This window comes from Salmo salar, chromosome 21, assembly GCF_965601325.2.
Source record: "Salmo salar chromosome 21, fSalSal1, whole genome shotgun sequence".
NCBI classification, from domain to species: Eukaryota; Metazoa; Chordata; class Actinopteri; order Salmoniformes; family Salmonidae; genus Salmo; species Salmo salar.
In genome coordinates this window covers 24458964-24603142 of record NC_138311.1, presented here as the reverse complement: position 1 = coordinate 24603142, position 144179 = coordinate 24458964, and the positions used below count along the sequence as shown (strand labels likewise).

General features: G+C 43.2%; 2 protein-coding genes across 3 annotated transcripts; one reads left to right on the top strand and one right to left on the bottom strand.

Moving 5' to 3' along the window:
• The first annotated feature begins 32561 nt into the window (after nt 1-32561).
• Nucleotides 32562-69021, top strand: LOC106581978 (parapinopsin). The gene is made up of 4 exons (XM_014164588.3): nt 32562-33611; nt 55129-55454; nt 57807-58040; nt 68573-69021. Exons 1-4 carry the CDS (start codon nt 33245-33247, stop codon nt 68789-68791), a joined length of 1146 nt encoding a protein of 381 aa, XP_014020063.3. The 5' UTR covers nt 32562-33244; the 3' UTR covers nt 68792-69021.
• LOC106581977 (beta-galactoside alpha-2,6-sialyltransferase 2) lies at nt 58235-124966 on the bottom strand. Of its 2 annotated transcripts, none has more exons than XM_014164587.3 (7): nt 124596-124966; nt 78152-78203; nt 76877-77998; nt 72580-72677; nt 71879-71980; nt 70474-70648; nt 58235-64632 (listed from the first exon to the last, which is right to left on the bottom strand). In XM_014164587.3, the coding sequence occupies exons 3-7, from the start codon at nt 77913-77915 to the stop codon at nt 64385-64387; spliced, it is 1662 nt and encodes a 553-aa protein (XP_014020062.1). In that variant the 5' UTR covers nt 77916-77998; nt 78152-78203; nt 124596-124966; the 3' UTR covers nt 58235-64384. The 2 variants fall into 2 exon arrangements, with proteins under 2 accessions (XP_014020062.1, XP_014020060.1); XM_014164585.3 differs by having other exon boundaries at nt 78147-78203; nt 124596-124965.
• Between the last annotated feature and the right edge of the window lie 19213 nt (nt 124967-144179).

Genomic DNA, 144179 nt, shown 5'->3' with positions numbered 1-144179 from the left:
ACAGTCATACTCTGGACCTAGTTTTGTCCCATGGAATAAATATTGTGGATCTTAATGTTTTTCCTCATAATCCTGGACTATCGGACCACCATTTTATTACGTTTGCAATCGCAACAAATAATCTGCCCAGACCCCAACCAAGGAGCATCAAAAGTTGTGCTATAAATTCTCAGACAACCCAAAGATTCCTTGATGCCTTTCCAGACTCCCTCTGCCTACCCAAGGACGTCAGAGGACAAAAATCAGTTAACCACCTAACTGGGGAACTCAATTTAACCTTGCGCAATACCCTAGATGCAGTTGCACCCCTAAAAACTAAAAACATTTGTCATAAGAAACTAGCTCCCTGGTATACAGAAAATACACGAGCTCTGAAGCAAGCTTCCAGAAAATTGGAACGGAAATGGCGCTACACCAAACTGGAAGTCTTCCGACTAGCTTGGAAAGACAGTACCGTGCAGTATCGAAGAGCCTTCACTGCTGCTCAATCATCCTATTTTTCCAACTTAATTGAGGAAAATAAAAACAATCCAAAATGTATTTTTGATACTGTCGCAAAGCTAACTAAAAAGCAGCATTCCCCAAGAGAGGATGGCTTTCACTTCAGCAGTAATAAATTCATGAACTTCTTTGAGGAAAAGATCATGATCATTAGAAACCAAATTACGGACTCCTCTTTAAATCTGTGTATTCCTCCAAAGCTCAGTTGTCCTGAGTCTGCACAACTCTGCCAGGACCTAGGATCAAGGGAGACACTCAAGCGTTTTAGTACTATATCTCTTGACACAATGATGAAAATAATCATGGCCTCTAAACCTTCAAGCTGCATACTGGACCCTATACCAACTAAACTACTGAAAGAGCTGCTTCCTGTGCTTGGCCCTCCTATGTTGAACATAATAAACGGCTCTCTATCCACCGGATGTGTACCAAACTCACTAAAAGTGGCAGTAATGAAGCCTCTCTTGAAAAAGCCAAACCTTGACCCAGAAAATATTAAAAAAAATATTGGCCTATATCGAATCTTCCATTGCTCTCAAATTTTTTCGAAAAAGCTGTTGTGCAGCAACTCACTGCCTTCCTGAAGACAAACAATGTATACGAAATACATCAGTCTGGTTTTAGACCCCATCATAGCACTGAGACTGCACTTGTGAAGGTGGTAAATGACCTTTTAATGGCGTCAGACCGAGGCTCTGCATCTGTCCTTGTGCTCCTAGACCTTAGTGCTGCTTTTGATACCATCGATCCCCACATTCTTTTGGAGAGATTGGAAACCCAAATTGGTCTACACGGACAAGTTCTGGCCTGGTTTAGATCTTATCTGTCGGAAATATATCAGTTTGTCTCTGTGAATGGTTTGTCTTCAGACAAATCAACTGTACATTTCGGTGTTCCTCAAGGTTCCGTTTTAGGACCACTATTGTTTTCACTATATAATTTACCTCTTGGGGATGTAATTCAAAAACATAATGTTAACTTTCACTGCTATGCGGATGACACACAGCTGTACATTTCAATGAAGCATGGTGAAGCCCCAAAATTGCCCTCGCTAGAAGCCTGTGTTTCAGACATAAGGAAGTGGATGGCTGCAAACGTTCTACTTTTAAACTCAGACAAAACAGAGATGCTTGTTCTAGGTCCCAAGAAACAACTGTTGAATCTGACAATTAATCTGGATGGTTGTACAGTCGTCTCAAATAAAACTGTGAAGGACCTCGGCGTTACTCTGGACCCTGATCTTTCTTTTGACTAACATATCAAGACTGTTTCAAGGACAGCTTTTTTACATCTACATAACATTGCAAATATCAGAAACTTTCTGTCCAAAAATGATGCAGAAAAATTAATCTGTGCTTTTGTTACTTCTAGGTTAGACTACTGCAATGCTCTACTTTCCGGCTACCTGGATAAAGCACTAAATAAACTTCAGTTAGTGCTAAATACGGCTGCTAGAATCTTGACTAGAACCAACATTTTTTATCATATTACTCAAGTGCTACCCTCCCTACACTGGCTTCCTGTTATGGCAAGGGCTAATTTCAAGGTTTTACTGCTAAACTACAAAGCATTACATGGGCTTGCTCCTACCTATCTTTCCGATTTGGTCCTGCCGTACATACCTACACGTACGCTACGGTCACAAGACGCAGGCCTCCTTACTGTCCCTAGAATTTCTAAGCAAACAGCTGGAGGCAGGGCTTTCTCCTATAGAGCTCCATTTTTATGGAATGGTCTGCCTACCCATGTCAGAGACACAGACTCGGTCTCAACCTTTAAGTCTTTACTGAAGACCCATCTCTTCAGTAGGTCATATGATTGAGTGTAGTCTGGCCCAGGAGTGTGAAGGTGAATGGAAAGGCTCTGGAGCAACGAACCGCCCTTGCTGTCTCTGCCTGGCCGGTTCCTCTCTCTCCACTGGGATTCTCTGCCTCTAACCCTGTTACAAGGGCTGAGTCACTGGCTTACTGGTGCTCTTCCATGCCGTCCTAGGAGGGTTGCGTCACTTGAGTGGGTTGAGTCACTGACGTAGTCTTCCTGTCTGTCAGCTGATGTAAGAAGGGCTAGATAGATCTATTTGATTTGATTTGAAGTGTCAGGTTTCACACCCCACATTTGCATAGGAAGTGACGTGTCGCATTATCTGGCCTATCTAGACAAATAATTGATTTGCGCTCCCTCAGATCGATGGAGCCCAGCCTGGGAGATGGCATATGAAAGGGGGCAGTCTAGTGATTTCAGCAATCATGGTCACATGTCGTTGTGATATTCTCAGCCCGAATAAACACTTTCTGTTTGTCATAGATGGACAAGATTAATATCAAAACTAATTTTACTTGTCAGATGCGCCGAATACAAGAGTAGACCTTACTGTGGAATGCTTACTTACAAGCCCTTAACCAACAATGCAGTTCAATAAATAGAGTTAAGAAAATATTTACTATCTGACAGTGAGTCAGCTTCATGCAATCTCTTAGATCAGAGTCCCTCCATTTTATTCCCTCCATTTGATGGGTTTCAAATTTTAATGTCACGTGCACAAGTACAGTGAAATGCCTTTCTTGAAAGCTCTAAACCCAACAATGCAGTAATCAATATCAATATTAGTACAAAAAATATCATATGGTAGAACAAAAAACGCATGAGAAATAAAAATAAAAATAAGAAGAACACTAGAAAGTAAAAAGCTACAGTATGTACAGGGTCAGTTCCAATACCATATTTACAATGTGCAGGGATACTGGAGTGATAGAGTTAAATATGTATAGAGATAGTGTAAAAATAACACAAGAGTCAACTCAGTCTGTGTAGCCATTTTGTTAGCTATTTAGCAGCCTTATGGCTTGGGGATAGAAACTGTTCAGGAGCTTGTTGGTGTCAGACTTGATGCACCGGTACCGTTGCCGTGCGGAAGCAGAGAGTGGTCTATGGGTGGCTGGAGTCTTTAACGATTTTCCGGGCCTTCCTTTCACACCTCCTGATATAAAGGTCATGGATGGCAGGGTGCTCACCTGGTTCTCCTTCTGGGACAGGTGTTCCAGGGGTGGTCCGACTCCCCACAGTAGGAGCAGAGACCCTGTTGACAGCAGCGTTGACATTCCTCGGAGGGAAGGTGCTTCGTGCCCACCTCCATGGGCTCAGTCACACTGGAGGTTCCTGGGAGAGACCCGAACCACCGGGATGGGCGACGACAGGCATCCAGGCAGATGGCCATGGCGATGAGCTGGTCCAGCGTGAGGTCCTCATCGTGATAGGTCAGCTATGTCTGGATGTCCGCCTGTAGCCCGCTGTGGAAAACTGTCAACAGGGCCTAGTCGTTCCAGCCAGTGGACGCAGCCACCGTCCGGAAATCCAGAGCGTCCTCAGACGCTGTCCTGGACCCCTGGCATAGACGGAGGAGACGCTCACCTCCCTCTCGGCCCTCTGTAGGTTGATTGAAAACGGCACAGAAGAGTTGGGTGAAGCGCTCATAGGACTGCACTTCTGGACCGTTCCTCTCCAGATGGCATGCGCCCACTCCAGAGCCCGACCTGTCAACACCAAGGTCACCTTGTCAGGAGAAACCCCCTACAGTGACCTGGGGTGCCGTCAAACCGCTCCGGGGGAGGCAGGTGGACATTGCTGATCGGACCGGGTGATGTAGATGAAAACAATAAACACTACCCAACAAGCCGTGAAGCTAAAGGCTATGTGCCATAAACAAAGTAAACTTCCCACAACACAAGGAGGGAAAAGGGCTACCTAAGTATGGTTCCCAATCAGAGACAACGATAGACAGCTATCCCTGATTGAGAACCATACCCGGCCAAAACATAGAAAATAAAGAACACAGAAAAAGGAACATAGAATTCCCACCCTAGTCACACCCTGGCCTACCCAAAATAGAGAATAAAAAACCTCTCTATGGCCAGGGCATGACAGTACCGCTCAGGAAGGAGACGCGTTCTGTCTCCTAGAGATGAACGTACTTTGGTGTGAAAAGTGCAAATCAATCCCAGAACAACAGCAAAGGACCTTGTGAAGATGCTGGAGGAAACAAATATAGAAGTATGAATGTCCACAGTAAAACGAGTCCTATATCGTCATAACCTGAAAGGACACTCAGCAAGGAAGAAGCCACTGCTCCAAAACCGCCATAAAAAAGCCAGACTACGGTTTGTAACTGCACATGGGGACAAAGATCGTACTTTTTGGAGAAATGTCCTCTGGTCTGATGAAACAAAAATAGAACCGTTTGGCCATAATGATCATCGTTATGTTTGGAAGAAAAAGGGGGAGGCTTGCAAGCCAAAGAACACCATCCCAACCGTGAAGCGTGGGGGTGGCAACATCATGTTGTGGGGGTGCTTTGCTGCAGGAGGGACTGGTGCACTTCACAAAATAGATGGCATCATGAGGGAGGAAACTTATGTGGATATATTGAAGCAACATCTCAAGACATCAGTCAGGAAGTTAAAGCTTGGTCGCAAATGGGTCTTCCAAATGGACAATGACCCCAAGCATACTTCCAAAGTTGTGGCAAAATGGCTTAAGGACAACAAAGTCAAGGTATTGGAGTGGCCATCACAAAGCCTTGATCTCAATCCTATAGAAAATGTGTGGGCAGAACTGAAAAAGCGTGTGCAAGCAAGGAGGCCTACACACCTGACTCAGTTACACCAGCTCTGTCAGGAAGAATGGGCCAAAATTCACCCAACTTATTGTGGGAAGCTAAGTTAAACAATTAAAGGCAATGCTACTAAATACTAATTGAGTATATGTAAACACATTCCCAGTGGGTCAGAAGTTTACACACACTCTATTAGTATTTGGTAGCATTGCCTTTAAATTGTTTAACTTGGGTCAAACTTTTCGGGTAGCCTTCCACAAGCTTCTCACAATAAGTTGGGTGAATTTTGGCCCATTCCTCCTGACAGAGCTGGTGTAACTATGTAAACTTCTGACCCACTGGGAATGTGATGAAAGAAATAAAAGCTGAAATAAATCATTCTCTCTACTATTATTCTTACATTTCACATTCTTAAAATAAAGTGGTGATCCTAACTGACCTAAGACAGGGAATTTTTACTTAACTGTCAGGAATTGTGAAAAACGGAGTTTAAATGGATTTGGCTAAGGTTCATGTAAACTTCCGACTTCAACTGTATTCAGTGATAGAGTGGGGATTGGAATCAGGTGTGTAGAATGATGACGAGACAAGTCTGGGGTTGATGAGTGGAGGGTGTTTACAGGCAGCAGGTTAGGCAGCAGCTAGAAGGCCGGCGACGCCAAACATCTGAGCTGGACAGGTGGGGGAGCCAAAGCGAAGGTTGGTGTGACATGGGTTGATAGGCCCCTGTCCAGAAAAAGGGGGTTGTGCTGATGTCTATGTCGCTCAGAGGAGGCTTGGCAGGAGGCTTCAGTTTTATGAAATGGGGCCTAATTTGTAGTCACTAAATATGACCATATTTATTTCACAGTTATATGAAAGGTGAAATCTTATAATAAGTCAATTATAATTTCATTGTTAGCATATTTAGTATATTTGTTAATAATTTCAGTCATTTCAAGCCCTGTTCCCCCACTTTTGTTGAATATAAAGAAAAAAATATTTCCATATTTTCATAATACTTCAAAAGTGAGTACACCTCAGCAATGTCTTACTTTTTTTTACCAGAAAGGTGAGTTCCAGTGTCACAGTTGTCGTAAGGAGGAGCGGACCAAAGTGCAGCGTCTGTGTCGTTCCACATTTTATTTACACTGTGAAACTATGCAATACATAAATAAACTGAATGACAAAAACAACAAACCGTGACACAGAGGTGAAACATACACTGACTCAAAGATAATCTCCCACAAACCCAGGTGGAAAAAAACCCAATTAGAGACAACGAGGACCAGCTGCCTCTAATTGGAGATCACCCCAAACAAAGCCCAACATAGACATACAAAACTAGAACAACCCAACATAGAAATACAAAACTAGAACATAACATAGAAAAACTAAACTAGAAAACCCCCCTGTCACGCCCTGACCTACTCTACCATAGAACATAACAGTTTACTATGGTCAGGACGTGACATCCAGAGCTTTCTAGAATTATGCAGCATTACTAGTTATTGTTCATGGTTATCGCCTGAAAAATAATTACTTTTGAGTATGTCTGTTAAGTGGAAATCTACAATTTGCCATAAGGTTCAATCCACCCAATCAAAAGATCAGAGAATGAGTCTAGCACTGAAAGTTTGTGAATGCAGCGAGCTAGTTTATCCTACTCAAACACCCGGCTCAAACAAAGAAGGATGCTATGTTAGCTAGCTGGCTATGTCTATCCAACACTGGAAGTCTTCCAAGTAAAGGCAAGCTTTTGGTTGTATTCATTTATTGCCAAGGGGCCTGCCGGTGTAACTGCTAAACTGCTTGCTGACTGTACAATGTACTGCATGATTGTAGCGGGTTTACAAACACGTTAGTTCTAGTAGCTATGTTGACTATGACGTTAGCTAATATGGTGACAACGATGTAGGCTGTGTGTAGTGGTTAGTGGTTATGATATGAAGGTTTGGCATGGAAAGGTTTTTTCGCCTGTTCACAGACAGCTGATTTGTTTTGCACTGAAGTCCTCAAGCAAAGGGAAAAGGTGAGAGGAGGAGTGTAGATGCAAGAAGGAATTATGAGATCATGCAGTTTGTATGTGTCTGCTATGAAAGTGAACTGTGTTTGCGTGTGCACCTAATAGAAATAAGGCAATGCTCATAAAAAATAATCGTCCTCCCTCATCTGAAATGGCACCGACCGCCACTAGTTGGTTTTGTGAGCATCATGCTAGTCTCCTCTCCCTCGGTAGTCTGACTCAGTAGTTGATGGCTGGTTCAGTAGTCGTTGGCTAGCACAGTAGTTGATAGCTGGCTGCTGGGCTCTCCCTCACTCCAAGCCGGGCCTGCCTGTTGTAGCATCAATAGCCTGTCGCAGCTGCGTCAGTCTAAAGCTGCGTCAGTCTAGTCTAAAGCAGGCCAGTTTTATTGCTTCTTTAATCAGCATAACAGTTTTCAGCTGTGCTAACATCATTGCAAAAGGGTTTTCTAATGATCAATTAGCTTTTTAAAATTATAAACTTGGATTAGCTAACACAACGTGCCATTGGAATACAGGAGTGATGGTTGCTGATAATGGGCCTCTGTACGCCTATGTAGATATTCCATTAAAAATCTGCCATTTCCAGCTAGAATAGTCATTTACAACATTAACAATGTCGACACTGTATTTCTGATCAATTTGATGTTATTTTAATGGACAAAAATGTTTGCTTTTCTTTCAAAAACAAGGACATTTCTAAGTGACCCCAAACTTTTGAACGGTAGTGTATGTCTTTACATCAGCTGTTGAATGGACAGTACATACCCCATTCATGACCCATCTCCAGCATTTATTGTAGGACATTGATTCTGCTCTTTCCTTATTTTGATTGAAGGCTTCTGAATACTAGTGAGTAAGGACTCTGTGTGCGCACATACTATTCTTCGAGACCCACACCCATTCAGACCAAGGTCTCTTTTGCATGGGAGCCCTGCATATCAACAATTACACAATCAGCAGCATACTGTAGGAGCACAGGAAATATACCCCCCAAAAAATACAACATGCAAAACACAATCATGAAAAACAATCACATTCCTCAGTAAAGAAGTCCTCAACCAACAATATGAATTGCCCAAAGGGCACTATTGCATCTGTAGGGTCCAAAGGCCACCTGTTCCTACTTACAACAACTGCCAAATGTGCAGTGGAAGGGAAAATAATGTAGGGCTTTGAAAACAGCTTGATGATGAGAACAATACTGCAGCTCAGAAAGCAGACGTACAGTACCATCACCAAAAATATGAAATAAGCACCTAGTCTATCACACAGAAACACAAACAAACAGATACACACACCCATACACATTATCACACAACACACATCATGTCTTTACATCAGCTGTTCATTTGGACAGTACATGACCCATCACCAGCATTCATCCCAGGACATTGATTTTGCTCTTCTCCTATTTTCAGTGAAGACTTTGTGCCCCCTGCACACCCACACTTACGTGCGTGCACATACTTAGAGACACACACACCGGCATCCACACACCGTTTCACCCCTACACTTCAGTACAGTATTTGATTAGGATCTGGGGAGTGCATAACAACACCCATTGTATGTGTCTCGCACTCTCTCCTAACCCTTGATGTACGGAATTCATTTACACAGTATTTTGGGACATTTTCCTCACACTCAATGGAATGACACAAGGTGAAAACAGAAAAGAGCTCTCAACACTCTTCAGCCACACGTGTTAGGTTCTGTAGTCTTCTACTGGGGATAGGTCATAAATAGACCTTCAGGGTCCAAGGACAATAAACATTCATGCTGTGCACACACTCACACACACCTCTGCATTGTGGGAACATAATTGTAGCAGCATGTTATAATGATTGGATAGGGCTATTATCACAAACTTCTCAAAAAGCACTCGGGCTGTGATAATTTTTCTTGCACATCTATATGGAACGTTTGATGGGCTGTCTTCAGCATCACACAATGTTGTGAAATGTTCAAATAAAAGTATACAATTAGCAGCTCTATTCATGCCATTTCTATCTGCATTGGTTGCATCCTCCTCAACACAACCAAGGATAAAACAAAAATAGCTGCAAGTTGAAATTACTGTATGTGTGTGTGTGTGTGTGTGTGTGTGTGTGTGTGTGTGTGTGTGTGTGTGTGTGTGTGTGTGTGTGTGTGTGTGTGTGTGTGTGTGTGTGTGTGTGTGTGTGTGTGTGTGTGTGTGTGTGTGTTTAACTACAAGAAAACAAACTAAAATTTGACCAACTGGGGATATTTTGTTAGTCCCCACGAGGTCAAATGCTATTTCTAGGGGATTTATGGTTAAGGTTAGAATTAGTGTTTTAGGTTTAGAATTACGTTAATGGTTAGGCTTAGGAGCTAGGTTTAGGGTTAAGGTTAGGTTTAGGGTTAAGGTTAGGGTTAGGGTTAAGGTTAAGGTAAGAGTAAGAATACGGGTTAGGGTTAGGCTTAGGGTTAGGGAAAATAATATTTTGAATGGGGCTGAATTGTGTGTCCCCACAAGGTTAGCTGTTCAAGACTATGGGTGTGCGCATGCGTGTTTGTTTATGTGAATTTGTGAGCGCAAGAAGGATAGAGAGAGTAATCTGTGCTTTTGTGTGTGTTTATGTAAGCGTCACCTGTTCCACCACCGGTGTTGATGAATTTGTATGCATGGTCAGGCCAGCAGACTTCTGACAGCAAAGCAATCAGCAGAGATAATCACTGTGAACAACTGAATGTCAAAGCCTGTATCCCAATCTCACAGAGCAGGTATAGGAAGGGTACTGAGGGAGACCGAGAGGGAAACAGGAGTGTTTGTCCTCCCTGCCCTGGCCTGAGGACAGAGATGTGGAGCCACAGACAGTTTTGAAATGACTTGGAAATGAAACAGGAAATAGCTCCCTGATCTGCCCACTCATCATTTCCACCTGCCAGACCTCCCTTCAGGTCACTCCGAAGCATGACAGCACAATTGCCTGTGGAAGCCATCTCTGTGATGAAACACACTCTCAACTCAGACACTAAACTCCCCAATCACTCTGTTTCCACTTCAACAAACTCTCCTCGAGCTAGGATTAGGGCTGTGACGGTCATGAAGTTTTGTCAGCCGGTTATTATCATGCAAAATTCTGCAGGCCTCACTGTAATTGACCGTTCATTAACATAAACACGTTTAGCATTTCCAGGCCTCCACGCATACAAGACGCATTCAAGCCCTAGGAACATCTACATTTAAAACAGTGAATATACACCATCACAACATATTCATAATTCATTTTAGTCTAAATAAACATCAAAATATTAAGAAAATGTATTTCAGAAGACAAGAATACGGTGAGGGAAAAAAGTATTTGATCCCCTGCTGATTTTGTACATTTGCCCACTGACAAAGAAATGATCAGTCTATAATTTTAATGGTAGGTTTATTTGAACAGTGAGAGACAGAATAACACCAAAAAAATCCAGAAAAACACATGTCAAAATTGTTATAAATTGATTTGCATTTTAATGAGGGAAATAAGTATTTGACCCCTCTGCAAAACATGACTTAGTACTTGGTGGCAAAACCCTTCTTGACAATCACAGAGGTCAGACGTTTCTTGTAGTTGGCCACCAGGTTTGCACACATCTCTTGAGGGATTTATCCCACTCCTCTTTGCAGATCTTCTCCAAGTCATTAAGGTTTCGAGGCTGACTTTTGGCAACTCGAACCTTCAGCTCCCTCCACAGATTTTCTATGGGATTAAGGTCTGGAGACTGGCTAGGCCACTCCAGGACCTTAATGTGCTTCTTTCTTTAGCCACTCCTTTGTTGCCTTGGCTGTGTGTTTTTGGGTCATTGTCATGCTGGAATTCCCATCCACAACCCATTTTCAATGCCCTGGCTGAGGGACGGAGGTTCTCACCCAAGTTTTGACAGTACATGGCCCCGTCCATCGTCCCTTTGATGCGGTGAAGTTGTCCTGTCACCTTAGCAGAAAAACACCCCCAAAGCATAATATTTCCACCTCCATGTTTGACGGTGGGGATAATGTTCTTGGGGTCATAGGCAGCATTCCTCCTTCTCCAAACACGGCGAGTTGAGTTGATGCCAAAGAGCTCCATTTTGGTCTCATATGACCACAACACTTTCACCCAGTTGTCCTCTGAATCATTCAGATGTTCATTGGCAAACTTCAGACGGGCATGTATATGTGCTTTCTTGAGCAGGGGGACCTTGCGGGCGCTGCAGGATTTCAGTCCTTCACGGCGTAGTGTGTTACCAATTGTTTTCTTGGTGACTATGGTCCCAGCTGCCTTGAGATCAATGACAAGGTCCTCCCGTGTAGTTCTGGGCTGATTCCTCACCGTTCTCATGATCATTGCAACTCCACGAGGTGAGATCTTGCATGGAGCCCCAGGCCGAGGGAGATTGACAGTTCTTTTGTGTTTCTTCCATTTGCGAATAATCGCACCAACTGTTGTCACCTTCTCACCAAGCTGCTTGGCGATGGTCTTGTAGCCCATTCCAGCCTTGTGTAGGTCTACAATCTTGTCCCTGACATCCTTGGAGAGCTCTTTGGTCTTGGCCATGGTGGAGAGTTTGGAATCTGATTGATTGATTGCTTCTGTGGACAGGTGTCTTTTATACAGGTAACAAACTGAGATTAGGAGCACTCCCTTTAAGAGTGTGCTCCTAATCTCAGCTCGTTACCTGTATAAAAGACACCTGGGAGCCAGAAATCTTTCTGATTGAGAGGGGGTCAAATACTTATTTCCCTCATTAAAATGCAAATCAATTTATAACATTTTTGACATGCGTTTTTCTGGATTTTTGTTGTTGTTATTCTGTCTCTCACTGTTCAAATAAATCTACCATTAAGATTATAGACTGATAATTTCTTTGTCAGTGGGCAAACGTACAAAATCAACAGGGGATCAAATACTTTTTTCCCTCACTGCATGAGTATGTTATCTGGCTATGCTCCATGCCATAGGCTGTAGGCTTGTACATTTAGCAGACAAAATATGCTTAAAAGTCCCGTGCCATTATTTATAGTAAGAAGAATATAATTGAACAACTTGAATAAAATAGAAAGGATATTTATCCCATTCTAGAGCAAGAGTGTGCATATAAGTGGCTATGTTGACAGTAAAAGTGATCATTTGAAATGGGTCCTGTATGCTAGATTTAGAGTTATTTGGCAACTTTAGTTGTGAATGATACAACCCTTAGAATGCCTTAGAAAACAAAAGACATATGGGCTGCATGCTGCGACTATATGCTATTGATGATTTGAGAAAGTGCTGTTCTTTCATGAAGTGATCATATTTTCACCCATCAAACTATTCTCAATGTATTCTTGTCTTTACAAATATGTACAAATAGTTTCGATTTAGAATAGCCCATTATCAAACGAGCAGGAACAAGGGCAATGTCACGTCCTGACCAGTAAAGGTGTCTTTTGTCATTGTAGTGTGGTCAGGGCGTGTCAGGGGGTGTTTGTTTTGTGTGTTTTAGGGTTTTTGGTCTAGGGGATGTTGGTTCTAGTTTTCATTTTCTATGTTTCGTTTTCCAGGTTTGGCCGAGTGTGGTTTCCAATCAGAGGCAGGTGTCTTTCGTTGTCTCTGATTGGAAGCCATACTTAGGCAGCCTGTTTTCCTTTGGGTTTTGTGGGTGGTTGTTTTTCGTTTTGTGTAAGTACCAGACGGAACTGTCGGTTGTTGGTTTTGTTATTTTTTGCAAAAGTGTTATCTCATTAAAATTAAAAGAAGATGAGGACTATACCCGCTCCGCCTTGGTCTGTCCTTTACGACGTTCCTGACAGGCAAGACAAAAAAAGACACGTCTTCCATATACACTGGAATAGGGAGGCCACATTCCCACTGGTACGTTATTTCGCTGCATGACGTGATATTTCGCACAAACTCTGTATGCCATGGGCTCTCCAACCCTGTTCTTGCAGCTACCCAGTGCTTAATTTGGGAAACCAGGTGAAATCTGTTTGGGAACAGTGACATGATAGTAACATGTTTTCACAACAAAACATGTTTAATTAAACGGTTGACAGCCCGTCTCTCTGCGTATGCATAAGCTCTAATATAAATATGGTTGTTTTGAATTAATCATCACCTTAGAAAGCTCTGTCCATTTCGTTGTTTGGCTTTGAAACAACATCCACAACAACCATGTTTGCCACTCAGTTTCAACCTGTTGTTGAACTTCTTTCTTTAAATTGATCAATCACAGTGAGGTGATTTTTGTTGTTGTTGTGTATTTTACCCCCCTTTTTCTCCCCAATTTCGTGATATCTAATTGCGATCCAATTACAATCTTGTCTCATTGCTGCAACTCCCCAACGGGCTCAGGAGAGGTGAAGGTCGAGTCATGCGTCCTACGAAACATGACCCGCCAAACCCCACTTCTTAACACCCGCCCGCTTAACCCGGAAGCCAGCTGCACCAATGTGTCAGAGGAAACACCGTTCAACTGATGATTGAGGTCAGCCTGCAGGCGCCCGGCACGCCACAAGGAGCCGCTAGAGCGTGATGGGCCAAGTAAAGCCCCCCCGGCCAAACCCTCCCATAACCCGAATGACGCTGGGCCAAATGTGCGCCACCCTATGGGACTCCCGGTCACAGTTGGTTGTGACACAGCCTGGGATTGAACCCGGGTCTGTAGTGACGTCACAAGCACTGCGATGCAGTGCCTTAGACCGCTGCGGCTCTCTGGAGGCCCTAGCTAGGATCTGTGATGACTTCATCATCTTGCAACCACAGACGAGAATCTAACAGGATGATATGGGGTGAAAGTGTAGTTATGTATGGGGAGTGTCATTTGATGATAGAAGTGAGATCCTGTAGTTGACCTGTTTCACAATTGGGGTGACCCGCTCTTCAAAAAGGCTCTTTAGATTGGCTGAGTGGACTGGTTTTGATGGTGATTGGAGTCATGATATAAATTAAGGACTTGGGGCAGAATCTGACAGAGGAAAAACAGGACTCCTATATTTACCTTCATCACGCAGCCCAGCCTCAAGCACAGTCCGTTAGGTTAAAGACGTTTGTCATTAAAGGGTTATGTCTGCATCACCACACCCATCTCAACACAGAGTACCACAATAGATCACAGGACAGAAGTGAACTAAATGTCAGACTAAGGGAGGGGGGAAAGCATACATACACACACTCCAAAGTACTTTTCTGTACATCCAAAGACGAGGACGTTTGAAGGAAAGAATAACACAACAGTCTCTCCATCGCTCTCCCCTGCTGGGATGTCTTTCTAGGGTGATACCATTAGCGCTGGAGGGAGGGGTCATTAATCATATTGGTTAATTCTGTAATGGCCTATCTGTCGGTTGGTGCGTTTGGTAATGAACCAGGTAATAGCTGCTAATGGCGGAAGAACAGCAAAATGAAAAGATTGCACTGCAGTGGAAAGCGGGCATTTTACGGGCTTCCTACCAATTCTGTTACTTTGTGTTTTGTTAAGCTGATCTTTACTATTTTTGTTCATGATGTCTCTTCCATAATTTCCTATGACCGAAAACAGTTTCTGAACATCAGTTCTGATGAAACTACGTTGGCGTGCAAATAAACCGCACCTACCCTCCATTATTTTGGTGAATGTACAGTCACTGGACAACAAACTGAACAAGCTTCGTTCGTGACTGTACTATCAACGGGACCTGAAGAACTGTAATATCCTATGTTTTCTCAGAGTCGTGGCTGGACAAGGATATGGATAACAAACATCTTGCTGGTTTTTCTACACATCGTCAAGACTGTATGGCAGCGTTGGGTAAGGTTGGGGGGAGGGGTGTGTCTCTTTGTTAACAACATTTTTATCAGCATGTCACCTGTGCAAGCAGAGGAGACAAAACTCTAGACCACCTTTAATCCACACACAGAAACGCATACAAAGTTCTTCCCCGCCCTCCATTTGGCAAATATGACCATAACTCTACCCTGATTCGTGCTTATAAAAAAAACTCACACAGGACGTACCAGTGACGCACTCAATACGGAAATGGTCTGATGAAGCGGATGCTAAGCTACAGGACTGTTTCGCTAGCACAGACTGGAATATGTTCTGCATCGACGACGTCATCCCCACAGTGACCCTACGTACATATCCCAACCAGAAGCCTTGTATTACAAGCAACATTGAGCTAAAGACTAGAGCTGCCGCTTTGAAGGAGCAAGGCATTAACTTGTTATGGATAGGAGGCAGTATTTTCACGGCCGGATAAAAAACATACCCGATTTAATCTGGTTATTACTCCTGCCCAGAAACTAGAATATGCATATAATTATTAGCTTTGGATAGAAAACACTCCAAAGTTTCTAAAACTGTTTGAATGGTGTCTGTGAGTATAACAGAACTCAAATGGCAGGCCAAAACCTGAGATTCTGTACAGGAAGTACCCTGTCTGACCATTTCTTGGCCTTCTTTGCCATCTCTATCCAAAACAAAGGATCTCTGCTGTAACGTGACATTTTCTAATGCTCCCATAGGCTCTCAGAAGGCGCCAGAACGTTGAATGATGACTCTCCAGTCTCTGGCTGAAAAACAGTAGCGCATTTGGTAAGTGGTCGATCTGAGAACAATGAGACGGGGGTGCGCGTGCACGAGACGACTCCATGTTTACATGTTCAGTCTTTGAACATAAAACAACGACTCCCAGTCGGAATATTATCGCTTTTTTACCAGAAAAATCGCATAAAAATTTATTTTAAACAGCGTTTGACATGCTTCGAAGTACGGGAATGGAATATTTGGAAATGTTTTGTCACGATACGCGCCGGGCGCGTCACCCTTCGTTACCCTTCGGATAGTGTCTTGAACGCACAACAAAACGCCGCTATTTGGATATAACTATGGATTATTTGGAACCAAAACAACATTGGGTGATGAAGTAGAAGTCCTGGGAGTGCATTCTGACGAAGAACAGCAAAGGTAATCCAATTTTTCTTATAGTAAATCTGAGTTTGGTGAGTGCCAAACTTGGTGGGTGTCAAAATAGCTAGCCATGATGGCCGGGCTATCTACTCAGAATATTGCAAAATGTGCTTTCACCGAAAAGCTATTTTAAAATCGGACATAGCGATTGCATAAAGGAGTTCGGTATCTATAATTCTTAAAATAATTGTTATGTTTTTTGTGAACGTTTATCGTGAGTAATTTAGTAAATTCACCGGAAGTGTTCGGTGGGAATGCTAGTTCTGAACGTCACATGCTAATGTAAAAGGCTGGTTTTTTATATAAATATGAACTTGATTGAACAAAACATGCATGTATTGTATAACATAATGTCCTAGGAGTGTCATCTGATGAAGATCATCAAAGGTTAGTGCTGCATTTAGCTGTGGTTTTGTTTTTTGTGACATTATATGCTAGCTTGAAAAATGGGTGTCTGATTATTTCTGGCTGGGTACTCTCCTGACATAATCTAATGTTTTGCTTTCGTTGTAAAGCCTTTTTGAAATCGGACAGTGTGGTTAGATAAAGGAGAGTCTTGTCTTTAAAATGGTGTAAAATAGTCATATGTTTGAAAAATTGAAGTTTTCGGATTTTCGAGGAGTTTGTATTTCGCGCCACGCCCATCATTGGATATTGGAGCAGGTGTTCCGCTAGCGGAACGTCTAGATGTAAGAGTTAATCTGGATGTTTATAAGAAATCCCACTACGACCTCCAGCGAGCCATCAAACATGCAAAGCGTAAATACAGGATTAAGATCAAACCCTACTACGCCAGCTCGGATTCACGGATTACAAAGGGAAACATAGCTGCGAGCTGCCGAGTGGCGCAAGCCTACCAGACAAGCTTTGGAGCAAGCAACACTGAACCATGCATGAGAGTACCAGCTGTTCCGGACGACTGTGTGATCTCGCTCTCCTTAGCCAATGTGAACAAGTCTTTAAACAGGTTAACATTCACAAGACAGCAGGGCCAGACAGATTACCAGAATGCATTCTCAGAGCATGCGCAGACCAGCAGGCAAGTGTGTTCACTTACATTTTCAACCTCTCCCTTACCCAGTCTGTAATACCTACATGTTTCAAGCAGACCACCATAGTCCCTGTGCCTAAGAATGCCAATGTAACCTGTCTAAAGGACTATCACACCATACCACTCACATCTGTAGTCATGAAATGCATTGAAAGGCTGGTTATGGCTCATATCAACACCATCATCCCAGACACCCTGGGCACACTCTAGTTTGCATATCGTTCAAGCTCTTCGGTCCGCATCACTAAGGAACTATCATGGTCCACACACACCAACACAGTCGTGAAGAAGGCTTTTTCAAATCAAATGAAATGTTATTTGTCACATGCGCCAAATACAACAGGCCTTACCGTGAAATGCTTCCTTACAAGCCCTTAACCAACAATGCAGTTTCAAGAAAATAGAGTTAAGAAAATATTTACTAAGTAAACTAAAGTAAAAAATAAAATAAAAAACACAATCAAATAACAATAACGAGGCTATATACAGTGTGTACTGGTACAGAGTCAATATGCGGGGGTACAGGTTAGTCAAGGTAATCGAGGTAATTTGTACATGTAGAAAGGGTTAAAGTGACTATGTATAGATAATAAACAGTGAGTAGCAGCGGGGTGGGGGGCGGTCAATTGTTCAGCAGTCATTGGACCTAGACTTGGTGCTCCGGTACTGCTTACCATGCAGTAGTAGAGAGAACAGTCTATAACTTGGGTGATTGGAGTCTTTGACAATTTTTTGGGGCCTTCCTCTGACACCGCCTAGAATAGAGGTCCTGGATAGCGCCTTACTGTTGGATGCCGAGCAGTTGCCATACCAAGCGGTGATGCAACCGATCAGGATGCTTGTCGGATGTGGCTGGGCTTGCAAGCTATTACGGACTACAAAAGGAAAGCCATCCGCGAGCTGCCCAGTGACACGCGCCTACCAGATGGGCTAAATGCCTTTTATGCTCACATCGAGGGAAGCAACACTGAAGCATGCATGAGAGCACCAGCTGTTCCGGACAACTGTGGAGCTGATCGGGGACTACAAGAAAAGGAGGGTTGAACATGCCCCCAGTCACATCGACGGGGCTGTAGTGGAGTGGGTCGAGAGCTTCAAGTTCCTTGGTGTCCACATCACCAACAAACTATCATGGTCCAATCACACCAAAACAGCCATGAAGAGGGCACAACAACACCTATTCCTACTCAGGAGACTGAAAAGATTTGTCATGGGTCCTCAGATCCTCAAAAGGTTCTACAGCTGCACTATTGAGAGAATCTTGACTGGTTGCATCACCTCTTGGTATGGCAACTGCTTGGCATCCAACTGCAAGGCGTTACAGAGGGTGGTGCAGACGACCCAGTACATCACTGGGGCTGAACTCCATGCCAACCAGGACCTCTATACCATGCGTTGTCAGAGGAAAGCCTGGAAAATTGTCAAAGGCCCCTGCCACCCAAGCCATAGACTGATCACTCTGCTACCACACGACAAGCGGTACCAGAGTGCCAAGTCTGGGACCAAAAGGCTCCTGAACAGCTTCTACCCCCAAAGCCATAAGACTGCTGAACTAACCAAATGGCTACCTGGACTTTTACATTTACCCTTTTTTTTCACACATACTTACACTGACACTCCAACACACACATACTGTACATAAACACACAAACTACATACGTTTACACACACAAAACACACGCACGCATAGTGATGCCACACACTTTCACACTCCTCACATACGCTGCTGCTACTCTGTTTATTATCTATCCTGTTGCTTAGTGAATTTTACCCCTACCTATATTTACATATTACCTCAACCACCCCTGCACATTGACGCGGTACCGGTACTCTTTGTATATAGTCTCGTTATTGGTATTTATTGTGTTACTATTTTTTTTTAATTGCTGCTTTTCTTACTTTTAACTCTGCATTGTTGGGAAAGGGCTCGTAAGTTAGTGTTTCATGGTAAAGTCCACACCTGTGGTATTGCATGTGAGAAATAAAATTTGATTTGCAGCTGATGCTCCCTCCCTGCCTCAACCCAGAGCAGGGTGATCCAGGCTGGGCTGCGACGGGCATGGCTGTCGCTTCTCTCTCCATCTCCCCATAGCTGGCCTGTAACAGGATGGAGCATCAGTTCTGCTCTCTGAACAACGGCCCAGCCATACCCACACCATGCACGATGTCGGGCACTGGGACAACTAGCATGGACACTCGAGACCGCCTGCCACCACATCTGAAGGAAAACGAGCTGATTGGGGCACAATGGGGATGTCACGTCCTGACCAGCAGAGGGTGTAGTTGTGTAGTATTTTGGTCAGGACGTGGCAGAAGATGTCTGTGTATGTTTGTTCTGGGTGTTGTGTTTCTATGTTGGTCTGTGTGGCTCCCGATCAGGGACAGCTGGTTATCGTTGTTCCTGATTGGGAGTCATATATTTAGGAGTATGTTTGTCTTATGGGTTTGTGGGTGGTTGTGTTAACACTGCTATGATTTTGTAAGTAGCCTGTCTGGAGTCGTTCGTGTTTTCTGTGTTTACTTTGCTCTAAAATATTAAAAGGATGAGTATCCACATTCCTGCTGCGTTTTGGTCAATTCAACACGGCAACATTTATGACAGAACCACCCACCTAAACAAGACCAAGCAGCGGAGAAAGGAGAGGAACACTGAGTATATGGACTATGGTGAAGAATGGACTTGGGAAGAGATTCTGGACGGGGCTGGACCTTGGCACCAGGCTGGGGAATACCGTCGCCCACGGGAGGAGTTGGAAGAAGCTAAGGCAGAGAGGCGGCGATATGAGGCCAGGAATGCGCTGGTGAGGAAGCCGGAGAGGCACCCCCAAGATTTTTTGGGGGGAGGGCATACGGGTAGTTAGGCTAGGCCTAAGAAGAGCCATAAGCCAGCTATCCGTGAGTATATGGAGGAGCGTATGAGGTGGAGGGCGCCGTGTTTCGCTGAGGTGCGCACTATCTCGCCCATACGCACGCACAGTCCGGTGCACGCCATTCCAGCCCCTCGCAGATGCCGTGCTAGTGTGGGCATCCAGCCTGGTAGGAGGATGCCTGCGCAGCGCGTCTGGTCGCCGGTACGCCTCCTAGGACCAGGCTACCCTACTCCCACTCTACGCACGGCAACCATCAGGCCCCTGCACAGCCCAGTTCGACCTGTACCAGCACCACGCTCGTACAGGGCTGCTAGTTCCATCCAGCCAGGAAGGGTTGTGCAGGCGGTGCGGTCAAGGCCCCTCCCTGCAGAATAGATGGAATGGAAAATGTCGACAACCTGATACATGACCGTCTGCTGTGACCCACGCAACGGATAAGAGGAAGCGAAGAGAGGTAGGAAAGGAGATAATGAGAGAGGACGGGCTGACAGTTTTCATACCTCCTCTCTTCTCCTCCCTTCTCTCATGACAAACTAACATGTTGCTCTTACTCCTCTATGTAACTGGGCACCCTATGGAGGTTCGCAAGCAAATTCTAATTTATACATGTCTAATAATAAAGTGGGGCATGCTTAAATGGATACTTTGGGATTTTGGCAATCAGGCCATTTTATCTACTTCCCCAGAGTCAGATGAACTAGAGGATATAATTTGTATGTCTCTGTGTCCAGTATGGAGGGAGTTTGAGGTAGTTCTGCGAACCAATGCTAACTAGCATTAGCACAATTAATGGAAGTCTATGGGTGTCTGCTAGCATGCTTGTTAGTAATTGAGCTAGCGCTAGTTAGTAACTTCTTTCAAACCGCACACAGAGACATACAAATTGTATCCACGAGATCATCTGACTCTGGGGAAGTAGATAAAGGGCCTCATTGCCAAAATCCCGAAGTCTCCCTTTAAGTTATCACCAACTCAATCCACAAACTACACTCCAGAAGGGTAGCTTCTTTCCTTCTCTAAGGAAAGAGGGGCGTAGAGAGACACAGAGACAATCCCTCTCTAGAGCCAAAATCTATATTGGGTATAGCACGTAGCCTACTATAAGCACCACTTCCCAGAAAATGTCCAAAGTTATGCCATTAGTGAGACAGTTAAAGTGGTATTTTTCCTCTACATGAAAGTTATGAATTTCTTTCTTTCTGTCACCTCTCTCTCTACAGTTTTTATTTAAAAGTTTTGGTCGATAACTTTCGGACCTGAGGACCAAAGAGCATGAGATAAAAACTACTGGGAAATGGAGAAGAAATGTAAAAGATCAATCAGATCACACAAAACTGTAAATAGCTGTCTCTATTACTCATTTTCCATCACTGTCTCTCTCTCTCTCTCTTTCGCTCGCTCTATTTCTCTACTAGTGTATTTTCTGTTCCTCTCTCCTGTTTCTTTTACTCTTTCATCTGTTTCTCTTTCTCTTTCTGTAATCCTAAAAACAGCTCTGCCATTCAGTATTGTGCGTCTGTTTATGCGCTCACCCTTCAATTATCAATTGTCAATTAACAAACTGTGCGCGTCAGTGGATGAGAACTATTCTATTCTTCACTCCGTGATCTGTTCCCATTAGTGTTCACATGCTATGTTCCGGTATAGCCCCGTTGTGTGGTGTGACCGCCAGCATTAGGCCAAAGATCAAGTGATTGATTGGAAATTTGGTAGGACGTTTCATGGGGCTGTTGTGTAAGTCTTTGCTGGATCATATTATTATAAGTCTTGCATTGATGTCAATGGGAGATTTGTATGAAAATTAAAGTTAGGATTCTGCTCTGGGTGTGCAATGTTTCCATAACACTGTTACGCTCGTCGTAAACATTGGACCAAGGTGCAGCGTGGTAGGCGAACATTTTACTTTTATTAAAGCAAGTCCCCTGAACTCTTGTGTATTTTCTGCACTATGCAATGACATGGGCAGCGACCATGTAACACTTTTACAACATACAGAAGTGTGCTGGTTATCAAGGGGCAAAGTATTGACGCGTTTTTTTTTAATTAAGAGACGATCTTAAAGTTTTCTTTACTGACCATAATTTTCACTTGTCTGACCGACTGGCCTACCTGGGTGATGTTCGTAAAATCCAAATAACTTCACAGATCTTCATTGTAAAGGGTTTAAACACTGTTTCCCATGCTTGTTCAATGAACCATAAACAATTAATGAACATGTACCTATGGAACGGTCGTTATGGACAGGAGTTCCGCTAGCGGAACCCCTGGCCAACAGCCAGTGAAATAGCAGGTCGGCAAATTCAAAACAACAAATCTCATAATTGAAATTTCTCAAACATACAACTATTATACACCATTTTAAAGATAATCTTCTCGTTAATCCAACCACATTGTCTGATTTCAAAAAGGCTTCACGGCAAAAGCATAACATTAGATTATGTTAGGACAGCGCCTAAACAAGAAAAACCACACAGCCATTTTCCAAGCAAGGAAAGGCGTCACAAAAACCAGAAATACAGCTAAAATTAATCACTAACCTTTGATCTTCATCAGATGACACTCCCAGGACTCAATGTTACACAATACATGTATGTTTTGTTCGATAAAGTTCATATTTATATCCATAAACCCCATTTTACATTGGCGCATGATGTTCAGAAAATGTATTGCCTCAAACTTCCGGTGAATGAGCACATCAATTTACAAAAATACTCATCAACGTTGATCAAATTTACAACAGATATTGAAAGAATTATAGATACACTTCTCTTTAATGCAACCGCTGTGTCAGATTACAAAATAGCTTTACGGCGAAAGCACATTGTTCAATATTCTGAGTACAGAGCTCAGCCATCAAAGCAAGCTATACAGTTACCCACCAAGTTCTGGAGTCAACTAAACTCAGAAATAGTATTTTAAATCTTCACTTACCTTTGCTGATCTTCATCGGAATGCACTCCCAGGACTCCCACAAGAAATGTTTGTTTTGTTCGATAAACTCCTTATTTATGTCCAAATACCTCCTTTTGTTCGCGCGTTCAGATCAATATCCAAAGGCAAAATGCGCGAGCACAAAACCAGAGACGAAAAGTCAAAATGTTCCATTACCGTTTGTAGAAACATGTCAAACAATGTTTACAATCAATCCTTAGGGTCTTTTTAACATAAATATTCGATAATATTCCAACCAGACAATAGCGTATTCATTACAGAGTAAAAAGAAAGAGCTGCGCGTGGGCGCGCAGTAAACAACTCCTTGGTCTCAGGCAGTCCACTGGTTTAGACAGCTCTTATTCTCTGCCCAGTAACAGTAGAAGCATGAAACAAGGTTCTAAAGACTGTTGACATCTAGTGGAAGCCTTAGGAAGTGCAACATGACCACACAGACACTGTAGTTTGGATAGGGATTAAATAAAAAAAACTACAACCATCAGATTTCACACTTCCTGGTTGGATTTTTCTCAGGTTTTTGCCTACCATATGAGTTCTGTTATACTCACAGACATCATTCAAACCGTTTTAGAAACTTCAGAGTGTTTTCTACCCATATCTACTAATAATATGCAAATATTTGACTCTGGGCCCGAGAAGCAGGCAGTTTACTCTGGGCACGCTTTTCATCCGAACGTGAAAATACTGCCCCCTATCCCTAACAGGTTTTAAGACACTAACAGCTTACAGATGTTAGGCAATTAAGGTCACAGTTATGAAAACCTAGGACACTAAAGAGGCCTTTCTACTGACTCTGAAAAACACCAAAAGAAAGATGCCCAGGGTCCCTGCTCATCTGCGTGAACGTGCCATAGGCATGCTGCAAGGAGGCTGAGGACTGCAGATGTGGCCAGGGCAATAAATTACAATGTCCGTAATGTGAGACGCCTAAGACAGCGCTACAGGGAGACAGGACGGACAGCTGATTGTCCTCGCAGTGGCAGACCACGTGTAACAACACCTGCACAGGATTGGTACATCCGAACATCACACCTGCGGGACAGGTACAGGAAGGCAACAACAACTGCCCGAGTTACACCAGGAACACACAATCCCCCCTTGTAGGCCTGTTGTAAGGCAGGTCCTCACCAGACATCACCGGCAACAACGTTGCCTATGGGCACAAACCCACTGTCGCTGGACCAGACAGGACTGGCAAAATGTGCTCTTCACTGACGAGTCGCGGTTTTGTCTCACCAGGGGTGATGGTTGGATTCACATTTATCATCGAAGGAATGAGCGTTACACCGAGGCCTGTACTCTGGAGCGGGATTGATTTGGAGGTGGAGGGTCCGTCATGGTCTGGGGCGGTGTGTCACAGCATCATCGGACTGAGCTTGTTGTCATTGCAGGCAATGTCAACACTGTGCGTTACAAGGAAGACATCCTCCTCCCTCATGTGGTACCCTTCCTGCAGGCTCATCCTGACATGACCCTCCAACATGACAATGCCACCAGCCATACTGCTCGTTCTGTGCGTGATTTCCTGCAAGACAGGAATGTCATTGTTCTGCCATGGCCAATGAAGAGCCCGGATCTCAATCCCATTGAGCACGTCTGGGACCTGTTGGATCGGAGGGTGAGGGCTAGGGCCATTCCCCCCAGAAAGGTACGGGAACTTGCAGGTGCCTTGGTGGAAGAGTGGGGTAACATCTCACAGCAAGAACTGGCAAATCTGGTTTAGTCCACGAGGCAGAGATGCACTGCAGTACTTAATGCAGCTGGTGGTCACACCAGATACTGAACGTTACTTTTGATTTTGACCCCCCCTTTGTTCAGGGACACATTATTCAATTTCTGTTAGTCACATGTCTGTGGAACTTGTTCAGTTTATGTCTCAGTTGTTGAATCTTGTTATGTTCATACAATTACGGAGGTACTTTCCCGAAATGGATGACACAAACAACTGAATTCATTATCCCTTTCATGCCCTGCCTCCAGTCCACTTACTGGTATCTGAACAAGAGAGCCTCATTGAAATTGCAACAAGCGGTTCTGTGAAAATGTAATTTAATCAGAAGCCACTGCCAGATTTCTGGATTGGGCTGCGCTCAGAGTATCCTGCCTTGGCAAATCGCTGTTAAGACACTGAGTCCCTTTGCAACCACGTACCTACGTGAGAGTGGATTCTCTGCCCTCACTAGCATGAAAACTAAATACAGGCACAGACTGTGTGTGGAAAATGATTTAAGACTGAGACATTCCAATACAACCCAACATTGCAGAATTATGTGCATCCTTTCAAGTACACCCTTTTCATTAACCTGTGGTGAGTTATTCAACATTTTCGATGAACAAACATGGTTTTATATGTAAGATGTTTAAATAAAGAGCCAAATGATTTATTATTATATTATTATTTGTGCCCTGGTCCTATAAGAGCTCTTTGTCACTTCCCACGAGCCGGGTTATGACAAAAACGAATTTTTATGTTTAATACATATGTTTAATATTTACTTAAATGTTTACTTATGTTTAAGAAGTATCGTATAGTGTGTGTGGCAGCCTACAATGATTGCAAAAAACAACATTTGAGAGTGCGCTGACCCTGGTGCTAGAGGGGGTACGCAGCTGGAGGTTGAATGTTTGAAGAGGTACGGGACTATAAAAAGTTTTGGAACCACTGTTCTAGGGAAAGGGGGATATCTAGTCAGTTGTACAACTGAATGCATTCAACTGAAAGGTGTCTTCCCCATTTAACCCAACCCCTCTGAATCAGAGAGGTGCGGGGGGCTGCCTTAATCAGCACCCGGGGAACTGTCTTTCTCAGAATGACAGATTTGTACCTTGTCAGCTTGGGGATTCGATCCAGCAACCTTTCAGTTACTGGCCCAACGCTCCTACCCGCCAGACTACCTGCCGCCCTCAAACTGGTTTGACACAGGCTTGATATCCTCATGGTTCTATTTAAAGTCATGTTCTCAGAACGTTAATAAAACCTCCCAGGAAAATGTTCAGGGAACCATAGTAAACGTTCTCAGAACCTCCCTGCAATCAAAAACATTTATGTTCCCAGAACAAGCAAAATATTCACTTCCATTCACAGAATGTTTCAAAAACTTTAAGTTTTACTGGTCAGGAAATGTATGGCTTCGTTCCCAAAACCAATGGAAAAACAAAAACTAACGTTCCCACAACTTCCAAGGAACCAAATGTGTTAGCTTGGTATGTTAGCTGGGTATGTTCTGAGGACACATTTAGGCTTGGAAGCCTTCAGGCCATCTTGCTGGTTTCACAGTTCTCAGTGTGTGAGCTCTCAGATGTGAGAAGACAGGGAGCTGGTCTTGCCAGAGGCTTTGGTGCCAGTGTTGATGCTGCTATGCTGTGAATTCCATTCCCAGCTGTAAGCCTTAGAGAGAGAGAGAGGTCTGCTTTGAGAAAAAGGAGGAATGACGCTCACTACATCATTGTGCTCCAGTATGCATCAAAAAGGCAAGTAGAGGTCAAGAGGGATTTCAAATAAGAAATAAACGTGCACACTGCTCTTGCTCGTATCGTTTTTTTTAAAGCTTACATGTCAGCCAATTGGAAGGCCTCTGACAAAGGCACTAATGAAAGCTACGAGGCTGACACGTAATATTTAATTAAAGAAGTGATACAAGCAAGAGGGAGAGAGAGGAGACGTTGTACCGTATCGTTGGCACAATGTAGAATGGTACATCTAGTGCAAGATATAATACGCAATGATTCACGCTTATGCTCTCTTTTCCCTATCTCTCTTTCAAGACCTCTCTCTTTTAAGACGTCTTCCTCTTTATTCCTTCTATTATGTCCAACAATCTCTCTCTCTCTCTCTCTCTGTTGCTTTCATTCTTTCTCTCTCTCTCTCTCTCTCGCTTTCATTATTTCACTCTCTCTCTCACGCTCTCTCTCTCACTCTCTCTTGCTCTCCCTCTCTCTGTCTCTCTATCCCTCCCTCTCTCTCTCACGCTCTCTCTCACTCTCTCTCTTGCTCTCCCTCTCTCTGTCTCTCTATCCCTCCCTCTCTCTCTCTTGCTCTCTCTATATGTCCAACAATCTTTCTCTCTCTCTCTCGCTTTCATTCTCTCTCTCTCTCTCTCTATATATATATTTATGTCCAACAATCTTTCTCTCTTTCTCGCTTTCTTTCTTTCTCTCTCTCTCTCTCTCTCTCACACTTTCATTATTTCGCTCTCTCGCTCTCTCTCTTGCTCTCGCTCTCCCTCTCTCTCTCTCTGTCTCTCTCTCTCTCTCTCTATTTATGTCCAACAATCTCTCTCTTTCTCTCTCTCACACACTTTCATTCTGTCTTGCTCTCTCTCGCTCTCTATCCCTCTCTCTATCCCCCCCCTCTCTCTCACTGCTCTCACTCTGCTCTTTATCTCTCTCTCTCGGCTCTCTTTATCTATCTCTTCTCCCCATTAGCTCAGAGATAGTGAGAGTTAATAGACATACATATTATTGATGGCCTCATAGTGTGTGTTTTTAGAGTTGCTCGTAAACGGTGTGTGAACCAAACAGCTGTGGCTGTTCATTTGTTTATCCTCAGTGGATTGAGTCTCTTTCTTCCCATGGAAACCTCATCAGCCTGCCCTCATTCTCATCTACAGTAACAGGGCATACTGCATTGGGGTACTTGCTTTGTGAGTGCACTTATCTTCAGGATCTTAATTTGATCACTCTTTTGTGAATTTTTCTGTACAGCAGAAACGGCAAACTTATAGTGTATTCAAAGTTTTAAAAGGTTTCTGAAGTTTGTAATGTCCACTGTAAAATGTCAGACTTGATTTGCCCTTAAAAAAAAATACCATTAATTATAATCCATATAATAATTCACATTTCCTGTGGCTGCAGGATTATTTTCCTGCTGTAGCAAACTGGCTCAATTTAAGATCCTACATATGTAGGAACATGTCTGTACACACACAGATGCCTTGTGAATACCAATAAAGCCAGACAGCAGGCAGCAGCCTTGTGTCACGGTTGTCGTAAGGAGAAGCAGACCAAAGTGCAGCGTGTGTGTCGTTCCACATTTTATTTACACTGTGAAACTATGCAATACATAAATAAACTGAATGGCAAAAACAACAAACCGTGACGCAGAGGTGAAACATACACTGACTCAAAGATAATCTCCCACAAACCCAGGTGGAAAAAAAAACAATTAGAGACCACGAGGACCAGCTGCCTCTAATTGGAGATCATCCCAAACAAAACCCCAACATAGAAATACAAAACTAGAACCTGAACATAGAAATAGAAAACATAGAGAGAAAGAAACCTGTCACGCCCTGACCTACTCTACCATAGAAAATAACATCTTTCTATGGTCAGGACGTGACAATACCTCCCCCAAAGGTGCGGACTCCGACTGCACCTAAACAAAACAACAACAAACCCCCCCCCCCAAAAAAGGGAGGGCAGGGTGGGTAACTATTGTCTATGGTGGCTCTGGTGCAGTACCCATAACCTTCTCATCCCGCCGATCCTCCCACAGAGGAGGCGGCTCCAGTTTGGGTCGTAACCCCCGCTCCGCCCGCTGATCCCTCTGTTTCTGTGCCACCGGACCGTGGATCGTCGGAGGAGGAACCGGATTGTCGATCATCGTCGGAGGCTCTGTACTGCAGACCGCCGCTGGAGGTTCTGGGCTGCAGACCGCCGCTGGAGGTTCTGGGCTGCAGACCGCCGCTGGAGGTTCTGGGCTGCAGGCCGCCGCTGGAGGTTCTGGGCTGCAGGCCGTCGCTGGAGACTCTGGGCTGCAGGCCGTCGCTGGAGACTCTGGGCTGCAGGCCGTCGCTGGAGACTCTGGGCTGCAGGCCGTCGCTGGAGACTCTGGGCTGCAGGCCGTCGCTGGAGACTCTGGGCTGCAGGCCGTCGCTGGAGACTCTGGGCTGCAGGCCGTCGCTGAAGACTCTGGGCTGCAGGCCGTCGTTGAAGGGCCGGACTGGGGAACGTCATTGGAGGGTCCGGACTGTGGACCGCCTCAGGAGGTTCCGGGCTGTAGGCCGTCTCAGGAGGTTCCGGGCTGTAGGCCGTCTCAGGAGGTTCCGGGCTGTAGGCCGTCTCAGGAGGTTCCGGACTGTAGGCCGTCTCAGGAGGTTCCGGACTGTAGGCCGTCTCAGGAGGTTCCGGACTGTAGGCCGTCTCAGGAGGTTCCGGACTGTAAAACGTCGCCGGAAGCTCTGGACTGGGAACTGTCACCGGAAGCTCTGGACTGGGAACTGTCACCGGAAGCTCTGGACTTGGAATGCGCACTGGAGGCCTGATGCGTGGGGCTGGCACAGGTGGTGCCAGACTAGTAACACGCACCTCAGGGCGAGTGCAGGGAGTAGGAACAGGACATCCCGGACTGGGCAGGCGCACTGGAGGCCTGATGCGTGGGGCTGGCACAGGTGGCGCCAGACTGGTAACACGCACCTCAGGGCAAGTGCAAGGAGCAGGCACAGGGCATACCAGGCTGAATAGACTCACTGGAGGCTGGGTACGTGGGGCAGGCACAGGATATACTGGGCCGTGGAGGCGCACTGGAGATCTCGAGCGTAGAGCTGGCACAACCCATTCTGGTTGGATGCTCAACCTAGCTCGACAAATGCGGGGCGCGGGCACAGATCTTCCCCGGCCTGTGAATGCGCACTGGCGACACAGTGCGCATCACCGCATAACACGGTGCTTGCTTCGTCACTCGCTCCTCACGGTAAGCACGGGGAGTTGGCTCAGGTCTCCAACCTGACTCTGCCAATCTCCCCATGTGCCCCCCCTCCCCAAATGTTTTGGGGGGCTGCCTCTCGCATTTGCCTCATGGTTGGTATAGTGCCTCGTAGTATCGCCGCTCCGCTCTCACTGCCTCAATTTCCTCTTTAGGACGGCGATACTCCCCAGCCTGCCTCCAGTGTCCTTTCCCATCCAATATCTCCTCCCAAGTCCATTTGTCCTGCTGACCACGTGTCGTGTGTCGTTCCACATTTTATTTACACTGTGAAACTATGCAATACATAAATAAACTGAATGACAAAAACAACAAACCGTGACGCAGAGGTGAAACATACACTGACTCAAAGATAATCTCCCACAAACCCAGGTGGAAAAAAACCCAATTAGAGACAACGAGGACCAGCTGCCTCTAATTGGAGATCATCCCAAACAAAACCCCAACATAGAAATACAAAACTAGAACCTGAACATAGAAATAGAAAACAGAAGAAAAAAAACATCACGCCCTGACCTACTCTACCATAGAAAATAACATCTTTCTATGGTCAGGACGTGACACCTTGTCTTGTACGGGTTATAGTAAAAGACAGTCCTGGCCCCCCAGGTCCAAATAAGGAGTTCTGGTCACTCAGCCGAATTACCCACACGTGTGAAAAGTCTTTCTATAGAAAAAGAAGGAGGATGAGGATGAGCAGAAGGAGGAGGTTTTATTACAATGATGCAGGGGATGGAGTCATGACAAAATGATTATTATGTTATTACTTCAAACCCTCTCTGGTGTATCACCTTGTGTTTAGTGAAATAGCAATTTTTTATTGGCCACATCCAGACTGGCATTTATTTTCACCCTTTTTCATGATAACAGTTCATACGCAATGCAGTCATAATGGAAGAGGGATTTGGTTTGGGTAAACTACAAAATAGCAGTCGATCTCTGTATCACACAGTGTTTAGGGAAATAAAAAAATGCATTGGTCACCTTCAGGCTAACATTTCTTCTGTCATTTTTCATCCTTTTTTCATTATTACAGTATATACACAATGAGGTCTTAAAGGAAGAGGGATTTCGTTGGAGGAAACTAGAGAATAGCGGTCGAAGCCTCACACAAATACGACCACACACACACCAGAGTCTCCAGCGACGGTCTGCGGTCCAGAGCCTCCAGCGACGGCCTGCGGTCCAGAGTCTCTAGCGACGGTCTGCTGTCCAGAGTCTCTAGCGATGGTCTGCGGTCCAGAGCCTCCAGCGACGGCCTGCGGTCCAGAGTCTCTAGCGACGGTCTGCAGTCCAGAGTCTCTAGCGACGGTCTGCTGTCCAGAGTCTCTAGCGACGGTCTGGGGTCCAGAGTCTCTAGCGATGGTCTGTGGTCCCGCCACCGAGGCTAGATGCCCATCCGGACCCTCCCCTATAGAGTCAGGTTTTGCGGCCGGAGTCCGCACCTTTGGCGGGGGGTACTGTCACGCCCTGATCTTAGAGAGCCTTTTTATTTCTCTATTTGGTTAGGTCAGGGTGTGATTTGGGTGGGCATGCTAGTTTTTCTATTTCTTTCTTTGCCGGGTATGGTTCCCAATCAGAGGCAGCTGTCTATCGTTGTCTCTGATTGGGGATCATACTTAGGAAGCCTTTTTCCCACCTTAGTTTGTGGGATCTTGTTTTTGCATAGTTGCTGTGTAGCTTGCAGAACTTTACATTTGTTTTGTATTTTGTTGTTTTGTCGGTGTTCATTTTTAACAAAGTTAACCATTTTCACTGTAGTGCCAAAACGTCTTTCAAGCTGTCAGGCATTCCCTTGGCAGCAAGAGCCTCTTGGTGGATGCTGCAGTGTACCCAAGTGGCATCGGGAGCAACTCTTTGCATGCGCGTTACCACTCCACTATGTCTCCCTGTCATGGCTTTTGCGCCATCAGTACAGATACTAACATGAGCAGCAGCTATGTTTGGCTACATACGGACATTAGTCCCGCAAGAGAGTAACGGTTAATATGATTAGATGTTATTTATTTGACTAGGCTACCTGTATTTGACACTAGATGGTTTAATTTTATTTTTGGCAGTGAAAGGAGGCTACTCAACCAAGAGAAATACTCACCCAAATGTATAGCCCCGTTGGGAAATATAAATGGACTGTTAGAAAATGTGAAGATTTTTTTTATTTAAATAATATATATATATATTTTTAAATGTCAATCACATTTTTATTTGGCGTACCCAGACGGCATTGCGTGTACCCCTTCATTATGTTAATGAGGAACATTAAACTTTCCTTCAGAATTTCAATCATTTTATGAAAAACCTACTATAGAATGTAACACAATGAAAAACAAAGGAATAATGGAACAGAGGGTCTTTATTTATTTTTTAAATAGTTGCATGCCTGGAAGTGTATCCGAACACTGATTACAGTTAGAATTCAAAATGTACAAGCCATGCACAGACTTACAAGTACAGCAAATGAGAGTGCGCAAACTGGGTTTGGTTCTTGAACTAACCACTCTCTATAAAGTCCCAACCTCTCAACAGAGACCATAGCACACCAAAATGTACAGTTAATACAATATAATAAAAAAAAAGATTAACTTGAATTAGAAACACGAATTTGTTTATGCAAGAGAACCAGACAAAATGTAAGAATGTGAAATATTTTTGTATTTGAAAAGAGCCTCAGACAATAGCTCACAGCACCTCCATTACTATTTATTTTGAATGAAGTTGCCCGTTTTTAGATATAATTCTGCTGTTATAAAAAAAAGCGTATTTCCAGAAGCTCGCGCGCTCTCTCTCGCTCTCTCTCTCGCTCTCTCTCTCTCTCGCTCTCTCTCGGTAAGATCTGGCTATAATAAGCTGCACGGTGTCAGCCCAAGGAACAGAGGACTCTCAGGCTCGCGCGCAGTGACTGATCATTAAATTCAACAGTAGCAAAGGAGCACCGTACACAATAACTGAGGCAGGGATTTAGATCACAAAGACAGGCACATTTGCACCCTTAGTGTATGTGGGTCAGCAATATTATGATGAGCAATAATCAATAATAATGTATTTTTAAAATTTCCTAGCAAGTGGGTAAAGTGTGCAAGACACGTTAAGCACCATTCGAAACTTGTGAATGAACTCCAAAGACTGCGCGTAACCGCGATGGACACCCTGGACCAGCCTCGCTGCACACGCTGGGATTGCCTTGAGACATTGCCACGCAGTTGAGATATCATATCCTCCAACCTTCACTAGACGTGTGGGACAGAATATCATCACGTATTTTGTGAGCTTGCACTTGTAACAACGTTATATAAAATAGGTGTACACCTTTTAACGCAACTGATTCTAAAAGCTGGTCAAACTACAGTAATACTGGAAACATTTTTTTGCCATAAAAGAATATTCAACAAATGGAAAATAAGAGTGATATTGCAAGGTGATTAACGGCGTAGATTAAGCAACCAGCTGTACTTGTAGGCCTTAATGGAGGCCTGGACATTCCTGTGGAGCGCTGACGCCGGTGGCGAGATAGGGAGGGACATGGCCAGGTAATTTATGATGGTGTGAGCTCCGTGCGCACTGCCTGCCGCAATTTAGCCAAACTTCCCCCAGCCAGAGTAATATGAAACTAGCCTTCGTGAACAGCAACCAGGATGATTTATGATCTGGCTGACCTCAACTATAGCTACAACGTGAGCGACGACCCGTTCAGCTTACTGGACCGGGAATGGAGCGACACTCCAAAAGAGACCCTCTCCAGGACTGGCTTCATCGTGCTCTCCGTGTTTCTGGGCTTGATCATGACCTTCGGCTTCCTCAACAACTTCGTCGTACTGCTCCTCTTCTGCAAGTTCAAGAAGCTGCGTACCCCGGTCAACATGCTCCTGCTCAACATCAGCGTGAGCGACATGCTGGTGTGCATGTTCGGGACCACGCTGAGTTTTACCTCCAGTATCAAGGGAAAGTGGCTCCTGGGCCGCCACGGCTGCTTGTGGTACGGTTTCATCAACTCCTGCTTCGGTGAGTCGGTCGGATGCCTCTCTAACCTATAGCCTATAAAGAAAGGCTCATTGCATGCGCTGTGAGTGATAAGGTAGGGCTGCTGTATATTGTATATTTAGCCAATGAATGGAACTTTAAACTTGTTTCTTCGTTAAATCGTTCAAGTGTAATTTGATAGTCGTAAAACAACTTTCATGGATGGTGTAGCCTACCATATTCATAGTTTATTTGACTGACCGCGCTGTAAGAATTTGAATAGCTCCGGCAACTACATCACTGGGTAGAGGCTGCTCATACTCGAATTAAGTTTTAAGAAAATTATTCTAAATGTCTTAAAATAAATTATTTTCACCTAAATTAATAGCTAACCAAAATGTTGTTTCCTAAATTTGTCCCCAACTTGTCACAATGTGTCAACGGAGCATTTCGAGTTTTATTTCGGGAGTTTGGCTCTGTATCGATGTCAGTATGCGTAATGTGTGTAATAGTAATGGTACCCACTAAGATACAAGTTGTTTCTGACGGTGAGACGTGGGTGTAGTGGTTTGAAACGCACTAACGCAGAGCAGTACTGTGTAGTGAACACAAAGCCATAGCATACAATGGCATAACGCACTGTATACTGTATACCATGTGTAATACGAACATAGAAGGCAAAGGCTTTACACTAAGGCATAATAATAATAATAATAAGAAGAAGAAGAAGAATAGGCCTAATTGATTGGATTTATATATACATATTAACAAACATTTTAATATATATGTTTTTATTATTCTCATTCAGCAGAGCCAAGGTTACTGTCCTCAGTAGGCCTATTCTCCCAGCGATCACAAGACAAAAGTTCATTGTGGACTAAGCACTTTAGAGTTATTGTAGAGTAACTCTAAAGAGGGGTTGTTAGTGGTCAAGGATGGTTGAGAGGATATTGTGTTGTGTGTCTAGGCCAGTGTAAGGGTGATTTCTGAGATATGATTGGCCCAGACATTGTGACTGATGGCTCATGCTGTTTCTGGCAGCCAGGTCACCCATGTATGATACAAGTCAGTATTCGATGTCAATCCATGTCTGAGGACGTCGGGAGGTGACGTGGAAACCGGCCATTAGGGGCAACAGCATTTGCCTCTGGTGCTGAAGGTTGCATGTTCAAATCCAGTGATAGAAAGTTGTGTGTATGTGTGTGTGTGTGTGTGTGTGTGTGTGTGCAAGCTGCTGCTAGAAACCAACTCACAGTCTCATGTCAGAATTAGATGTTCATCCATGTTTCTCAAATATCAAAGTGTTTACATTTAGGTATTAAGTCTGAATGGTTAAGGTTTGGGATAGGCTTAAAACAAACATCTCAAAACAACTTTTTTTCGCTGGATTTGAACATGCAAATTGGTAGTAAAAAATGTGGAGTTAATACATAAACTTAACCATAAACACTTTGAAATTTGACGTTTGCAACAACTTTGAGATTTTGACATTTGAGAAACGTGTGTAACAACATTCATTGTCTGAAGAAGATGAATCATCAGACCAAAACGCAGCGTGGTAAGTGTTCATGATTATTTTAATAACTGAACACTAAAACAAAAATAACAAAGAGAATACTGAAACAGTTCCATAAGGTGCAAACACTAAACAGAAATTAACTACCCACAAAAACCCTGTGGGAAAAGGCTACCTAAGTATGGTTCCCAATCAGAGACAACGATAGACAGCTGTCCCTGATTGAGAACCATACCCGGCCAAAACAAAGAAATACACAAAACATAGAAAAGGGCACATTGAATGCCCACCCTAGTCACACCCTGGCCTAACCAAAATAGAGAACAAAACCCTCTCTATGGCCAGGGCGTGACAACGTGGATGAATGTCTAATTCTGACGTGAGACCTAGTCGGTTTCTGGCAGCAACTAAAACACACATAAACACACCTGTGCGTACACACATGCACTGTAAAAGGGAAACATACTGGCAAAAGTGTATTGGTTCAATATCCATTATTTTACGGAGCTGATATCTGTATAAACATATTATTTGAGAAGATCAGGGAGTTTTGCGACGAAGAGGTTATGGACATCACATGCCCTGCACCAAAGTCAAGGGTAGGACAGAAACAGGCTCTCTGAATATAGATTCCCTTGTTCATGCGTTGTTCGGACAGACCAGTCATCAGCACTATCTGCAGTGCTTCTATTCAAATGGCTCTCTCCTGACACACATCTCCTAACACACATACGTTGCTGGTCCTATTATTTTTTTTATCCAGATGCTCAGCCACTTTACCGCTGATTGTATGCATATAACTAACAGCTTAGATATTCAACATACTTCTTCTTATTATTGGTGGGGCAGAGTTGCAAAGAAAAAAAACATGTCAGACTGGCCAATAAAAAGAAAAGATTAAGATGGGCAAAAGAACACAGACACTGGACAGAGGAACTCTGCCTAGAAGGCCAGCATCCCGGAGTCACCTCTTCACTGTTGACGTTGAGACTGGTGTTTTGCGGGTACTATTTAATGAAGCTGCTAGTTGAGGACTTGTGAGGCGTCTGTTTCTACATTTTACATTTACATTTAAGTCATTTAGCAGACGCTCTTATCCAGAGCGACTTACAAATTGGTGCATTCACCTTATAATATCCAGTGGAACAACCACTTTACAATAGTGCATCTAAATCTTTTAAGGGGGGGTGTCTAGTTTCTCAAACTAGACACTCTAATGTACTTGTCCTCTTTCTCAGTTGTGCACCGGGGCCTCCCACTCCTCTTTCTTTTCTGGTTAAGCCAGTTTGCACTGTTCTGTGAAGGGAGTAGTACACAGCGTTGTACGAGATCTTCAGTTTCTTGGCAATTTCTCGCATGGAATAGCCTTCATTTCTCAGAACAAGAATAGACTGACGAGTTTCAGAAGAATATTATTTGTTTCTGGCCATTTTGAACCTGTAATCGAACACACAAATGCTGATGCTCCAGATACTCAACTAGTCTAAAGAAGGCCAGTTTTATTGCTTCTTTAAATAGCACAACAGTTTTCAGCTGTTCTAACATAATTGCAAAAGGGTTTTCTAATTATCAATTAGCCTTCTAAAAGGATAAACTTGGATTAGCTAACACAACGTGCCATTGGAACACAGGATGGTTGCTGATAATGGGCCTCTGTACGCCTATGTAGATATTCCATAAAAAAATCTGCCGTTTCCAGCTACAAGTCATTTACAACATTAACTATGTCTACACTGAATTTCTGATCAATTTGATGTTATTTTAACCTCTCTAGGGTAGGTGGCACCAAATCGTCCCACCTACGTAACAGCCAGTGGAATCCTGTGGCGTGTTATTCAAATACCTTAGAAATGCTATTACTTCAATTTCTCAAACATATGACTATTTTACACCATTTTAAAGACAAGACTCTCGTTAATCTAACCACACTGTCCGATTTCAAAAAGGCTTTACAACGAAAGCAAAACATTAGATTATGTCAGCAGAGTACCCAGCCAGAAATAATCAGACACCCATTTTTCAAGCTAGCATATAATGTCACATAAACCCAAACCACAGCTAAATGTAGCACTAACCTTTGATGATCTTCATCAGATGACAACCCTAGGACATTATGTTATACAATACATGCATGTTTTGTTCAATCAATTTCATATTTATATCAAAAACCAGCTTTTTACATTAGCATGTGACTAGCATGTGACTAGCATTCCCACCGAACACTGCCGGTGAATTTACTAAATTACTCACGATAAACGTTCACAAAAAGCATAACAATTATTTTAAGAATTATAGATACAGAACTCCTCTATGCACTCGATATGTCCGATTTTAAAATAGCTTTTCGGTGAAAGCACATTTTGCAATATTCTCAGTAGATAGCCCGGCATCACAGGGCTAGCTATTTAGACACCCAGCAAGTTTAGCACTCACCAAAGTCAGATTTACTATAAGAAAAATGTTATTACCTTTGCTGTCTTCGTCAGAATGCACTCCCAGGACTTCTACTTCAATAACAAATGTTGGTTTGGTTCCAAATAATCCAAATAGCGGCGTTTTGTTCGTGCGTTCAAGACACTATCCGAAAGGGTAAATAAGGGTGACGAGCATGGCGCAATTTGTGACAAAAACTTTCTAAATATTCCATTACCATAATTCGAAGCATGTCAACCGCTGTTTAAAATCAATTTTTATGCCATTTTTCTCATAAAAAAGCGATAATATTCCGACCGGGAATCTGCGTTTAGGTAAACAGACGAAAGAAAATAAAGCATGGGGTCGACTCGGACACGCGCCTAAGCCCATAGTACTCTGATCGGCCACTTGCCAAAAGCGATAATGTGTTTCAGCCAGAGGCTGCCTCGATATCGTTCAGCTTTTTCCCGGGCTCTGAGAGCCTATGGGAGCCGTAGGAAGTGTCACGTTATAGCAAAGATCCTCAGTCTTCAATAAAAAAGAGCCAAGATGAAACACAACTTGTCAGACAGGCCACTTCCTGCATGGAATCTTCTCAGGTTTTGGCCTGCCATATGAGTTCTGTTATACTCACAGACACCATTCAAACAGTTTTAGAAACTTTAGGGTGTTTTCTATCCAAAGCCAATAATTATATGCATATTCTAGTTACTGGGCAGGAGTAGTAACCAGATTTAAATCGGGTACGTTTTTTTATCCGGTCGTGTCAATACTGCCCCCTAGCCCTAACAGGTTAATGGACAAAAAAATGTGTATTTCTTTCAAAAACAAGGTCATTTCAAACTTTTGAACGGTAGTGTACCTCAACTGCATAACTTCTGACCGCAACCGCACAACTTCTGACCATATCTAGTGTCCACAACCACACAGTGACATACCTCAACCACATAACTTCTGACCATATCTAGTGTCCACAACCACACAGTGACATACCTCAACCACATAACTTCTGACCATATCTAGTGTCCACAACCACACAGTGACATACCTCAACCACATAACTTCTGACCGCAATCAAACAAATTCTGACCACATCTAGTGTCCACAACCACACAGTGACATACCTCAACCACATAACTTCTGACCATATCTAGTGTCCACAACCACACAATGACATACCTCAACCACAACTTCTGACTGCAATCAAACAAATTCTGACCACATCTAGTGTCCACAACCACACAGCTCCTGACCTCAACCACACAATTACATACCACAACAACACAACTTCTGACCACACAACTTCTGATCACACATTTAACTACTAACCATATCCAAACAACTTTTGACTACAACTACTGAACCACATAACTACTGACCACTACTACTACAACTTCTGACCAAATCTACTGACTTTCGATGAGAATTAAAAATGACATTTTTACCCTTATTTCATTACCACAAACATTTAAAGAGCTTTAGCTAGCCCCACCAACTTTACTTGTAAAGTTACCATCTAGTTAATATTGTTCTTGTACATACTGTATAATATCTTATTTATATTGACGCTATCTATTTCTGATATTGCTACTATGCAAGTAACCATTTGGCTGTACTGTTTACACCTTCTGTAGAGACCCATCCACTTGGCAAGATGTGGCTGGGGGTAATAGCATTTCTTTCACATGATCCATCTAATTAGTGTGTCTGGGTAAGCATCATCTAATATTTATAAAATATTTTTATCTGGACACTTTCTGTTTACCTGGAATTTTTCCTTATTGTAGGCTACTACTTTTACCACTTTTAGTCTTAATCTTTGCTACACTTACTCACTGTGTAGCACACGACCTCCCATGTGAATCGTTAAAGACATGGGTGGGCCTGGCTTAAGAGGGTGTGAACAATGCTGAATAGGTGAAGACAAAGGAGAGCTCCCCAGTAGGTACCAAAACATTCAATGGCCATTTTCTCAAAAGTGAGTTTACAAGTTTATCAACTTTCAAAGCAGAATTACTTTCCCATTGTTCCTCAACTGTAGTGTATGATATACCACTTTGTAGCTCTGAGTCTCTGCTTTTATCCAATGTAATAAACACAATTTCAAATTTTGCTACATAAGACCGATTTGAGCCAGTCGGTCATATATATCTGTTAAAAGTTTTTTTTCTCCATTATTTTTACGGACCTTCCCTGTAATATATTGAAGGGAATGTCCATTAAAAAAAAAGTTACATTTATTTTTTTAACAGATGTATACATATATCAGCTCTGCTGTCACGTCCTGACCATAGAGTGCTCTAATTTTCTATGGTAGAGTAGGTCAGGGCGTGACTGGGGGGTTTATCTAGTTTATTTTTTCTATGTTGTGCTCTAGTTTCTTTTTTCTATGTTTTTTTATGATTCTCAATTAGAGGCAGCTGGTCATCGTTGTCTCTAATTGGGGATCATATTTACGTAGTTGTTTTTCCCACCTGTGTTTGTGGGAGATTATTTTTGAGTTAGTGCATGTTGCACCTCTGTCGTCACGGTTTGTGTTTTGTTTATAGTTTGTTTGGCTAAGTTTCACAATATAATAAAGATATGGAACGATACTCACGCTGCGCCTTGGTCAGTTTCTACACACATGCATGACATCTGCCTATTTAATGGACAATCAGTAGGCAGGTTTCCATTAACCCAGGTTTGTTAGACAAAATCAATGTCATATTATTATATACAGATCTCTGGACAGATACACTTTTACGTCTGCTATGTTAGGTTAGATACACACATACCGCATGAGAGAGGAATCTACACAACACAACAACAAGAGGGACAGAGACAGTTCATAAAAGTATACCTCATCTACTTTGAAGAACTGCTAAAATTATTTTGTCAAACAGCTCTGCAGCATAGGCTACTTAGGCAAACTAGCTAAATAGGTTGACTAAAGACAGTACAGTATAGGGAACACATAGATTACGTTAGGTCTGGCTGGCAGTCTGTAACGGCTGTCTGTAAGAGGGAACCAAGGTGCAGCAGAGGATGTGTTCATCATTAGAATTGTAATTCAAAAAAGCAAGAGAACACTACAAAATGAACAAAAACGACAGCAAACAGTCCTGTTAGGAAAATACTCTAAACAGAAACAATTACCCACAAAACCCAAAGGAAAAACATGCTCCTTATGTGTGACTCCCAATCAGCAGCAACGAGCTTCAGCTGTGCCTGATTGGGAGCCACACACACGGCCCAAAACAAAGAAATACCAAAACATAGAAAAAGGAACATAGAACGCCCACCCAATGTAACACCCTGGCCTAACCAAAATAAAGAACAAAAAAAAACCTCTCTATGGCCAGGGCGTTACACAGACTGCTACTGCCTGAGCAGAGATGAGATGATGACTTAAAAAAGAAATTAGGAATTAAAAATAATACGTCATCAAAAAAAGTAAGTAATATACACAACTGAAATGTTGGATTATTTCATAGTAATTTCCTATTTTTCTAGTGATGTGTAACCCATATGGACCTGACAGAGACTATGGAATATTTTGAATGTTTTGGCAATTGAATTCTCGTTATTTTGGCCTTTGGAATTTCCATGAAAAAAAAGAAGCATTTCATGTCTAAAAAAATGATCGAAACCGAAATTGAAAAACCGTGATTTAAAAAAAATAATCGAACCGAAACTGAACCCACCTCAAAAAGCACAAATCGCTCAGCACTAAAGGCTTTACACTAAGCAGTGTGTTAATTTAACACTGAAAAGTATGGAACCGTATAGACACTGGACCAGTGTTAAATTTAACACTTTCAGTGTTGATTTAAGACTGGAGAATTTGCTGTGTGTGCATGCTAATGTGGAAAGAATTGTAGATTATGAGGAGCCTCCTGTGGGCAGTGCTTTATGAATATTGATTAGCTAACAATCAGACTGCAGTCTCTTTCTCTGCTGGCAAAGGGCTAGGTTGGGTTCCAAATAGAGGACTCCCAATTCTCTCCTGCCCTTGCTCCCTTCATACCTTCCCTTGCGCCTTTCAGTCCTTCCCTTGCTCTCTTCATTCTTTCCCTTGCTCCCTTCATTGTTGCCCTTTCTCCCCTTAATTCCATCCTTGCTTCCTTTACTCCTTCCCTTACTCCCTTCATTCCCTCCCTTGCTCTCTTTTTTCCTACACTTGATTCCTTCATTCTTGCTTTTGCTTCCTTCATTCCTGCCCTTGCTCCCTTCATTTTTGCCCTTGTTCTCTGTTTTCCTACCCTTGCTCCTTTCAGTCCTGCCCTTGCTCCCTTCCCTCCAACCGTGACAACTTGGAGGTACGAAACACGTGAATACTTGTACTATGATCCAGTCAGCCATTGAATAAAATATCATTGGTAGGAGGTGACAAATGGCAAGTGAAGTGAACAAGTCTGAATGAGAATTTTTTTGTTTGGGAGCATAGCATAGAAAATAGCAATTTCAATGCACAGTATTGGAGTGGGAGAGGTACTATATGGAAGAGTAAATTCTAATTAAAGTAGAAAGGCATTCCTGTAGGGCAAATACATTGAATTCCTCATGTTGAATGTAGTTCTCTAGGAGGCAGTTGTTTACATAATTATTCAAATGTACTTTCTTCTTGCTCTGCTCTCCACATGCCAGTGTGTATACCTGCTGCCTCAGATTCATATTTTCATGTTTCGGTGGACTTGACTTCCTTCTGCGATAATGTTCAAAAAATATGTGTCAGATATTCCTTAACACAAAATTGGAGAGAGAAGTACATAAGTGAGATTGAAAAATTGTTCAAGGCAGTGTAGCAGCAAATGATCTGTGCTGCAATGAAATTGATTTGCATATCTACTACACATACACACACATACACGTTATCTAACTCAAACAAGCAGGGAATATCTCATTCTGCCAGAATACCATTATATAAGGAATATTCTCTGTTATATCCATCTTTCTCATTATTCTCACTTCCACTGTGACTGATTGGACGTTCTCTAAACACAGTGAACATATCTTTGGGTCTGGCTGCTTTTTCGACTTGTCTACTCTCACTACTGTAACATGTCTGTCTGTGTTTGACGGGTTCTCACAGGGGGAACTGGTTAAAGTAGTGGCGACTTGTCTACTCTCACTACTGTAACATGTCTGTCTGTGTTTGACGGGTTCTCACAGGGGGAACTGGTTAAAGTAGTGGCGACTTGTCTACTCTCACTACTGTAACATGTCTGTCTGTGTTTGACGGGTTCTCACAGGGGGAACTGGTTAAAGTAGTGGCTCAAACTCCTAGCATGCCACGGAACATGATCTATAGTTAAATTCAAATCAAATCAAACGTTATTAGTCACATGCGCTGAATACAACAGTGAAACAGTGCTTACTTATGAGCCCCTAACCAACAATGCAGTTAAAAAAAGATGAGTAAGAATAAGAAGAATTGTCTGGGTAGCCATTTAATTAGATGTTCAGGAGTCTTATGGCTTGGGGGTAGAAGCTGTTTAGAAGCCTCTTGGACCTAGATTTGGCACCCTGGTACCGCTTGCTGTGCGGTAGCAGAGAGAACAGTCTATGACTAGGGTGGCTGGAATCTTTGACAATTTTTAGGGCCTTCCTTGGACACCGCCTGGTGTAGAGGTCCTGGATGGCAGGAAGCCTGCCCCCAGTGATGTACAGAGCCGTACACACTGTCCTCTGTTCTCTACCTTTCATCTCTCCCCCTCTCTTTTTTCTCCCTCTCTTCTCTCTCCCTCTCGTTTTTCTCCCCCTCTCTTCTCTCCCCTTCATTTTTTTCTCCCTCTCTTCTCTTCTCTCTCCCTCTCTTTTTTCTCCCTCTTTTTTCTCCCTCTCTCTTCTCTCCCCCTCTCTTCTCTCTCCACTTCTCTTTTCTCCCCCTCTCTCTTCTCTCCCTCTCTCTTCTCTCCCTCTCTCATTTCTCTTTCTTTTTTCTCTTCTTCTCTGTATGGACTTGAATATTGCAGACACTGCTGTCCCCTCTAGCATCTGTCATGGTTAGTGTCAGGGCACAGAGTCAGGGTCAGAATCATGATGAGGATTTTGTGTGCGTCCGCTTACAAACATGCGCACACGCACACACAGAGAGAGAGAGAGAGAGAGAGAGAGAGACACACACACACACACACACACACACACACACACACACACACACACACACACACACACACACACACACACACACACACACACACACACACACACACACACACACACACACACACACACTGCCAATGGATGAGCCAGAGTGGCCTTTTTATCTCAATATCATAACATTCCTGGGTACAAATTAAGTACCTTACTATGATTGTTTTCAATGAAAATGTAAATGTAGCTAGGACCGTCTGGAAGTGGTCTGAGGGGGGAGGGGAAGACTGAAAACTAGCTGTTATTGGCAGAGAGGTTTGTAACTCTCCATCTTACTGCTCTATTAACTCACAAGGCAGGCCAAAAACCCATCCCAGCAAAACAGACTGATATTTCAGGTGGTCTTTTTAAACACCTCTTACACTAAAAGGCGTTATCATAATTTTCACAATTTCAAAGTATTACTCCCAACTCATAGTGTGGAAATATATATGTATAAAACACAGAGAAATCACATTTTTGACTGCACTAGGCCTTTAAGTATTTTACCAAAAAGCCTTAATGTTTGTTATTACTTAATGATTAGACACAATTTTACGTAAGCCTTGATAGCGGCTCTGGACAATATTTAAAAAAATCTTAAACCAAGCAAGAATCCAAATGCTCATTAGGAAAGCTTCTGAACTGTATTACCTTTTCAGAAGCAGCAATATGGCATTCATGTCTAAAGTTGGCCAAACTCATAAACCCAGCCAAAAAAAAAAATGGCCTCTCACTGTCAACAGCGTTTATTTGAAGCAAACTTAACATGTGTAAATATTTGTATGAACATAACAAGATTCAACAACTGAGACATAAACTGAACAAGTTCCACAGACATGTTACTAATAGAAATGGAATAATGTGTCCCTGAACAAAGGTGGGGTCAAAATCAAAAGTAACAGTCAGTATCTGGTGTGGCCACCAGCTGCATTAAGTACTGCAGTGCATCTCCTCCTCATTGACTGCACCAGATTTGCCAGTTCTTTCTGTGAGATGTTACCCCACTCTTCCACCAAGGCACCTGGCTCTTCGCTGGCCATGGCAGAACACTGACATTCCTGTCTTGCAGGAAATCACGCACAGAACGAGCAGTATGGCTGATGGCATTGTCATGCTGGAGGGTCATGTCAGGGTGAGCCTGCAGGAAGGGTACCACATGAGGGAGGAGGATGTCTTCCTTGTAACGCACAGTGTTGAGATTGCCTGCAATGACAGCAAGCTCAGTCCGATGATGCTGTGACACACCGACCCAGACCATGACGGACCCTCCACCTTGAAAGCGATCCCGCTCCAGAGTACAGGTCTCGGTGTAACGCTCATTCCTTCGACGATAAACGCGAATCTGACCATCACCCCTGGTGAGACAAAACCGTGACTCGTCAGTGAAGAGCACTTTTAACAGTCCTGTCTGGTCCAGCGACGGTGGGTTTGTGCCCATAGGCGACATTGTTGCCGGTGATGTCTGGTGAGGACCTGACTTACAACAGGCCTACAAGCCCCCAGTCCAGCCTCTCTCAGCCTATTGCGGGCAGTCTAAGCACTGATGGAGGGATTGTGTTCCTGGTGTAACTCGGGCAGCTGTTGTTGCCATCCTGTACCTGTCCCGCAGGTGTGATGTTCAGATGTACCGATCCTGTGCAGGTGCTGTTACACGTGGTCTGCCACTGCGAGGATGATCAGTTGTCCGTCCTGTCTCCCTGTAGAGCTGTCTTAGGCGTCTCACAGTATGGACATTGCAATTTATTGCCCAGGCCACATCTGCAGTCCTCATGCCTCCTTGCAGCATGCCTATGGCACGTTCATACAGATGTTCAGGGACCCTGGGCATCTTTCTTTTGGTGTTTTTCAGAGTCAGTAGAAAGGCCTCTTTAGTGTCCTAAGTTTTCATAACTGTGACCCTAATTGCCTACCGTCTGTAAGCTGTTAGTGACTTAACGACTGTTCCACAGGTGCATGTTCATTAATTGTTTATGGTTCATTGAACAAGCATGGGAAACAGTGTTTAAACCCTTTACAATGAAGATCTGTGAAGTTATTTGGATTTTTACAAATTATCTTTGAAAGACAGGGTCCTGAAAAAGGGACGTTTCTTTTTTTGCTGAGATTATCTATTTATAACTCATGAACTGTCTGTCTCCGACTGTCTTTTTCCCCCCACCAATTAGAAAATGTCTCACTTCATACTCTCCACTCCCTCGCTCTCTGCTCTTTACAGCTGTACAATTTATTCCCTGTCCATTCTACATGTCACACACACACACACACACACACACACACACACACACACACACACACACACACACACACACACACACACACACACCGTATGATTGCAAGCACACGCGCACACACAGACACACACAACAAGCACACACAGCCAGACACTGCAGGGATAATCTCTGTTTGCTACGACCAGATCATTGCAATACGGAGGGATCTCAGCTGCAGGGGCATAGATAAGTCTCTATAATGACATTTCATGGCCTTAGATATTGACACTAAACCTCCTTCACCCAACTGTTGCGGAAATACAGCTTTTTTGGATTCTATTTTGGCGGAATTCAATGAAATGCGCACAGCAGGAGACCCGGCACTGCCGAAAAAATGACATTATTGCCTGCTCTACGTCAAAGTGCATTGTGAGTAATCAGCGTGGGTCAGGCAGAAGAGACGTGGGAGCCCTCCCCATCAAAGAGTGGCTGAGATGCATCCTGGTTGTTTATTTCAGGGTATATATACCGCATTTCAGGTGCAGGGTAATTACAAAGCATACAAAAAGACAGGAGAACACCTGCACACTGTTTACATGCCCAGAAAGTTAATTAAGCAAACTTTGGACCACTGGTAACCCAACAAAACCCGACAGTGCTGGAGGATTTGCTGCACTAAAACTCTGAAAGCTTCTAAACAGAGAACAAAGAACTCTGTCTTGTGCCATGTGAGTTACGTCACGCCTTAAAACAGTTACGCAGTCAGGAGAAATTATCATTGATAAGGACAAATAAACAGAAAACAATTGAAACTTACGCCAATAAAACTTGAAGCGCAGTGTCACACATCATTACTATTTAGAGAGAGAAGCTGTAGTTTCATATGTACCACGACTGATCTGCTGGTCTGAAGCCAATGTAGTGCTGCGTAGGTAGTGCAGTGTTACACAGTATGACAGAGTGCTCGGTATTTATATGCAGTGCTGTATGCAGTTTTGTGAAGTATTTATTAGTATTACGTACTTTCCTGCAGTATGACACCATATTATGTCGTTTTATGTAGTAGTATTTCTCAGTATTACACACAGACTAATGATTCATCTTTTATAGAGACTCACATTCTCTGTGGTTTCCTGCATCATATCGTATGGATATCTTTTATCTTTATTCGTTTACTTTTATTCATTCATTTTATAATCATATATAACCACTTCTTAGGTTTTGAAACCTTAGCCGATACTCCACCACCCCCAACAGCCCTGTTTCTGAACATGGATATCATGGAACATCCTGAATTCAGGGATAACGGGAGCAGGATAAGCTCTGTCAGAAGTAATGGGCCAAAATTCACCCAACTTATTGTGGGAAGCTGGTGGAAGGCTACCTGAAATGTTTGACCCAAGTTAAACAATTTAAAGGCAATGCTACCAAATACTAATTGAGTGTGTGTAAACTTCTGACCCACTGGGAATGTGATGAAAGAAATTAAAGCTGAAATAAATCATTCTCTCTACTATTATCCTGACATTTCACATTCTTAAAAAAAAGTGGTGATCCTAATTGACCTAAGACAGAGAATTTTTACTAGGATTAAATGTCAGGAATTGTGAAAAACTGAGTTTAAATGTATTTGGCTAAGGTGTATGTAAAATTCCGACTTCAACTGTATAAAACTTGAGTCATCGGCATACATGGACACCTTGTTTTTAAGCCTTGGATTTCTAATCCTCGAATGTTGTTATTTGATCTGATTTTAATAGCTAGCATTTCGATGGCCATATGCCGAGGAACTTGAAACTTTCCACCTTCTCCACTGCGGTCCCGTCGATGTAGATAGGGGGATGCTCCCTCTGCTGTTTCCTGAAGTGCGCGGTCATCTCCTTTGTTTTGTTGACGTTGAGTGAGAGGTTATTTTCCTGGCACCACACTCCCAGCGCCCTCACCTCCTCCCTGTAGGCTGTCTCATCATTGTTGGTAATCAGGCCTACTACTGTTGTGTCGTCTGCAAACTTGATGATTGAGCTGGAGACGTGAGTGGCCACGCAGTCATGGGTGAACAGGGAGTACAGGAGAAGGCTGAGTACTTACCCTTGTGGGACCCCAGTGTTGAGTATCAGCGAAGTCGAGGTGTTGTTTCCTACCTTCACCACCTGAGACTGAACATTAGCGAGTAATATACTCGGAAGCGGTGTGTGGTGTGTGCGCCTCCTGAGTCGGACTAGAAGTCCACTCCGAATAAATCTTCTCTGCGGCAGTGTTTTGAATCAGCCTCTGGAATCAGTTCAATTGCCCTGGGGGGGTACGAACAAAGGATCCGACTCGGGAAAGTCGTATTCCTGGTCGTAATGTTGCTAATGGTGATGAGTTACCGCCACTCTGATATTCAAAAGTTCTTCCCGGCTGTATGTAATATCACCAAAAAAATTCTGAGCTAATAATGTAAGAAATAACACATAAAAAACAAAATACAGCAAAGTTGCCTAGGAGCTAGAAGCACAGCTGCCCTATCTAATTGGCGCCATTTTCATCTGTTCTGTTGTATTGTCATTACATGTTAAGGTTGAACACTGACAGCTTTGTAACTTCAATGAGGCTGACTGAGTTGTATGAGTTCCTCGAGCCTATGTAAATCCCAAAGTTGGTTTAGTTACCACTTTATTACTATATGTAATCAGCAATATTATTATTATTATGTGTAGGTTATATGTGAAGTGTACAAACTTAACATGATGAACAGGAGTTACATTTACACTAACAGTTGGCCAAAAATAACTATCTGAAAGCCACGCCTCTAATAAGCCACACCTCCAATCTGATAGGCTGCCATCTTGACAATATATTGAACCCCTCCAATCACAAAAAGGTTCCGAAATGAACCTTTATGCAGGGGTTCCTCGAAGACCCTTTTCAGATGGGTTCCTTTTTGAACTGGAAAGGTTCTGCCAGTGTGGCAACCCAAAAGGGTTTAAGAGTTTAGCATATAATGAGTAATAAAGAGGAGAGACTGCCTGGAATACATGAGGCTAAATCTGCTCATCAGGATGTAGAGCCACTACTCCTGCTACCACTCTGTCTCTTCATGTCTCTGTTTTACCAGGCGTCTCAGCGGTTCAAAGTGGCTAGCCCTCAGTAGCCATCAGTCACTAGGTAGTATTGTTTTGTTCACGTTCTGTACGCTTCTCTTGTTTTGTTTATCATTTAACATTTACATTTAAGTCATTTAGCAGACGCTCTTATCCAGAGCGACTTACAAATTGGTGCATTCACCTTATAATATCCAGTGGAACAACCACTTTACAATAGTGCATCTAAATCTTTAAGGGGGGGTTAGAAGGATTACTTTATCCTATCCCAGGTATTCCTTAAAGAGGTGGGGTTTCAGGTGACTCCGGAAGGTGGTGATTGACTCCGCTGTCCTGGCGTCGTGAGGGAGCTTGTTCCACCATCGGGGTGCCAGAGCAGCGAACAGTTTTGACTGGGCTGAGCGGGAACTGTGCTTCCTCAGAGGTAGGGAGGCGAGCAGGCCAGAGGTGGATGAACGCAGTGCCCTTGTTTGGGTGTAGGGCCTGATCAGAGCCTGAAGGTACGGAGGTGCCGTTCCCCTCACAGCTCCATAGGCAAGCACCATGGTCTTGTAGCGGATGCGAGCTTCGACTGGAAGCCAGTGGAGAGAGCGGAGGAGCGGGGTGACGTGAGAGAACTTGGGAAGGTTGAACACCAGACGGGCTGCGGCGTTCTGGATGAGTTGTAGGGGTTTAATGGCACAGGCAGGGAGCCCAGCCAACAACGAGTTGCAGTAATCCAGACGGGAGATGACAAGTGCCTGGATTAGGACCTGCGCCGCTTCCTGTGTGAGGCAGGGTCGTACTCTGCGAATGTTGTAGAGCATGAACCTACAGGATCGGGTCACCGCCTTGATGTTAGTGGAGAACGACAGGGTGTTGTCCAGGGTCACGCCGAGGCTCTTAGCACTCTGGGAGGAGGACACAAGGGAGTTGTCAACCGTGATGGCGAGATCATGGAACGGGCAGTCCTTCCCCGGGAGGAAGAGCAGCTCCGTCTTCCCGAGGTTCAGCTTGAGGTGGTGATCCGTCATCCACACTGATATGTCTGCCAGACATGCAGAGATGCGATTCGCCACCTGGTTGTCAGAAGGGGGAAAGGAGAAGATTAATTGTGTGTCATCTGCATAGCAATGATATGAGAGACCATGTGAGGATATGACAGAGCCAAGTGACTTGGTGTATAGCGAGAATAGGAGAGGGCCTAGAACAGAGCCCTGGGGGACACCAGTGGTGAGAGCACGTGGTGCGGAGACAGATTCTCGCCACGCCACCTGGTAGGAGCGACCTGTCAGGTAGGACGCAATCCAAGCGTGGGCCGCGCCGGAGATGCCCAGCTCGGAGAGGGTGGAGAGGAGGATCTGATGGTTCACAGTATCAAAGGCAGCAGATAGGTCTAGAAGGATGAGAGCAGAGGAGAGAGAGTTAGCTTTAGCAGTGCGGAGAGCCTCCGTGACACAGAGAAGAGCAGTCTCAGTTGAATGCCCAGTCTTGAAACCTGACTGATTAGGATCAAGAAGGTCATTCTGAGAGAGATAGCAAGAGAGCTGGCCAAGGACGGCACGTTCAAGAGTTTTGGAGAGAAAGGAAAGAAGGGATACTGGTCTGTAGTTGTTGACATCGGAGGGATCGAGTGTAGGTTTTTTCAGAAGGGGTGCAACTCTCGCTCTCTTGAAGACGGAAGGGACGTAGCCAGCGGTCAAGGATGAGTTGATGAGCGAGGTGAGGTAGGGGAGAAGGTCTCCGGAAATGGTCTGGAGAAGAGAGGAGGGGATAGGGTCAAGTGGGCAGGTTGTTGGGCGGCCGGCCGTCACAAGACGCGAGATTTCATCTGGAGAGAGAGGGGAGAAAGAGGTCAAAGCACAGGGTAGGGCAGTGTGAGCAGGACCAGCGGTGTCGTTTGACTTAGCAAACGAGGATCGGATGTCGTCAACCTTCTTTTCAAAATGGTTGACGAAGTCATCCGCAGAGAGGGAGGAGGGGGGGGGGAGGGGGAGGAGGATTCAGGAGGGAGGAGAAGGTAGCAAAGAGCTTCCTAGGGTTAGAGGCAGATGCTTGGAGTTTAGAGTGGTAGAAAGTGGCTTTAGCAGCAGAGACAGAAGAGGAAAATGTAGAGAGGAGGGAGTGAAAGGATGCCAGGTCCGCAGGGAGGCGAGTTTTCCTCCATTTCCGCTCGGCTGCCCGGAGCCCTGTTCTGTGAGCTCGCAGTGAGTCGTCGAGCCACGGAGCAGGAGGGGAGGACCGAGCCGGCCTGGAGGATAGGGGACAGAGGAAATCAAAGGATGCAGAGAGGGAGGAGAGGAGGGTTGAGGAGGCAGATTCAGGAGATAGGTTGGAGAAGGTTTGAGCAGAGGGAAGAGATGATAGGATGGAAGAGGAGAGAGTAGCGGGAGAGAGAGAGCGAAGGTTGGGACGGCGCAATACCATCCGAGTAGGGGCAGAGTGAGAAGTGTTGGATGAGAGCGAGAGGGAAAAGGATACAAGGTAGTGGTCGGAGACTTTGAGGGGAGTTGCAATGAGATTAGTGGAAGAACAGCATCTAGTAAAGATGAGGTCAAGCGTATTGCCTGCCTTGTGAGTAGGGGGGGAAGGTGAGAGGGTGAGGTCAAAAGAGGAGAGGAGTGGAAAGAAGGAGGCAGAGAGGAATGAGTCAAAGGTAGACGAGGGGAGGTTAAAGTCACCCAGAACTGTGAGAGGTGAGCCATCCTCAGGAAAGGAACTTATCAAGGCGTCAAGCTCATTGATGAACTCTCCAAGGGAACCTGGAGGGCGATAAATGATAAGGATGTTAAGCTTGAAAGGGCTGGTAACTGTGACAGCATGGAATTCAAATGAGGAGATAGACAGATGGGTCAGGGGAGAAAGAGAGAATGTCTACTTGGGAGAGATGAGTATTCCAGTGCCACCACCCCGCTGGCTCGATGCTCTATGGGTATGCGAGAACACGTAGGCAGACGAGGAGAGAGCAGTAGGAGTAGCAGTGTTATCTGTGGTAATCCATGTTTCCGTCAGCGCCAGGAAGTCTAGGGACTGGAGGGTAGCATAGGCTGAGATGAACTCAGCCTTGTTGGCCGCAGACCGGCAGTTCCAGAGGCTGCCGGAGACCTGGAACTCCACGTGGGTCGTGCGCGCTGGGACCACCAGGTTAGAGTGGCAGCGGCCACGCGGTGTGGAGCGTTTGTGTGGCCTGTGCAGAGGGGAGAGAACAGGGATAGACAGACACATAGTAGACAAGCTACAGAAGAGGCTACGCTAATGCAAAGGAGATTGGAATGACAAGTGGACTACACGTCTCGAATGTTCAGAAAGTTAAGCTTACGTTGCAAAAATCTTATTGACTAAAAATGACGAAAAATGATACAGTACTGCTGGCTGGTGGAGTAGGCTAGCTAGCAGTGGCTGCGTTGTTGACTTTGAATGTGTAGCTGGCAAGGTAACCTCGATAGTTTCAGTACTACACCTTGTCATGAAACAAAGCAACTTTGTAGCTAGCTAGCTAACATAACACTAATCAAGACGTTCCTTGTAATGTATTTAGTTTCTACAATGCTGCTCGTCGGTAATAGTTGGCTGGGTTAGGAAAAATGGTGTCGCGGGGGACGGAAATAGCTGGCTAGCTAACCTCGATGGCTGGCTAGCTGACCTCGGTAATTACTAAACTACACAATTATCAAGCAATGACAAAGACAACTAAGTAGCTAGCTAGCTAACACTGCACTAGTCAAATCGTTCCGTTGTAAAGTATTAGTATCTACAGCGCTGCTAGTCGGTAACGGTTGGCTAGCTAGCAGTGGGTTAATGATGACTAGGTGTGTTGACTAAGTCTGGCGCCGCGTCGCGGCTGGCTAGCTCACCTCGATAATTACTCAAACTACACAATTATCTTAGATACAGAGACAGCAAAGACAACTATGTAGCTGGCTAACTAACACTAACACCACACTAATCAAGTCGTTACGTTGTAATGTAATCGTTTCTACAGTGCTGCTAGTCGGTAAAAGTTGGCTAGCTAGCAGTGATGGCTAGCTAGCTAGCAGCTAGCAGTGTTGACTACGTTAGGAGGACTACGTTAGGAGGACGAAGATAGCTAGCCTCGATATTTACTCTAATTACTCTAAACTACACAATTATCTTTGATACAAAGACGGCTATGTAGCTAGCTAAGAAGAATTGCTCAGATCAAACAAATCAAGCCGTTGTAATGTAGTGAAGTGTAATATTACCTGTGGAGCGAAGCGTAGTGCGACTGCTCGCTCCAAACCGGAAGTAACCATGTTTATCTGCATTTATTCATGATTAAACTCACCTTGTGCACATGCTTCCTGACTCCTGGCGTATACTAACAGAATACTACCTCAAAACATGGAACCAGCAGAAGATAAAACCAGCTTCCAGACAATCAACGAACAGGGACATCTACTCCAACACCACCGCCTGGCGCAACTGGGTATGGCTATGGAGGAGGTCCTCCCCATTCTCTACTGTCTCGACACCACCAGAGAAGATCTTCATACCACTATCAGAGGGCCTTCTACCACGGCTTGTCACAGTGAGCCAATCCCCAGCCTACCCAGCAGTCCACCCAGGTCAGTGATGCCTGACTGTCCCTTCCGGAGAAGTATGACGGTACTCCATCGAAATGCCCTGGCTTCCTACTCCAGTACTCCCTCTATTTCGCCCATCAGACGGGAGCACCCACCACCGAGAGGTCTAAGGTTGCCACAGTAATTTCCCTGCTGACTGGACCACGTTGGAGTGGGCTACGGCAGTCTGGGAGAGAGGAGAGGACGAGCTGGGTTCCTACGAGAGGTTCAGATACAGCCTGGAATCGAAACAGGGACTGTAGTGACACCTCTTACACTGAGATGCAGTGCCTTAGACCGCAGCACCATTTGGGAGCCCTCAAGAGCCCATTAAGGACTGGCAGTGAACAGTTTTTTCCTCAGCAAAGAAGCTTGCCACGAGGGGGTTCGAACCCATGGTTAAAGCACACTATCAATGTCAAGTCATCCGCTTTAGCAATGTGTGCATCCCAGAAGCAATGCTATTTGGCAATAATGGTACTTCACTGCTATTTGATAAGTCCATAAGGTTCTTTTATTTTTATTTTACAATGTACGATAAACTTACATGTTGTAAGGACATCATTTATATATTTTTTTACATAAAAGCACATGGATATGTGTGAAACAGATAAGCAAAAATGTGGGATTTTGTCATATATGCGAAAATGTTGTCTAATACTAGTAGCCTAGTCAAGGACGTATCAATGCAATATTGACACAACATTTTGTTACAGACCAACAGAACAAAAGTTAACCTCGAATTTGTAGGTTTAAATGATCCCTCTGGTAGCCAGGGTTGACCTATTTTAAGAAATGCCATTGGTTGGTGGATATAATGCCTAAGATCTTTGATAGGCTGATGAGGAATTTGTTACGGGAAATAATCACTGTCAGCTGAGGTTAGTGTAGGGCTAACATGTAGCCTTCCAGGTCATGTGATGGGACCAGCTACATTGTGAGTGGTTGAAAAAGTACCCCCATTTTCATACTTGAGTAAAAGTAAAGATAGAAAGTGATTCAAGTAAAAGTCACCAAGTAAAATACTACTTGAGTAAAAGTTTTAAAGTATTTGGTTGTAAATATACTTAAGCATCAAAAGTAAATGTAATTCTAAAAATATACCTAAGCATCATTTTAAATTGCTCATATTAAGCAAACCAGACGGCACAATTTATGTTTTTTAAATTTATGGATAGCCAGGGGCACACTCCAACCCTCAGACATCATTTACAAACAAAGCATGTGTGTTCTCTTGATAAGTGTGTGAATTGGACAATTTTCCAATCCTGCTAAGCATTCAAAATATAAGTACTTTTGGGTGTCAGGGAAAATGTATGGAGTAAAAAGTAAAGTGAAAGTAGTCCAAAATTTAAGTAGTAAAGTACAGATACCCCAAAAAACGATTTAAGTAGCACTTTAAAGTATTTTTACTTAAGTACCTCACACCACTGTAGAATGTAGCATTCTATCACGTGCAAGTAAATTTACGATTTTAATTGGCTGATGCATATCGCCAGTGACATCATCATACAGTAAACTCTCCTTAGCGTCATTTATGACGTCATCAACGAAGCATTTCACATAATGATAGACAGAAACATTTCCACATCGCATGCAAATAACAGAAAGGTTAGATGTTGTAATTGTAATAATGTGCCTGCCCCTCCCCAGGTATCGTGTCGTTGATCTCCCTGGTGGTCCTGTCCTACGACCGCTACAGCACCCTGACCCTGTACAACAAGCGTGGTCCTGACTACCGCAAGCCCCTGCTGGCTGTGGGGGGCTCCTGGCTCTACTCCATATTCTGGACGGTGCCCCCCCTGCTGGGCTGGAGTAGCTACGACTTGGAGGGGGCTGGCACCAGCTGCTCTGTGTCATGGACCCTGAGGACGGCTCAGTCCCACGCCTACATCATCTGTCTGTTCATCTTCTGTCTGGGTCTGCCCATCGTCATCATGGTCTACTGCTACTTTCGGCTGCTGTGGGCCGTCAAACAGGTGTGGGTGGGGGGTGTGGTAAGGGCGGTAGGGTGGGGTAGAGGGGAGTGTGTGTGTACAAGTTGGGGAGACCTTCAAATTGAATTGAATCTGGCTCCCTGTAGAGATCAATATCAGAACTCTGATCAAAACTTAACTAAACCCGTATTATGTTTTAATCAAGATGTACGCCATGCATCTGCACATGCATGTTGTTTGGGGTGGTGAATTAACGCCAAAATCAGCCCCTAGAAAACCCAGTGAGTCTGGAGGAGGTGGTTTCAACCTTGTCATTTTATCCACCATTTCTTTGTGTTTCTTCATTTACAATCAAAATAGCAGTTTGGCTTGAGTTCAGGACCCTCCAAGAACAAATCTCTGAGGGGTTTCATGTTGCCAAAACACATTTTCAAGTGAAGCTGCAACGGTGTGTAAATATTCCCCCAGCCAGCGTGTGTAAACGATGTGTGATGGTTTGGTTTAGGACCTTTCTCAGTCCACTACTTTGAGGTGTTTAAATCTTTTTCACCCTAAGTGTCTACCTCTAAGTGTTCACCCCTCAGATTTATAAATCAAAAGAGGACCATTGCACTCCCCCAAAAGTTTGGTTGGTGCGTAAAACATGTGAATCCAGATAAGCAGTAAAGTGTTACGGGTCCGCACTCACAAAGATGTTGTGTAAAGCTCACCTCATCGGGATTAGCGTACACAGACATTTTGGCCTTCTTCAGTGTGTAGGTTCACACACTTCTCTTCCTCTTCCCTCCTTCTCCCTTCCAATTTGTCTCTCTTTTACGTGCTTCTGTTATAATTGAACTCTGCATTGTTGAGGAAGAGCTTGTAAGTCAACGTTTCACTGTATGGTTTACACTTTGATATGATTTAAACCGAAACGTCTGTGTATGCTATCCTGATGGAGACCCATCACACTTTATTCCCCTTCAGATAGAATCAGGACCAGGAGTGAGTGAATGAGTGTGTTAGCTGAGTGCTGGCTGGATTACCCAATGCAAATCTGTTTAGTGGGATTTCACTGAGTCCTGGACTCACAATCAGCAGCTTTCACAAAGCCCTAAACCACTCCGAGTGAGCGCAGGGAAATGTCCTGAGAAACATGTGAGCATGTATATGCATGAATGCACACTATATATGCACACTTACACATACAGATTATGGGGTTATTTTGTTGTGTGTGTTAGCTACTGACCCCTCTAATCCCAAATCTAAATAATCCCTTTCTTCTGTTGGGACTCCCCTGATAAGAATAAGCAGCTTTCACTAAATGTGTCTTGCAGCATCCCCATGAAGCGCCAGAGTCAGCTGCCGTGCACGGTGTCAAGAACTGACCAATCGACAATGAATACAGTCCACCACTGTTTTGCTATTAGAGCTGTATTTACGTTGCCTGACAACTCATCACACATTTAGTTATGCTGCCCTGTCGATCGCTCCATACATTAGTTTGAACCTGTCATCTTTGAAGCCATCGGTTTCTGGGACCATTTAGAATGGTCAGAATGTGTTCGCATTCTCAGAGCAAATCCAGACTCATCGTGGAGAAGAAAACGTTAGTGGGTGTGGCATTTGACCTGAGCGATGTGGATCGGTAGCCAGGCAAGTTTTTACGACCGAATAGGGACAGACTTATGAAGACAGCCCCAGTGCCCAACCCCTCAGATCCCCATCGTAATTTACGCAATTCAGACAAGTAGGATTAGTGAGTGGTCCCAATAGCCCACTTACATTTAAGCGTGCTAGAAGGTCCAAGTCAGGGCAACGAGAAATCCAAATTCAGCAGATGAATCTGCAAAAATGGCATGCGACTCAAGGCACAGATACATGTGATAATTAAACCTTGCCTGGGAGACCAAAATGCCTTCGGCATTAGCTCAAAAGGTTAACACAGAGTTCGAGTGTTGGCGCAACAGGGTGGAGAGAGGGTCAGTGCCTTAGTCCTCTAGAATGGAGGGAGGAGTATGGACTCTCTCCCTATCTGCTGTCCCCTGATAGGGAGGGTGGGGGAGATGAATGGAGCGTCAGTTGTCTCATGGCTGAAATGGAAGGTTAGCGTCTCAAAATGGATGGACTGATTATCACTGGCTCTCTGTGGGTTTGGAGAGAGGCCCTCAGGCAGAACAATGAACGTACACTGCAGGGATGTGAGTGAGAGAGAGACAGACTATTCCCTCTCGAATATAAGCATTTATCAAACATCCAGAGTGTGTGTGATGTCCAGGGGGTTGAGAATATAAATACAGCAAACAGGTACATTTCTGTTTGGGCAAAAGGACTATTATATTCTCTCCCTGGGGTGACGAAACATACCGTCTCCTCCCCTCACTCACTCTCTCCTTTCATCTCACCTGTCTCTAGGTGGGTAAGATACGTAGGACAGCGGCGCGGCGGAGAGAGTACCACATCCTGTTCATGGTGCTGACTACGGTGGTGTGCTATATATTGTGCTGGATGCCCTACGGCGTGGTGGCCATGATGGCGACGTTTGGCCGGCCCGGCATCATCACCCCCGTGGCCGCCGTGGTGCCCTCGCTCCTGGCCAAGAGCAGCACTGTCATCAACCCTCTCATCTACATCTTCATGAACAAACAGGTTAGTCGGGGGGGTAGTGTGTGTTTCTTGTCAGTAATCGGAGGTTGGGATGTCAATAATATGGCTTTGAAAGACAATGTTCTCGATTGCATTCACTGTTTTCGCTGCACATGTCGGTTCAATCGGAAATGGCATTGCCGACAGCAATCCACGGATTGAATCCCGACCTAAGTATTGATAACTCTGGAGAGATCTTTTGTACACGTACAATGCTTTTATTTACATGGTAACAATAAATTAACAATTTCATTGTATACAAACAGTCAACTTAAATACCTATTCAAATTTAATAAAGAAACCTGCAATGACAAATCAAAAGGAAAAACGTAGTTCTAAAAAAACATTGTGACAGAAGAAGAAGAGTACAGAGCGACTGTGGAGGAGGTATCAAGTTAAGCAGTGATCTCCAAAACTAACTGTTTTCTCTTTGTTATTTCTGTGCTGAACACAATGCACCTGGCGTGTCCATCCTTACCACAGAGAATGATAAAAGGACTCTAGTTCCCAAAAGCCTATTTTAGCATGGGCAGCACCATCGAAAGATGTCCTCATTTTGAAGTAGTCAACTGGGTGGTACTTCCTATGGGTTAAGGAAGATCACATAATTCCATCCAGGTCATCAGGAGGCAATCAGCAAATTAATTATACTTGCGAACAAACATTCCATATCTGCAGGTGGCTGTAAAATCGCCAACCTTGGCTTTATATCTGTTCAAACAACACACTATAGGTGGCAGTTTTCACCCTTACAGTTTGTATACCAACTCAAATGGATATGGCCTCAATGACGCCGCCTGTGTGCTCAGACGCCATAATGGGATAGATACAAAGAAGCGTCCTCTATCATTCTCTATGGTCCATACAGACACATTGGTCATCTTTATCCTATAACGCCCCTCTGAAGGGAACATATAGCACCTTAAAAATACCTGCTATAAGAAACATATCCACCCACTAACCGACACACACCAGCACAAATTACATTTGGCACAGTATCAAGATTTCAATGCCTTAGCCAAAGGCATTGCATTTGATCAAGAAGTGCTTCTACGGAACTAATAATTGCTGCTCTCGTTTCCAGCCGGATAAAATTTCCCTACGCACACAATATACACTTGCACAACGCTGGTAGAAAAATCGTATATTTTTCCAGCATGGTCTTTTTTTACGTGTCTTTTTGTACAGAAAAGTACAGAGTAAAGCACAGTACAGACAACTTTTTAGTTGTATGGTTTGTATTCTTTTTTTGTTGTACTGTTTGTGTATCATCGTTGTAATTAAAATGTGTGACTGTCCTTGTCCATCAGTGTTTTGTTACTTGTCATGTCTTGTGGACCCCAGGAAGAGTAGCTGCTGCTTCTGCAAACGCTAATTGGGATCCAGACAAGTACACATACATGGACAGTTTAAGACTCTTATCCTTGCTCCGGATAGATTTGCATGCTCTGTGCATTGGAATATAAACAAAGTTATAATATCTTTTTTTTGTTGCACTGTCAATGTGTCAATCACAAAACGTAACAATTCCATTTAATGATTTGAACACTTTAATAATAATGCATGGACATGAATCAGAGACGACACTTATGATAGTCGTGTGAGTCCATTCCAGACAGTTTCATCAAAGCCCCCCTCTGTTTCCCTTTGTTAGATCTCTCAGTGAGAGGTGGGCCTTGGGAAATTATTTGACGCAGCGGTGTGTCTGGCTCCTTCAAGCCATGTGTTAATGAGATGGCAGATGTGGCTCAAAATATTTTGCTTGCCTGGCGTGCCGGTGTAACAGTTATTCCGAACCATGCTTGTCTGCTGAGTAACCTTGCCTAAAACCTCAAATACTTGCGTTGGCTCCCCAAGCTAATGGTCTGTCACACCGGTTGGGACGGGTTTGCACTGTTAACACTAGGTCATTCATCCTAGGTAGCTCAATCGCATTTAAAAACGGCTCCAACTCTGAATGGTATTCCTGTTCAGTCTCTCTTCACTCATCTATCACTTGATTACAACAACAATCTCTTCAGCAGATGCCTCTTTATTCCAAGCAGCGTTTGACTACCATGTTTACGAACGGATCAATTTGTTTCCTCAACCCTGGTTAAGTACTGTTCCTGGAGCAAGGGCACAACAGCAACACTTTCCTGAATATCACAACGCAAAACAAACAAACAAACAAACCATGCACACACAAATCTCTTCTTTGAATTATGTCACTATGGCTGCCAATGTCAACCCCTCCCAGTTGTCCTTACCCAGGGAATGGTCACCATCTGGCCATTACAGAAAGGACTACAGTGGCCGTGATGGCAGATCTGATTGACAACAAGTGCATGATCTGTTTGGTCTTATAGGAGGCTCAGCTTCGGATAAAGGTGAAGCTTAGTAGTTGTAAGCGGATTTGTGGTTGGAAAGAACAGCCTCCGCTGTCCATTCTAGCATGACCAGATAGTGATCCCATAGAATATATAGCAATATAGGATCTCTATGAGTGATCCCCCTCTCCTCTCACACACAATAGCTAGCTGAAACACACTGCAGGCAGGTCTGGCACAGAGTCAGGAAGGAAGACATTAAAGCCGGACAAAGAATGAGTCTGGAAATATTACCGCTTCAAATCCCTGCCATAATAAGGAAAGGTCTCCGGCAGCGCACCGTGGCAGTCTGCTGCAAGCCCAGGCAAAAGAGTACTTTCAGAACAATATTGGAGGATTCAGTCAAAATGAGAACGGTAAAGAAATAGGGAATGGTAGGCTTAAGTAACTAGACCATGCTCTGCTGAATGCCACAAACCATATCAGCGTGACATGCCTGGGAGGCAGTCCAGCTACTGAGCCCTGCGGACTGAAACCCTTGACTATCTAGGGCACATATTCTGTGTACAGATGTAGGATCTTAATTTGATCACCCTGTTGAAGGAGAGCTGTCCTGAAATGCAGGACATTTAAAACTTGTAATGTATTTGAGGTTTACAAAAAGCTTCTGAAGTTTGTAGTTTTCACTTTGAAATTTCAACCCCTACAAAAAAAGTCAAGTTATTATAATCCACATAATAAATCCACATTTCCCGTTGTGCAGGATTATTTTCCTGCTGTAGCAAACTGGCTCAAATTAAGATCCTACATCTGTAGTGTGCTCATAGATTTAACTGTCCTAGGGAGAGGTTTGGCCTTGACAGTGGGAGGTGTGGTGTGATTACATTTATTTAAAAGAGGCAGATCAGTCATCGTAGTAGTTACAGCTGCTTTTAAAAGAGACGTCAGAGAGAGGGTGTTGGTTCAATTCCCTTTTGGCATGGGGTGGACACTGGAAAGTAAGGGAGTTTGACTAGTGACCTCTCCTACCCCTGCCCACCACTAACAGAACACCGGACGGTTTGAGCAACACTATGAGGTGACTAACAGCTTTCCTTAAATCTTAACTATTAAACAATTAAATCAGCAATAAAAAACCACAACAATGACACTGCAGTTACATGGTTATCATACAGTATGTGTAAGGTCAGTCTTTGGGTGTTTTGAAAGGCGACCCAGTGTTCGGTTGGCTACTAGGCACAGGGTTACAGCTGTTGTAAGAATGCTTTGTGAGTCCTCTCTTACCCCCTAACTCCTATCCGCTAGCCTAGCATCCGTTGGTGTTCACAAATCTTAAAAAGGACATCATTGTATTGGATTAGGCCAAAGAATGGGCAACCAAAGGGTTTTCCAGGGTTTGGTACCCAACTATCCACCAGACACAGAACTGTGCATGCCCTTGAAGTGGCAACCAGTCAGCCAGTCTTAAAGAGCTAAGTGGGAGTATGACAATCTCTTTATGAGTTGGCAAGTGGTCCAGTACAGCTTGGGAGATGAGAAAAGAAGAGAAAAGAGTGACTGGGCATAAAGCGCAGCAGCAGCATCAACAGCAATCAAAACCCTGATGACAACACCACCATCAAATAAGAGTAGAGGACATTTAAGGAATGTTGAACACAGAGAAATGTGTGATCGTTGTAGATTAAAAAAAACACAATGTACCATCTTGATTAGGTAATACTGAGGTGATGAGTGTTTGGTGTAGTTCCAGCATGTCTGTATTGAGATACATGTACCTGTATGTATGAGCATGTGTCCTGTATTGTCATTGAAGTGGTACATTTTTAATTAAAGTTCAAGTTTTTGTTACGGGTTGTCAGGAGTGTGTGGCTGGTGTATGCCGAGTTTGTACATGTTCAGAAGTGTGTGTTTGGTATGGACGTGTTTTCAGACATTCAGTGCAGACCACTGCTCATTTTCTCAAAGATTAATTTACCACCCCATGAGAGCCATTAAAAAAACATTTTTTTTAAATAATAAAAACACCCACCATTAAAAAACTGTGGACTGTCCTTTAAGTCATTTTAAGGAAGAAGAGCAACCAGAGCTCTAGAAAAACAACACTTCACAACAGCAAAACACATTAAGATATACAGTACCAGTCAAAAGTTTGGACACACATACTCATTCAATGGTTTTTCTTTATAATAAACATTTTCTACATTGTAGAATAATAGTGAAAACATCAAAACTACAAAATAACACATATGGAATCATGTAGAAACCAAAAAAAGTGTTAAACAAATCTAAATATATTTTATATTTGAGAGTCAAAGTAGCCACCCTTTGCCTTAATGACAGCTTTGCACACTGTCGGTATTCTCTCAACCAGCTTCATGGGGTAGTCACCTGGAATGCTTTTCCAACAGTCTTGACGGAATTCCCACATATGCTGAGCTCTTGTTGGCTGCTTTTTCTTCACTCTGCGGTCCAACTCATCCCAAACCATCTCATTTGGGTTGAGGTCGGGTGATTGTGGAGGCCAGGTCATCTGATGCAGCACTCCATCACTCTCCTTCTTGGTCAAATAGCCCTTACACAGCCTGGAGGTGAGTTGGGTCATTGTCCTGTTGAAAAACAAAAGATTACTCCCACTAAGCGCAAGTCAGATGGGATGGTGTATTGCTGCAGAATGCTGTGGTAGCCATGCTGGTTAAGTGTGCCTTGAATTCTAAATAAATCACAGACAGTGTCACCAGCAAAGCACCCCCACACCATCACACCTCCTCCTCCATGCTTCACGGTGGGAACCATACATGTGGAGATCATCAGTTCACCTACTCTGCGTCTCACAGTGGTTGGAACCAAAAATCTCAAATTTGGACACCAAAGAACAGATTTCCACCAGTCTAATGTCCATTGCTCGTCTTTCTTGGCCCAAGCAAGTCTTCTTATTATTGGTGTCCTTTAGTAGTGGTTTCTTCGTCCATGAAGGCCTGATTCACGCAGTCTCCTCTGAACATTTGATGTGGAGATGTGTCTGTTACTTGAACTCTGAAGCATTTATTTGGGCTCCAATTTCTGAGGCTGGTAACGCTAATGAACTTATCCTCTGCAGTAGAGGTAACTCTGGGTCTTCCTTTCCTGTGGCGGTCCTCATGAGAGCCAACTTCATCATAGCACTTGATGGTTTTTGCGACTGCACTCGAAGACATTTTCAAAGTTCTTGAAATTTTACGGATTGACTGACCTTCATGTCTTAAAGTAATGGACTGTCGTTTCTCTTTGCTTATTTGAGCTGTTCTTGCCATAATATGGACTTGGTCTTTTACCAAATAGGGCCATCTTCTGTATACCACCCCTACCTTGTCTGAAAACACAACACAAACACATTAAGGAGGAGAGAAATTCCACTAATTAACTTTTAACAAGGCACACCTGTTAATTGAAATGCATTCCAGGTGACTACCTCATGAAGCTGGTTGAGAGAATGCCAAGAGTGTGCAAAGAAGAATCTCAAATATAAAATACACTTTTTTGGTTACTACATGATTTAATGTGTTATTTCATAGTTTTGATGTCTTCAGTATTATTCTACAATGTAGAAAATAGTATAAATAAAGAAGAACCCTGCAATGAGTAGTTGAGTCCAACTTTTGACTGGTACTGTATATAAAAAAAACGAATCTAATAACACTAATCTATTGCTACACTATGCAGCTCTCCTCTCTTCCAGCTCAGCAATGGCAGAGATCGGGAGATACAGTCACTTCAGGCCGTCTTGGGTCCATTATCCTCTAAGGAAGGCTGGGTTTCACCCCGTCTGGGTTCTGTTCAAAAGTTCTGACATAAATGTAGTTATACTAGACCTTCACCCTCCGGTTTGATCCCATCCCACAGAGGGGCTATGGCTTGGGTTCTCCACTGTTCTACGTGGTTCCCTCCGGGTTCCCCCAGAGGTCAGAGGGTTATTATTGCACCGTTTTCCCATAGTCCTGTGGGGTTGTGGTGGTTCCACGTGTGGCTTCTTTTAAGGGTCACAGTTCATAAGTTGATAGTTCAGAGGTCACAGTTGACGGTGCTGAAGCCAGGGAGGGTGACGCGGCCCTTCCTCTTCAGGTCTCGCTCGGGGCCTGTGTTGATGCGCTGCACCAGGCTCTTCTCGTAAAGCAGAGGGTGGTACGCCCCAAGGGTGCAGGCTGCGTCGTAGTAGCGCTCGTGGTAGTGGCACAGGTCTGTCTGTCGCAGCGAGGGGATGTACTCGTACACGTGGACCTTTTCGCACAGCGCCATCATCAGAAGGATACCTGTCATTAGAACGACAAGGTAGAGAAAAAGGGGTTAGAGAGTCTAGCGTAGTGGTTCTCAACTGGTTTTTCCTCGGGACCCAAATTGAAGCAGGTTGTCTCAATACTGTGCCAATTTTTTCCTTGTTATTCCTACACACTTTCTACCTGTTAGTTGTTTAAATTCAGACATGTTCTTTTCATCACACTTTTTTTACATTAAAAATAAGATCTACACTGAGTGTACCAAACATTATGAACACCTGCTCTTTCAATGACAGTGACCAGGTGAATCCAGGTGAAAGCTATGATTCCTTATTGATGTCACTTGATAAATCCACTTCAATCAGTGTAGATGAAGGGGAGGAGACAGGTTAAAAAAAATGTAAACCTTGAGACAATTGAGACATGGATTGTGTATGTGTGGCATTCAGAGGGTGAATGGGCAAGACAAAAGATTTAAGTGCCTTTGAATGGGGTATGGTAGTAGGTGCCAGTCGCACCGGTTTGAGTGTGTCAAGAACTGCAACGCTGCTGGGTTTGCAACACTGAACAGTTTCTCATGTGTATCAAGAATGGTCCACCACCCAAAGGACATCCAGCCAACTTGACACAACGGTGGGAAGAATTGGAGTCAACACCTTGAAAAGTCCATGCCTGACAATTTGAGGCTGTTCTGAGAGAAAAAGGGGAGCAACTCAATATTAGGAAGGTGTTCTTAATGTTTTGTACACTCATAATACACACACACACACACACACACACACACACACACACACACACACACACACACACACACACACACACACACACACACACTGGTCCAGTACAGACAGTTGAGAACCACTGGTCCAGTACAGACAGTTGAGAACCACTGGTCCAGTACAGACAGTTGAGAACCACTGGTCCAGTACAGACAGTTGAGAACCACTGGTCCAGTATAGACAGTTGAGAACCACTGGTCCAGTATAGACAGTTGAGAACCACTGGTCCAGTATAGACAGTTGAGAACCACTGGTCCAGTATAGACAGTTGAGAACCACTGGTCCAGTATAGACAGTTGAGAACCACTGGTCCAGTACAGACAGTTGAGAACCACTGGTCCAGTACAGACAGTTGAGAACCACTGGTCCAGTACAGACAGTTGAGAACCACTGGTCCAGTACAGACAGTTGAGAACCACTGGTCCAGTACAGACAGTTGAGAACCACTGGTCCAGTACAGACAGTTGAGAACCACTGGTCCAGTATAGACAGTTGAGAACCACTGGTCTAGTATAGACAGTTGAGAACCACTGGTCTAGTATAGACAGTTGAGAACCACTGGTCCAGTACAGACAGTTGAGAACCACTGGTCTAGTACAGACAGTTGAGAACCACTGGTCTAGTACAGACAGTTGAGAACCACTGGTCTAGTACAGACAGTTGAGAACCACTGGTCCACCTCTATGCAGACGACAACATTCTGTGTACTTCTGGCCCTTCTTTGGACACTGTGTTAACTACCCTTCAGACGAGCTTCAATGCCATACAACTCTCCTTCCATGGCCTCCAACTGCTCTTAAATACAAGTAAAACTAAATGCATGCTCTTCAACCGATCGCTGCCTGCACCTGCCCGCCCGTCCAGTATCACTACTCTGGACGGTTCTGACTTAGAATATGTGGACAACTACAAATACCTAGGTGTCTGGTTAGACTGTAAACTCTCCTTCCAGACTCACATCAAACATCTACAATCCAAAGTTAAATCTAGAATTGGCTTCCTATTTCACAACAAAGCATCCTTCACTCATGCTGCCAAACATACCCTCGTAAAACTGACCATCCTACCGATCCTCGACTTCGGCGATGTCATTTACAAAATAGCCTCCAATACCCTACTCAATAAATTGGATGCAGTCTATCACAGTGCCATCCGTTTTGTCACCAAAGCCCCATATACTACCCACCACTGCGACCTGTACGCTCTCGTTGGCTGGCCCTCGCTTCATACTCGTCGCCAAACCCACTGGCTCCAGGTCATCTACAAGACCCTGCTAGGTAAAGTCCCCCTTTATCTCAGCTCACTGGTCACCATAGCAGCACCCACCTGTAGCACGCGCTCCAGCAGATATATCTCTCTGGTCACCCCGAAGCCAATTCCTCCTTCGGCCGCCTCTCCTTCAAGTTCTCTGCTGCCAATGACTGGAACGAACTACAAAAATCTCTAAAACTGGAAACACTTATCTCCCTCACTAGCTTTAAGCACCAGCTGTCAGAGCAGCTCACAGATTACTGCACCTGTACATAGCCCATCTATAATTTAGCCCAAACAACTACCTCTTCCCCTACTGTATTTATTTATTTTGCTCCTTTGCATCCCATTATTTCTATTTCTACTTTGCACTTTCTTCCACTACAAATCTACCATTTCAGTGTTTTACTTGCTTTATTGTATTTACTTCGCCACCATGGCCTTTTTTGCCTTTACCTCCCTTATCTCACCTCATTTGCTCACTTTGTATATAGACTTATTTTTCTACTATATTATTGACTGTATGTTTGTTTTACTCCATGTGTAACTCTGTGTTGTTGTATGTGTCAAACTGCTTTGCTTTATTTTGGCCAGGTCGCAATTGTAAATGAGAACTTGTTCTCAACTTGCCTACCTGGTTAAATAAAGGTGAAATAAAATAAAATAAATCAATAAATAAATATACACTCACGCATACGAGTTATACATTCCACAAAACACGCAATCCTTACATTGAATTATGTGATTATGAAGTTGCCTGGTATCCAAGCTCTGTTGCACTATTGTTTCTCTTAACTATAGTAAAACAGAACATGCATTCAGTTAGGATACCAACCAATTATGAACCACCCAGTACACAATGTTTACATAAATACACATCCAAACACAACATACAGAGACTAACCATGTGCCTCTCACACATAAACACCCTAAATTCACCCCCAAATCCATTCTTGTTCACACACACACACACACACATACCCTGCAAAAACATCTGTTTACACCCTCTCTGTGCTCTGCAAGTAGCAGCTTCTTTTCCCACTCTACCGCCCCTCCAAAATAATGTACACTCAGTTATTTGGAAATGTTTCAACCACAAAAGGGTCTTCATCAAAGTTTAGAGTAAACATTGCTAAAGGAACTACAGGACCATCTAAACAGTGAACGGGTACTCTGCCTCCCTGATGTACACTATGTTATCTCTCAGTGGGTCAGTCAACCATGAGAAATAGGGATACAGGAAGAGAGAGCCGAGTTGACATAATGTGCATGGCTCTGGGGGCAGCTGTGTTAGTGTGATGTACTACTGTATGTAGCATGTTTAATGGCCTGTGAGGTCACACTAAACATGGCAAGAACACGCTACTCTGCTGATGAACTGAAGTCATTACAGGGCCATTCCCTCGCTACCACCTCACTTCCTGTTTACCTTTGTGACATCAGAGAAATGTGACAGGTCAAACTCAGGGAATGGATACATTTGTCCAACCTCTCAAAGGAGACTGAACACGAGTGTGTGTGTGTGTTGTTATAGACAATCAAGCGAGGCGGCCACCAAATAATAAGTGCAGTTGAAGTGTGAAAACGTTATTGACCAAGAATGGAATTGACGTCATATTAGCACTCCTGAATGACCCTGTTCATACAACCCAGAGATAGCAGGCTAGAGCCTATAGAATCATCAGCTACCATGGTAACATGGAACAATACCGCCAGATAAATAAATGTATGAATGCTAGTTTGCGCATGCGACCAATTAGCAAAAAGAGAACATGGATAATGATGTTTTCGCTTGTCTTTGCTGTAGCAACACCTTCCACATGCAGGTTTTATGCTACCACCAAGCAGTAAATACAAACAGCCTTTTCCTCCACCTCTTCCTTTTGTATTCCTCACCCCATTCTTCAATTTCTGCCCTATAATCTCTCCCTCCTCCCTCCCCTCAGTTCTACAGGTGTTTCCTGATCCTGATCCGGTGCGACCGGCCCTCCGTGGAGAACGGCCAATCCTCCATGCCCTCCAAGACCACCGCCATCCAGCTTAGCCGCCGTGTCTACAGCAACACGGTGGCATGCACCGCCCGGATCTCCACGGGTATCCAGAACCATGGCTGCAGCACCCCGGCCACCGAGCACACCAACCCGCCCGAGGTCACTCTCTCATGAGCGGGCACGCCGGGAAGGCCTGGTGGATGTTGATGCACGGCTCAGCTAGCTAGCTACTGTACTGTGCCGACCAATAGGCTCCAAGGCCCATGCTCTCCTCCGCTCCAGCCCAACCCCTTCCATTTATTTACTGACTGCTGTGTTAATCTATATGTAGGAGTGAAATTGTGCATGCAAGAGAAAGTACATTTCTGTGTATGTATACTGGGGGGGGGGGCTGTAGAGTGAGCATGTGTGCTGCATTCAAAGGGGAGAGAGGGTGTGTGTGGTTATGAACTGTGTACCATTTGATCTCACTCGGCCTGTTCTCTCTGGCTCAGTCTGCTTGTCTCTGTGTAGGTGTAAAAACCATTGCTCGATACACTTGCTTCTTTTCTAAATACACCGCACTGCCCAAGTGAAACGGTGTATCTCTGTCACATTTCACCTTCACCCCCCTCCCCAACACACAAACCTACCCCACCTCTCTAACACACACACACACACACACCCAGCCAGTGGTTACGCTACTCCCAGCCTCTGTGCTGTCCTGACTGTGAAGACGGATGAGAAGGTCTGTGGCTGCATCTCAAATCGCACCCTATTCCCCAACGTAGTGCACTACATAGGGCACAGGAAAGAAGGGTAATAGGGTGCGATTTGAGATGCAGCCACTGACTGGTGCAATAAGCTATGGGATGTCCAGTAAAGAGCTGATAATGACTATGAAAGTTCATCAAGAGAACAAATACTGAGCAGTACAGCTCTGAAGGATTCTGGTACACTGGTGACTGTGGGTGATCTCAGACTGAAGCTCTGATCTTGGACTTTTCTATTGTGGAACTACATGGATCTCACAGATTGAGAATGGGACTTTTGCCAGCATTTTGTTTGGGGAGAAGTGGCTTTGAACTCATGTGTGATGTTTGGGGTACCTACCACCCCCCACCCCCCCCACCCCGACAACTCCCCCTTCATCAGAACCTCTACAAAGAAAGCGCTGAATTCAGTCTAACACATCTCTGTGTTTCTCTTGTGTGATTTTTAATTTCACTGGTCTACTGAGCAATTGAAAAATACTTACTTATAATATTATAATTACACAAACAATTTGTAATATCACACTGCAATACACCACCACACTTTATTATTAGGGACAAAGATAGTCCTTCAACAAAATATCTGTGAGACATCGTTCTCCCCAAATTGGACGTATGGGGGTCTGACTCAACGACTACCGTATACCTAAACACCCCAAATCCTACTGCAACACAGCCCTGGACTACTTGATGCATGACCCAGAAAGAGGTCTAGAGAAGGGGAGGATGCCAACACCAACTGGAACCCGGCGTTGAAGTCAAGGTGACCTGATGAAGAGGTGGGTTATAATAAGAATGACACTGTTGTGTTGCTGCCCGAGGCTAGGTTTTAATAGCCCAGTGAGTGTTGCTATAGGTCCTGTAGTGCTGTTATATAATAATAATAATAATACAATAACATGACGCCAAGCAGATGCTGAGCCCAAGCACTGTATTACCCAACATGGAGGCTGCATATCAGACTCTCTGATGTTAACATTATAACCACAGAGCCTGCTTTATGGACACTTGTGTAAGTGGGTGTGTTTGCTTGTACGTGTGTATGTACGCGCACTTGTACGTGTGTATACACATGTATGCATATGTGGGTATGCACAGTCTCACCTATGAACCCTGAGGAGGGTGGGTTGGGCTGGATGGTCTCCTGGGTGTTGCCCTGGATGACGTCCCAGAGCTGCCAAACATATTTGGGGTGGAGGACATAGAAGGGCTGGGTGGGGTGGAGCCTCCGGTGCTCCACGTATGGACTGAACAGGTTATAGTCTGGACTGGCATACCACTGTCAGAGAGAGAGAGAAGGGGGCGAGCGAGAGAAAGGGGGTTTAAGAGAGAGAGGGGGAATAGTTATAGTCTACTCTAGACTGGCATACCACAGAGAAACAGACAAAGAGTTTAACAAAGAGACAGATTGAAGGAAGTTGATTCCTGTAGTTATTCCTAGAATATGTTAAGACATTTTGCAACCTATTCCTGGACCAACTACATATTGCATCATATTCTCCTATCACAGTGGTAATCACGGCTTCGTCCTTTTCCCCTGGACTTGTTACTGAGCATGCACCTCTACTCAAAGAGAGAGAGGGCGAGCGCGAGAAAGAGAGAGAGCACGCGAGAGAGAGGGCGCGCCTGCAAGAGAGAGAGGGCGCGAGCGCCCGAGAGAGAGTGTGAGCGAGAGAGAGGGCGCGAGCGCCCGAGAGAGAGAGTGTGAGCGAGAGAGAGGGCGCGAGCGCCCGAGAGAGAGAGCGTGAGCGAGAGCACGAGAGAGAGAGGGAGGGCGCGTGCACGAGAGAGAGAGAAAGAGAGAGGGCGGTGATAAGGTGGAACCCAGGAGAGATTAAGGACAAAATATAAAGGAAGAAGAGAGAACAGGGAGGAAGGCCAGAGGGAAGAAGAGGAGAAAAATATGGAAGCAAAGATAAAAGAAGAGATGAATAACAAGCAGGAGAAAAAGAGGGTAAGAAGTGAATAAGAATAGGATAAGAAGTGGAGGTGATGAAGGAGAGAGTGTCAGAGGACTGGAGAGAGAATAAAGGAGGAGTGCATAGGTAATAAATCTGTGTTGATGCCGTCAGTGTGTTGGTGAATATGATGTAGCACCCTGTCTCTGAGGGCTGTGAGTTAAACAGACAAGCGAGGCTAACTTTTACACACAGGGCCTTCCACTACGCAGGTCCTTATTAGTATTGCTAACGTAACCGTGGTAACCATAGCCCATCTTCCACCAATTCAACAGGAGCAACTCTCCTTAAATATCACAATTTAGGTGCCATTACTGGGCCTCTCAAAGAGGTTTGGGTAGAGTGCAGTGTTTCCTCTATATGTATTTAGCAGCGGCACATGGTAAAACCTTTTCAGTGTAAACTTAAACGACTAAAACCAGATATAAAGTATGTAAAAAAAACATAATGGAGCAATATATATTTTAAATAAGATATTTGAGAACTAACAAATCACCAAAATAAAAAATAGACAGTCAAGGAGAATGTAAAATTCACACACTCCCACACACCTTGTGCAGGTTGACAGCGTATGGAGCAGGGTCCCAGGCCACCAGAGTCACCTTCTTATACAGGGAGCTGGTGTTGAAGCGGTTCTTGGGATTGGCCAGGATCTGTAAAGGGGAGGGGTCAAAGGTTACACATGAAACTAGATGCAGCACTGCAGTGCCCACACACATGAAAACAAACACTCGCTCTCTCCCTCTCTCCATGGGAGCTGTGGGTCCACAATAGAATGAGCTCTGCGGTTGCTTTGATTGTTAGTGTGACAGTAGTAGAATGCGCTAGTGTGTGTGTGTGTGTGTGTGTGTGTGTGTGTGTGTGTATTTACTGCATGTTGTTCTCTGTGCTGAGTGGGAGAAGATGACTGAACTGGAACTGTGGTGAAGACCCACTTACGCAAAATGGGTAAGGGTGATCACTCACTGCCTACCTAATAGCGGAGGACAGCTGGTTCACACACACACACACACACACACACGTGATCCTGCGTGCCTGCTTTGAATGAATCACATTCTTATTTATATGCAAGTCAGGCTCATGTGTTTGGATGCATGTTGTTGTTTGTTTGAATGAGTAATGGTCTATTCAAATTGCTGAACCACTTACTCAGCCATGGCACTTGATTGCAGGCACATATTGATGCTGAGTCGTGAAGCCTGTTATAGTGACTCTTCGCTTGTGACGTGCATGTTAGTCTTATGACACACACCTGTGAGTTGATGATACGAATGGTGGTCTTGTTCCCCACATCTCTCACGTAGCCCTCTGTAGGTGCAGCGTTGAACCGCAGAACTGCATCATGGGAATCTGGGGGGGGCGGGACAGACAAAGAAAACACGTCAGAAATAAAGTCAGTCAAAGTGTCATTCGATGAAAAAAATGTAAATGTCACTCTACGTCAATCAAGTGTTACTTAACTAAGACAATCAAGTTTTGGCAGCCAAATATCAAAGGCCACTTCAGAAACAGAAAATCAATCAAGTGCTCATAAACGACAAGTCCCTAGATGACATCCAATAGTCTGTCTTTTGGGCAGTGTTCACTTGGTCCAGGCGCCGAGTCTGCCTACCTGCCTCCCTGCATCTTCTTAACTAGTGATACCCTGAGAGTCTGGTGGTGAAGTTCTTCTAGTCTCCTTGACCTTTTCCACTTCAGCCTGACTGCCCTCGTTCAGCCATAGTCCAAACACTTGACCTGGATGACCGATCACCGTGAATGGCCATTTGACATGGAGAATCCGGTAAATGAGCAGCCTAGTGCAGGATTCAGCTCTGTGCCTTGACACAATAGTACATGAAAGTATCACTACTCATAGAGAGCGAAAGAGTATTCTCTAGTGGTCAACGTGTGTAACTGAAGGGACTTTCACAGGCACCTGCTCTACTCGTATGAGTTCTATGATCATCATCAAACATCACCAGGAAACAAAGCCTTCAAACTGAGCCCAGTTGCTAACATAGATGCTACCAACAGGCTAGTACATAACAGACACAGGCAGTGTGTCCTCCTGCTGGCCTTCACACACACACACACACACACACACACACACACACACACACACACACACACACACACACACACACACACACACACACACACACACACACACACTGTTATGATTAATGGTCTCAATCATGGACACTCCTACTGACAGTTGTGGCTGCTTTGTGTGATGTATTGTTGTCTTTACCTTCTTGCCCTTTGTGCCCAAAAATATTTGTACCATGTTTTGTGCTGCTACCATGTTGTGCTGCTGCCACGTGTTGCTACCCATGCAATGTTGTTGTCTTAGGTCTCCATTTATGTAGTGTTGTCTCTTGTCGTGATGTGCGTTTTGTCCTATATTTTAAATGTTACTCCCAGCACCCGTCCCCGCAGGCCTTTTTCCTTTATGTAGGCCGTCATTGTAAATAAGAATATGTTCTTAACTGACTTGCCTAGTTAAATAAAGGTTAAATAAAAAAAATGTAAATGGTCATGGTTAAGCTCAGACACTTAAAATCAGTCCCTCTCCACTGGTTGATCATTCATTTAGACTTCAGCAGGGCTACATTATCCTCTATGGTTGATCTGACACTTCCGCAGCAAAGCTACCCGACACTTCATAAATGACACCAGTCAACCATCAGTGTGTATATTGGCATTCAATTGATCAACACACCAACTTCTCACTGACATTGACATGGTAGGTTTTCATCCTCTTGCCACTAGCTAGCATGGCTGATGTACAGGACCATTTATTCCTCAGACCACCAATATTGTTTAAGTATCATTACTGGATCCCCAGGCAGCCCCCCCCCCCCCCCCCCCATCTCAAAAGGTATTTCCCAGGTCAAAATTAACAGTCAAGTCCAAGCAATATGGGCATTTCCATAAAAAGCCCCATGAGCACCAGGTCATGTCTATGTAAAAGGCCCCATGAGCACTAACGTGAAGTTCATAGGGACACATCACATTTGGTGTCAAATGAAAGCTAACAATATGGAAGAAAGTTAAACGTACAGTGGCTTGCGAAAGTATTCACCCCCTTGGCATTTTTCCTATTTTGTTGCCTTACAACCTGGAATTAAAATATATTTTGGGGGGGTTTGTATCATTTGATTTACACAACATGACTACCACTTTGAAGATGCAATATATTTTTGATTGCGAAACAAACAAGAAATAAGACAAAAAAGCAGAAAACTTAAGCTTGCAAAACTATTCACCCCCCCTCCCCAAAGTCAATACTTTGTAGAGTCAACTTTTGCAGCAATTACAGCTGCAAGACTCTTGGGGTATGCCTCTATAAGCTTGGCACATCTAGCCACTGGGATTTTTGCCCATTCTTCAAGACAAAACTGCTCCAGCTCCTTCAAGTTGGATGGGTTCCGCTGGTGTACAGCAATTAAAGGGCATCTACACCCAAAATGGAGAAAACAGAATTTTGGGGAAAACTTAACGGAATAAGGCAAAAAATACAACTGATTTTATAGGGCCTTAAAATATGAAGCAATAAAAAAAACAAAAAATTGTTACACCGCAGAGCTCATTCCAGCTAAAATCATAGACGTCTGTTTCACAAGTTTGTACAGTACAATACAGTAGAGCACTGTACAGTAAAGAAAATTACAGTATAGGTCAGTACAGTAGAGTCAAGTTTAGTACAGTAGATTACTGTATTATACTGTGCTGTACTCTACTGTGCTTTACTGTGATGTCCAAACTTGTGAAACATACGTCTACGATTGGTACAGATTTGGTCTAGCCCGGACCAACCAAATTTGGTCTTGTTTGGGGCGAGCTCATTAGAATAATAGCCAGTGTGTAGAATAATACCCAAACATGCAAAGGAGGATATTATTGTGTACTTATTCAGGATGTACCACCATGAAGAGAATCAGGGACCCATGATGTCATTCTGTTACCAGCATTCTGTTACTGGGTGTTAATCCACTTCACTTACTGTAGTTCAATGACCAAAATATACTTTTTCTTCCAGCAGACATCTTTGAATCTTAATTTCGGAGTAGATATGTAAACAGAGTTTTGAAAAACTTGATCACACAAAAAACTATGGGAGATTTTACTAATAATTCTGTAACCCAACATTACATCTGCACTGTTCAAGTAAATGTGTTTCTGTAAAAATGTCAGTAGAAATTGTTAAAAGTAGTCCTGGTGCATAGAGTTGAATCATTTGTTTAACTTTGCAATCAATGGTTTTTGTTTGGCATAAATTTTAAAGTGAAAATCGAAATCTCAGCATCATGCTGTAACCGTGGAAATGCCAATGTGGTAACAGCGCCATCTTGTGCTCTAGTTAGGAAAAGGTGTCATTTTCACCATTTTGGATACGCATTTCTGATCTACACAAAGGCCTAAGCTAAGGGATAGCCAAGGAGGTGGGAGTCTATTTGGAATTCAGAAGGAGAGTGTATGGATAGGGGGGGGTGGATGTGGAGAGATATGGCGGGAGAGAGCAGTGAGGCGATGAGAGGACTAGACCGTAGAAGGCCATTGAGGATGTTATTCAGCCAATTCACCACACTGTGGCAGCGAAACATTAGTCTGGTACAGATGTCCAACTACAGATTCACAAACCTCTCATCTTATGGACTATAATGTCAAACATACATTCACATGCTCGTACACACACGCACACACACACACACACACACACACACTGACGTGAAGGAAAGGATGGGAAGACAGGAAGGTATTTCCAGAAACACCTCAGCATTGGACAGATGAGGAGTATCTAAGTAAGATCAATATGGTTTGATTTCCTGCTAACCTATACAATTAAACAAGTGAGCCATCTGTCTCCGAGTTCACACTCTCCCCATGCCCACATAGAGCCGCCAATGCAAAGAACAGAACACACAAAGACAAGCTGCAATGCAGTCAACCAAAGTATTCTAGAGGTACAGTATATAGAAGATCTCCAAATGAACTGCTCAAGACCCTTCGAGAAATATGACTTATTCCAAAGCCCTTTCAGCCAATCATAGAAATTGTTACTACTGGGTGATAGATGTCTACTACTTGGTGTGTGAGACAGTTTAGAGCCCAAGACCAAATGTCACGTCCCTGTGCTACGGTAAGCTAACACTATGCTGTGGGGCGAATTGGGAAGTCGATAGCGTTACACGACAAATTTACTTTCCAATCAATGCTGTGGATGTCACTTCGTAAAGAGACATTCTCCCCTCACATAAACAGACTGAGTTTGTCACGGAGAAATCTGCTCAGGATCAATGCTGTATTTCACACTCTGACAGACAGTCACATATAGGCAAGACCAGGGTCCTATTTATCAGGGCATTAGGTAAAACGGAAAACAAAGAGTTGATTTTTTCAATTTACTGTACAAATAAAAAAGTGTCAAGTTTCAGCCATCGTATCCCAGTTGTCCTTCAATCCCTTCCCTCCCCCTGCCCTCCATCTCCTTTTCTTCATTCCCTCTCCCCCTCCTCTACCATCCCCTGTCCACTCCCCGCTCTACCCCTCTAGCCTTCACTCACCGATCTCCTTCCCCAGGCCTGAGTGCAGAATAGCCCCAGCAGAGGTCACCACAGCACAGCTCCTGAAGCCCCTCTGGCCCCCCTGTCTATAGAGCTGGTCCAGGGCCAGGCGCGGCACCAGATGGGCCCAGCCCAGCGAGGAGAAGGGCTGCTCGGACCCATCCAGTGTTCTCAGCCTGGCCTGGTCCTTCAGCTCACACAGCAGGTCCTTGGAGCTTTGGGCGGCCCGTCTGCCTCCTTTATAGGTCACGTGGTGTTTGTTGGCACTCAGGTAGTCACGCATAGCGCGCTGCAGCCGCGGGGACAGCATTTCAGAGGAGACACTTCCCCGCCAAAGTCGCTGCACCACCGAGGCCGACTTGGAGAAGTAGTACTCCTCTAAATCATCCTCTTTTCCCCACCCATCTCTCTTCCCCCTACGCCCCCACACTGTGGTCCTCCTCCTGTGGCTGTTATTCGTCTGAACCCCCTCCTCCTCCTCTTCGTCCTCACGTGAGGATCTGCGCTTGGTTCGGTTGGGCCCCCGGTCAGCATCGGAGGGGGTCCAGGCGGTTCTCTCACGGCTGCGGGTCACCGCCTGGTCGGAGTGGGAACCCACGTTCTCCGTGCCAAAGGAGGACCATGCAGCCAGGGTCTGGGGGTCCAAGTAGTCCTGCTGCTGTGGGCTGCCCCCCTCCCCCTCCTGGCTGGTCCCATAGGGACCGCTGTCTGGGCTCTGGCTCAGCTCCAGGCCAGGCTCTGGGGTGGTGGAAGTGGGGCTAGGCTCTGCTTCGGAGTCTGGGTAGATGGTGGTAAAAGTGGTGTAGGCGGGTTCAGGTCGGGAGCCCATGATGGAGTGGTGCTGCTGGTGGGAGGCGGCTTGGATGGAGGACAAGCGCCGCGTGTCGGGATGTTGGGAGAGCGAGGAGCCGGCGGAGGTCAGGGCTTCGTTGTCCACGCGGGCATCTAGGAAGTAGGATAGCAGAGCCAGGAAGAGAAGGGCCCATGCCAACATGCCCACCAACACCAGCCTCCGCCACTGACGCATACTGGACTTCATCTCCTCACACACACACACCTATACGAACACCAGGCCGGCTCCAGTCAGCAGTCAGGTCTCAGCAGAGAGGACAGCCAGAGGGCCTGCAGGGGTGAGAGGTCAAAGGTGACAGTCTTAACCTAAAGTGGACCTGAGGGTTTTGATTTTGGTTAAAAGGATAAATCCCCTGTCTTTTCAAAAGGTTTTTGTATTGGTGTGTGTGTTTATCGTATTGTCTTTTCCACAACTTACCTCACCTGGTGCCCCTATTTCTTTTAGTCCATGTGTCTTCTAGAATAGATCGGGACCCTGGGAAATAAAAAAGTAAAAATTAGGTAGGAGACAACACACACACACACACACACACACACAGCAAGATTAAATTAACTTGCCTGACACCTCAATGACACGGTTCTAGCAACCCCTTCTAATGATGTATTTTGTGCCTGTATTGTTGGAACAAATCTCTAGAGATGGGTGGGGGCCTCCGAGCTGAGGAGGAGCGGTCTCAGAGGAGTGCCTGTGGTTGTCCTGACCTCCAGACGTCCCACACTGGGAAGCCAAGAGAAACCACTGGGCTAAACGGAGTCAGGAAAGGGGGTCAGGCTGGGTTGTGGCCCAAGGAAGGACAGAGAGAGGAAAAGGTACATGCACACCCTGGAATATGAAATCCAAGGGAAAGGATATATACACAGAGAGGGAGAGAAGAAACGCATCCATATCAAAAACTACATTCAAAGGGCAGAAACCTATGCAAATGGCATCTTATCACAAGCTTGGGGTAGTATATGTGATAAGATTCCATTTGCACACGTTTTGGTTCTGAGTGTAGTTTTTGACATTGAAGTGGGAATGTGTGTCTTCCCTCCCACTCTCTCTCTGAGGGTTTACAACCCTGCCCACAAGAGCTGTGAGTGCTGTGAGTCTCTGTGTTGCAGCTCAGACCTTTCAGGTTAGAGGTCAACCTGTGTAAATGTGCCAGCTGACCTCTGGTGCAGTAACAGTGAGAAGCAGCCTTCATTAAGACTCACCAACCAGACAAAAACAAAAAGGTTCCTCATGGCAAAGTCATCCTGTGTGCTCCACTGGGGCCCGATGTGTGGGAGTGATCCCACAAATCCCTGTGTGTGTGTGTGTGTGTGTGTGTGTGTGTGTGTGGGGGGGGGGGGGGAAGGGGGAGCATTTCACATGGCAGCAATCAGGATCTGTGCATCAGTAACTTCAGTCAAACAACACAAATGTGTACCCCAGATTGAAGGACAGGAGGGCAAGGGAAATGGAGAGACAAAGTGAATGATATAATTGTATACCGATAGGAAGTGTGAAGGGGAGAGGGGGAAAACGTGATGCATAGAAATGTAGAGAGCGAGTAAGAGACGGAGACAGGAGGCAGGGAGAGAATGGGTGGTCTTTGCCATCTTGTGGTGGAGAAGAGTAGGATTGATGGGGAAGGGAGGAGAGAGAGGAGTTGGAGGAGAAAGTGGGGGAAGAGCAGGAGGAAAAGGACAAAGAGGAGACTGAGTTAAGCGTTAGCAGGCCTTTACCCCTAGGAGGTTCATTACGTGGTCGGGATTTTACATGGCAGAGAAAACCACAGAGAGAGAGAGATGTGCTAGTTCTATTGTACAACGTGCCCTCTAGATACAGAGAGCTTTTGAACAATGGAAGAGGGGATGAAAAAGGAAGGAATATCAATGTGGCTTTGATTGGATTGTTGCCAGGAGCGTTATGTTTGTGACCATTTGCAAAGGAAGACAAAATTGATCTACCTGTTGGAGACCGATGGCTTAAACATTCACACTCAATACAATGTATACTGAACAAAAATATAAAACACAAAACGCAACAATTTCAAAGATTTTACTGAGTTACAGTTCATATAAGGAAATGAGCAAATTGAAATCAATGAATTAGGCTTTAATCTATGGATTTCACATGACTGGACAGGGGTGCAGCCATGGTGGTCCTTGGAGGGCATATGCCCACCCACTTGGCAGTCAGGACCACCCACTGGGGAGCCAGGCCCATCCAATCAGAATTAGTTTTTCCCCACAAAAGGGCTTTATTACAGACAGAAATGCTCCTCAGTTTCATCAGCTGTCTGGGTGGCTGGTCTCAGACGATCCCGCAGGTGAAGAAGCCGGATGCGGAGGTCCTGAGCTGGTGTGGTTACACGTGGTCTGCAGATGTGAAGCCGGTTGGACGTACTGCCAAATTCTCTAAAATGACGTTGGAGGCGGCTTATATAGAGAATTTAACAATAAATTCCCTGGCAACAGCTCTGGTGGACATTCCTGCAGTCAGAATGCCAATTGCACACTCCCTCAAAACTTGAGACATCTGTGGCATTGTGTTGTGTGACAAAACTGCACATTTTAAACTGGCCTTTTATTGTCCCTAGAACAAGATGCACCTGTGTAATGATCATACTGTTTAATCAGCTTCTTGATATGCCACACCTGTCAGGTGGATGGATTATCTTGGCAAAGGAGAAAAGATCACTAACGGGGACATAAACAAATATGCCAACAGAATTTGAGCGAAATAAGCTTTTTGTGCGTTTTTATTTCAGCTCATGAAACACGAGACCAACACTTTACATGTTGTGTTTATCTTTTTGTTCAGTATATATGCATGATATAGTGTATTAGCCTATGAATTATTTCTGTATATAAACATCAATACAAGCCTTATAAAAAGGTTGTAATTTGTTTGAAGTGGGTCCCAAGTATTGTATGCAGAAAACATTTCAAAAAGTTTAACTCAGGGCTCAAAACTGCAACCAAAACACTCACATTTTTGCGACCCTTAACTTGGCAGTGTGACACTTATTTTTCAATAAAGTCATCAGGCTTTCCCAAAAAACCTTTAAACCAATTAAACTGTTGCCTGCAAAGTAGGCGTACCTGGCAGAATATCATGATGATTTGCATCAATCGCGAGGGTATTTGTCTTGCAAAACTCTGCCATCACATGTAGTTTACACAGCACATTGTACAGTACAAAAACAGCGCTAACCAAACAGTCTCTTGCTAGGCACGCAATTTAATTAAATTAAAAGGGTGATTTTGAGAGTGAAACCCTGAAAGAAACGAGGAAAAAAACTGAAAAACTGAATTCACCAAAATATAAAACTGACTTTTAGGTCCCTACAATTGTAGAGTGAATGTTAAAAATTGCTAACAATAACACCCTTTTTGAGAATCCGCAAACATTTTTCCCCCCTCCAAACAATCAATGTAAATAAGATAGTCAAGGTAAAATGCATTTGTGTATTAAGGGTAGGTGATTGCAAATGAAAGATAACATTTAAGGTGAGGCACCACAGGCTGAAATTACATTTTTGCATCAATTTATCAATTGAGATTTTGGGGTATTTCGTCCTTTAATATTAGTACAAATAATTGACAAAAAAATGAATTTTGACCACATTCAAATGGACATAAATCCATCATTTCAAAACTCACTACATGTAAATCATACATAATTTAAAAGCCCAATTCATAGAGAATATTACAAACTGGACTATATGTAGTAACTTACTTTGAAGAGATTGTGATTGGGTCTAAATATGAATTTGATGATCGGTAGGTATAATTCATTGTTGGCTACTTCCCTTTAACTGCCATTTCCTGAAAGTCACTCTTCTCACACACCAACACATTTTTCTCAGCTTCAGAAGCATTTGCATTCACCAAATTTTTTTGTGGTTATTCTTACACATATTCTCGAGACTTATATACCAGGGAATTGTTTATTTTTTTGTGAACATTTTATTCTAGATAACATTTTTCTTGGAAAATATGCACTAAACAAATGCAGGGTATGTACATGTCTTTAGTATTTTACAGATAGAAAGATTGTCCAGTTTGTCCACAATCTGCTCTATACAATCCTGGAGTGTCTTAACAAAATGAAACCAAAATGTTAAAAGGCTAACTTCATCCAGTGTCCAGAAAAATGGATTTGCGGTATATACAAATATGTGCATATTTAATGATATATTGCCTAATTTGTATATTTTAAAACCAAATTTCAAAAAAGTTGTAATACAAAAAAAGTATTATATTGGTGTCTAAAAGTTCATTGTGATTAAGGGGGGAAAAAATACCCTATTAGGGTACTTGCCTTAAATGATGCGTGCATCATCCGCTTTCCCGGGCCAGTATTCTTTTCATTTAGGCCAGTAGCTTTCAGTGGGCACTGGCCCGGTGTGCCACTGGCAAATTTACCTGAATGTCAAGCCCTGCAAGTGCATGCACATTTAAAAAGATGTCTAGTCATTATTAGCCTGGTTCAATATGGAATGCAGGTACATTATGGTACATCGGTCAGGTCATTAAATTGGTGCGACCAAATCATGTGCTGGTGCCATCAGCTGAAAAAGTTGGTAGCCCCAGTGCCGCCAGTGGAAAAAGTTCGTCTAGAGCCCTGTAACATGGATTACAATATTTTCCCTGAGTGGCAATCCTCCCTCATCAGTGAGTTTATCTATCCTATGCTGAGTGGCTAGTGGGAGATGTGCGGTGATTTATAAATTAGTGAAAAAAGAATAATTAGGTCTCAATAGGTTTGGGTTTCTCATTAAAAACACAAACTTCAACCAGACAGGAAGGAGAGGAAGAAAGAAGAAGTGTACAAGAGTATAATGTATGAGTGAGTTCAGTAGTAGAGGGGCAAAGAGAGACCAAAATACTTTCCTGTAGAGTATAATTCCTTCTACTATGTACAAGGATGGGCAACTTTGATGGGGGACACAAAAAAATCTAAAATGATCATGAGGGGATGCAGATGCTTGCGGGTCTGCGTTTTACTGCCAATTTCCTGCAATTCTACACATTTTGCCATAGGATGGAAAGGTTTGCCGTTTTTAATATGATATTTGAGTGAGCCTGACTAACAAAATCCATTGTGGCCGCCCAGGCGGTAATTCGACCATGATAACAAGTTTAGATTGCTAAGTTAGTTTTGCGACCAGCTATCAAAAAAATGCTAGCTGACATGGGCTAACACGAAAAACTGCTGATGCCGAGGGCCTTCAAAAGGCCAGCTGCCCATCCCTGATGTACACCAAATGGGACAACCCTAAAACCTGCATGTGTGTACTGTACACACAGGTAAAGCACAGGCTAAGCATTTTGTTCCTCATAAATAATTAAGTGTTCCAGAGTGGAGGTGTACATGGTGTTCTGTCCAAAACATCAAGTCCTTCTCATCTGAAAGCATGTTGTTGGATGCTCAATTCCAAATCCACTCCTAGCCCCTATCAGCTAGCCCATTCCTGTTGATCAAAGAGGATCCGGTCTGTTTAAACAATAAGGTCATTTCTTCACCTTGTCTTCTAATAGGCCGGTTGAAATGTCACCATATCACTTACAATTAATATGCAATTGTTTCAGAACTACAGCAGCATTCTCACCATTCATAAAGGCCCTATAGATCTATACACTCAAGACTATCTTTTTGTCTATACACTATACAATCATTGAGAAAAAAAGAGAGAGAGAGTTAAGACTGAGGTAGCCTAAGCGTTAGCAGGCCCTTTACCCTGAGGAGGTTCATTATGTGGTCATGAATTTACATGGCAGAGAAAACCACATAGTGAGAGGGAAAGGGGCGGAGGAAGAGTTCTAGCTCTATTGTAAAATGTGTCCTCTAGGTACACAACACAGAGCTTTTGAACAGTGGAAGAGGTGATGAAAAAGGAGGAATAACAGCCAGTAAGACTGGGGAAAAAAAGAGAGAGAATGATCGGAGGAGGAGAATGGGGAGGGAGGTGTAGTGCAGAACCATGTAATACAGCGCAAATACTCTATAATTCATCAGCTCTGCAGCCTAAGTCTAACACATACACAAGCTGCCCTCAGTAAGTCTGATCAAACAGAAGACAGACGGAGGAGGATCTCAGTTGGCGTGCTGTTTGATAAGACTTACTAAAACCTTCCCGATCTCATTCAGAGAATCATGAAATATAACTAAAGCCAGATAGAGGCCTAAGGAAAAGATAAGGGAAATAAGTGGAAAATAATTTAGTTTACAGTCCTACTTAAACCCCAGAGCTTCTAAAGCTAAACTGTGAATAGAGATATACCCAATCAACACATTCTCTTAACGCATTATTTGTATATACACATCAGCATATTTGTCACTTGGATAGGGCTGTCAAAACATCAATTGACCCAGTGTGCACCTCATTGAACTTTCGGGACTATCCTATTGGTTCCATTATGTCAGGCGGCAAGGCTAAATAAAGCACACCTTAAGTATTGAAAAACAAAATACTATTTCGACCCAGGTCTGAACAGCCACTGTCATAAGAACTGCTACTGAAACCAAAGAGCGTTCTACGATGGCGGCCTTGAACTAAACTATTATGCGGTCTATGGCACTGCATCTCAGTGCTAGAGGCGTCACTACAGACCTGGTTCGATTCCAGGCGGTATCACAACTGGCCGTGATTGGGAGTCCCACAGGGTGGCGCACAATTGGCCCAGTGTCGTCCGGGTTAGGGCTTAGCCAGGGTAGGCCGTCATTGTAAATAAGAATAATTTGTTCTTAACTGACTTGCCTAGTTAAATAAAATAAAAATACAAATCTTTCATCTCGCTGTTTCATAATTTTCCTTCAATTCGCAAGAGGCTGAATGTATCTCAATGAAGAAAGCATCCAAGCGAGCGAAACAGCCCCCCTCTGTCTCTGTAGACCATCTGATGCGGTCTGGTCCAAAAGAGTATGACATTGTTGTTGCCCGTAGCATTGAATGCAAGGGAAGCCAGTAAGCATTTGGCCTCCCGTGATAATTGTTTTCTATAAGATAATAGCCAATCAGCGTTGAGCTAAACTGAGTGAGCTAAACTGTGAATGGTCCTGGCACACCAAAAAAAAAAAAAAAAAAAGTGTTAACCTGTTAGGGCTTGACCAGTATTGACACAGCCGGATAAAAAACATACCCGATTTAATCTGGTTACTACTCCTGCCCAGTAACTAGAATATGCATATAATTATTGGCTTTGGATAGAAAACACCCTAAAGTTTCTAAAACTGTTTGAATGGTGTCTGTGAGTATAACAGAACTCATATGGCAGGCCAAAACCTGAGAAGATTTCATGCAGGAAGTGGCCTGTCTGAGAAGTTGTGTTTCATCTTGGCTCTTTTTATTGAAGACTGAGGATCTTTGCAATAACGTGACACTTCCTACGGCTCCCATAGGCTCTCAGAGCCCGGGAAAAAGCTGAACGATATCGAGGCAGGCTCTGGCTGAAACACTTTATCGCTTTTGGCAAGTGGCCGCTCAGAGTACTATGGGCTTAGGCGTGTGCCCGAGTTGACCGAATGCTTTCTTTTCTTTTGTCCGTTTACCTAAACGCAGATTCCCGGTCGGAATAGTATCGCTTTTTTATGAGAAAAATGGCATAAAAATTGATTTTAAACAGCGGTTGACATGCTTCGAAGTACGGTAATGGAATATTTAGAATTTTTTGTCACGAATTGCGCCATGCTCGCCACCCTTATTTACCCTTTCGGATAGTGTCTTGAACGCACGAACAAAACGCCGCTGTTTGGATATAACGATGGATTATTTTGGACCAAACCAACATTTGTTATTGAAGTAGAAGTCCTGGGAGTGCATTCTGACGAAGACAGCAAAGGTAATAACATTTTTCTTATAGTAAATCTGACTTTGATGAGTGCTAAACTTGCTGGGTGTCTAAATAGCTAGCCCTGTGATGCCGGGCTATCTACTGAGAATATTGCAAAATGTGCTTTCACCGAAAAGCTATTTTAAAATCGGACATGTCAAGTGCATAGAGGAGTTCTGTATCTATAATTCTTAAAATAATTGTTATGCTTTTTGTGAACGTTTATCGTGAGTAATTTAGTAAATTCACCGGCAGTGTTCGGTGGGAATGCTAGTCACATGCTAATGTAAAAAGCTGGTTTTTGATATAAATATGAACTTGATTGAACAAAACATGCATGTATTGTATAACATAATGTCCTAGGTGTGTCATCTGATGAAGATCATCAAAGGTTAGTGCTACATCTAGCTGTGGTTTGGGTTTATGTGACATTATATGCTAGCTTGAAAAATGGGTGTCTGATTATTTCTGGCTGGGTACTCTGCTGACATAATCTAATGTTTTGCTTTCGTTGTAAAGCCTTTTTGAAATCGGACAGTGTGGTTAAATTAACGAGAGTCTTATCTTTAAAATGGTGTAAAATTGTCATTTTTGACAAATTGAAGGTTTTGCATTTCTAAGGTATTTGAATAACGCGCCACGGGATTACACTGGCTGTTGAGTAGGTGGGACGCAAGCGTCCCACCTAGCCCATAGAGGTTAAGGGAAGCCAGTTTGGATTTGGCTTCACTCCAATCACTTCGAGAGCATACGTCATTGACAGAAACTCATTGTGCATCTCAATGTGATGTCCTTCAGTGGCTAGCTAACTAAAATTGTCCCTTTCCTAAATTAGCTATGGTTGGAGATAGGGATTTGGATGTGTGGTTTTACTTAATTCTCCGTACTGGCCAATGATTATAATGGTGATTCTGATCCAACCATTAATTCATACATTGTTCTGCTCCTGGCCTGAGAGGATGGAAGTTCAATATGTAGCTAGATATAGAAGGCTAATGTTAACTAGCTAAAGTTGCCCATGAAATTAAGTTAGACTAGTTAGCAAGCATTTTAGCCAGGTAGGATGGCATTGGCGTTTCCCTACAAGTAGGGTGAGTAAACATGTTTTTTCTACTTGCACAAATGCGCGCGCGCACACACACACATGATTGGATTAAATTGTTTTTGGTATATTTTAGTTGTCACAGTATTAGACTAAGCATGGGTGATTTGAAGATGTTGAAATGCTGCTGGAATAATGGAGGCAGCTCCTGTTTTTTTTGTGACTTGCAGTAACTCTCTGTGGTTCTAAATCAATAGTTGTTTAGTGGTCCAAAAATGTCAGAAACATTAACTTGCTTGACCAGTAGGTCATGTAACTCTTTGTTACATGCAATATGTTTTGTGGAGGTTGCTCTCCGGTTTTGTGATAAAAAAAGTGTGGTTATTCTGCCACTGTCTTCTTATTGTCTCGGCCTTAGTTCATATGCCTTGTGACCGTGATATATAGACCTAACCGGTTATAGAGCAAAGAAAGCAATTATCACAATACATAGGTTGTTATATGGCTTTATTCCCCCCTGGCTTGGCTTGCCCACTGATTTTACACAAGCACCACTACTGCTTTCATTAGACTAAAGGCATTTATATGAGTATCAATTCCCTCACAGTTTATGATACCAGAGCAAACACCCAAGCCGCTCGGATATTACAAAAATCACAGTGAGAAAAGGATGGAATAAATCCTCAGAGGAAGAGCAGAGAGAAATATGGTGGTGGGGAGAGAAAGGGAGTAAGGAGAGAAAGGGAGAAAATGAAAGAGGAAAGAGAGGAAGAGACGCAGATAACGGGCAAGATGCACAGAAAGAATAAAAATCAATGCGCTCACATCATGCTTGCCAGACCATATGAACAGTGGATCCCTTTCCACTTTCTTCCTGTGTAGACCCTGCATCCCTGCCGCTCACCTACAGGTTCACCCTGATCCACTCGCAGGGGTCAGAGAGGTGATATTTTCAATGGAAGCAAATTAATCAGTGGATAGAACAAGCAAGGAGGTGGACAGATCCAAGCGAGATCCTATTGGCACCTTCTAGCATTTATTTGCATATTTCCGTTAGGGAACGCCTACTCTGTGAATTGCACATGTGCAATAATTCAATTCGCTCTTACACTCCTAAACAAGGCAATTTTTTTTACAAACATTGGCAAAGGGTCTACAAAACGTAGTCCACTGTTACAGATTCTAGTTTTGGAAACAGAAAACTGTATTGATATCAAATGTTTAAAATCGAGGACATTTTTTGCAGAATGTCGGCCAAAATCCATCTGGCTTCCTCTCATCACCATATTTGGTAGTGAGTGGAAACGCCAACCGGATGAGTCACATTTATACATCAGGTGAAATATCTGGCTCATTGTTCTGTGATATTACTTTCTAAAGATACCTAATACTGTAGCTAATAACAGTTAGTCTGCAAGTGAAGGGAAAGGCTAGTTCAGAAGGTTGCTATGCTACCCCCTAGTTTGGCCTGGAGACATTCAGGAATATTCTTGAATGAAACAGAACTGAAACGTAAACACCTTAAAAAGGGATTCCATCATCTCTAGGATTGAGTTTGATCTGAGTTGGCAACCCTGCTAGCGCCTATTAGCATCAAAAATGAATATAGCTGCCACAGGATAGCACAGGACTAGGGCTGGGCCCGGCGGCCTAAAAATCATATTTCCATGTATATTTCCATGTTTACTTTCTTTACATAAGCTTTGTTGCACCATTAAAAAGGTCAATACACTGTATTTCAACAAGTCAGGAATAATCAAATTAATTCAGGCCTTGTGAAATTATACCTAGGCAAAATATAAAAGTCTTCTGTAACCATAAGACAAACCATAATAATAATAATAAAAATAGTTTAACCTGCTTTTTTGCAATAATCACTGATATTGCTTTCAAGTCTGTCTATGAACATACCCATTGTTACAAACAATACACATCCACTAATAATTACTAACTTCTTATAGCAGGCTTTACAGAAAATTAACACAGGTCTCATAAACGATCTCTCAAGCACACCAGGCCCACATGCTAGTGAGTAGCCAGCAAATCTTTAAAGTCTAACCAACTTGGATCAATTTGCTTGCTAACAAGGTCGAACAGTTGCACTGTTATGAATAGACCCTTCTGTCCGTCTCCAACTGTTTCAACTGCTCAATTTGTTTAGATGTTGAAATCAAGTGTCAAAAGGGCTCCCGAGTGGCGCAGCATCACAGTGCTAGAGCCGTCACTAAAGACCCTGGTTTGATCCCGGGCTGTATCACAACCGGCCGTGACTGGGAGTCCCATAGGGCGGCGCAAAATTGGCCAAGCGTCGTCCGGGTTAGGCCGTCATTGTAAATAAGAATTTGTTCTTAACGACGTGCCTAGTTAAATAAAGGTTAAATAAGAAATGTAAAAAATGTAAGTGGCCTGCCTACCTGGATAAGAAGCATACTTCTCAGAACTAGAAGAAGTTGCCAATTCCTTATATAAATCTATTTCTATGCTCATTGCACATTTATAAAAAACACAGACCAACAGCTAGCACATAATAATATGTGGCTAATATGCTGCTAGTGGTACGTGGTATGAAACTGAGCATTAATTTTGTGTTGTTCATTGATACTCCCATTTTAGTAGGGTCTGCTCTGTTCTACATTTTGGGAGTTGAGACATAAAAAGTAATTTAGAAGAGGAATCAACTGATCCTGTTGGACCAAATCTCAAATGCAAATAGCGAGTTGAAACTGCTTGTTGTCAGAGAAGAAGAAGTGATCGTTTGTCTTTGACAAGACCTAAAAGAAAAACCGCTTATAAAAACGTAAGAAAATAAAAACCTTGACATAGGACTGCAACAGATTATACTGATGTATAGGGTTATGGTAAAGTAGGTCTGTTCCATTGGATTATGGCTGGATTGAGTAGCAGTATTTTATAAAACAGGATTACTCATACATGGTAGAGGATAGGATAAGGTAGAGTAGCGAAGTGAACCGCTAAGTAAAATGTTTTAAAGTGCATGCATGCCTCGCATGGATCAAATGATCCTTCCAGCAGCTCTCCCTCTCACGCGCACACTCTCTCCCTGAAACCAAAGAGATAACAATCCCTTGAAAATGGCACAGTTGTCAATGGTTTTAGTGGAGTTGGGGGTCTCCAAATCGAACGCTCTGCACCGTATTGTGACGTTTTATTGATAACGACCTAGGTTCCAAGCCTGTTCTATTCATTCTATTTCTGTGTGCTGCTGCATTGATGGGGGTGTTGTTGAGAGTCCATGTTACAGCAGAAACAGTTCCACAAAAAAAATAATCAAACAGTTATAACCATCCATAACAGTCGGTTACACGGTTAATACTAATTGTGCCAGCCCTAAGATAGAGAGAGACAGTCAGCCAGGAAAGAGACATGACGCAGAGAGAGATGAAGGGAGAAAGAGATAAATGAGGAGACGCAGGAGAGACGTGAGGAGAAAGAAAGATAAAAGAGAGCTAAAGGAGGAAGAGCGGAATGCTGAGGGATGGAGAGCGGCAGATCTCTCTGAGTGAGTGAGGGATATGTTGTTCATATTTCCTCCTTTTCCTATGACCTAAAACACAAACAGGCCCATAATTACTGGCAACCTTGTTAAAGATGAGCAAAAAATACTAAAATAAATAATACAAATACTGAACTATTGTCTCCTCAGAAAAATTGGGAAATTATACACTGCTCAAAAAAATAAAGGGAACACTAAAATAACACATCCTAGATCTGAATGAATGAAATAATCTTATTAAATACTTTTTTCTTTACATAGTTGAATGTGCTGACAACAAAATCACACAAAAATAATCAATGGAAATCCAATTTATCAACCCATGGAGGTCTGGATTTGGAGTCACACTCAAAATTAAAGTGGAAAACCACACTACAGGCTGATACAACTTTGATGTAATGTCCTTAAAACAAGTCAAAATGAGGCTCAGTAGTTTGTGTGGCCTCCACGTGCCTGTATGACCTCCCTACAACGCCTGGGCATGCTCTTGATGAGGTGGCGGATGGGTCTCCTGAGGGATCTCTTCCCAGACCTGGACTAAAGCATCCGCCAACTCCTGGACAGTCTGTGGTGCAACGTGGCGTTAGTGGATGGAGCGAGACATGATGTCCCAGATGTGCTCAATTGGATTCAGGTCTGGGGAATGGGCGGGCCAGTCCATAGCATCAATGCCTTCCTCTTGCAGGAACTGCTGACACACTCCAGCCACATGAGGTCTAGCATTGTCTTGCATTAGGAGGAACCCAGGGCCAACCGCACCAGCATATGTTCTCACAAGGGGTCTGAGGATCTCATCTCGGTACCTAATGGCAGTCAGGCTACCTCTGGCGAGCACATGGAGGGCTGTGCAGCCCCCCAAAGAAATGCCACCCCACACCATGTCTGACCCACTGCCAAACCAGTCTTGCTGGAGGATGTTGCAGGCAGCAGAATGTTCTCCACGGCGTCTCCAGACTCTGTCACGCCTGTCACATGTGCTCAGTGTGAACCTGCTTTCATCTGTGAAGAGCACAGGGCGCCAGTGGCGAATTTGCCAATCTTGGTGTTCTCTGGCAAATGCCAAACGTCCTGCACGGTGTTGGGCTGTAAGCACAACCCCCACCTGTGGACGTCGGGCCCTCATACCACCCTCATGGAGTCTGTTTCTGACCGTTTGAGCAGACACATGCACATTTGTGGCCTGCTGGAGGTCATTTTGCAGGGCTCTGGCAGTGCTCCTCCTGCTCCTCCTTGCACAAAGGCGGAGGTAGCGGTCCTGCTGCTGGGTTGTTGCCCTCCTACGGCCTCCTCCACGTCTCCTGATGTACTGGCCTGTCTCCTGGTAGCGCCTCCATGCGCTGGACACTACGCTGACAGACACAGTAAACCTTCTTGCCACAGCTCGCATTGATGTGCCATCCTGGATGAGCTGCACTACCTGAGCCACTTGTGTGGGTTGTAGACTCCGTCTCATGCTACCACTAGAGTGAAAGCACCACCAGCATTCAAAAGTGACCAAAACATCAGCCAGGAAGCATAGGAATTGAGAAGTGGTCTGTGGTTACCACCTGCAGAACCACTCCTTTATTGGGGGTGTCTTGCTAATTGCCTATAATTTCCACATGTTGTCTATTCCATTTGCACAAGAGCATGTGAAATTTATTGTCAATCAGTGTTGCTTCCTAAGTGGACAGTTTGATTTCACAGAAGTGTGATTGACTTGGAGTTACATTGTGTTGTTTAAGTGTTCCCTTTATTTTTTGGAGCAGTATATTATACTAATTAAATTGCTCAGAGAAAAATGTGTTTGTTTAACAAGCAATAAAATAAAAGGGTCAAAATTATTGCCACCCGTTACCAATACTCCACCCTCCCCTTGCGAGGATAACGACACGGAGGTCATTTTCATGTAAAAAGGACCCATGAGCACCAACATGAAGTTCATAGCCACAAAATCTGAATTTTGCCATGGCCATCTCAGTCTCAGGACTTGAACCCCATTGAAAACCTGTGGTTTGAATTGAAGAGGTCAGTCCATAAGAGCAGCCGAAGGATATCAACGATCTGGAAAGATTCTGTATGGAGGTACAGTTTAAAATCCCTCCCAACATGTTCTCCAATCTCATAAAACATTTTAGAAAAAGGCTCAGTGTCATTATCCTCGAAAGGGGAGGGTACTAGAGTGATTGACACGTCTTTTTTAGATTTTTTTTCAACTAAGTATCTTTTTCTGTATTAGTATAAAATTATTTCCCTTTTTTTTAAGCATATAGCTCAGTTTTTGTACTTATTATACACAGTACAGTCTTTGCTGCTCATCTTTATTAAGTGTGCCAATAATTATGGACCTAATGTACACACACTCAATAACACACACAGAGAATGCAGCGCATGCTTACTCGCTCTCTCACTTTCAAAACACACACATCCATGTGGTTACCCATGGGGTTTCAGAGAAGCCCATTTACCACCTAAGATAATGAGCTGACCATTGAAGTTATTGTGGTATTATGGTCTCTGTTTAAACCCCCTCCATCTCTATCCCCCAGGCCATGCGCTTACCAAATCAATTTATAATCCATGATTGTCAAATTCCTGCCACATCGTGTCTGACACATTGAATTGTGACTCCACTTTTCCCTGTACTGTCGTTTTGCCTCCGATTGCCTTACGGAGGTCGTCGCTGGTCTGTTTGTATACGTCCATGTTCCCAGTCATTTTGCCATGGTTAAATGGGGTAGTTCGCGCATTAAGTTTTGCGCAAATGCTGCCATCTATCCAATGTTTTTGGTTTTGATAAGTTTGGATCATCTAAGTGGGAAGAACATCCTCTATGGACTTTCTGATGAACCCAGTCACCAAGTCAGTGTATACGTCGATAAAATTCTCAGAGGCGACCCAGAACATTTCCCAGTCCACGTGATCAAAACAATCTTGAAGCATAGATTCCGATTGGTCAGACCAACGTTGAACAGTCCTTACCACCGGCGCTTCCTGTTTAAGTTTCTGCCTATAGGTGGGAAGGAGCAGAATGGAGGTGTGATCCATCCCAAAAGGGAGAGTAGTAATGATCCATGGTCCGTGTTGCGAGTCTAGCACAGGGGAGATAGATAGGCACACCGTAATTTCCGGACTATAAGCCGCAGCTTTTTTCCCACGCTTTGAAGCTTGCAGCTTAAACAATGACGCGGCTAAGATATGGATTTTTCCCGCTTTCAAATTTTTTCTCTCCAAAAAAACACATTCTGTGACGTGCTCAGTTTTTTGGCGGCATGAAGCTTTCATTAGACCAATGAAATTGCCGAACGGGTTAAGGTCAAACAACTTTTTTGTTGACTGTTTAGATTAAATGAAGCGCTCTCAAACTTCCCATCATTCTGATTACGGTAGTCATTTTGTCACCCTCGTCATGGCAAAGACACGGAAAAATGCATATGATGCAGCTTTCAAGTTGAAGGCGATTGATCTGGCTGTTGGAAAAGGAAATAGAGCTGCTGCACGGGAGCTTGGTCTTAATGAGTCGATGATAAGACGTTGGAAACAGCAGCGTGAGGGATTGACTCAGTGGAAAAAGACAACTAAAGCTTGCTGCTAATTTTCTATTACAAGCCGTGTTTCGTATAAGCCCATTTATTTTTGTTACAAGCCGTGTTTCATTAAAGCCTGTGTAAAGTTCATTTGTTTCAATGTACCGGTAGGCACCTGCGGCTTATAGACATGTGCGGCTTATTTATGTTCAAAATAATATATTTTTTTTAATTCAGTGGGTGCGGCTTATATTCAGGTGCGCTCAATAGTCCGGAAATTACGGTATATATATACACATACATACATATACACACACACACACACACACACACACACACACACACACCACACACACACACACACACACACACACACACACACACACACACACACACACACACACACACACACACACACACACACACACTTACACAGTGGGGGGAAAAAGTATTTGATCCCCTGCTGATTTTGTACGTTTGCCCACTTACAAAGAAATGATCAGTCTATAATTTTAATGGTAGTTTTATTTGAACAGTGAGAGACAGAATAACAACCCAAAAATCCAGAAAAACACATGTCAAAAATGTTATAAAATGATTTGCATTTTAATGAGGGAAATAAGTATTTGACCCCTCTGCAAAACATGACTTAGTACTTGGTGGCAAAACCCTTGTTGGCAATCACAGAGGTCAGACGTTTCTTGTAGTTGGCCACCAGGTTTGCACACATCTCAGGAGGGATTTTGTCCCACTCCTCTTTGCAGATCTTCTCCAAGTCATTAAGGTTGAGAGGCTGACGTTTGGCAACTCGAACCTTCAGCTCCCTCCACAGATTTTCTATGGGATTAAGGTCTGGAGACTGGCTAGGCCACTCCAGGACCTTAATGTGCTTCTTCTTGAGCCACTCCTTTGTTGCCTTGGCCGTGTGTTTTGGGTCATTGTCATGCTGGAATACCCATCCACGACCCATTTTCAATGCCCTGGCTGAGGGAAGGAGGTTCTCACCCAAGATTTGACAGTACATGGCCCCGTCCATCGTCCCTTTGATGCGGTGAAGTTGTCATGTCCTCTTAGCAGAAAAACACCCCCAAAACATAATGTTTCCACCTCCACGTTTGACGGTGGAGATGGTGTTCTTGGGGTCATAGGCAGCATTCCTCCTCCTCCAAACACGGCGAGTTGAGTTGATGTCAAAGAGCTCCATTTTGGTCTCACCTGACCACAACACTTTCACCCAGTTGTCCTCTGAGTCATTCAGATGTTCATTGGCAAACTTCAGACGGGCATGTATATGTATTCTTGAGCAGGGGTACCTTGCGGGCGCTGCAGGATTTCAGTCCTACACGGCGTAGTGTGTTACCAATTGTTTTCTTGGTGACTATGGTCCCAGCTGCCTTGAGATCATTGACAAGATCCTCCCGTGTAGTTCTGGGCTGATTCCTCACCGTTCTCATGATCATTGCAACTCCACGAGGTGAGATCTTGCATGGAGCCCCAGGCCGAGGGATATTGACAGTTCTTTTGTGTTTCTTCCATTTGCGAATAATCACACCAACTGTTGTCACCTTCTCACCAAGCTGCTTGGCGATGGTCTTGTAGCCCATTCCAGCCTTGTGTAGGTCTACAATCTTGTCCCTGACATCCTTGGTGAGCTCTTTGGTCTTGGCCATGGTGGAGAGTTTGGAATCTGATTGATTGATTGCTTCTGTGGACAGGTGTCTTTTTTACAGGTAACAAACTGAGATTAGGAGCACTCCCTTTAAGAGTGTGCTCCTAATCTCAGCTCGTTACCTGTATAAAAGACACCTGGGAGCCAGAAATCTTTCTGATTGAGAGGGGGTCAAATACTTATTTCCCTCATTAAAATGCAAATCAATTTATAACATTTCTGACATGCGTTTTTCTGGATATTTTTGTTGTTATTCTGTCTCTCACTGTTCAAATAAACCTACCATTAAAATTATAGACTGATCCTTTCTTTGTCAGTGGGCAAACGTACAAAATCAGCAGGGGATCAAATACTTTTTCCCCCCACTGTGTGTGTGTGTGTACGTACACACACACACACACACACACACACACACACACACACACACACACACACACACACACACACACACACACACACACACACACACACCTTGAAGTCGGAAGTTTACATACACTTCGGTTGGAGTCATTAAAACTCGTTTTTCAACCACTCCACAAATTTCTTGTTAACCTCTCTTGTGTAGGGGGCAGTAGTCTGACATCCAGATGAAAAGCGTGCCCAAAGTAAACTGCCTGTTACTCAGGCCCAGAAGCTAGGATATGTATATAATTGGTAGATTTGGATAAAAAAAACTCTAAAGTTTCTGAAACTGTTAAAAGTATGTCTGTGTACAACAGAACCGATATGGCAGGCGAAACCCCGAGGACAAACCCCCCCCCCCCAAAAAAACCAAATCAGCCTACCTCTATTTTCAATGGCTATCACTTTAATTATAAGGCCAAGTCCTCCCAGATTGCAGTTTCTAGGGCTTCCACTAGATGTCAGTCTTTAGAAAGAGTTTCAGGCTGGTTTTTGGAAAAATTAGCCAGAAATTGTAGTTTTTCGCCTAGGTGGCTCCCATTTTGGCTGTAGTGTTTCCAAGCGCGTGGAAGAGAGCGCGTTCTTTGGTATTTTTCTCCGGTAAAGATAATAACGATTCTCCGTCTTAAATGTTATTGTTTATTTGCATATTAGGGTACCTAAGGTTTGATTATAAACATTGTTTGACTTGTTTGGAAAAGTTTGGGATTCATTTTGTATGCATTTTGATAGAGGGAAACTGGGTGGATTGTTGACTGAAGCGCGCCTGCTAAACTTAGTTTTTATGGATATAAAGAAGGACATTAATCGAACAAAAGGACCATTTGTGATGTAACTGGAACCTTTTGGAGTGCCAACAGAAGAAGATCAAAAGGTAAGGCATTTTTTATTCCGCTATTTCTGACTTTCGTGTTGCACCTGCCTGGTTGAAATATGTTTTTCATGTGTTTGTATGCGGGGCGCTGTACTCATATAATCGCATGGTTTGCTTTCGCTGTAAAGCCTTTTTGAAATCTGACACCGCGGCTGGATTAACTAGAAGTTAAGCTTTATTTTGATGTATTACACTTGTGATTCTATGAAAGTTAAATATTTATAATAATGTAGTTTGAATTTCGCGCTCTGCAATTTCAAAACTATAGTTTTGGCAAGTCGATTAGGACATCTACTTTGTGCATGACACAAGTAATTTTTCCAACAATTGTTTAGACAGACTATTTCATCTATAATTCACTATATCACAATTCCATTGGGTCAGAAGTTTACATACACTAAATTGACTGTGCCTTTAAACAGCTTGGAAAATTCCAGAAAATGATGTCATGGCGTTAGAAGCTTCTGATAGGCTAATTGACATCATTTGAGTCAATTGGAGGTTTACCTGTGGATATATTTCAAGGCCTAACTTTAAACTTAGTGCCTTTTTGCTTGACATCATGGGAAAAATCTAAAGAAATCAGCCAAAACAATTGTAGACCTCCACAAGTCTGGTTCATTCTTGGGAGAAATGTCCAAATGCCTGAAGGTACCACGTTCATCTGTACAAAACAATAGTATGCAAGTATAAATACCATGGGACCACGCAGCCATTATACCGCTCAGGAAGGAGACGCATTCTGTCTCCTAGAGATGAACGTACTTTGGTGTGAAATGTGCAAATCAATCCCAGAACAACAGCAAAGGACCTTGTGAAGATACTTTTGTACCCGTTTCCTCCAGTATCTATAGCCACAGTAAAACGAGTCCTATATCGACATAACCTGAAAGGCCACTCAGGCAAGGAAGAACCACTGCTCCAAAACCGGCATAAACAAAGCCAGACTACGGTTTGCAACTGCACATGGGGACAAAGATTGTACTTTTTGGAGAAATGTCCTCTGCTCTGATGAAACAAAAATAGAACTGTTTGGCCTTAATGACCATCGTTCGTTATGTTTGGATGGAAAAGGGGGAGCTTGCAAGCCGAAGAACACCATCCCAACCATGAAGCACGGGGGTGGCGGGCAGCATCATGTTGTGGGGGTGCTTTGCTGCAGAAGGGACTGGTGCACTTCACAAAATAGATGGCATCACGAGGGAGGAAAATTATGTGGATATATTGAAGCAACATCTCAAGACATCAGTCAGGAAGTTAAAGCTTGGTCGCAAATGGGTTTTCCAAATGGACAATGACCCCAAGCATACTTCTAAAGTTGGCTTAAGGACAACAAAGTCAAGGTATTGGAGTGGCCATCACAAAGCCCTATAGAACATTTGTGGGCAGAACTGAAAAAGCATGTGTGAGCAAGGAGGCCTACAAACCTGACTCAGTTACACCAGCTCTGTCAGGAGGAATGGGCCAAAATTCACCCAACTTATTGTGGGAAGCTTGTGGAAGGCTACCCGAAACGTTTGACCCAAGTTAAACAATTTAAAGGCAATGCTACCAAATACTAATTGAGTGTATGTAAACTTCTGACCCACTGGGAATGAAAGAAATAAAAGCGTTCTCTCTACTATTATTCTGACATTTCACATTCTTAAAATAAAGCGGTGATCCTAACTGACCTAAGACAGGGAATCTTTACTAGGATTATTTGTCAGGAATTGTGAAAACCTGAGATTAAAATAAATTTGGCTAAGGTGCATGTAAACTTCCGACTTCAACTGTACATGTTAGGGGTCATAGGGTAAAGAGGAAATAGGTGTGTGGAAAGTTACTGAGTGATATGGAAAGTTACTGTGAGAGAAAAGTTGAACAGAGTATATAACCCAGGTCTGTTGAGTAAGGTAAACAGGAGGTCACTGATGAACATTGTGGAGAAGTGACTGCGAAGACAACAGCACAACAGTTGCACCACTACTCTTGTCCTGACATGCAATAAAAATGGTTGTTTGATCATGGGCAAAATGTATTTGCAGCTGTATGACCCAGTGGATGAATAACCCTGGTGTGAGCTTTTTCTAGTCGTCCGTTTTAGTTTCTCTGTTCAGAACATAACACCGCCAATATCCAGCAACTTCACACAGCCAATGACGTGTAGGATAACATTCCACAATCAAGAGACTATGTGAAGGAGATGTCTCCCCAGACACCGACTAGTTTTCTGATCCAGTCCCCTACTTTTTTTTAATGCATCTTCCTAATCATGTGAAATCCATAGATTAGGGCCTAATTAATTTGTTTGATTTATTTTCTTATATGAACTGTAACTCAGTAAAATCGTTGAAATAGTTGTTCATATTTTTGTTCAGTGTAGTGATTTTAAGGGTGATAACATTTAAATGTTATAAACTTAGCATTCTATTTATCGTTATCAATTACCAGAATTGTTGTTCATATTGCCCAGCTCTAGTACAGACTTCCTGTAATTATGAGAGTGGAGGACGTTTCATTTAGAACATGATGAAAGGAAAGGGGATATCTAGTCAGTTGCACAACTGAATGCATTCAACTGAAATGTGTCATCCGCATTTAATCCAACCCCTCAATAAAAAAATGGAGAAATAGAGAGGAAGGGAGAGACCTTGATGCCTCCATAATACATGACTAATGTGTTAACCATGCAGTGCGGATGATGTCTTGTTAAAAGCGCGCACACACACACACACACACACACACACACACACACACACACACACACACACACACACACACACACACACACACACACACACACACACACACACACACACACACGTCAGCAGAGGTCCTGTTTGCCAGGTCTTTTTCACTGCCAGGCTGTAGCTCTGCTGATTCACTGCATTGACTCATTGGATTGCTAAATAAGCCTTGTTCAAGAGAAGTTTCTCTCATCATGGGAAAGTACACCATAAGAGTGCCAATACACCAGAAAAGGCTGGTTGGAGAAGCTATAGGAGTATGGGCTCATTGTAATGCTGGAATGGTATCAAATACAGTGCATTCGGGAAAGTATTCAGACCCCTTGACTTTTTCCACATTGTTAGGTTACAGCCTTATTCTGAAATGAATTAAATAAATGTTCCTCAATCTACACACAATACACCATAATGACTAAGCGAACAGGTTTTTAGAAATGTTTGCTAATGTATTAAAAATAAAAAACAGAAATAGCTTATGTACATAAGAATTCAGACCCTTTGTTATGAGACTCGAAATTGAGCTCAGAGGCATCCTGTTTCCATGATCATCATTGAGCGGTTTCCACAACTTGATTGGAGTAAATTCAATCGATTGGACATGATTTGGAATGGCACACAGCTGTCTATATAAGGTCCCACAGTTGATAGTGCATGTCAGAGCAAAAACCAAGCCAGGAGGTCGAAGGAATTGTCTGTAGAGCTCCAACACAGGATTGTGTCGAGGATCAGATCTGGGGAAGGGTACCCAAACATTTGTGCAGCATTGAAAGTCCAAGAGCACAGTGGCCTCCATCATTCTTAAATGGAAGAAGATTTGAACCACCAAGACTCTTCCTAGAGCTGTCCACCTGGCCAAACTAAGCAAAATCGGGAGAGGGCCTTGGTCAGGGAGGAGACCAAGAACCCGATGGTCACTGACAGCGCTCCAGAATTCCTCTGTGGAGATGGGAGAACCTTCCAGAAGGACAAACATCTCTGCAGCACTCCACCAATCAGGCCTTTATGGTAGAGTGGCCAGGTGGAAGCCACTCCTCAGTAAAAGGCACATGGCAGCACACTTGGAGTTTGCCAAAAGGCACCTAAAAGACACGCAGACCATGAGAAACAAGATTATTTGGTCTGGTAAAACCAAGAGTGTACTCCTTGGCCTGAATGCCAAGCGTCACGTCTGGAGGAAACCTGGCACCATCCCTACGGTTAAGCATTGAGGTGGCAGCATCAGGCTGTGGGGATGTTTTTCAGCAGCAGGGAGACTAGTCGAGTCCTCCTGGCTTGGTTTTTGCTCTGACATGCACTAGGACCATGCCTCAGGACTACCTGGCATGATGACTCCTTGCTGTCCCCAGTCCACCTGGCCGTGCTGCTCCAGTTTCAACTGTTCTGCCTGAGGCTATGGAACCCTGACCTGTTCACCGGACGTGCTACCTGTCCCAGACCTGCTGTTTTCAACTCTCTAGAGACAGCAGGAGCGGTAGAGATACTCTCAATGATCGGCTATGAAAAGCCAACTGACATTTACTCCTGAGGTGCTGACCTGTTGCACCCTCGACAACTACTGTGATTATTATTATTATTTGACCATGCTGGTCGTTTATGAACATTTGAACATCTTGGCCATGTTCTGTTATAATCTCCACCTGGCACAGCCAGAAGAGGACCGGCCACCCCTCATAGGAAGAAACCTAGAGGAACCAGGCTAAGTTTTGGCCTTTCTATGGAGTTTTTCCTAGCCACCGTGCTTCTACACCTGCATTGCTTGCTGTTTGGGGTTTTAGGCTGGGTTTCTCTACAGCACTTTGTGGCATAAGCTGATGTAAAATAAATTTGATTTAGTCAGGATTGAGGTTAAAACGAACGGAGTGATTCTTGATGAAGTCCTGAGCACTCTGGAGCAGGTTATCAGACTGGGGCAAAGGTTCACCTTCCAATAGGACAACGAGCCTAAGCACACAGCCAAGACAGCGCAGGAGTGGCTTCAAGACAAGTCTCTGAATGTCCTTGAGTGGCTGAACGAGAGCATGGACTTGAAGCCGATCGAACATCTCTGGAGAGACCTGAAAATAGCTGCGCTGCGAAGCTCCCCATCCAACCTGACAGAGCTTGAGAGGATCTACAGAGAAGGGAGAAACTTCCCAAAAACAGGTGTGCCAAGCTTGTAGCGTCATACCCAAGAAGACCAGAGGCTGTAATCGCTGCCAAAGTCCTTCAACAAAATAATGAGTAAAGGGTCTGAATACTTACAGTACCAGTCAAAAGTTGACACACCTACTTATTCCAGGGTTTTTCCTTTATTTTTACAATATTTTTCTACAATGTAGAATAGTAGTGAAGACATCAAAACTATGAAATAACACATATGGAATCATGTCGTAACCAAAAAAAGTGTTAAACAAATCAAAATATATTTTATATTTAAGATTCTTCAAAGCAGCCATCTTTCGCCTTGATGACAGCACTCTTGGCATTACCTCAACCAGCTTTATGAGGTAGTCCCCTGGAATGCATTTCAATTAACAGGTGTGCCTTGTTAAAAGTTTGTGGAATTTCTTTCCTTCTTAATGCGTTTGAGTCAATCAGTTGTGTGTTGTGACAAGAAGATAGCCCTATTTGGTAAAAGACCAAGTCCATATTATGGCAAGAACAGCTCAAATAAGCAAAGAGAAACGACAGTCCATTATTATTTTAAGACATGAAGGTCAGTCAATCCGGAAAATTTCAAGAACTTTGAACGTTTCTTCAAGTACAGTCGCAAAAACCATCAAGTGCTATGATGAAGCTGGCTGTCATGAGGAACACCACAGGAAAGGAAGACCCAGAGTTACCTCTGCTGCAGAGGACTTCATTAGAGTTACCATCCTCAGAAATTGCAGCCCAAATAAATGCTTCAGAGTTCAAGTAACAGACAAATCTCAACATCAACTGTTCAGAGGAGACTGTGTGAATCAGGTCATGGTCAAATTGCTGCAAAGAAACCACTACTAAAAGGACACCAATAAGAAGAAGAGACTTGCTTGGGCCAAGAAACATGAGCAATGGACATTGGACCGGTGGAAATCTGTCCTTTGGGCTGATGAGTCCAAATTTGAGATTTTGGGATCCAACTGCCGTGTTTTTATGAGACGCAGAGTAGATGATCTCTGCATGTGTAGTTCCCACCTTGAAGCATACAGGAGGTGGTGTGGTGGTGCTTTGCTGGTGACACTGTCAGTGATTCATTTAGAATTCAAGGCACAGTTAACCAGCAAGCTACTACAGCATTCTGCAGCAATACACCATCCCATCTGGTTTGCGCTTAGTGAGACTATTATTTGTTTTTCAACAGGACAATGACCCAAAACACACCTCCAGGCTGTGTAAGAGTTGTTCGACCAAGAAGGAGCATGATGAGTGCTGCAACAGAAGATGTGGCCTCCACAATCACCCGACCTCAACCCAAATTAGATGGTTTGGGATGAGTTGGACCGCAGAGTGAAGGAAAAGCAGCCAACAAGTGCTCTGCATATGTTGGAACTCCTTCAAGACTGTTGGAAAAGCATTCCAGGTGAAGCTGGTTGAGAGAATGCCAAGAGTGTGCAAGGGTGGCTACTTTGAAGAATCTAAAATCTATTTTGATTTGTTTATCACTTTTTTGGTTAATACATGATTCTATGTGTGTTATTTCATAGTTTTGATGTCTTCACTATTATTCTGCAATGCAGAAAATAGTAAAAATAAAGAAAAACCCTTGAATGAGTAGGTGTGTCCAAACTTTTGACTGGTATTGTATGTTAATGTAATATTTCAGTTATGTATTTTTAATAAAATACCTAAAAAACTGTTTTTACTTTGTCATTATGGGATACTGTGTGTAGAGTATCTCATGATAGTGTGGTCTACAGCTTATCTACCTAGAGTTTTCATCTGTATTTCTTGTAGCTGTCTACATACCACCATTAAGACCGCACTCAATGAGCTGTATACGGCCATAAGCAAACAGGAAAACGCTCATCCAGAAGCGGCACTCCTAGTGGCCGGGGACTTTAATGCAGGGAAGCTTAAATCCATTTTACCTAATTTCTACCAGCATATTAAATGTGCAACCAGAGAAGAAGAAAAATAAATAAAAATAATAACTCTGGACCACCTTTACTCCACACACAGAGACGCGAACAAAGATCTCCCTCCATTTGGCAAATCTGACCATAATTTTATCCTCCTGATTCCTGCTTACAAGCAAAAATTAAAGCAGGAAACACCAGTGACTCTGTCAATAAAAAAAGTGGTCATCTGCTTAGCAGATGCTAAGCTACAGGACTGTTTTCCTAGCACAGACTGGAATATGTTCCGGGATTCTTACAATGGCATTGAGGAGTACACAACATCAGTCACTGGCTTCATCAATAAGTGTATCGATGACGTTGTCCCCACAGTGACTGTACGTACATACCCAAACCAGAAGCCATGGATTACAGGCAACATCCGCACTGAGCTAAAGGGTAGAGCTGCAGCTAACAAGGAGGGGGACTACAACCCGGAAGCTTATAAGAAATCCTACTACAACCTCCGAGAACCAAACAGGCTAAGCGTCAGTACAGGACTAAGACCGAATCGTACAACACCGGCTCCGATGCATGTCGGATGTGGCAGGGCTTGCAAACTATTACAGACTACAAAGGGAAGCACAGCTGAGAGCTGCCCAGTGACACGAGCCTACCAGATGAGATAAATTACTTCTATGCTCGCTTCGAGGCAAGTAACACTGAAACATGCATGAGAGCATCAGCTGTTCCGGACGACTCTGATCACGCTCTCCGCAGCTGATGTGAGTAAGACCTTTAAACAGATCAACATTCAGGCCACAGGGCCAAACGGATTACCAGGACATGTACTCCGAGCATGCGCTGACCAACTGGCAAGTGTCTTCACTGACATTTTCAATCTCTCCCTGTCTGAGTCTGTAATACCAACATATTTCAAGCAGACCACCATAGTCCCTGTGCCCAAGAACACTAAGGTAACCTGCCTAAATGACTACCAACCCGTAGCACTCACGTCTGTAGCCATGAAGTGCTTTGAAAGGCTGGTCATAGTTCACATCAACACCATTATCCCAGAAACCCGATACCCACTAATTTGTATACCACCCCAACAGATCCACAGATGATGCAATCTCTATTATGACTGATCAAAACTTGTTTTCTCATGGCTCTCTCTTGTCCCTCAGCAGCAGACATATGGTGAGCAATATGTTTGGAACATCGAATCACAACACATATAGAATCATGAGAATCACAATACATATTGTATTGGAAACTAGTATCGTGATAATATTGTATTGGGGAAGTCCCTGGCAATTCCCAACCCTAACAAATACAGGGGCTGGATGCAGCACAGCCACAATTAGAAGAAGTGGACAGAGTCAACTCACATGGACACTTCCCCCATTCTCATTGTCCTCACAAGGGCCATTTGGGAGTAATGACCACAGGAAGGAAGACCTTCCCTCGACACTCTGGGGGACCAGTATCTATCAGGTGACCTCACCCAGGGGGGTGGATGTGGTGGCACTATTCAACCTAAACCAATAACAGAGTTTACGGCTGATGAGGGAAAAAAGGTGTATTCAGTGAGAAATGCATGTTTTATATGACATTTAAAAGTTTCAAATAGAACGTTGTTTTGTTGATTAAGTTGAATTAATAAAATTCTGCAGCCTTGCAGGTCAAGACTTCTAAGAATTAGTCTTAGCCTGGAAGGGCAGAAACCCAGCAAACTATTTTGACGACTATGGCCCTCAATGAGTGACCACTAATCACAAGATAAGAGACAGTTAATTACATAAAAAGGGGTTTAGGCTGGGGCAACCTCTGATAGCCCCAGAGGTGAAGTGCGTGCGCACACACACACGCACGCACACAGTTCAAGCAAGAGGTTAACAGGATTTGAGTTGATTACATCACAGTAGGAACGTGACAAATGGACAATTGTCCTTAATGTTTAAACAACCATTTTTGTTTTTAAAAATCGATTTTCCGTTAAAACGATAAGAAAATAATACAATTCCAGTCAATTCACAATGCAGAATAATGGTCATATTACATATGCTTGCCCGCTAGGGCCAGGCAGTGAAGTTCTCTACCGCCACCCTTTACACACATAATAATGCAGTACAGTAAAAAAGTGTCCCATCAGAAGTGTCTGTACCTTTTTCGACAGTAGAATTCTGCTACGGCATATAATGATATATTGTTTCCCTGACAACAATAAACGCGTGGTTTATGCTGTTATTTTATGGTAGGGTAGCTAGATGTGCTTACTTTCTACTAAATGTCTTGGTTAATCACGATATTTAACTAACTTTAAAGTTAGTTAAGAGTAGACTGCGCGCAGGCAGCAGGAAGGCTAGGATCTCATGGCGCTACAGAGGGTTGTACGGACAGCCCATCACTGGGGCCGAGCTCCCTGCCATCCAGGACCTGTATATCAGGCGGTGTAAAAAGAATGCCTGGGAAATCGTGAAAGACCCCAACCACCCAAGCCATAGACTATTTTCTCTGTTACAGCACAGCAAGAGGTACCGGTGCATCAAGTCTGACACCAACAGGATCTTGAACAGTTTCTATCCCCAAGCAATATGACTGATGAATAGCTAACAAAATAGCTACATGGACAGACTTTACCTTGTATCTTTACTGACGTTTTATTTCAATATTTTCTCTGTCTCTAAGCACACTCACAGGGCCCTACACACTCTGTCACTCCAACAAACACTCACTCCATCATTTTCTCACTCACACATAATATGCACATACATTTTTACTGACTCTACATACACCTGCAAGCTGCTGCTATTCTGTTTATCTTATATCCTGCAGCCTAGTCACCTTATACATATCTACCTTCATCACTCTAGTATCGCTGCACATGTAAATATGGTATTGGAACTGACTTTTAAAATATTTCCTGTATATAGTATGCTTAAATTTGTCATTTCACATTATGAGACAAAAACACCCCCACCCACTCAGCAACTAAGAGTAGCCTACCTGTGCTCGCAAGACTGGCCCGAAGATACCTCTTTATCCCAGCGACATCGTCCCATTAATAGCCTATAGCCTAAACTAGGATATTCTACACACAACAGACCGAAGACTGAATACACACTCTCCTCATTAGCAAAGAGAAAGTGCAGGCAGGCCAGCGCGAGGGCGAGAGAGCCGGGGCAGGCAGAACCGTGCACATATGTCTTAATCGTCTTGCATGCCTCACAAATTCCCCAATGTAGCCTAAAGTTTGCCTCTGCTCTCTGGTTTTATTTCAATTACACAACTTTATAGCCATATAGTCTTGTTAGGCTATAAACACGGAAAATAAGGCTTTGTGATAACTGCACTGCAATTTTAAAAGTTTTTCGGTTAAGGATTTATCTTAAGGTTAAGGATCCAAACTTCACTTAAACGTTCACACCCCTACACCACAGGCTTTCAAATATGTTAGGTAGGGCCGGGACTATACCAGTATCACAATACTTCTTAGTATTGTTGCAAGGAAACAAAACAAAGTGGATTTAACTTCTTTAGGAAAACAGATCTAACATTGGAAACAAACATGTTGTCATCCAGTGTCACATTTATTTATTTTCAAACTATAGAGCACAATATTTTACAAACAGCAGGTTTTTAAAAGGACCAAAGATTGCGGGCTGCTTCAGGCTTAAATCTTTGCCATGGAAAAAAATATTGCGCTACTGGTATAGGGCTGGGCAGTATACCATATTTTATGATATACCGGTATTGATGCAGGGACCGGTTTGGTTTTTACTTTACCTTCTATACCGGTATTTGAATGTTTGGTTTGTTAAATGTGATACGCCATGTGTAATGTCCATTTTTATAGTTTACTTCGCTACTTGAGTCATCTCTCTCCATGTCACTTTCCTAGGTACGCCCCCTGTCAATCAAGGAGCGCAATTGATGTTCCTCAACTAAGAGACACTTGCGTTCAGTCTGCATGGTCAATGCAGCACATGCAACAATGTTCATGACAACAATGTTGTTTTCACTTTGCTTCTTAATATAAATCCACTAGCGTTCTATAACAACACTATTTGTTTGTATTTCTTACATCAGCAAACAGCTAGTTTGTCTTTTCTTAGCAAGTTGCCCTAAATCTTGTGAGATGCTAATTGTTAGCAGCTAATGCTAATAGCTAGCTAGATAGTAAATGTACTGAGTAAGAGCAAACGTAGCTAGCTAATGCAGCCTGATAATACCAGTTATGGTGACGACCTAAATCAGCATGTCGTTTATGTAACAGTATCTTCTAAATCAAAGAGGAATATGCAAAACAAGAATATGTTAGCTACATGAAGTCGCTAAGAGAAAACATGCAATGTAGCCAAAGCTTATAGGGTCCCCTAGGAAACACTTATCAACACTTCAGTGCCTACCCTGTCACAATAACTCCTCCCTGGCATTTTAATTCGTTGTCATCTCAAACACTGTATTCAAAGTGCCCACTATTATATTCTAACTATAGAATTAGAATAGTCATTGTATTTCCATGATTCCAAAAGTTATGCTCTAATTCGCAAGTCAAATCGCAATTGTAACATTTGGTTAAAAATAAGTCCTAGATTATTTGCCCATATCGTGCAGCCCTACGTGGCAGTGTGGAAATTATCTCAATTGAGCAGTGGTGTAAAGTACTTAAGCAAAAACACTTTAAAGTACTACTTAAGTCGTTTTTTTTGGTATCTGTACATTACTATTTTTTATTTTTGACAACTTTCACTTCACTACATTCCTAAAGAAAATACTATACTTTTTACTCCATACATTTTCCCTGACACCTAAAAGTACATTTTGAATGCTTAGCAGGACAGGAAAATGGTCCAATTCACACACGTCAAGAGAACATCCCTGGTCATCTACTGCCTCTGATCTGGAGAACTCCACAAATGCTTTGTTTGTAAATTATGTCTGAGTGTTGGAGTGTGCCCCTGGCTATCCATAAAATGGTGCCATTTGGTTTGCTTAATATAAGGAATTTGAAATTATTTATGCTTTTGATACTTAAGTATATTTTATCAATTACATTTACTTTTGATACATAAGTATATTTGCATATTTAAATCCAAATACTTTTAGACTTTTACTCAAGTAGTATTTTACTGGGTGACTTTCACTTGAGTAAAAGTAAAGATATGTTAATAGAAAATTACTCAAGTATGACAATTGGGTACTTTTTCCACCACTGCAATTGAGTGCAAGAAATGCAGAAATTATAAAAGTGATAAAATGTGTTTTGGTTGAAGTTCAATTGAACATTCTAAAACAAATTCGAATGGAGAAAGACTCATTGAAATCACTTAGAATGTATGTGTTGCTACCCTAGGTTCACTCACTATTCCAATCAAATGTAGAACTTTTATTATTCAAAACCTAAAAATACCATTATACCGTCCAATTTGTTTTAAATACCGTGATATAATATTTGACCATATCGTCACAGCCCTATACTGGTATCGCCACAGCCCTATACTGGTATCGCCACAGCCCTATACTGGTATCGCCACAGCCCTATACTGGTATCGCCACAGCCCTATACTGGTATCGCCACAGCCCTATACTGGTATCGCCACAGCCCTATACTGGTATCGTCACAGCCCTATACTGGTATCGTCACAGCCCTATACTGGTATCGTCACAGCCCTATACTGGTATCGTCACAGCCCTGTACTGGTATCGTCACAGCCCTATACTGGTATCGTCACAGCCCTATACTGGTATCGTCACAGCCCTATACTGGTATCGTCACAGCCCTATACTGGTATCGTCACAGCCCTAGCGTCAGGTCTGGTTTCACTAAACTTCGGCCACAAAACTCAACCACTGGACTGAGACGAACATCTCCTCGGACAACTTGACCTCACTCTGCCATCTAGGTGCATCTTGAAAATGAGTCAGCTAAAGTTACATGGCCCAACCTGTTACTAAAACAGTATACCACTCTGAAAAACAAACCTACACCTCCTGTCACCTGAAAGACAACAGCTATACAATTATCCCACTAAAGCCTCTATTTGACTTCACAGGGTGTTTATAACCTTTGATTACTGCCTATCCCTCCCACGTTTCTCATGGCCCCTCCTGTCCTCTTCCTCTCCTCTCACAGACGGCCAAACCGTACGCGGGGCCACAGTTGGTTTTGATGACTGCAGCTCTCCTCCTTTGAAGGCTGGGCTCATAACCACCGCTCTTAATTAAACAGTAACCCTCAATTAAAGGATGGATATATCTGCCCATGTACTTGTTTAAATCTTTGGAAAACATAGCCAATGCTTTCCTTTCTACTGTACCATGGCCATGTTGTGACCACATTATCCTGCTATCCATATGATGTGGTGTCATGACTCTCCATGTCGAGGATCCAAGGCCTCAGATCAGCTTGGCAAATGGCTGACAGTCAGAGCCCCTCTCCTCCACAGGAGAAGAGAGGAGAGGGGGGGCTGGGCCGGTTTTATGACACCTCACGCCAAACGTAAATTCTTATGCAGCAGAGAACCCTCTTCTGCTCTTCAGTACCAACCAAAGGAATGCGTTTGTCCTCCAGGAAACATCTGCCTCAAACTTTAACATCCAAAAAAGTTAATATTGGAACAATATTTCTAAGATAGGAATGTTAAAAATGGTCAGTGGGGATCTAAAGAATAACCATGTCATATCGCTTTTCATTTTGTGATGTTATTAAAAACTCTATGAACCAAATACTGTAACTTAGGAAGGAAACCCCCTTCGGCTGTTAAGTTTCCATCCAATCAAATAAAATGTTATTGGTCACATACACATGTTTAACAGATGTTATTGCGGGTGTAGTGAAATGCTTGTGCTTGTAGCTCTGACAGTGCAGTAATATCTAACAAGTAATATCTAACAGTTTCACATCATATACCCAAAATACACGTAAGTAAGGAATGGATTAAGAATATATATACATATAGGTCAGAGGCATTGGACTAAGATACAGTGGCATAGTATGGAGTACAGTATATACACATATGAGATGGGTGATGCAATATTTACAAACAATTAAAGTGACTAAGATACTGTAGAATAGTTTAGAGTACAGTTCACATATATGAGATGAGTAATGCAAGATACGGAGACATTATTAAACTGGCTAGTGATCCATTTCTAAAAGTGGCCAGGGATTCCTAATCTATGTCTATAGGCAGCTGCCTCTGATGTGCTAGTGATGGCTGTTTAACAGTCTGGTGGCCTTGATGGAAGCTGTTTTTCAGTCTCAGTCCCAGCTTTGATGCACCTGTACTTACCTCGCCTTCTGAATGATAGCGGGGTGAAAAGGCAGTGGCTGGGGTGGTTGTTGTCCTTGATGATGTTTTTGGCCTTCCTATAGCATCGGGTTCTGTAGGTGTCCAGGAGGATGGGAAGTTTGCCCCCAGTAATGCGTTGGGCAGCCAGCAAAACGCTCTGGAGAGCCCTGCGGTTGTGGGCAGTGCAGTTGCCATACCAGACAGTGATACAGCCGACAGGATGCTCTCGATTGTGCATCTGTAAAAGTTTGTGGGGGTTTTCGGTGATAAGCCAAATTTCTTTAGCCTCCCGAGGTTGAAGAGGCGCTATTGCGCACACTGTCTGTGTGGGTGGACCATTTCAGTTTGTCAGTGATGTGTACTCCGAGGAACTTGAAGCTTTTCACCTTCTCCACTGCAGTCCCATCGATGTGGATGGGGGGGGGGGGGGGGGTGCTCCCTCTGCTGTTTCCTGAAGTCCCCGATCATCTCCATAGTTTTGTTGACGTTGAGTGAGAGGTTATTTTCCTGGCACCACACTCCCAGAGCCCTCACCTCCTTCCTTTAGGCTGTCTCATCATTGTTGGTAATCAAGCCTACTACTGTTGTGTCGTCTGCAAACTTGATGATTTAGTTTGAGGCGTGCTTGGCCACGCAGTCATGGGTGAACAGGGAGTACAGGAGGGGGCTGAGCACGCACCCTTGTAGGGCCCCAGTGTTGACGACCAGCGAAGTGGAGGTGTTATTTTCTACCTTCACCACCTGGGGGCGACTCGTCAGAAAGTCTAGGAACCAGTTGCGCAGGGCAGGGTTCAGACCCAGTGCCTCGAGCTTGGAGGGTACTATGGTGTTGAATGCTGAGCTATAGTCAATGAACAGCATTCTTACATAGGTATGCCTCTTGCCCAGATGGGAGAGGGCAGTGTGCAGTGTGGTGGCGATTGCATCGTCTGTGGATCTGTTGGGGCAGTAAGCAAAATTGAATAAATCTGGGGGGGGGGGTTTCATGGGGGGGGGGGGGGGGGACTGTGGGAGGGGTCTCAGATGGTTGAGGGACAGCTATTGGGGAACGTCTTGGAGGGTTTGGGTCCCTGTTTTTTTGGCCTGGAGGGAGATCTGTCGACGTGCCCTTGAGCAGGGCTTTGACCCTGAATGCTTCTGTGTGTCACTCTGAATGGGAGTCTGTTGGATGACTGGTGTGGTGTAGTTGTTGAGCGGCGTCACTGCAAGTATATTGTATGTTTTGGATATTCAATAAAATACATTTCAAAAAGAAAATGTAAAAAAAGAAATAACATGCAGACCAGCAGATGTGAAGCATGAGCTAAACGTTACAAATGGTTGGAAACTGAAACTCAACAAGAGTTTAAGAAACTCACTAGACCAAAACATTGACAGTCTGCAGCTGTGCATGTAAAGGGATCTAGAACATTGACTATCTACCCCAGAAAGGAAGGAGAAGATCCCATCTCATACAATCATTGGTGCATCTAAAGATGTTTTCTGAAGAAAAACTTCACTCCAAGCTAGAGGTCGACCGATTATGATTTTTCATCGCCGCCAATCAAAAGAGCAGAGAATGAATCTAAACTCATCAAAAAAAGAAACGTCCCTTTTTCAGGACCCTGTCTTTCAAAGATAATTCGTAAAAATCCAAATAACTTCACAGATCTTCATTGTAAAGGGTTTAAACACTGTTTCCCATGCTTGTTCAATGAACCATAAACAATTAATGAACATGCACCTGTGGAACGGTCGTTAAGACACTAACAGCTTACAGACGGTAGGCAATTAAGGTCACAGTTATGAAAACTTAGGACACTAAAGAGGCCTTTCTACTGACTCTGGAAAACACCAAAAGAAATATGCCCAGGGTCCCTGCTCATCTGCGTGAACATGCCTTAGGCATGCTCCAAGGAGGCATGAGGACTGCAGATGTGGCCAGGGCAATAAATTGCAATGTCCGTACTGTGAGACGCCTAAGACAGCGCTACAGGGAGACAGGACGGACAGCTGACCGTCCTCGCAGTGGCAGACCATGTGTAACAACCCCTGCACAGGATCGGTACATCCGAACATCCCACCCGGGACAGGTACAGGATGGCAACAACTGCACGAGTTACACCAGGAACGCAAAATCCCTCCATCAGTGCTCAGACTGTCCGCAATAGGTTGAGAGAGGCTGGACTGAGGGCTTGTAGGCCTGTTGTAAGGACCAGACATCACCGGCAACAACGTCGCCTATGGGCACAAACCCACCGTCGCTGGACCAGACAGGACTGGCAAAATGTGCTCTTCACTGACGAGTCGCGGTTTTGTCTCACCAGGGGTGATGGTCGGATTCGCGTTTATCGTTGAAGGAATGAGCGTTACACCGAGGCCTGTACTCTGAAACGGGATCGATTTGGAGGTGGGGCAGTGTGTCACAGCATCAACGGACTGCACTTGTTGCCACTGCAGGCAATCTCAACGCTGTGCCTTACAGGGAAGACATCCTCCTCCCTTGTGTGGTACCCGTCCTGCAGGCTCATGCTGACCTGACCCTCCAGCATGACAATGCCACCAGCCATACTGCTCGTTCTGTGCACAAGACAGGAATGTCAGTGTTCTGCCATGGCCAGCGAAGAGCCCGGGTTTCAATCCCATTGAGCACATCTGGGACCTGTTGGATCGGAGGGTGAGGGCTAGGGCCATTCCCCCCAGAAATGTCCGGGGACTTGCAGGTGCCTTGGTGGAAGAGTGGGGTAACATCTCACAGCAGGAACTGGCAAATCTGGTGCAGTCCATGAGGAGGAGATGCACTGCAGTACTTAATGCAGCTGGTGGCCACACCAGATACCGACTGTTACTTTTGATTTTGACCCCCCCCCCCCCCCCCCCTTTGTTCAGGGACACAATATTCAATTTCTGTTAGTCACATGTCTGTGAAACTTTGTCAGTTTATGTCTCAGTTGTTGAATCTTATGTTCATACAAATATTTACACATGTTAAGTTGCTGAAAATTAACGCAGTTGACAGTGAGGACGTTTCTTTTTATGCTGAGTTTAGTACTGAACGCATAAGCTACAGCTAGCTAGCACTGCAGTGCATAAAATGTGGTGAGTAGTTGACTCAAAGAGAGAGAGAGAAAGACAATAGTTGAACAGTTTTGAACAAATTAATTTCTTCCAAAATGAAGGAGAAGCGAGAGATTGGGTGAGCAATATACATATATTTTACATTAAAATAGAGAGGGATGCTATGTTAGCTAGCTGGCTATCCAACACGAACTCATCCAAGGTAAGCGTTTGGTTTTATTAATTTATTGCCACCGGGGCCCACCTGTGTAACTGCTAAACCCCTTTCTGACTGTACACTGTACTGGATGATTGTAGCTAGCGCGTTTACTAATGCATTAGTTCTAGTGGCTATGTTTACTATGACAACAATGTAGGATGTGTGTAGCGGTTATAGCCGTCATTATATAAAGGTTTGGCTTGGAAAGGTTTTTTTCGCCTGTGCACTGAAGTCCACATGCGAGGCAAAAGGTGAGAGGAGGAGACCGTGCAGATAGTTGCGGGAAGAAATTATATATATACAACGAGCAAAGTGATCATGCTGTTTTTATGTGGCTGCTATGAAAGTGAACTGTTTGTGTGTGATCAGGGGTGTATTCATTCTGCCGATTCTGTTGAAAAACTTTTCTTAAAAACGGAACGGGGATAAAAAAAACAATACCTGAATTTGTCCAATAGAAATTCACATTTGCAACTGTTGGACTAACAATTACTCCCTAGATTAGCTAGATGCAGGCAAGAGTGTGCAGCATAATTGAAAGTGTCACTGTTGCAGTTCTTGGTGTGTGCGGGCTTTCCACATCCCCAAAGTGAGAGCGACCTGTTCACTAGGGATGGGGATTTGAAATTATTTCCCTATTCGAAAAGTATCATGAATAGTTGTCAGATATCTGGATATGAGAAATGTTTTTTTTTTTTTTTAACTGAGCACTGCTGCGTGAGAGAAAGAGGCTGACGCTCTATTGCTGCAGCTGAGGGAGAGGGAGAAAGAGAGGGATGCAGCCAAGGCAACTCGGGTACAGCCAAGACTAGCCAACTTGTAGCAACCACAATGTTATTTAGCATTCCATATAATAATAATAATACAATTATTATTGTTGTGCCTGTTTTGAGTAGCTTAGAGAAGTTAGCTAGCATACTATAGCTAGCTAGGCTAATGGAGGCCTAGCTAGCTATAATAACTTTAATTACGTAACTTTATTCCATATTGCGTTGCATTAGTGTACGCTCACTCCCCTTGCTACATATTGAGCCTCTTTGCCGCTTTGACTGGCCAACATAAACAACAAAGCGAAAGGGGGATACCTAGTCAGTTGTCCAACAATGTATTCAACTGAAATGTGTCTTTCCGCATTTAACCCAACCCCTCTAAATCAGATAGGTGTGGGGGACAGATTTTTACCTTGTCAGCAAACTGGCTATTGGTTGGCAACCAGTCTTTTTATGGAGCCACGTCATAAAAACGACAGTTTTGGCGGCCTGTGGGACGAATTTGGCCGGCGAGTGATTTCCGTTGACCCTTCAAGTTTTCTGAGCAAAAAATGTATATTTTATAAAATGTTTTATTGTTGGATATAAAAGACTAAAAACACCAGCAAATCAGCTCCAAGTGATTTTAAATGTTGAAAATCTGTTCCAAAGTATTTCCACACGTGATAGAGATATTTAGCCTCTCGAGTGATGCGTGAGGCGTCACTACTGACCCCGGTTCGATCCCAGGCTGTGTCACAGCCGGCCGTGACACCCATGAGGCGGCACACAATTGGCCCAGCGTCGTCTGTGATAGGCCAGCGGGGATTTCCTTGTCCCATTGCGGTCTAGCGACTCCTTGTTGCGGGCCGGGCGCTTGCAAGCTGACTTCGGTCGTCAGCTGGACGGTATTTCCTCCGACACATTGGTGTGGCTGGCTTCCGGGTTAAGCGAGCAGTGTCAAGAAGCAGTGCGGCTTGGCAGACTTGTGTTTCAGAGGAAGCATGGCTCTCGACCGTCGCCTCTCCCGAGTCCATAGGGGAGTTGCAGCGATGGGAGAAGACTAACTACAAATTGGATATCAAGAAAAAAGTTGAATATAGGCTGAATCTATTTGATGATCCCTGTTGTATGTAATTTAATTCACAAAAAAAGCATTTTTAGTGTTAACCTCTTAGGGCTAGGGGGCATTATTTATACCGCCGGATAAAAAAACGTACCCGATTTAATCTGGTTACTACTCCTACCCAGTAACTAGAATATGCATATACTTATTAGATATGGATAGAAAACACCCTAAAGTTTCTAAAACTGTTTGAATGGTGTCTGAGTATAAACAGAACTCATATGGCAGGCAAAAACCTGAGAGATTCCTTTACAGGAAGTGGCCTGTCTGACCATTTATTGGCTTTCTTTGACATCTCTTTCCAAAACAAAGGATCTCTGCGGTAACGTAACACTTCCCACGGCTCCCATAGGCTCTCAGAGCCCGGGAAAAAGCTGAATGTCGTCATTCCAGCCCCAGGCTGAAACACATTATCGCCTTTGTCAAGTGGCCGATCAGGGGACTGTGGGCTTAGGCGCGTGCACTGGTTGCCCCCGTCTTTCTTTTTTTTCCTCTATTTACCGAAACGCAGATTCCCGGTCGGAATATTATCGCTTTTTTATGAGAAATTGCGTAAAAATTTATTTTAAACAGCGGTTGACATGCTTCGAAGTACGGTAATGGAATATTTAGACATTTTTTGTCACGAAATGCGCCATGCTCGTAACCCTGATTTACCCTTTCGGATAGTGTCTAGAATGCACGAACAAAACGCCGCTGTTTGGATATAACGATGGATTATTTGGGACCAAACCAACATTTGTTATTGAAGTAGAAGTCCTGGGAGTGCATTCTGACGAAGAACAGCAAAGGTAATAACATTTTTGTTATAGTAAATCTGATTTTGGTGAAGGCTAAACTTGCTGGGTGTCTAAATAGCTAGCCCGTGATGGCTGGGTTATGTACTTAGAATATTGCAAAATGTGCTTTCACCAAAAAGCCATTTTAAAATCGGACATATCGAGTACATAGAGGAGTTCTGTATCTATAATTCTTAAAATAATTGTTATGATTTTTGTGAACGTTTATCGTGAGTAATTTAGTAAATTGTTAGTAAATTCCCCGGAACGTCACATGCTAATGTAAAAAGCTGTTTTTTTATATAAATATGAACTTGATTGAACAAAACATGCATGTATTGTATAACATAATGTCCTAGGGTTGTCATCTGATGAAGATCAAAGGTTAGTGCTGCATTTAGCTGTGGTTTGGGTTTATGTGACATTATATGCTAGCTTGAAAAATGGGTGTCTGATTATTTCTGGCTGGGTACTCTGCTGACATAATCTAATGTTTTGTTTTCGTTGTAAAGCCTTTTTGAAATCGGACAGTGTGGTTAGATTAACGAGAGTATTGTCTTTAAATAGCTGTAAAATAGTCATATGTTTGAGAAATTGAAGTAATAGCATTTCTAAGGTATTTGAAAATCGCGCCACAGGATTCAACTGGCTGTTACGTAGGTGGGACGATTTGGTGCCACCTAGCCCAGAGAGGTTAAAAATAGGCCTATAATTTTGTATATGGCCTAACGCCGTTCTGATATTCGAATAACCGTGCACATCCCTTCTGTTCACCCCCATAAATAGCCAGCCGCAGAGAGAAAGAGGTACAAGCTGGCATGGTGCCATAATGAGCCAGAAATATGTGCTGAAACACTAATGCAGATGTTCTGTTGTGGAGATCACAGCCATCAGGGGGAGCTGTGTGTGTGTGTGTGTGTGTGTGTGTGTGTGTGTAGCATCCATCAGTATCACGTTTGAAATGTAGATTTGTGCAAGAGAGACTGTAGGAAGAAAGAGTGGTCCTCTACCTCACCTCTCCGAGATTACAGAGAGAGAAGAGAGGGGGAGAGAGAAGAGGGAGGGGGAGAGAGAGAGAGAGAGACAGTGAGCAAGACAGAGAGGGTAAATACATTTGAATTCACTCACTTTTTGACCATCCACCACCCCCCTCTTCAGAGGACAAAAAAACCCTTCGTTTTTACATATTTTTATTTTGTTGTTAAATGTACATTCTACACAGATTACATTTTTTTTACAGTAGTTACAAGAATAAAGTAATTTGATATAAATCGTGTTGTTTTCAGTCATAACTATTATAGAACATGAGCTTTTAAACCCACCCCTCAGCTACTCTCATTCCATCCCACCTATAATGTGGCCAGAAAGTGTCTTTTTGGACCTGAATGCCAAAACATTAAAGAGATAAGTGCTAAAAGTTGACCCATTTTGCATACCACACCATACCATAAAACATCCATGTGTTCATTACAGGAAAAGATAAGCAGTTGAGTTGGATATAATTTAAAAGCTTACAAACAGGGTCAAACTATTTGGTGATTTCATGAAAGAAATGTTTTTTTAAAAATAAAAATGATCATTTTTAACCTTAAACGTAAATTATGTGTATACACATGTATGCTCTGATGTTTTTGAAATTCACATGTAGCTTAGATGCTACTTTACATCATCTGAGGTTGATGAGCATGTGTCTCAACTGATGGCGGGCACAACACAAAAACCTCAGATTATGTAAAATAGGGTCATAGCTATAAGAAAATTAACATTTTTAGGAGTTTATTCGTTTTTAGATCATTTTTAATCTTAAACGTCAATTATCATTTTATGTTAAAAAAAAATCACCAAATAGTTTGATCCTGTTTGTAAGCTTTTAAATGATATAAATCCCAACCATTCATATTTTTCAGTGATGAAGACATGGATGTTTCATGGTATGGTGGGGGGAACTTTATCTATTGAATGTTCTGGCAATCTGGCCAAAAAGTTACTTTCTCAGCACAATGATAATGGGCAAATATGTACGGAAGGTTTTGTTCAAATCAAAAAGGGGTGCTCTCAAAAAGTGATTGAATTCAAATGGATTTACCGAGGAGGAAAGCTTGAGAAATGGTTTACCAACACACTCTACCCCATGTACCTGATGAATGAATAGACACGTGTAAATATATAAATACATATTTTGCACATTCTGTAAATGACTGATCCCACAGCTCCGTCTCTCTCAGACAATCACTCACTCGCTCTGGGGGTACTGAATAACTGTGGAGCCCACATTATAAAATACCCCCAAGAGTTTGGATGAAAAAGTACACTCATACACAACCCACCAACGCACACTCCTGTTACAACTCAACAATACAAACACACATCCCTGCTATAACTCAACCCACAAATACACACACCACTGTTACAATTCCAGAAACCCACAAATACACATACCACTGTTATAATTCAACAAACAAACAAACACCCGTTGTAATTCATCAGCAATACATAAATGAACACACATCACACACCCCTGTAGAGCGGGCGGAGATCGGGGTGCCTTGTGAGAATTCGTTGGCGAGTGGGTAGCCTCTGCCATCAGTTCTATTGGCCAACGTGCAGTCACTGGAGAATAAACTGGATGAGCTACGTTCGAGACTATCCTACCAACAGGACATTAAAACTAATATCTTATGTTTTACAGGGTCGTGGCTGAACGACGACACAGATAATATACAGTTGGCTGTGTTTTCCGTGCATCAACAGGACAGAACAGCTACATCCGGTAAGACAAGGGGTGGTGGTGTGTGTCTATTTGTCAATAACAGCTGGTGCGTGATGTCAAGAATTAAGGAAGTCTCGACGTATTGCTCACCTGAGGTAGAGCACCTCATGATAAGCTGTAGACCTCACTATCTACCAAGAGAGTTTATCTATATTTTTCGTAGCCGTATATTTACCACCACAAACCGATGCTGGCACTAAGATCGCACTCAACGAGCTGTATACGGCCATAAGCAAACGCTCATCCAGAAGTGGTGCACTTTAATGCAGGCAAACTTAAATCAGTTTTACCAGATTTCTACCAGCATGGCACATGTGCAACCAGAGGATTTTTTTTTTGTTGAAAAATAAAAATAAAACTCTAGACAACCTTTACTCCACACAGAGACACATAAAGCTCTCTCCCGCCATCCATTTGGCAAATCTGACCACAAATCTATTTTCCTGATTCCAGCTTACAAGCAAAAACTAAAAGCAGGAAGCCCGAGTGACTCTCTCAATACAGAAGTGGTCAAATGAAGCAGTAGCTACGATACCGGACTGTTTTGCTAGCACAGACTAGAATATGTTCAGGGATTCATCCAATTGCATTGAGGAGTATACCACCTCAGTCACCAGCTTCATCAATAAGTAGATCGACGACGACATCCCAACAGTGATCGTACGTACAAATCTCAACCAGAAGCCATGGATTACAGGCAACATCTGCACTGAGCTAAAGACTAGAAGCTGCCGCCTTCAAGGAGTGGGACACTAATCCAGACACTTATAAGAAATCCGCTATGCCCCCAGATGAACCATCAAACAGGCAAAGCGTAAATACAGGAATAAGATTTAATCCTACTACACCGGCTCTGACGCTCGTCGGATGTGTCAGGGCTTGCAAACTATCAAGGACTACAAAGGGAAACCTAGCCGTGAGCTGCCCAGTGACGCAAGATTACCAGATGGGCTAGATGTCTTTTATGCTCGCATCGAGGCAAGCAACACAAACATGCATGAGAGCACCAGCTGTTCCCGAACGACTGTGTGATAACGCTCCACGTAGCCGATGTGAGCAATACGTTTAAACAGGTCAACATTCACAAGGCCGCGGGGCCAGACGGATTACCAGGACGTGAACTCCGAGCATGTACGGACCAACTAGAAAGTGTCTTCACTGACATTTTCAACCTCAACCTCTCCCTGACCGAGTCTGTTTCAAGCAGACCACCATAGTCCCTGTGCCCAAGAAAGCGAAGTTAACCTGCCTAAATAACTACCGCCCCATTGCACTCACGTCGGTAGTCATGAAGTGCTTTGAAAGGCTGGTCATGGCTCACATCAACACCATCATCCCGGAAACCCTAGACCCACTCCAATTCATAAACCACCCCAACAGATCCACAGATGATGCAATTTCTATTGCACTCCACACTGCCCTTTCCCACCTGTACAAAAGGAACACCTATGTGAGAATGCTGTTCATTGACTACAGCTCAGAGTTGAACACCATAGTGCCCACGAAGCTCATCACTAAGCTAAGGACCTTGGGACTAAACACCTCCCTCTGCAACTGGATCCTGGACTTCCTGGTGGGCCGCCCCAGGTGGTAAGGGTAGGCAAAAACACATCTGCCACGCTGATCCTCAACACGGGGGCCCCTCAGGGGTGCGTGCTTAGTCCCCTCCTGTACTCCCTGTTCACCTACGACCACGTTGCCAAGCACGACTCCAACACCATCATTAAGTTTGCTGAGGACACAACAGTGGTAGGCCTGATCACCAACAACGATGAGACAGCCAATAGGGAGGTGGTCAGAGAACTGGCAGTGTGGTGCCAGGACAACAACTTCTCCCTCAACGTGAGCAAGACAAAGGAGCTGATCGTGAATTACAGGAAAAGGGGGGCCAAGCACACACCCATTCACACAGACAAGGCTGTAGTGGAGCGGGTCGAAAGTTTCACGCTTCTTGATGTCCACATGCCCAACAAACTATCATGGTCCAAACACACCAAGACAGCCGTGAAGAGGGCACAACACCTTTTCCCACTCAGGAGCCTGAAAAGAGTTGGCATGGGTCCCCAGATCCTCAAAAAGTTCTACAGCTGCACCATCGAGAGCATCCTGACCGGTTGCATCATCACTTGGTATAGCAACTGCTCGGTATCCGACCGCAAGGCGCTACAGAGGGTAGTGCCTATGACCCAGTACGTCACTGGGGCCAAGCTTCCTGCCATCCAGGACCTATATACTAGGCAGTGTCAGAAGAAGGCCCCAAAAACTTGTCAAATACTCCAGTCATCCAAGTCATAGACTGTCCTCTCTGCTACCGCATGGCAATCGATACCAGAGCACTAAGTCTAGGTCCAAAAGGCTCTTTAACAGCTTCTATCCCCAAGCCATAAGACTGAACAATTCATCAAATGGCCACCCAGACTATATAGTTAAACCCCCCCTTTGTTTTTACACAGCTGCTATTTGCTGTTTATTATCTATGCAGTCTATGTACAAATTACCTCAACTAACCTGTACCCCTGCACATTGACTCAGTACTGGTACCCCCTGTATATAGCCTCATTATTCTTATTTTATTGTGTTACTTTTATTTTATACTTTAGTTTATTTAGTAAATATTTTCTTAACTCCATTTCTTGAACTCCATTTCACGGTAATACCTGTGGTATTCGGCGCATGTGATAAATCCAATTTTATTTGTTCAACCATAAACTGTCCAGCTGCACAATAACTAGGCTGGGAATTGCCAGGGACCTTATGATACGATATTATCATGATACTTAAATCTAATCAACATTTATTGGTAGCGTATACAGTTTAGCAGATGTTATAACAGGTGCAACAAAATGCTTATGTTACTAGCTCCTAACAATGCAGTAAAATGTCAGACAAGTATACAAATAATCATACCCCAGAAATATATCTTGAAATGTTGTATTGAATCCAATTCAGCCAAATCGCACTGTAACAGCAATCCAAATGCAATCTATAGGTATATACACCAGATTAATTTTAAGAAGATATGCTAAGAATGATATGTACAGCAGTAGATATAGAGTGAGCCATGTCAAGAATCCAGTACATAAATAAATATGTGGTGTGTATAAACAGTGAAACTAAAATGCAATGTACAGTAGTAGAAATAATAGAATGAGCTTTGTCGAGAATACAGCATTTAAATACACAGTACAAAACCCCATGACAAAATGGATAGAATTGCAGGAATTTCGCTTCCGGACCAAAGTCCAGAATATACATATATATGTATTGTATGTGAATGGTGTGTATGGACAGTATATAAATAGAAAAGGTGTGTACAGCAGTAGTTATATAGGATGAGCCACGGCTAGAATACAGTATATACATATAAAGTAGGTAAAAATGTATGTAAACGTTAACAAAGTTGGCTTTTTACGTGCCGATATGATTTGTATAGCGATGATGTATGTATCATGATGCTATATGTATTGCGATCGGATAATACGATTTATTTGTGATTCAATGTTCCAAACATATAGCACATTGTTATGTCAGCTGCAGAGCGACAAGAGAGCCATGAGAAAACAAGTATCAATATATCGTCAACAATAATATTGTGATACTCAACTGTATCGATTTTTTGCCCCATCACGACAAAGAACACACTACCCGCACCAGGTAGCAGAGTGCCCTCAATCAGTTGTAAAAGCCCTCTTCCCTGTGCTGCAAAAGAACATGATTTCATAAGTCTGTGAGAATGTGACACTTTGTTTCGGTTTGGGGGTTTTATACCACTTACTGTGATTGTATCCTTCAAAACATCACATTTGAAACGTAGTTTGTTCAAGGACTGTATGTTGATACAAATGTAGATTGGTGTATGCTGCAGAATATCTTACACAAAAGGTGCATTTTGCTCTTTCCTCCCTCCCTTTTCCTCAGATGAGTCTTGGTTTTTATTTGTTAGGAGATGGAGTAAAAATACCTCTGTTCTGAGGCAAACCTAGACCCATCTGTAGATCCCAGACAAAGCTACGAGGAATCTGACCACTTCAAAGACTACACACTCACTCCCAAATCCCAACCTATCGGGCTAATTGCCAAGATTCTTCATCCTTGGCACTTGTGTTCTTTCCGTTTCCTATAATTTCTCTCAAATGGCATAATTACCGCTATTTCCGTTCAATTTGTCTAATGCAAAGGCTATTGGGACCATAACACTGTTGGTAGGATTCAAATCGCTGCTTAAGTCAATAATGATGTGATCTAAATGGTCTTAAATCAGACATCTCCTGGCACAGACAGCGTGGTTCACAGGGCGGGCATGAGCTTCCACCAACAGCCTGCCAAAGGACTGGCATGGCCGCTGTGTTTAATGTAATTGACCGAGTCACTCATAGAGGAGATGTATTCATTAGTTAACCAGGGCCAAATGAATTATCTTATGGCGTGTGATACTAGTACTACTACCAGTTAAGAATAAGAGGTGTGCAGGCAGAAGTATGTGAAGAAAGACACTTTGTAAACTTTTCTATGGCAGGTTTGTTTGAATTGCAGCCTGACCCTGCCTCCACACATCCGTTTGTTCTCCCTCATCTCTCTCTTCCTTTTAACTGTTCTAGTTGAATGGAGGCCAGGCCGCTTCAAATCTCACATGGACACAAGGTCCTCCGCAATCAAACGTTCTTCGTATGCCACAGACAGGGTTTCACAACACAAACAGAACTGTTGTTCGTTTGTGGAACTTGTGGTCTAATAGTTTTAACAGGAGATGATTGTCTCATTTCACGAGTTTCTCATTTCACGAGCTACTGCGTAAAACTCAAAGGAATGCGTAAAACACAGGAAGGCATAATGCAGTTGGACTGATGTGAACTAGCAAATATGTCCATAATGATTCCCTACAAAGTAGGCTTTCGCTTACATGTGTCGCTTGGCTACAATGTTTCCGCACGAGGTACAGCTTGGTTGTTTTATGATACCAACTAGGTTGTACGCTTCTAAATGTATTAAGGAGTAGGCTAGTGATGATGATAGGATACAATAGTATAAGGGTGCAGTAGGCTAGGCTATGGCTTTCATCATTCTGACTGTGCAAAGATTAAACCATTCACGTAAACCGTTCAGGCTACTCATTTACTATGGAATATTCTTCCCTAATTGTTTTATTGATACATTCATTGAAAAATATATATAAAATCGCTGGCTGAATCTCATTGTAGCCACATCTCCTTCTGCCCAGTGACTGCTCGTCGTTACACTCACTGTATGTAACCGCGGGCTATTCGCACAAAGTGCTCTGAAGCGTGAAGAGCAATTGCCTGCAAATCCAGCAGGGCGCTAACAAAGCCTTACCTAGGAAATGTGCCCGTCTTCATTGTTTTCGGGAAAGGTACCGTCCGTTTTCTCCTCCCGTTAAGCCGAGCTGCACGCCGCTGTTTCAAATCCGATGCACGAATACTGCACGTTTGTTGCCTGGCTACCCAGACTCCTCGCTCCGGCCAAACGCTACGCCACGCCCACGGACGACAAAACAACTATTTAGCGAACGACAGAGCAGCAGAATAGTTACGTTTGAGTCGTCAGGCTAGCACATTCGGTCTTTTTTGTCTGTCACATTGGCCTTTTATCAATTAGATTTGCCCACCTCCTGCGTCCTCTCTCGCCTGCTTTTGCCAAAGGTCAAAGTTAATCGAGGAGAGTCGGCAAGGAGCGTGAACTTGGATGGAAATGGCTTGCTTGAAATGAGACGGTCCTGCTCCACTCAAGCGTCGTTAGGCAAATTACGTTTACACAGGGGTGGATCCGAAAATAAATGTGTAATGTGCTCAAAACAAATTGTTAGCTGTGCAAGACATTGTATAGATAAAATAATAAGGATCATATTGTTTTTAAACGTGTGCATGTTTTTGTCCTCTGACAAAACAAAAGCTGATTCAAAGGTGGTGTGGTAGATTTCAAAACTCTTTGGGACTTTTATCCTTTGATGGTTTGGGGAAACCAATAAGTGGTCGAGCAGTGTGTCAATTCGTTAGTAGGCAAACAAGTGTCCTCCTCCTCGATATCCACCTTTCATCGAGGATACTCGTGTATCACCACAGAATATTTTCTAAATCTGCCACACCCCCATGTTACTTACTGTTTTATCTATAAAATGTCTTGCACAACTAACTTTATTTGTTTTGAGCACTTTACACATTTATTTTGGGATCCACCCCTGTAAACGTTTGCCTGATGACACACAAGTGGAGAAGGACCATCTCATTTCAAGCAAGCGCATTTCCATCCACGTTCACTCTCCTTGGCATGTCTATTCAATTAACTTTGACCTTTTTCAAAAGGAGGCGAGAGAGGACGGAGCGAGGACGCAGAAGGTGAGAAAATCTAATTGATAAAAGGCCAAGAGTATCCTCCATGAAAGGTGGCTATCGAGGAGAGGAGGACGCTCTTCTGTTTGCCTACTAACAAATTGACACATTCCTTCGACCACTCAACCACTTTTAAATTATATTATGTGAGCTAAATATAAAAATAGAGGACTAATGTTACTAGCCCCACTACAACAACAAAAATACTTAAATATATGTAATTTTGTCCTATGGAGGACAAAATGGCCGACTGGTGGCTTCAAAGCCTCTCATTGGCCAATAGATAGCATCAGCAATCCAGGGTTTATATAGGCCTACATCATTGGTTGTTACCAGGTTGTAACCTATTTGAAATATAGTGCCTTTAAGTGTGGGGGATCATCAGCCACGAGTTGACTTGAAGCAAAGAACTGCAATTTAAAGAGGTAAATATGTTAAAAAGTAAACGGGCTAATTTCCTATTTTAGCTACCAATAGATGGATGGTTGCTTAGCAACAATGCACAATGAGCACTTGTGTCTCATACGTCGTTACAATTGTTGGTAAACTAGCTAGCAAATGTTTTGCCATATAAGCATTGACATGAAATCAATCAAAACACCTCAAAACAAGAAAATGGTATCAAGAACAAGATTAAACTAGCTGAAATGAGACACGATTCCCCACATGGCTGTTTCTTGTCATTGTTACTAGCCATATGGCCATCCATAATCACAACAACTCACAGACTTCTGCCCAATTAAGGCGTGCACATTGTTTTTGTGACGTTGTCAGCTAACCTGTGTGGTAACCCATCATTCCCGTGTGGCTCAGTTGGTAGAGCATGGTGTTTGCAATGCCAGGGTTGTGGGTTCGATTCCCACGGGGGGGCCAGTATGGAGAAAAAAAATTATGAAATGTATGCATTCACTACTGTAAGTCGCTCTTGATAAGAGCACCTGCTAAATAACTAAAATGTAATGTAAATGTAACCCATCTATAGAGCCTACAATAATCTGTTTAGATGGAGGAATGGTTCATAAGGGGAGAGACTTTACCTCATAGCCCAGGGGTGACCATGTCAACTCCAAATGGAGACCTAATGAAAGACTTGCAGCCTAATGTGCTGGACTGCTAAATCCTTAAAATCCTTATGCAGAACTACAATTCCCTGATGAAGGCATGGAGTCATATTATCTCTAGGATGCTGCCCATATAGCAACATCACATCTATGTTGTCCCATGGCCGCTGCATATGTGTATTTGTGTTTATCTTGTCTTTTCCAAGACTTACCTCATCTGTTGCCCCTATTTCTTTTAGTCCATGTGTCTTCTAGGATAGAACGGTACCCTGGGAAAAAAGAAAGTTCCAAATTAGGTAGGAGACATAACACGTGTGCACTTGTGTTAGTTTGCATGCAGTCATGTGTGTATGTTTGTGTGCTTTGTTGTGAGTTGGCAAGTGTGTGGTTGTTTGAGCTCCACTATTGGTTCGTGTGTGTTGGTCTTTCATTTGTGCTCAAGCATGTGTGTATTTATACTGTTTGTGGAAGTGTGGCCATGTGTTTTCCTGCCCCTTTGCCTGTGTGTTTGTGCGCTGCTTTCTTAATTGTCTCATCAGTAAATGTCAAACGTCCAAATGGCTCCTCTGTCCAGATTTATTTATTCATTTGTACTCCATCAGATGCAGCCACTGCTGCGGCACGCTGCAATTACAGCAGAGCACAGAAATATGTCCATGAATAATAAATCACTACACAACTAGAGCTGGCCAGCCGGATGGCCATGTACAGTCACAGTTGCACAGAGAGAATCAACATAAATAGAGCAATATTTTTTATTTCATTTTACCATGGTTTTAGCAGGTATACTAGATATATTTGCTGAGAGCATATTATCTTACAGCAATGACCTACACTCTTAAAAATGAAGGTGCAAGTTGGAACCAAATCAGGTTGTTGAGAGCGATGATATGGGGGAACCATTTTAGTGACTTTGAAGAATCCTAAATGGGTTGGTTCTTTGACGAACCAAACAAAAATGTAAAACCCAGAATGTTTCGGCCCTCCAGGACCAGTTTTGAATAGCCCTGTTTTAGGGTTTTAAACCTTATTTGCATATTTCCCAGGGTACCTTTCAAGTTAATTTTAGAATTACCAGTACCACCAAAAGAGTTTCTAAACCCAGAGGCGCAACATTGCGAGTCTTCCGGGAACGCTTGCAAAACAGAGCAAACAGACCAGGCCGGGGTTTGGGGTTTGAGTAGTCAATGAAAGAAGTGAAAATTATTCCGTAGCTGTTAATTTTCACAAAATATAAAGGCACAACCTAGATTAGAGCCAATGTCTTAAGTAGTTGAACATGTTATTACTCCAACCACGTGAAAGTGACAAACCGATACGTTTTCATTTTTGTCAAAAACTACTTTATAACAAAGGAGTGCCTTTGATTTGACGGCTTGCACATGCGCAGTTCAACGCGAGACAACCGTTAGACCTGATGACGTGTTTCTGCGCATGAGCTTAGCTAGCCAATGTCATCATGACAAGTGTGGTCGGGGATTTCTATTGGATAAGCACTTTCTGCACATCTTCATATTGTACTGTCTTTGGTCCCACCCATGACGGTATTTTCTAGTGACAGAGAAATGGTTGTTGCATTGATTATTTTCAGTCCTGTGGACTTCACCAAGTGAGATTCTGAATGAATATACTGTACGTTGTCATTAAAATGTAATTATTTAAGACAATACATAATACGGTGGTCTAAAACCCATAGTTTTGAGGCCACATCAGGCCTGCAAGTCACATTATGCTGGTTTGCAAAGTGATGTGTAATTCCTATTGCAATCCAGGCAGAGGGGGGATATCAAACATTTAGACTTTTTATTCTCCCCAAATCCTGCATTCAGAATGACTGCCAGGGTTGGGAAGACAAAAATGTGAAAATACCTTTAACATGGAACAACCATTTCAGTAACGAGTGGAATAGTTCCGAATTTTTATTCAGTTGAGTTGCATAAGATTAATTAATCAATCAATGTACATGCAGAAACATAGATATTGAAACAAACAATTTAAAAAAATCAACCTGCAAGAGAGCTTGCTGGGAATTATGATATTGATGGGCGTGGTTTTGGTTCAACTCTGGTTATTAACATTAACACTGGGATTCTTTCACACCAATGTGTGGTAGTTTAACTCTTTACAGTGTTTATTAAATTCCTGAATCAACGCTAGTTAACTCTGGCCAATGTGCTGTGTGCTATGAAAGCGTCACATCCGTATGCTTCTAAACATTTCAAGAACCTTTAGATGCAACATCAAGAAACCCACACATAACTCAGAGGTTCTTTATAGGGCAAGAGTTCTCCAAGGAACCTTAAGAGCTGAGGAATAACACATTTTTTCAGTGTAGGAAAAACATGTTGCAGAAGAGAGATCCTAGTAGACACAGTAGGAGAGATTTTCAATACAGTATAGACTAACAGAGGATATGTAGCACTGAAAGACACTCAAAGGCCTTTGCAGAGTGGACTAACATACACACAGTCACAGAGAGAGACACACACACATACACACCAATACTCACAGCCTTTACACGGAAACGTCCATTTATACACATACTTACAGATCTATCTACTGCAAATGGATGAGTGATTACACACACTCACTCAGAGACTTCTCCAGACAGTGACTGTTAACACACACACACAGACCACTCCAGAGCAGATGACTCCCACACTCACAGGTGAGCTGTCAGTGTCTGAATTCTCTCCCACCTCAAATTACATAATGTGTTGTGTTGTGTTGTGTTGTGTTGTGTTGTGTTGTGTTGTGTTGTGTTGTGTTGTGTTGTGGTGTGTGTGTGTGTGTGTGTGTGTGTGTGTGTGTGTGTGTGTGTGTGTGTGTGTGTGTGTGTGTGTGAACTGTAAACGGTCAGTATGGCCTAAGTAGTTGCCGGATGTAAGTCATAGTAAGTTGCCTTAGGCCCTAGACATACTATGACTTATATCCTGAAACCTAGACATACTATGACTTATATCCTGAAACCTAGACATACTATGACTTATATCCTGAAACCTAGACATACTATGACTTATATCCTGAAACCTCTCCACCTCACCTCTTTCTTTTCCTCCTAGTCCTACCCTCTCCTCTCCCCCAGCTCAGGTGTGGTAGGTGAACACATGAGCCAGGTGCTTATCCTCTTATCCAGGTATGCCATATATGTACAGTACATAGTGTCAATCACCAACACTTTATATCCCTGCCTTTCTCCTGGGCTTGGATTACATAGTGACTGACTGTGTGTGTGCGCATGTTTGTCAGTGTGAGAAAGAGAGAGCATTGTGTATGAGACACGTGTGTGTGTGTGTGCGTGCGTGCATGCATGCCTGCATAGCTCACCTTTCAACATACCTCCTCTGAGCAGTCTCTTTGAACATGGCCATTGATCAGGCTTGCTGCTCTGAATACTGTAGGAACCTGCATCTGGCTTCCTGTTGGCTGTCTCACATCGCTATGAGTCAGGCTACTCTCAAAGACACACTCTCTCCCCCCCCCCCCCCCCCCCGCCCCCACCTCCCCATTTTCAATGAAATCACCTCTCTCGTTAGTCGGTGAGCTCCTTCACTCTTCCACCCATAGAAGCCGTTGGTACTATAGTTAGTTAACTTCCTCTCTGTGATGTTTTGAAACCTCTACGGTTTCCCTTTTAATCTCCCACTTAATTACTCTCAACTTAATTAGTATCATCATCATCATCATGATCATTATTATCCACTGTATGTCATCACTGTTTCTGTCGTCCTCTTGTTCCTACTGTCTTTCTCGTCCTTGTGTTCATCATCATGGATGTCGTCACTGTGACGTCCTCTATTTGCGTTTGTCCTTCCCCACATCATCATCATCATCATCATCATCATCATCATCATCATTTCCCGTTCAGTACTAGGACCATGTGATGACCATGGAGTTAGGGAGTGTATCATCTTTGGTCTCTAAGCATCCTCTGAACAGCTGGTCACCGCTCAGATCCATCCCAGAATGCTGTTTCCCGCGACAGTAATCAGGGCCGTTACCACAGCAAACGAGCGTATCCGTTTCCATAGCAATGGAGCAGTCCTATCTTGGCGGTCGTCCTGTGGTTTAAAGCTCTGCTCATTTCACCCCATCTGTTTCCACTGATTAGCGTGTAGCCACTGATTGAAAATGATATGAGTCAATACGTCACAGAGCAGTGCTGACACGACGCCCCTCTGGATCCAACTGGTTTGGCTCTTAGAAGATGGGCTGAAGGCAGGGGCAACAGGAACAGCAAAGTGATGGTAGCAACTTTCTGTAGTGATCCTCGCTATATGAGCCATGTTACAATTACCACCAAGTGGGAGTTTGAATTGGGGTCACTTGAGCGTGGGATGGTGCCCTTGAGGCCATCAGAGAGGTGTACACATGTGAGGGTCTTGGTATAGAGAAGCGTGGGGACGGTCAGAGCTACCCCCTGAATTTGCTACATGTTTTTACAGTGTTCATCATGTTGTTCATGGGTACCTCTGTACATTGAGATGGGTACCTCTGTACACTCCATCATTAACCTCTCAAGTAGCAGTTGTACTTGTTCAACAGTTCTGATGATATTGCCAATCATGTAGCATTCTCATTTGACCACTGCTGGAGAGGTGTCAAGGCTTTCCAATGAAGATTGTCTCAAATTAATAAAATACAGTGAGTGATGTGGATCAGTAGACAGGGTCTGTGGCACATGCAGCATGTGACTTGACTACAAACACTTTCGCATGTGCGGTGCCTTCAGAAAGTATTCACACCCCTTGACTTTTCCACATTTTGTTGTGTTACAAAGTGGGATTTAATTGTAACGATCTACACAAAATACTCTGTAATGTCCAAGTGGAAGAACAATTCTAACATTTGTATAAAAATCGAATAAAAATCGAACATTAATATATCTCGATTAGAAAAGTTTTAAACCCGCTGAGTCAATACATGTTAGAATCACCTTTGACAGTGATTACCGTTGTGAGTCTTGCTGGGTAAGTCTCTAAGAGCTTTGCAAACCTGGATTATGCAATATTTGCACATTATTATTTTTTAAATTCTTCAAGCTCTGTTAAGTTGGTTGTTGATCATTGTTAGACAGCCATTTTGAAGTCTTGCCATAGATTTTCAAGACGATTTAATTTAAAACACATAAAGGAATGGAGCATTGACAGTGCAGGTGGCAAGTGAGTTGAGGGAACTGTATAGAAACCATATGCTGGTTGTATGGACTTTATGTTGCCGTCGTAGGACATGAGAGAGAGAGGAAAATTGAATTGAAAGAGAGAGAGAGTTTTTGTGTAAAGAACCAAATAGTTTGCTGTTAATTAGACTGAAACACACATCTACCTTCAGGTCAACTGTGATCGTAAACACTGCTTCACCTCTGTGTGTGTGCATGCAGCCAGCTGTGTCTCACCTCTCTCTGAAGGCCAATTAGTAGTCCCCCCCACATTCCCTTTTTTATTTTCTCTCTTATCTACAACTTCTTTCCCTCTTTCCCCTCTTTTTCCTCACTTCCTTTTTTAACTTGCATCCTGTTGTCGCTCAGAGTTTTCACACAAGAAGTTTGAAATCTTTGGTCTTTCCCAGCATCCTTCCCACTATCTGTCTTTCTCGGAATCTTTTAAAGATAATCTCTTCTCAATTCCCAGAAAGACAGGGACTTTCCCCTATCACCACCTCCTCTCATTTTCTCTGTCACCTTCTCTCTCTCACCCATGATGTTCTCTCTCTTTTCTTCAGACCCTACAACGCACACTGACACAAACACACATGCAGACATATACTCATCTCGCCCCATCCAACAAAACAGTCTCCTACTCCAAATACAATGGGAGACGATAATACAACAATTTTGACTCTGATTTCACTACGATAGCAAACACATTTTGATCTTAATGTCTTACACAAGTAATGTCTAATGTTATCACATCATCGGTGTGATATAGTGATAACTGATGACTAACGTCACTGATGTTTTCTTTTGTACGCACGCACACACACACACACACACACACACACACACACACACACACACACACACACACACACACACACACACACACACACACACACACACACACACACACACACACACACACACACACACACACACACACACACACACACACAGTGTGTCAGATCTATCACCAACACTCTGTCCCTTGCTCATACTCAGTAATCTGCTCATTATCAGGCTGGTAGTGATGTAAGCTGGATGTTAAGTCTGTAATGGTTACATGGTGTTTGACAGATAAGTCTCCAAGCTCATTGTCAGGGCTGTCGGAATCAGTCCAATCTGTTAGCAGAGACAACCAAAAAGTAACAAGGGAACGAAGGATAGAAAATATGATAGTGAACTATGAACATCAGATGTGTACATACTGTAAATGTATACACCTGCATAATGCGAGCATACTCAAACTGATTGCTGAAAACACATGGCAACATTCGCGAATACACACACAGGGAGCTGTCCACTTCTATCAACACAAACAAGTTGCCTGTAATGCTCACACACAAGTATAATAAACCTAGACCCAGTAATGGGGAAATGTCTATTTCTCCTCTGGTTCACTTCTAGTTGTTTCAATCACTGATGCCTCTCTCCCAGCTCCACATACGAGACCCATATGTTTCTTTCTCTTGTCCTCCCCCTCACTCCTTTTAACACAACCAAACATGGAGTGGGGACAGTAATAACCACGACACCTTCCTCTGGCGGAGCTCTGTCTCCTTGTCCTCCTCCGACAGCGGCTCCCTTACGCTCGCCCGCCACTAGCTCGCTGGGAAGTAGGTTGTTGCCATGGTGACAGTGCACTTGACGGACAGGTTTGTGTATGTGCACCGGCGCTCCGTGAGGAACGTCTCCATTACCTGCAATTAGCAGCTCCACTACTCTACACACACACACACACACACACATACACACATATATACAGTGGGCTCCAAAATTACTGGCACCCCTGACTGGCAACGCACAAACAATACTTAAAAAAATATAAACAATATAATTATAGAGATAAGTTCAAAAAACCAACATGTGAGAAATACTGTACTTTATTAATGTTTCAGTGGAACCAACCAAAATCATACAATTATTTAATACAAAATACATTTCATCAAAATCAAGGTTCCATAATTATTGGCACTCCTCATTTAGTATTTAGTGCAAACACCTCTGGCATGGATAACAGCATGGTCTTTTCCTGTAATGTTTGACAAGGTTAAGGAACACATTTGGAGGGATTTTGGACCGTTCCTCTATGCAGACCCTTTCAAGATCCTTCACATTCTTGGGTTTGCGCTTATCAACTGCCCTCTTCAACTCAGCCCACAGGTTTTCGATTGGATTGAGGTCCGGCAACTGAGATGGCCATGGCAGAACATTGATTTTGTTGTCACAGAACCATTTCTGTGTGGATCTTGAGGTATGTTTTGGGTCATTGTCTTGTTGGAAAGTCCACATACGCCCAAGTCCCAGACTTCTGGCAGAGGCAACCAGATTGTCAGCCAAATTTGCCTGATATTTGGTGGAATTCATTATGGCATCAATCTTAACCAGTGCCCCTGGACCTCTGGAATTAAAACAGCTCCAAAACATCACTGACTCACAACCATATTTTACCGTGGGTATGAGGTGCCTTTCCTTGTATGCATCTCTGTTTCGACGCCAAACATGCCGATGCTGTATCTGACCAAAACATTTCATTTTGGTCTCATTACACCAGAGCCCCTTCTTCCAGTCATAATTTAAATGACGTTTGGCAAACTCCAAGTGCTTGCGTCTGTGTCTTGGGGTCAGAAAGGGTTTTCTTCTGGCAACCCTTCCAAAGAGCCTATGGTTGTGGAGGTGGCGTCTGATGGTGCTTTTTGGAACCTGGTGACCCCAAGATGCCACCAAGGCCTGCCAATCTTCCAAAGTGATTCTTGGGGATTTTGTTGCTTCTCTCACCATCCTCCTCCCTATCTTGGGGGGCAAAATGCATTTGCGTCCTCTACCCGTGAGGTTTTCAACTGTTCCATATCTTTTGAATGTTTTCACAATTATCCTGACAGTGCTCAGTGGTATATTCAATCGTTTGTGTATCTTCTTGTAGCCATTACCAGATTTATGAAGGTCTACGACCATTTGTCACTTTTGAACTGCCAGTTCTTTTGTTTTCTTCATGGTGTTGGATGACAAAGGGATATTGCATGCATGTTACCTCTTTTTTTATACCCTAGTGAAACAGGAAGTGATGTAATGGCTCAATATAGTTCCTTAAGACTTAGATAAACTTAAATAAGTGGAATTTAATTCCTGGTTTAATTTTGGTAGATGTTATTTACAATAATCTTTAAGGGTGCCATTAATTGTGAAACCTTGATTTGGAGGACATTGATTATTTAATTAAATCAATACATTATTTTGGTGGGTTCCATTGAAACATTAATAAAGTACAGTATTTCTCACATGTTGGTATTTTGAACTTATCTCTATAATTATATTGTTTATATTTTTTAAAGTATTGTTTGTGCATTGCCAGTCAGTGGTGCCAGTAATTTTTGAGCCCACTGTATATACTGTAAATATATTTTTTTAAATACACACACACACCTATATGTCAAAATACACACACAAACCTACGCGCACCCACCTAGACTAAATACAAACACTTATAAAACTGCTATACTCTCCTGAAACACATTGTACTTAAGTATAACACACACCCACTAATTTGTATAAAAGTTGTATGCATGTGTGTCATGTGATATGCACATACCATACATGCACAGAGACCAGTTGTACAAACATCAACAATGCAGTCACATACTGTACACATGCACTCAAACAATTGGAGCGGCATACAAATATACCCAGACACAAAAGCAGTCAGACACACACCACATATTACACACTGTCATACACTCTGTTTTCCTCAGCGTATCAGATACTTTTTCACACACACACACAAGTACAAACTCCAAGCAAACAAATCAACAGCCAGGCCCGCTCAGATCTACACGGTACATTTACAGCAACATTTCTACAGTTAGCTACTGTAATTCTATATTACAGTACTGTACTGTAAAGAGCAATGCATTTTGGGAGCTCAATGGCATTCTGCTACACTGCTGTAAAATTACAGCAATTGCTGTAATTGTACAATACAATTTCAGCAGAACACTGAATTATGGTGTATTGTGGGAAAATGTTGCGGGCAGTGAAAGAATTTCTGGCTCATCAACATTGAGGCATGCCTTGTAAGAGGCTATATTTGTTGCACTCATTAGTGAAAATGCTTTACCCCACACAATACAGTGTCATAACATATTTTTTTATTTGTCCTGTAAATCAACAGAAATGTACTGGCTACTGTGCTGCCAGTAATTTACTGTAATTCAGTACCACACTTACAGAACACAGTACCATACTGTAATTTATATGTACCAAAAACCTTTTGTGAGCGCAATGGTATTGTTGTGGTTCATTAACACACTTTGAGGCATATCTTGTAAGAGGCTATATTTGTTGCATTCGTTAGTGAGAGTGCTGTACCAATTTAAGAAATATGTGGTAGTAGTTCCCTAACAGTTAAATGTATATAGGGGACAAATCAGATAATCTCAAACCTTTAATGGGTGAGCGTTTAGCTTTTTTATTTTACTGTTTTGCCCTGTAGTCACTGCCAGTTTCAAAGCCTTGTTAAGGCCTCTACAAGCGCAAGTGATATCAAACACCAAATATTCATTGGTATTCTGTAATATATAACTACATATTAACTGTTAGCAACTGCTATAATTTTATTACAAAACTATTTAAAAATAAAGTACTGTGTTGCTGTATATGTATATTACCTGCACCATTCTGTAAATTATGGTGCATTGTGGAAAAATGTTGTTGGCGGGGAAAGAGTTGCTGGCTTATTAACATATTTTAAGGCGTGCCCTGTAAATGGCTATATTTGTTGCACCTGTTAGTGAGAATGCTGTACCAATTGAACTGATATGTGGTAGTAGTGCCCTGACAATGTAATGGATATAGAAAACAGATCAGCTTGACTGTGTTTCTTGAACCTTTCATGGTTGAATATTAAGTGCTGAGCTGTTTAATTGGTTTAACTGTTTTGAGCTGTTATAACGGCCAGTTTTGAAGCCTTTGTTTAGGTCTCTAGAATTTTAAGTGATATTGAACACCAACTATTAATAATTATGCTCTAATATAGAAATACCAAGGAGCCAACCTGTATCCTTAACTACAACAACATTCCCAGTAATGGTTAAGGAAATGTTTTACTTGCTGACTGTGATATGTAGGTTTTTATCAACCTTAGATGAATCCACTGACTTGACTGTAAGTTGCTCTGGACAAGAGCGTCTGCTAAATGACCAAAATGTAAATGTTAAAAATAAACATTTGCCAAGCACAGATTAGATTATGTTACCATTACCGAGAATGTTGTAGTTAAGCGGCCTAGTTGCAAGTATATCTTTCTATTAGAAAATACTAAAATACATGTATTCTAATTCAACTGTTACAAAATAGGCAACATGAATTGTAGGTCGGTCCAGCGAAATACGAACAACAAAATAGGCATTGAAGTACCTACAGTATATCAAATACATATAACATAAATACTGCCTGTCGTTTGTACTAGCTACCAGCACTGTACATCTGAAGCAGTTTACTAAGCACTGTGCTTCCAGTAATGCACTGTAGATTCTAGAAATACAGCATGTTACTGTAGTCAGGTGTTCCAGTAATATGCTGTAAATTTGTGTTACAGTAAAGGTCCTGTAAATCTAAGGTAATGTATTGGCATCTGTGCTGCCAGTAATTTACTGTACATTTACAGTAACCTACTTGCTATTGTGCTGCCAGTAATTTACTGTAAAATTACAGGACATTGTTTACAGTGTATATATAAAACACTGTACTCTCTCCGCTGTTGTCACACAGTTGTCATCGCTCTGCAGGCCTAATCTTGCATATGCAGGAATTGTTGTTTATGCATGAAGTCTGCCTTCTTATTTATAGTACAATAGTTACATCACTGGTCCACACTCAAAACAAGAGAATTGAAATTATTCAAGTCGGCTATATATTATTCAAGAAGAGGTTACAGACAACCTTGATCTTTTGGCACAATTTGCTCTATTGCTTCGGCATTACTACATCAGGTTTGGTTGAACCACGGTCCTGTAGTCTGGCTACTCTCATTCTTCCTCCCCCAGATCTCCTACTGTGGCCGCAAATCAGAAGAGAGCAGAACTTTCCCTCAGAGCAACACGTCAAAGGGATTATAACACCATCAGTTTCTGCAAATAGCCCCAGCAAGAACATTAGCAGTTACACTTTACAGAGAGGGTCTATCATGAAGTAAATATGACACTGTCAAATGAATGATATAGCATCGCGCATAGGGAACTTGTGACAACAACATCCTCTTATGACTAAAGGTAAAAGTTTGACCCAAGTTGTTTTTGGTCTCATTTGTCATAACATTGCATCACCTGTCACTAGTTGTGACACGGGATGTTATTCTCATGGCAGCCTTTGTGACTTCAAATAAAGCTTTACCATTCAAAATTAGCCTTCGCGATACATGAATCTGTCTTCTCCAAGTCAGATGAAATTTTCTGCCAAGTATAATGGTTTTCTAGATGAAAATCCATTTCAGTGTCAGTGAGACCGCTTCCAGCTGTTTTATAATGACAAAGCTAGGACGGGCGTAAAATGATTACAATTCTCATACCCATCTCTCTTTCTCTCTCTCCCATCCAAGTCTCTCCCCTAATACGTATTTTTTTCGTCCCTTTTTCCAGTCATTTTTTTTCTTTCCATTTTTTTCTTATCCCTCTCTTTCCTCTTCCCGCCTCAAACAGAAATACACAGCTGTGGGAAGACTGCTGCCCTCACATTTTGTCTCACCTTACATCCATAAATACAGACAGACAATAGAGAAGCCACCTGCAACCTCTCTTCTGTTCACTAGGTTATGATAGAATAGAAGAGCAGGCTGACCATGAAAAATGACCACACCCCAGCTATTTCTCTTGAGGCACACATAACAGTACATGCTGTTATTTCACATGGATTGATGGAAGTCCTAAGTGTTAGAATGTGGTGTGAGCATTTTTTAGCACTTGCTCATGAAAATATGAATTTTCATTTTGCAACTCGCTATGCCTGGCACTCCTTCCCTTGGGTGGGCGCTGTGCCACTCGTCGTGCCTGGCTCCCCTCAGAGCTTATCGGCACCTGCAGGTCATAAAAACAATGGAGGCTGATTGCAGAGAAGCAGAGAGCGTGTGGAAGCCCACGCATGACAGGAAAATATACTCCTCAGAGCCAAACACTCTTGCTAGCTTCAAACACCAGCGCCAAACACACTCGCCAACTCCCACTAAACCCTCCAGGATGAAGCACACCTTGGTCAGCTCCCAACACACATGCTAGAATACAGCATACCTGCTACAGTACCATCCAATGAGGTGGATGACACTTCTCCAGAACAACAACAACCCAGCGTCATTAAACATGTTCTCCAACACCGGACACACTTCTCTTTGAAAACAAGCATACACATACTGAATCATATAGTTGAGCTAGAGACATCAATCCAAATATTTTCACCGTATTGGTTTAGGTAACAATGGGAGGGGAAGAAGCAGTAAACACTGTGAGCAGAAAGCATTACGAAGATCAATTCGGAATGCAGCATGGCCAAATAGAAATATGACTTTCTGTCAGAAATTCTGTGTATTACGGCATCTACTGGTATGCAAAAAGCACAATGATAAGATTTACAGACTTCAACAGAGGGATGGAGGATGGAGGAGAATATCTATTGAGAGGACAACAATTCTGCCTCAGTTGTCTGACCTTAAATTCCACACAGCTGAAAGCATGTAGAGTTTGGGCCAAGTTATTATACTGTTAGAGGCAGCATTCAAATTGGTGCACAGTTAATTCATTCAATACTGTTGATAACGTCAACCAAGGTCAATGAAATATACCAGATTATGACCACAATACATTTTAGACACCTTTCTGAAAACCAAGGTTAGCTTCAATATATAGCATTCAAATTCCCTGCTTGGGTTAGTATAGGTAAGCTGGAAATAGCATGAATAGTTGTATTTGGAATGATAGGAGAGCATTGTAAACCCACCATCAGTGGTGTAAAGTACGTAAGTAAAAAATACTTTAAAGTACTACTTAAGTCGTTTTTTTGGGTATCTGTACTTTATTATTTATATTTTGACAACTTTTACTTCACGACATTCCTAAAGAAAATATTGTACTTTTAACTCCATACATTTTCCCTGACAACGCAAAGTACTCGTTACATTTTGAATGCTTAGCAGGACTGCTTATGGTCTGGCGGACACACTAAACACACATGCATCTTTGTAAATTATGTCTGAGTGTTGGAATGTGCCCCTGGCTATCCATACATTTTAAAAATAAGAAAATGGTGCTGTCTGCTTTGCTCAATATAAGGAATTTGAAATGATTTATACTTTTACTTCTACTTTTGATACTTAAGCATATTTAAAACCAAATACTTTTAGACTTTTACTCAAGTACTATTTTACTGGGTGACTTTCACTTTTACTTGAATAACTTCCTATTAGGGTATCTATACTTTTACTCAAGTATGACAGTTGGGTACTTTTTCCACCACTGTCCACCATCACCATCACAATGCTCTGCACAATTCAAGGCAACAATACACCACATGCTGTATATGAACATAAGCACACATACAGTGTATATGAGGACATTAACACCTGATACAAACAAGGATATCACTACACCTACTCAGAAAACAGCAACACCACAACGCGGGGGAAAGTCTCTATACAGATTGAGTTTATACTAAAACACAGATAATGCTCTCTGTCACAAACCACACACACACCACACACACACACACACACACACACACACACACACACACACACACACACACACACACACACACACACACACACACACACACACACGGAGACTAGGAATCTTGAAACACAAATCATAAGACAGGTAGTTATCTCGTATTTTAAGCACAATGGTCGCCATGCCGATTTGTTGCTATTCATGCCATCTTGGAAAAGAATGACGCATTTAATAATAAGGTAGCACTTCATTTTAAGGGAAATAAATTACTATATATTTACTATGAAAATACATGGTGAGACGGTATTTACACAGCAATAACCAAAAATGATCTGTAGCTAAACAGCTCACTTCACCACAGGCTGACTATGGAGGGAATGGAAGCTGTATGCTGAAAGTCCCCTACTGTCTGGACAAACACACTTGAGCTAGAGGCATAAAAAATTCATGTCCAGACCATTAGTTACGGTGGCCTTATGACTCTCTGGAGCACTTAGAGGTGTTTAGACACACACACACACACTTTTAAACACACAAACTGTACACACACGGACTCACACACACCCGTATTATCAACACACACACACAGCTTCATCACTATGCTCTCCTCCCTGCTCTGCATGTGGTTAGAAAGTGTGTGTTCAGCACAGATCCTTTTACACTGTGAGGTGCTATAGAAAAAAATGTGTGGGCATACTGCAGTATACTAAGATAAAGACGATAGATACAACCACAATAGAACGGAAAGGATTCCCATATGAAGCACATCTCAGATCAACCTATAATCCATGTCAATGATGATGTCATCATTAGAAATCCCCATAACCCTTTACAGATCTTAACCCTTTCAACTTTGTCTGTATGTGTGCGTGCATATGCGCATACAAGACTTAAAACTGGGAAAGACAATGGAACCACCATTTCTCTAGATGTAGTGTACATACACGCACACACACACCACACACACACACACACACACACACACACACACACACACACCACACACACACACACACACACATCCAGAACATATATCCAAACCACTGAAACATGCCTTCTGCCTTGCTCCTCCACTCTTGCTCCTTTAATTCTCTCTACCCATAGTGCACGTCTGTGACTTCCTGCCGAGGGCTGCCCAGGGGCTGCCATTAAGGCTGTGGAATGAGATGGTCTTTCTGCGCGTTCGCCCAAGTGTGACGGCAGGAGAATAGGGGTCAGCACAGATCCATTCAGTGCTGGCAACCATGGTGTTGCCCTGGCAGCATGCCTCTAAAAGACTGGCAGACCTTGAGATAACATTTATACAACCCACCCCACGCCTGACTGGCCTACATGGTACAGATTTATGGGATGGGGAGACTGTAGGAGGATAGTGGGGGGTTAACAGGATACCCGAGGGGGGGAGGGTGATGGCTGTCATTGGGAGGTTCTAGGCCGCTTACAGTTAAAAGGAAAGCACTGAGAAAGAAAACAATTAATCAAATGTCAATGAAATGTCTTTATAAAGCCCTTTTTACATCAGCAGATGTCAGAAAGTGCTATTAGGCCTTTGAAATGGGTGTGATTAGTTTGGGAGCCTTCAATCGTTCACCCAAATTACAAAATGACATATTGTTTTCCTCACCCTGTAAGCAGTCTTAGCCCTGAGTTAAATTGAAACAATAGCTGTTGATGACTTTGCAAATGTTATGTAAGCCTAAATAGTCTCATTGATGATATATGACTTATAAAGTATGGTTACATTTCATTTGCTCTGTTAAACCTACCCTTTGGAATGATGTCAATAGCAACAGTCAATTTATATAATTATTAAGAGATCTTTCAATAATCATTCTCATGATAGCACATTGGTAGTAGTCAGTGACAAATATCAAAGCTGGGCTTGGTTAAAACCCTGGATGGGAGAGCAAATGAATAAGCTGTAAATAGATCAACTCTGCAGTAAGAGGTGCTGCCCAGCCTACTGTTTTTTTTCTGATAGTGAATATAATGTTGAAGATCTGACATTGTTTCAAAGGTACAAATTCAACATATTTTATACAAGGTTTGTCTATGTTGAAAATGTGTTACAATGATGACATAATTCTGCGGTTTAAATTCCACCCTAAAAACAACAGTTTGATGACTTTTTTCAAATCCAGTACATTATCCATTTCAAAATACGTTGGCAAATTACATTGGAACAACGTTGATTCATCCACTTTGTGCCCAGTGGAAGGAAACCAATGTGTAATTTTGTAATTTGGTTGACCTATCCCTTTAATGATTGACAGCACGTTAGCCAATACAGGACAACAAACACATCAACATGTTTGACATGTGCACCAAGTTAATAAGTATGTCCAGGTGTTGGTTCTTCTCCTGTCACCGGTCCATGTGTTATGACAGGGAATAGCAAGATGTGTCACAGTACTGCGCCTCAGAAGACTTGAGTATTTTATTTATTTATTTTATTTATTTTTTATTTAATCTTTATTTAACTAGGCAAGTCAGTATTAATACACATGAATGATTCATCCTCCTGGCAGTCTGTGGTAGAATAACATGTCCTCCAGAATGAGGATGCAAACTCAACTAGATGCTTCCTGTCTGCGATGTTATGTGTGTGTGTCTCCTCATGTTTATCACACAGAGTCATTAATGAGACATCAACTAAATATGCAGAGACACGAGGGACTGACTGGATCATCTCAAGTGAACTGAATTAGTTTACTGAAATTTTCTGACTCCAAACTGGATTCAACTGACTCCACACTAAACTGAATTGACTCCATAACGAATTGAGTTGAAGTTCAAGTTATATTGATTATTCCAGCAGTGGGACATGTATTTGTTTTTCAGGTACGCAGTTTAAAAGCACTGAAGTTAACTGATTCACCATTGAACTGACTGAAATGGCTCCCCATTGAACTACATGAAACTGTGCTGACTCATCCATTAGCGTAATGGACTCATCTGTGAACTGATCTTAATTGAGCCTCCATAGTCCAGTAAGTCCTGTGCCTGCTCCTCGCACTCTCCTTTCAGTGCGCAGCCATAACCCGGTACAGCCAGTGCCTGCTGTGAGCACTCGGCCATTAGTACGTCCTGTTCCTACTCCCCGCACTAGCCCTGAGGTGCGTGTTACTAGTCTGGCGCCTCCAAAGCCAGCCCCACCCATCAGGCCTCTAGTGCGCCTGCCCAGTCCAGTATGTCCTGTTCCTGCTCCCTGCACTCGCCCTGAGGTGCGTGTTACTAGTCTGGCGCCTTCAAAGCCAGCCCCACGCACCAGGCCTCCAGTGCGCCTGCCCAGCCCACTACGTCCTGTTCCTGCTCCCCGCACTCGCCCTCCATTGCGCATCCATAACCCGGTACAGCCAGTGCCTGCTGTGAGCACTCGGCCATTAGTGCGTCTTCCCAGTCCGGTGAGACCGATTCCTGCTCCACGCACTCTCCCTCCAGTGCGCATCCATAACCCGGTACAGCCAGTGCCTGCTGTGAGCACTTGGCCTTCAGCAGTGGTCTGCAGCCCAGAGCCTTCAGCGGTGGTCTGCAACCCAGAGTCTTCGGCGGCGGCTTTTAGCCCAGAGTCTTCGGCGGCGGTTGGCGGTCCGAGGCCTCCGACGATGATCCATGGTCTGGTTCCTCCGGACAAACCGAAGCGGGGG

Excerpts from the sequence above, each read along its gene's own strand:
- LOC106581978 (XM_014164588.3), top strand. The coding sequence starts at position 33,245 with ATGATTTATGATCTGGCTGACCTCAACTATAGCTACAACGTGAGCGAC. Across the intron at positions 33,612-55,128 it reads TTTCATCAACTCCTGCTTCG|GTATCGTGTCGTTGATCTCC; the intron begins GTGAGTCGGTCG and ends GCCCCTCCCCAG. Across the intron at positions 58,041-68,572 it reads ACATCTTCATGAACAAACAG|TTCTACAGGTGTTTCCTGAT; the intron begins GTTAGTCGGGGG and ends CCCTCCCCTCAG.
- LOC106581977 (XM_014164587.3), bottom strand. The coding sequence starts at position 77,915 with ATGAAGTCCAGTATGCGTCAGTGGCGGAGGCTGGTGTTGGTGGGCATG. Across the intron at positions 71,981-72,579 it reads TTCGTATCATCAACTCACAG|ATCCTGGCCAATCCCAAGAA; the intron begins GTGTGTGTCATA and ends TCCCCTTTACAG. Across the intron at positions 70,649-71,878 it reads ACGCTGTCAACCTGCACAAG|TGGTATGCCAGTCCAGACTA; the intron begins GTGTGTGGGAGT and ends TCTCTCTGACAG.